At 41.9% G+C, this 144179-nt stretch overlaps 1 protein-coding gene across 2 annotated transcripts; it reads right to left on the minus strand.

The window, feature by feature from the left end:
• Positions 1-262: 262 nt before the first annotated feature.
• Positions 263-105088, minus strand: CLVS1 (clavesin 1). 2 transcript variants are annotated; one of them, XM_075828312.1, is made up of 6 exons: positions 105000-105088; positions 89351-89931; positions 54014-54188; positions 20801-20911; positions 13995-14230; positions 263-1039 (listed from the first exon to the last, which is right to left on the minus strand). In XM_075828312.1, the coding sequence occupies exons 2-6, from the start codon at positions 89737-89739 to the stop codon at positions 952-954; spliced, it is 999 nt and encodes a 332-aa protein (XP_075684427.1). In that variant the 5' UTR covers positions 89740-89931; positions 105000-105088; the 3' UTR covers positions 263-951. The 2 variants fall into 2 exon arrangements, with proteins under 2 accessions (XP_075684427.1, XP_075684428.1); XM_075828313.1 differs by lacking the exon at positions 105000-105088 and adding an exon at positions 104786-104972.
• Between the last annotated feature and the right edge of the window lie 39091 nt (positions 105089-144179).

The following is a 144179-nucleotide window of genomic DNA, read 5'->3' on the forward strand; positions in this document are numbered from 1 at the left end:
GACCCTAAAACAGCTGATCCACGGCATAGAGGCACAACTAGAGGGCACCAGATAATATTACTCCATATACACCATCATATTTAAAATGTTGTCTCAGGACCGGAGGGTTGCTTTAAGTATATATGAATGTCTTCTTACATCTTACTCCTATGCCTTGTTTTACTTCTTATAATATCACTGTGTCATTGCTCAATCGACATAACCAAATTTAGGTAGTTAGAAATACGAATGAAATAATTCCAAATAAATATTGTAGATAAAGTTAATTCAATGTCCTTTAATGTGTAGTTTAGTGTGGATCACCTAAAGCCTCACTCCTGAAACACTGAAAACAAGGCAATACCAGTCGGGTAAACCTAGATACATTCAATCTTACTTGTGTACATGTGTATAGATTTGCTTTGATTGGTGCATATAACATTAAATACATATTAAATTCCACAGACAAGAACAATTTCCAATCAAGTTATGAAAAAAAAAAGTGAAAAATATTTTACAATGTGTCAGGTAAATACTCATACGATAACAGCTAACCTGATATAATAGATTCATTATTTGTACTTCAGATTTGCTTAGCTTTGTTATATTTGCCAACTTTCTGCTGGTGATTTACTTGGTAAACTAATGATAACTTATGGGTCCATAGAACGTGTTATAAAAATACTGACCATATAAGCTTTTCTAGACAAAATGTACCCTATAATATATTTCCTTTACATTAGGCAGTACAGTCTCACTATATGAAAGGCTCTAATGCACTTTGTTTGGGTCCTTTTTGGCAGTAAAGAATCTTCACAGTTATAAAGTTGCTGCTGTTTGTTGGCACTATGGCAATGAAATTAAACAAGTCTTTGCACCTTGTGCAAGTAGCTGGTGAATGTTTTGCAGAGTGACAGAAAAAAAAAAGACCCATTGGTGAACTGTAAAGTGATCGCAGTGATGTCTGGGAGATTAGTCCAGGGCGAGCAGCGGCTGAGTGTTTTCACGGTCTCTGTGGTCCTCGTGCATCAGTGTGCCAGGTTCTACCACTGATTGAGACCTGCAAGAAATAAGAAATAATCATATCACTCTGTACTATGTATTTTCCTTTTGCCTGCTTCTTACTTAACTCTAAATCGGATCATTAGTAAAATTGGACAAACCTACTGAGTGTAGGTAGGCGGTAGGTTTCAAGGATATGGGCATGTTTGCAGACTTTCTTTTAATTATTGTATGTATTTTATTAAATTAAACATATTTACAATTGGTTTTAATTAGAAATGTTGCACCGTTTTCTGCAGCTTGCATGACTTACAGTACAATACAAGCTGCTGGATGTCGTTCAGTGTGCAACTTACTGTCAGCTCCTCTCTAGCCTTTCTCTCTCTACCCTCCTGAGCACTAATCTTAGCTGACATCTTTGCAACCACATGATCCCATCAGTGCTGTTAAAAATATTAAATATATTTTTATTAATATATTATTTATTAAATTCATAGCTTGCATATTCACTTTTATATGAATTTAAGACCGTTTTTAAATTTTAATAATATAAATAAGAACCTTATTTATCAAAAAGCAGTAATAACTAGATTGCTCTAGATTGTTATCAGGTCTCTGTTGTTCTCTTCTCTCCATTAGACTAAGGGTTCTCTTACACGGCCCAACGTGGACTGTGTAAACGAGTGCCGATGAACGACACCGCTCGTTGATCGGCGCTCGTTTGCTCCTTTCACAAGGAGCTATGTATGGGGACGAGCGCTCATTACTATGATCGCACGTCCCCATTAATTTCTATCATGTCGGCAGCACGTCTCTCTGTTTACACAGGGAGATGTGCTGCCGACACCGATAATATTTTAGGCTGCATAAACGATACAATCAGCATTTACTCGTTCATTGGCTGATCGCTGCCCTGTTTATACAGGGCAATGATTGGGAACGCTCGTCTGCCTGATAACCGGCCCGTGTAAAAGAGCCTTAAAGGCCATGTAAACCTTTGAAAGGCAAAAAATTTAGAATACAGAGCAGCTGTATCTAAAAAAGTAAAACTCGTTTTTAATAAAAATTATTTACACAATATTACTATTATATAAATAATATTATTTACAGTAATATTACTACATATACACCATCATATTTAAAATGTTGTCCTGGGACCGGAGAGTCGCTCTAAGCCATAAAGCAGTGATTTGGGGTAAAGTTGGGTGTAAGGCCCCCTTCACACGGCCACGCCCGTAATAACGGCCGGTGATTACAGGTACAGACAGTCATCCGCTTTTGCGGGCCTTGCTCCCAATATAAAGTATGGGAGCACGGTCTGTAAAATAAAAAATAGGACATGTCCTATTTTTTGCGGGTCATTTCTGCGGCCCGAACATCTTCCCGTAAATATACAGGAAGGTGTCCGTGGGCAATAGAAATGAATGTGTCCGTACTTTGATCAGCAAATATGGTCCGTAATTGCGTGTGCATGGGGCCTAAGGTTGTACTATTCTGATGGAACCCTCATCAAGTGGCCATGAAAACTGGTCAGTAGAGAAACATTTTGGATGAAATTGTTTAGAATGATAAATATGTTATTACAAGTAAGGATCTTATTTCAAGTCTGTGATGCCAGTAACAACAAGCTTTCTCTTGACAAACTTAAAAAGAAAGTAGTTAAATCAGTGCATAAAATATTAATATTGCTATAAGTGCACCCCAAGTCCTTATGCCTGAGGGGTCCAAAAGTCCCTCTACTGCATAAGACGACACCACTGTTATATATGGCACATGGTAGGTGGGGGTCATGTAATTCACTGCGCATTGGGGCCCAGGTGTTTCAAGTTACACCTACAGTATGAAAGCTCAGGTTCATGAACCAAAGATAAACCTATACTTGTATATTAGGTGTCTGTATATGCAGCAGTTCCCTATTCTTTTTTCTATTATTGACATAACTCTTCGACAGCAGTCGCGGGTTATTTTATGACAGTATGTGTAGTGCCATAGCCAGAAAGGCTGCCTATATTTTACTAATACTCTCTCAGGGCAGTGACATAAGGCAATTGCTGCATATGCCAGGGGCACCATCTGCATGGAGTTTGCGTGTTTTCTTTGCCTGTGGCACATTTATGAAGCCCATACAAAGTTCTTTACTCCAAAAATACTAGGTCAAACTAATTAAGGTCTGTCTATTCTTCACCAAAAGCAGGTTTAGATCATTCATTTATTGCACACCAGATAGTTATGGGGCGTAAAAAGTAACCATGGGCTTCAGTTGCAAAAGTTGTCACCCCTCCTTCATGACCACCTTGAGCAGGAAATTAAAATGAAGATTATTTTGGTCTCCATTGTGTCCTTTGTGTCTTTTTATCCTTCCTTGATTACCCAGCAACTTTGCATTTTCTACAGTCTCTTCCACTCTCTACTTTCCTCATCTTCAGTGATCACTATGTGCACTTGACCTTTCTGAGAAGAGATAAGCCTCCATTATCTGCTGGACCCCCATAGCAGCGGCAATACCTGCTACCCTGGTGATTATGCCCATAGTTGAGACACTTTCTGTAACAGTTATCCTAAAGTTTTCTTTTCTAAATTAGTCATATTATGTATTACTATGCCATTAAAGATACTATATGGGAACAATGGGGTATAATAATAATTTGGGGGGGGGGGGTATTGATAACAAAATACCTCTCCTCCGTTCTCCTGTTGCTCCTATTTTTGCTCTCAGCTTCAAAAGCAGGCAGGTGGGCAGATGATGGTGAGTGATGTCACCAGCTGTGCCTGCCCGCTCTATTCTCTTACGCTGTGCTGATGTCTAATTACAGGTGTCAGCACATTGTAGGAAACATCTGAGACTACCGATTACCTCATATTGTCTTTGGGTGGGAAAATAGGAGTCTGAAAGCCGCTACTACTATCATATCAAGAAAAGAATGAGAGTTAAGAATAACTATTTAGCCCTGACATCATATGAACGTGACTGTCTAACCATATAGGAGTGTCAACCCTTTAATGGCCAAGATCACATCCTGTTCTTCCATTTCCGTTTATTCCTGCAGAATTGATTTCTAGAACATCTAACAAATGGGTTGGGAAGGAGCATTTTGTACGACTGAGGTGGAGGTTTCATTGATATTTTGAGTTCTGTTAATTACCTAGTTAGTCTAATAAAGCTTTGATGAGATCAAATGTCTACATCCTGCAAAAAGGGGTATACAGCTAATAAATTGTGCTGTTTGATTTATAGAGACTCTTCTAAATTATGCAACCATGAAATCTAATTCATGTGAAGGTCAAAATTTAACAAGACTGGAAATGTGGTGAATTCATTTGAGGAAATTAGAACATCACTATATAATAGTCTCAAGATTTCCATATCAAACGTTCAAGTGCTGGAATCAATATTTGGTCCATATTTATATAGTATGTAAAAATGTTTTAAAACTTTTGCACATTAAAAACACTTTTTTTTGTAAATTAATTTGTTTTTGTGTCACCACATTCTAAGAACCATAGCTTTTTTTGTACCGTAAACGGAGCAATATGAGGGACTGTTTTTTTGCAGGATGACTTGTATTTTGGTTTTTGCACTATTTTGGGTATATATAACTTTTATTAACTTTTTTTGAGTGTGGGATTGAAAAAAAATCTGGAATTCCACCTTTATTCTGTGGGTCTGTACCATTATGGCGATACCAAATATACTAGTCCTACTCAATGAATTAGAATATCATCAAAAAGTTAATTTATTTCAGTAATTCAATTCAAAAAGTGAAATTTATGTATTATATAATGGGTAAATTAAGGACTATAGGTTTAGAAAATATAGTTTGTAATTGGATTGAGAATTGGCTCAAGGACCGTATCCAGAGAGTTGTGGTCAATGATTCCTACTCTGAATGGTCCCCGGTAATAAGTGGTGTACCCCAGGGTTCAGTGCTGGGACCACTATTATTCAACTTATTTATTAATGATATAGAAGATGGGATTAATAGCACTATTTCTATTTTTGCAGATGACACCAAGCTATGTAATATAGTTCAGTCTATGGAAGATGTTCATGAATTGCAGGCAGATTTAAACAAACTAAGTGTTTGGGCGTCCACTTGGCAGATGAAGTTTAATGTAGATAAATGTAAAGTTATGCATCTGGGTACCAACAACCTGTATGCATCATATGTCCTAGGGGGAGCTACACTGGCGGATTCACTTGTTGAGAAGGATCTGGGTGTTCTTGTAAATCATAAACTCAATAACAGCATGCAGTGTCAATCAGCTGCTTCAAAGGCCAGCAGGATATTGTCGTGTATTAAAAGAGGCATGGACTCACGGGACAGGGATGTAATATTGCCACTTTACAAAGCATTAGTGAGGCCTCATCTAGAATATGCAGTTCAGTTCTGGGCTCCAGTTCATAGAAAGGATGCCCTGGAGTTGGAAAAAATACAAAGAATAGCAACGAAGCTAATTAGGGGCATGGAGAATTTAAGTTATGAGGACAGATTGAAAGAATTAAACCTATTTAGCCTTGAAAAAAGACGACTTAGGGGGGACATGATTAACTTATATAAATATATTAATGGCACATACAAAAAATATGGTGATATCCTGTTCCTTGTAAAACCCCCTCAAAAAACAAGGGGGCACTCCCTCCGTCTGGAGAAAAAAAGGTTCAAGCTGCAGAGGCGACAAGGCTTCTTTACCGTGAGAACTGTGAATCTATGGAATAGCCTACTGCAGGAGCTGGTCACAGCAGGGACAGTAGATGGCTTTAAAAAAGGGTTAGATAATTTCCTAGAACAAAAAAATATTAGCTTCTATGTGTAGAAATTTTTCCTTCCCTTTTCCCGTCCCTTGGTTGAACTTGATGGACATGTGTCTTTTTTCAGCCGTACTAACTATGTAATATAATGTAATGTCCGTGGCTGCGGGCCGTCGGCTCCAACCTCCCCCTGACAGCCGCAGCCACGAGTTGGCAAGCGCTGGCCCCAGCCTCCTCCTCAGGAGACGCGAGCGCTCGTGTCCACTCACCTCAGCCGGTTCCCGCTCTTAAAGGAGCAGCGCGCGCACCGGAACTTGTGATGAACTTTGACCCGTGAGTACCCTGGACTATAAGAGGGGTCCAGCCCCCTGCTTCTATGCCTGAGTGTTGTTGTTTCCCTTAGTCTGTCTTGCGAAAGGTCTCCTAAGTGTCTTCCAGCTTCCCAGTGTTCCCCGTACCTGTATCCTGTTTCCTGTGCTATCTGTGCCATCCTGGTCTACTGCTGTGCTGAGCTGTTGTCGTGTTGTACTCCATCTCCACGCCTGTTCTGCTGCTCCACGCCTGACGTCTACCTGCCGCCTGGTCCCAGCCGAGCCTGCCTTGCTGCTTTCTACATTGCCTCAGGTACCCTTTTCTGGACTATAGACTTTGTACCATACCTGTTTGGCCAGCTGCCATCCCGCTACGCCATATGGCCCAGTGGGTCCACACCCTCGTGACAGTACACTGAGGCCATGGACCCCGCTGGTCAATTTAAGGGCATGTCACCCTCCCAAGCCATGCAGGCGGACCTGCAGGATCTCCGAACAAGACAGGATCAATGTCTTGTGGTGGTGGACTCCATGGCACAGCAGCTAGGGGTGCTAACTGCTTCCATTTCCTCTATACAAGCTCCCCCTATCGACCCTCTTGCTACTCCTGGCGGTTCCAGTTCGGATTCCCGGTTCTCGCTGCCATTACCTTCTCGGTTCCATGGAGACGTGCAGGGGATTTCTGAACCAATTCTATATCCATTTTTTCTCTGCACGCCCGAGCATTTCCGTCGGACGGAACCAAGATCACCTTCATCGTGTCTCTACTTGCTGGCAAGGCCCTAGTTGGGCATAACTAACAGCTCCTGATCTCAGAGCAGCCTCCTGAACACAGCTGGGGTTGGAAAACATTCCAACCCCAGCTGTTTAATCCTTTGATTGCTGCGGTCCGTGATTGTGGCATAATCAAAGGGAATTCCCCTCTTTGATCGCATAACCGGGATTCCGGTGATGCGATCAAACATCGTGGAATCCCTCTGCAGTCAGCCCTGGGTACCTACAAAGGACCCCAGGGCTGTCTGTTCCATTTGCGTGCTGTTCGGGCACACCATGTGCTGCCCGATCAGCAGCCTGTGTCATAGTGGCACAGTGTAATGTATTAGCATACAGGAGTATGCTAATACTTTATAAGTCAAAAATAAAGTTAGAAATAAAGTTATCCCTTAATGGGATTTAAAAACAAAAGTAACAAATAAATAAATAATAAAAGTCCCAAAAAAAAGTCATTATTTTGCATAAAATATATTTTATTGCCCCTACATTAAATAAAAACAAAAAACCTACACATATTAGGTATCTAAACGATCGTAATAACCTGACAAATTAATTTAACAGGTTATTTAGCGTGAAACATCAACGGGATCAAAAATAAACAATGCAGAGAATTGCTTTTTCCTATATTCACGGCGTAAAAAATATTTTTTTTACCCCCAAACTGCGGAGGGAGAAAATACTATTTCTCTTGCATAAAACAAGACCTCAAACGGCCCCGTCAATGAAAAAATAAAAAAGTTATGTCAGCTCAAAGGCAGGGAGGCAAAACCAGAAAAATTTAGCTGGTCATTAAGGTCTTTTCAGGCCCGGTCATTAAGGGGTTAAATACATAACATATAAATAAATGAGGAAAACAAGCAAGTACAATAGGTGACATGAGCTTACAGAGTAATAGATTGGTACTGAAGGATAGAGGGCAATGTCCGTGAGGGCTTATAGTTTATAAGCAGTCTGCAGGCTGTCCAGTTATCAGACAGAGAAATCATCCAAAAACACTGTGCCTAAAGGAGTGGCCCAAAGACTATACATTCTCTACACTATACAAACATTGTAATCTTCGGGTATCTAGGGAACATTTGTGAAACGGATGCATGGGACAAGACTTTTAATACATCAGTGTTGTGCTCAACAGCTTTTCAAATTGCACGTTTTGGCGTATGCAAGTCATTATGCCAAACTTACCCAAGCTACTACCCGACAGCAGCACGTCTGACAGGTAAGCCGTTTAGGCTTATCCTTAGTTTAATATTGTTAAAAAAATAGCAGTGACTCTTGACGCGGAGAAGGCATTCGACCGGGTGCGATGGTCGTTTGTCTTCTCAGTGTTGGAAAAAATGGGAATACAGGATGGAATATTAAGAGCTATCAGGGCACTATACTCTACACCCTCTGCGAAGGTTTTTGTGAATGGAGCACTATCTGAGAGTTTTGATATAACGAATGGAACCAAACAGGGGTGCCCCTTGTCCCCTTTTATATTTGTATTGTCTATAGAACCATTGGCCCAGGCGCTTAGGTCACACTCAGAAATTAGAGGGGTCCGTATAGGTGATAGACAGCATTGTATTTCGTTATTTGCTGATGACATTTTGTTGACACTGGAGCAGCCGGAGACATCCTTGGAGGTAGCATTGGCGGTAATTAAGGAATTTGGATCTCTCTCCCTATACAAAATTAATGAGCATAAATCCCAAATCTTGCCTTTTAATATCCAGGCGGAAGCACTGGCTTCGCTAAAATGTAAATTCCCGATGGATTGGCAGTCACAACATGTGAGGTATCTTGGTATAGAAGTCACTACCTCGGTACAGGATTTATATAAATATAATTACATCCCTTTGTTGAAAACTATAGAACAAGATATGCAATTGTATAATAAATCTGAAATCTCATGGGTGGGTCGTATAGCAGCCTTCAAAATGTTAATTCTGCCCAAAATTTTGTATATCTTCAGAACCGTCCCTATTCGTCAACCAGCCTACTTCTTTAATAAAATACAGAAACTGTTAAACAACTTCATTTGGAAACCAGGCAAACCTAGAATTGCCTCTTCAATCCTTAACAGAGATAAAAAGTTTGGCGGTTTAAGTTTGCCTAACATTTCAGACTATTATTACGCAACTCAAGTATCGTTATTAAAGGGAATGTGTTGCCAGAAAAACATGTTTTTTTTTTAAAAATTAAACATTTAGTGTGTGGGTGATTAAACATTGTTCAAATTTTTTTTATTTTTTTCACGAGTCAGGAAATATTATAAATTAATTCTAATTTATAATACTACCCATTTTTGGTCACTAGATGGAGCTATTCCCAAAATTGCAGCATTGCAACATTGGGTTAAAAGCCCTCGCTCTAGTGAGCTCTCAGCATCCCCCCCTCCTTTATCCTGGCTAGTGCCGGGATAAACGAGGGGTTTGAACGATGTAACCTCCTACACTGTGTGTCGCCATTTTTTGAGCTAACCCACAGTGTAGTAGGTTTACATACAGTAGTAAACACACACAAACACGAACATACATTGAAATCTCTTACCTGCTCCTGCCGCCGCGGCTCCCTCCGGCCCGTCCGCTCCGTTTGCTGCCGCTGGTGCAAGTGCACAAATCCGGAAGCCGCGACCGGAAGTAGTAATATTACTGTCCGGCCGCGACTTCCGGTCCACAGGAAAATGGCACCGGACGGCGCCAATTTCGAATAGGACTGTGTGGGAGCGGCGCATGCGCAGTTCCCACACAGACGCCGTACACTGCAGTCAATGGGACGGGAGCCGTTCGCAGTCCCTATGGGACTGTGGCTGCCGTATTCCATGTCTGTATGTGTCGTTAATCGACACACACAGAAATGGAACAAAAAATGGCAGCCCCCATAGGGAAGAAAAAGTGTAAAAATAAGAAAAAGTAAAACACAAACACACAAATGAATATAAACGTTTTTAATAAAGCACTAACATCTTTAACATATAAAAAAATAATTTGTGATGACACTGTTCCTTTAAGGAATTGGTGGATTGGGGATGTGTCTCAACATTGGATACACATAGAGACCTTTTTAGCTCCGGGTCAAAATTTGAGGGCTTTACTGATAGCGGCTCTGATTACAATAGCTTTACCAGCCCGTCTTCCCTATTTTTTGTCTACTTCTCTGTTTTACTGGAAAAAATTTCACTCTGGTAGCGAATCTTCCCAAATTTCCTTACAGCATGTAACGCCTATTGAGATATTTCACATTGCTCTTCTAGACATGAAACTGGACTCTTGGAAAGAGAGAGGCATAGTATACTTAACGGATCTATTGGATGGCGGGAAGTTAGTCCCGTATTCGGAACTGACCCATAAATATGGTATTGCACATAGAGATTTTTATAAATACTTACGAATTAGACATTTCTTACCTACTATGGATTTGAGCGTACTTTTAGCCAATGCGGACGTATTCCAATTATGGTCAGCCCCATCAGATACCCCAGTCCGCCTTAAACCCCTTTATTCTGTAATTGGCTCTAAATCCTCGTTTGTTAAAACCTCCCCCCTCCTTGCTTGGGAGAGGGACCTAGGCCAGACCTTCGCTTTATCCCAATGGACATACTCCTTGAAATTCCTTGTTTCTACTTTTAAATGTGTATCTCATTATGAAGCCGCTATCAAAACAGCCCTCAGATGGTATTATACACCCGATAAATTGAGCCGTATGTACCCGGGTTCTTCTGATCTTTGCTGGAGGGGTTGTGGGCACAGAGGTACTCTCATACATATAATATGGTCTTGCCCTTGTCTTGCTCCTCTATGGTCATCGATCTTTCAACTGCTTTCCGGGTTGTGCAATAAGGTCATTCCGCTATCACCATCTTTAGCACTTCTTTTTCTCGGAATAAATGAGATACCTATAGAAAATAGGGTACTTGTGGCACATATCCTTTTGGCTACTAAATTAGGGATAACTAAGTATTGGAAGAGTGTCAACCTTCCCTCTGTTGGGGAAATATATGACATGCTAAATACTACATGTGCTTATGAAAAAAATGATGGCATATAAAGATCACAAATACCCGCAGTATGTAGAGACCTGGAAGAATTGGCATCTTTTTTCTCAAAATTGTATATCCCCGTAATACATGTTTGAAACCGATATATTTAAACCTGAAACGCTCTCTTTTTTTGGGGTTTTCTGTACATATGCTTTAGCCCTATTTTCAGGGCCTTTTTGTGTGTGTTGACGACATGCAACATGTTTTAATGTATTTTATCTCTCCGCATGGTTAGTACTTTGTATAAATGTGGGGGTGCTTAGAATGACTCTGAGTAGCCAATTTACGACACTATGCTAGTTCTATGTACTAAGTATATTATGTGCTATAATGCGTTTTTGTACAACCATGTGTTTGTGGTTATTGTGTATTATATTTGTCATTTTGAAAAATTTTCAATAAAAATATTGATGATAAAAAAAAATAGCAGCAGATATGTTACTGCTTACCAGGGGTCAAATCACCCTTTAGGGTCCATTCATATGGGGAAGGAATGGCCCTCTGCCGCAATATATTACCACCCTGTGTAAAGAATGTACCTTTACACTTTTGTAATAACTTTCATAAATGCTCTTTATAGTTAGTACCTTTATGCAAACTATACTGTACATAATTATTGCTGAAAAATACCCCATAGAAATAAGAAGCAAACAAGAATTCTATTGAGTCCTATTGAGCTGTGTGGTGGAATAATACATGGGATTGCTATTTTAATTGCAAGCATGTCCTTGGTCTAGGTCAATGCCATTAATCTGATAGCAAGTCACAGCTGCGACTGCTGAACCACGCTTATATCTTGTGCTGCAGGCTGCAATACAGCTGGGGAGTATATGGTTGCTTTCTCCCTTTCCATTAACTTCCTGTCATGCTATTTAGGTATACGATGGTTATACACATCAAAAATGATGCACCGTGCTTGTGTAAGGGACTGCAATATTTCACAGCGTAGATTTCTCTTATCTATTGGTCTAAAGACACAGGTGAAGTGACTTTGAATGTGACCTGTGCAGAAATGTTTTGTTGCAAACTTTTTTAGGAGCCAGGAATGAATTCATTAGGTTGTTATTAGATTTGGCTTAGGTTATCCTTTACCCCCCGAAAGGACATATGGTCTTTCCTGGAATTAATCCAGATTGTAGTTCCCAAAATAGAGCACAGGCTGGAATATCAAGGGCCGTTGAGGCAAAGTCATAGTTGGGCAATGCAGAAAGTCAAGGCAGACGACATTTATTCATAGGCAACAGGCAGGTAAGCGACAAACCAGTATCATACAGAGACTCAGCCCTGTGTGTGACAAGAAAGGAGAGGTTCACACTGCGTTTTTTTTGTCCTCCTTTTAACTTATATGCCAGGAAAAGCTCCCGACGTATACGTTAAATGGATGCTATGATTAATATGGGATTGTGAGGTTTTTATGAAGTATCTGTTAAACAGATATCGTTATAGCCTATAGATGACGGATGCCACTACATCCGTTTAACGTGTACATCACCCATAGGCTATAATGGCATCCGTTTAATGGATACCACAGGAAAAAGCTAGTGAAAAGGTCATGACGGAACCGTTAAATGTATGCTTGTGATAGATGCCATATGTTGCCATCCGTCACCTATAGGCTATATGAATACTACAGCATATAGTGAAGTGTACTACGGTATTCCATACTTAATTATTTTTGCAGTTTACTGACTTATACAGGCCAGATGGAGACCAAAAGGACACTCTTTTGGCCTCTGTCTAATAGAGCCCTATGGACACGTTTAGCATGTACGTTGGTATCTTTCCACGATGTACATGCCAAACGGAGGAAAAAATGCAATGTGAACTCAGCCTAACAAAGTTCAGAAATAGACCAGTCAGGAATTATGCAAAATGAAAAATAAGTGTTAAAAAAAACCCCCAAGATTTTTTTTATTCTATTATTGTCAGGGATCATTACAATGTATGTTGTTTGCAAAAACATTATTGCTTTATATCAGTATATTCCCCAAAGATTTGTAAATGAAACAAGATGGAACCTGTATCAGGGGCACGCCTATGGAGACACCACCCCTGGAATGCAAGAGGAGTGTACAGATGAACTTACAGCTGAATAGAGCCAATGGGGCTTAAGCACGTCCCACATCTCTAGGGAGGAGTTTTGTGTTTCTTTCTTTGTTCAATAAAAAGTTCAGTTCTTACTTCCTACTTAACTGAGGGAGGATCTGTACCAACTTGTCTGCCTGGTATATTTTCTCCACGCATGCCCTCAGTACCCAACATACAGAGGTGGTTATTCGGTGTGAAATAACAGGGAAAAGGAAGTTTTACCCTGACATTATCTGTACATGACTATGGCATGCATCTTGCCTGAGCTGCTGTTGACAGCATTTAAAGATATGCTTTACAGCAGCCAAATGGACCGTAGGAAGATGTTCATTGACTTCTATGGTAGAGTTTTCTAGATATGCTCTGTGACCTGTCCAGAGGTTATTGTGCGGTAAGGGAGAGAAGGGGAGTTTTGTCCATCATCTAATGTGAATAGTGGATCCTGTGTTATCTATATATAGGTATTAACGTTCATTGTAATTCTGCCTGTGATGATAATGAGGTGACTACTGAGAAGTGATCTCTACAGAACAGGAAGGGTCAGTCTATTGTGAGGCTCAGAGGCCAGAGTCAAAACTGCAAGATTTCAGTATTTTATTTAAATATAGACAGTGACATGAAAAATTGAAAAAAAAAATAAAAATCCACTAAAAATGATTAGATAATATGTTGAACATAAAAACTTGTTTTAAAACCATAGGTAATCTGATGACACAACACTTTAAACCACTTTTGTCTATTGTTGTAACCTAATGAGCAGGAATAATTGCGCTGAGATTTTAAAACAGCTTACATATTGTTGATCTAGTGTCCTACAGCCAATATAATTTACAGAAAAACCACTAAACTGTCAAATAAACCAACTCTGTCAATGTAAATAATTTACATCTTGAATCAGATTCAAGGAGCTTATACAAAGGCAACACAGGGTAGAGTACAGTATTCTCATTTTTATGTATTACAAATCATTATGCGCAATAAGGGATGAAAATATTGAGTCTTGTTATGTAGTGTGAATCTGATGGTGAACTATAGTAAGTAGATACAAGTAGTTGTAGAAGATAATTACCTTTTCATATATTTCGGCGAGCAGTCTCTCTCTAGGTTGGTAGGAGCATACTTCACATGAATAGCATTATAAGAAGTGTGAGTATATTCATTTTCATCATTATAATCAGGACCAAGCAGAGTCCTCGCCCATGTCCCCATATCATACGGAGGCAGTGTACCCCCAAATTCAGATGGTAAACATTCTGGGTGGATCAACTGGTGCAGACTGTTAAGATTGTTACCATGGAGGAAAATCTGTAAAACAAAAATAAAAAATGTAAAAAAAATATTACAGGAAATGATCTGTAATTGCTAAAAATTTTGTCAGCCATAATTATTCCAAATATAATGTGCATGTTATCCTACAAATCCCTTCTAGTTAAAGGGGTTGTCCAGTATTAGAAAAACATGACGGCTTTCTTCCAAAACAGTGTCTCCCCTGTCCACAGGTTGTGTATGGTATTGCAGCTCAGTTGTTTTTACTTCAGTGGAGATAAGCTGAAATACCAGACACAACACATGAACAGATGAGGCACTGTGTCTTTTTATCTTGTGCAAGCCTTTTAATTTTTCTATCTGCCATTCCAACTGCAAAAAAACTCTGTGTGAACACAGCCTTACGGTCGCAGTTGCGACCGAGCCCTGAAGCCAGGAGTGCCCATGCCCTTCCCTACACCATGTCTGTCCATAGTTACAGTATTAACTTGGGTTTATTTAGTTTTTAATAGGTGAGTCTGTTGAGCCACTGTATCTAAGCCTCTTTTTTTTATACTGTCTGCTGGGCTGCTATATCTAATCCTATCATGTATGAAACTGTATACTGAGCTGCTGTATCTAATACTGTCATGTGTGATACTTTCTGCTGAGGCCCTGTATGGAAAACTATCATGTGTACTGTCTGTTGGGCAGGGCCGGCCTTAGGAAAGATGGCGCCCTGTACGAAATTAACTTTTGGCGCCCCACCCCATCATGAAAAAAATTCCCCATAAAAAAAGTATAATGCCCCCCCCACAGTATAATGCCCTATATAGAGCCCCACCCAGTATAATGCCCCTTTAGTGCCCCCATGCAGTATAATAATATTTAATAACATAAAATATTATAACCCCTTCAAGGACACAGTATTTTGTCCTCTAATTGCGCCCACACAGTATTATGCCCCCTAAGTGACACACACAGTATATTGCCCGCTGTGGTACCCCCTACACAGTATAATGTCCGTTTAGTGGCCCCCACACAGTATAATGCCCCTGTCCCCTGACTGCCACACACAGCCCCCCTTGTAGATAGTGCCCCCCCAGTAGTTTGTGCCATACAGCCTACCTGTAGACAGTACCATAATCCCCCACCTCCCCCTTGTAGACAGTGCCCCCAAACAAAAAAAATTGTAGTCACCTAGGCTCTGTTCCCACGACGAACTAAGCTGCTCCACGACGGGATCCTTGCGTAGGCCGGCGTGATCCTGTAGCCTAGTACAGAGTTTCCCAACCTTTTCGGACCCGAGGCACCACTGGAAAAATTAAATTTCCTCAGGGCACCCCTACCAAAAATTGTTTCTTGAGAAAGACAGAAAATGGCTAAAAACAAGCACTACACTCATAGGGTATGTTCACACAGTGTTTTTTGTAAGGCAAAAAAAATCTGCCTCAAAATTCCTTCAGGAATTGACAGCGTTGTTTGACCTTTTCTTTTGCGGTTTTTTTAAGCTAATGCAAAAAAACACAGGCAAAAAAGCGCCAAACGGCTTCTATTAATTAAAATTGGTGCTCAGAGGTGGAGACCACTTGAAAACTATCGGCCCCCACTCACAGTTAAATAACCATCAGGCCACCACTCACAGTAAAATGACCATCAGCCCGCCACTGACAGTAAAATGACCATCAGCCCCCCACTCACAGTAAAATCACCATCAGCCCCCCACTCACAGTAAAATCACCATCAGCCCTCCACTCACAGTACAATGACCATCAGCCCCCCACTCTCACTAAAATGACCATCAGCCCGCCACTCACATATTCCCCCTGTAGATAGAGCCACACAGCCCCCTGTAGATAGTGCCACACAGCCCACTGTAGGTAGTTCCACACAGCCCTCTGTAAGTAGTGCCACACAGCTCCCTTGTAGGTAGAGCCACACAGTCCCCTTTAAGGTAGTGCCACACAGCCCACAGCCCCCTTGTAGATAGCACTTCCCTTTCCTGTAGATAGCACCACTGTAGCTCCTTTAAGCAGAGGAATCCCCCTGTGCCGGGGATTCCGCTCCTGGAGAAGCCCCTGTCATCTGTATCCATTTATGGACAGTGACATCACTGGCTTCTCCTGGAATGGAATCCCCGGTCACAGCATCAGGGATTCTACTCCAGGAGAAGCCCCTGACGTCTCTGTCCATTTATGGACAGAGACGTGAAGGGCTTTTCCTGGAGTGGAATCCCCGGTCACAGAGTCGGAAACGCTGCGGACGGGGATTACGCTTCAGGAGTTGCCCCTGATGCCACTGTCCATATATGGACAGAGACATAAAGCGCTCCGTCCAGGAGCGGAATCCCCGACCACATGGGGATTTCGCTCCTTTAGGGAGCTACAGTGGCACTAGAAGATAGCAGAGCAGGGAGATACCTCCCTGCTCTGCTATAGTGGCGTCGCTAACACTGTAGCAGCGACGGGCGGCACTGGTGCCTTCATACTCGGTGTCGTGCTGTGCCGAGCGCTTACATCAGGGGGAGTGGCCGAGCTGTCTTTCGTTCCATGTGTCAATATCGGGGTAGGCGTGTATCTTCGGCGTCAGACGCCGCTGCTCCATGCCCTGCCTGATGACGCGCGGCCGGAAGTACACGGTCGGCCATCTTCATACCTGGCACATGACGCCAGAACGGGCAAGCCCACTACATCACAAGACCCTAATTTCTCTTACCTGATTGGATGGAGGCCTTGTAAAACGGAGGCTGCCGCTGGAGAGACGCCACCCTCGGACAAAGGCATTTCCGCCGAAACGCGTGTCGGGTCTGACATTCTCTCTATGCAGAGCTGCTTAAAGAGGCTCTGTCACCAGATTTTGCAACCCCTATCTGCTATTGCAGCAGATCGGCGCTGCAATGTAGATTACAGTAACGTTTTTATTTTTAAAAAACGAGCATTTTTGGCCAAGTTATGACCATTTTCGTATTTATGCAAATGAGGCTTGCAAAAGTACAACTGGGCGTGTTGAAAAGTAAAAGTACAACTGGGCGTGTATTATGTGCGTACATCGGGGCGTGTTTACTACTTATACTAGCTGGGCTTTCTGACGAGAAGTATCATCCACTTCTCTTCAGAACGCCCAGCTTCTGGCAGTGCAGATCTGTGACGTCACTCACAGGTCCCGCATCGTGTCGGCACCAGAGGCTACAGTTGATTCTGCAGCAGCATCAGCATTTGCAGGTAAGTAGCTACATCGACTTACCTGCAAACGCTGATGCTGCTGCAGAATCATCTGTAGCCTCTGTGTCCTCGCTCATCTGACACGATGCAGGACCTGGGGCAGGAAGTGACGTCACAGCGTGATCTCTGGAGAACACGGCTGTGTCTGCACTGCCAGAAGCTGGGCGTTGTGAAGAGAAGTGGATGATACTTCTCGTCAGAAAGCCCAGCTAGTAAAAGTAGTAAACACGCCCCGATGTACGCACATAATACACGCCCAGTTGTACTTTTAATTTTCAACACGCCCAGTTGTACTTTTGCAAGCCTCATTTGCATAAATACGAAAATGGTCATAACTTGGCCAAAAATGCTCGTTTTTTAAAAATAAAAACGTTACTATAATCTACTTTGCAGCGCCGATCTGCTGCAATAGCAGATAGGGGTTGCAAAATCTGGTGACAGAGCCTCTTTAACATGGGTATGTTCTCTTCTTCCTCATTCACTGGCATAATTACTTTGCTACTTTAGCACCATATCCTTATATGTCATGCCAGACTGTTACAAGGTTTTTTCACCTAGCCTCTATCCGATTTGGGGATAGATCTATATTGTACTACATAGTTATGCATTGTTCATACCCCCTCTTCTATTGATGTTTACATTTAGGCATCTGCATCTGACAGACATTTTTATTCATGCTTTGCATGACTCATCTTTTAACATGTTGTTATTTCCAATAAAATTTTTAATTTTTCATCAAATATGTGTTGTGTTAATTGTACCCCACACTCTATAGGCTATATATCAAGTATTGTGGGTCAATGCACCAAGATACTCTTGGTTTAATTGTGGTCTCGTTATAATCATTGTTCACAGTACACAGTTGGCAGTGTCTGTTGACAGGATCACTTTCTGATTGTACCAATAGGTTTATAGCCGCCGCTATGGCAGCTACAGCGGTAGCGACGCCACTAAGTAAAGAAGCTTCCAGGCGGAAAGGCAGCTGCTGAGTCGCCGGGCCCGGGCGCTTCTGAAACAAGCATGGGAAGGGAGCCAGCGCAGCGCCCCCTTCCACCTGCTGGTGTGATGCGCCCTGTGCAATGGCAGAGGTCGCATACCCCTAAGGCCGGCCCTGCTGTTGGGCCCCTGTATTTAAGCCTATCATGTGTGATACTGTCAGGCATCGCTATAATCACACTGACCTGTCAAATAAAGTTAACATGTAATTTATACTGCACGGTGAATGCCGTGAAAAAATGAAATAAGTAATGGCGGAATGTCTTTTTGGGTCACCTTGCCTTACAAAAAATTGAATAAAATATCGCATGTATCCCTAAATGGTACTAATAAAAAATACAGCTTGTCGCGCAAAAAATAAAGCCCTCATTCGGCTATGTCAATAGAAAATTTTTTCCTGATGTGCAGGCCGGAGGGAAACATTTCTCCAGTTTCAAGAAGTGGTTATCATGGCCCTCATATTTGGGAACCAGGAAGGGGGGCGGGGGTCCAACATATCTGCTGGAAGTGAGGGCGCCCATATTGTACCATGGCAACATCTTCACAACAAAGTTTCCTAAACTACAATGGAGGAAAGGTCCCAAAAAGGTGCAGAGTTTGTTCCAAAAAGGGGGATAAGAAAGGACACCATCTATTAGTGTGACACTGGCCTGTGCATAAAGGTTTGCTTCAAAACACATTTATGGATTATTAATTTCAATATTTACCTCATTATTATACCACTTTACTATGCCCTGATGTACTCCGCACAGATTACATTAAAAAAAAATCCACTCTTCAAAAGCCAAATGATGCTCACTCCCTTCTGAACCCTACAGTGTGCCCAAACAGCAGTTTACATCCACATATATGACATTGCCATACCCGGGGGAGCCCGCTTAACATCTTATGGAGTATGTGCCTCCAGTGGCACAAGCTGGGCACAATATATTGGCATATTAGGGGAAATATTTTTATGTACCACTTTGAAAAAGTTTTTTTATTTTTTTAAATAAAAATGTGTGATTGGTGCAACTTTGTAATTACATTTTATTAAAAATTATTTTTACTCTTTGAGATACAGTTGCTTTGTTTTCTGTATCTAGCGCTGAAACCGGTATTCGATAGGACAGCGTCACTGAAGTGAGGTCCTACTTGTTTCTGACACGCAGGATCGAGCCGTTATTGATCACATACAAGTTCATAACTTAGATGTGATCAATAACAGGTGGATCCTGCATGTCACTGAACCCGTCAGTCCTGTGGACCTGACGGATTCAGGTCTCAGCGCATGATACAGCTGCTCTATATACAGAATACAAAGCAGCTGTATTTCAAAAAGTAAAAGGAATTTTTAATAAAATGTAATTACAAAGTTGCATTAATCCCACTGATACACATTTTTATTAAAAAAAACAAAACAAAAAAAAAAACAACAAAGTTTTCAAAGGTGTACATAGCCTTGAATTTTTACTTTGCACCATCTGCTGTGCATTGATTTCTGGAAAACACCTATGGAGTTGCACCTTTTACTCAACCCTTGTATAAGGGTGGAGTTATCATTGAGTCCCATGATTTCACGTGCTTGGTGTGGGGTATACCTATGTAGGTGTACAGTACCTATGAGGACTTCAACTTGTGCTGGTGCAACCTCTTCGCCATCTCCATTTCAGCTGTATGGACTGCCATTATGATGCATACTCTTTGGAATGTCTATAGTTTGAGACCTGCACTCAAAAAGGTTTATATATTATATTATCATGTTGTAAAGTCATATTGTACATTGTGTTTTTTGGGACTTGCATAAAATATATTACTTCCAACTGTATTTCTGTATGTGGATTTATTGATGACCACTGTCTGATATCAGAACTCATTATATATGTGAAGTAATAGCCATAAATTTTATACTAAGGACAGAGACTCATTTACTCTGTGTAAGAAGAGAAAGAAAGTAATCTACTCTCCCATTTTCATCTAAAACTGTGCATTACCATACTCGGGAGGATACGTCTAAGCCGAACAGATACAGCTGCAGAAAATAATGAAATGATAAAATAGAACACCTTCTGCTGTAAATAGATATCCTCCATTATGTGTGGCATCTGAACCTTTATAGTATTGTCTGTAATTACAGTTTCTAGCGCTGCCAGGAGTTTTAATATATTCCCCCTTCATATCACAAATGAGATTCTGAGTGGTTAGTTCCTGTTCTTCCTAAAGATCAAAGATGCCCTCGTCCCAAAGACTCAAACTGAATATAATCCATTGCCACAGGTTTATTGATCGGAAGCAGACAATCTGCAAATCGCAGCTGTGACCACAACCCACCATATGCCTTCATCTCAGAGGTCACCGGGAAACACTGACTAGGGGTCTCTGGAGATTTGGAGAAAGTCCAGGGTGCCGCCTTGCACGTGTTTTCATGTCTTACCCTTTTTCGTGTCTTGTCTTTAAGGAAAGGTTTAATTATCGTATACAGAGCATGTATGTACCAAGGTTGATTGACGAAGTGGACGCCTCCAAAGCGAGCTGGAAAACTGTCCTAGAAGCGAGAGGGAAACAGACGCTCATTACTGGATATAATAGGAGGGCCAGCTGGTCAGAAAGGCAATCCATTACACAAGTGACATGAGTTTAGAACAATTTTATCACTGAACCCAATTATATTTCTGCATGTATAACTAAACAGACCACCTGACTCAGTTGGTGGGCAATAAAGGATTACACGCGGATTCTTATAAGACATAACACTAATGTGTAGATTCATATTTGGTCAATTCAAACAAATATATTAAATATAGTGTTATTAAAAAACTTCCATTACCGGCAGAAGTAGGAGGGGCTGTTGAGGCATCCGCCCTGGGCACTGGTTGCCAGGGGAGTGGGTGCCAACAGTTACTCTACCAGGTTATTTAGATACAGCGTTGGAGCAGCAAGTTAATCATTGCACCGCATGAAGGAAAGCCTATCTAGACTGGACAGGAGTGCCCTGAAACCACAAGTATAAGGTTATACAGTAATGTTATTATATGGGCAGGACCCAGCAGTCTTCCATTACTATTATTGTCATAATTATAGTGATGATAGCATATTAGGCATTTGCTTTTTGAGCAATTAAAGTATCAATCATGTTACATAGAACAAAATGGTTTGTCCAGGCTTAGAAAAGCATGGCTGCTGTCTTCCAGAAATAGCTCCACACCTATTCTTGGGTTGTGCTTTGCATTGTAGCTCAGTTCAACTGAAGTGAATAGAGCTTAGCTGCAATACCACACACAGACTATGGACAAGTGTGGTGCTGTTTTTGGATGAAAGCAGCCGTGTTCTTCTAATCCTGTACAACCCCTTTATTTATGTGGGTTTTTTTTTTGTTTTTTTTAAAATCTAATATAGTTTTATTGTTCAGAATCACCCATTTTATAAAAAGTATCAATCTGATTATGTATAAGGCTGTGCCAGATTTTAGGGTAAGTGCACTAGAGTAGCCATGCAGGATATTATTGGAAAGTGGACCCCAAACTGGAATTTCACTTTAATGGAAATTTAGTATAGAAAAGTCCAGAGCAGCACTGAAAAACAATCAAAGTGCAGAGTGGGTGCAAATCCCAAGATCCAGGCCAAGGATCTTCTTACAATAGAATAAAGGAAAGGCAGAACTCCAAATTTGCAAAAGTAAAAAAAAGTGGTTAGTTTATTCCATATGCGACGTTTCGGTCCTGTATAGAAACGTTCTCAAGCTTGAGAAATGTTTTATACAGGACCGAAACGTTGCATATGTATTAAACGAACCACTTTTTTAACTTTTGCAAATTTGGAGTGCTGACTTTCCTTCATTCTATATATATGTGCATCAGTAAAGTTTTTGTATCTTGCTCATCACTAATTCTAACCACAATATGATAGGCAGTAATAAAATAGGATTTATTTCTCTCGGACCCTCGGAGAAATGCATGTACAGCATGAATCTTAACACGCTTGTTCAAATGAGCACAGACACAGTACATATACAATACACTGCTCGCATAGGTAAACTAAATTAACAGCTTGTTTGTGCGGTTGGTGGGAGGTAAAAGCCTCTGTGATCACTAATCATGGAAGGACATTAAAGAGGCTCTGTCACCACATTATAAGTGCCCTATCTTCTACATAATATGATCGGCGCTGTAATGTAGATTACAGCAGTGTTTTTTATTTTGAAAAATGATAATTTTTGACGCAGTTATGACATATTTTAGATTTATGCTAATGACTTTCTTAATGCTCAACTGTTTTTACTTTTTGACCAAGTGGGCGTTGTAAAGAGAAGTGTATGACGCTGACCAATCAGTGACCAATCAGCGTCATACACTTCTCTACATTCATTTACTCAGCACATAGTGATCTTGCTAGATCATGATGTGCTGTCACTTATTCACACATTAACGTTACTGAAGTGTCCTGACAGTAAATAGACATCACTTCCAGCCAGGACGCGATGTCTATTCACAATCCCGACACTTCGGTAACATTTGTGCAGGATTTACAGCACAGCCAGCGTGATCTCGCTGTAAGCGCTTATAATGTGGTGACAGAGCCTCTTTAAAGTAGTGACACTAGAGGTGTCTGGGATGACAAAGGATCTACTCTGTGCATTATACTCCAAAAAACAGTTATTGCATACAGCTTTGAAATGGCAGATTAAGCCCCATCGCCCCTGCCTGGACAACCCCTTAATGACCAGCCTATTTTGGACCTTAATGACCAAGCTATTTTTTACGTTTTTCAATCGTCGCATTCCAAGAGCTATAACTCTTTCATTTTTGCGTCGACATAGCTGTATAAGGTCTTGTTTTTTGCGGGACAAGTTGTATTTTTTAATAGCACCATTTTTAGGTACATATTATTTATTAATTAACTTTTATTAACTTTTTTTTGGGGGGGAATAGAAAAAAATCTGAAATTTCGCCACTCTTTTTTGCGTCCTAAATCTACGCCGTTTACCGTGTGGTATAAATAACACAATAACTTTATTCAGCGGGTTGTTACGATTGCAACGATACCAAATTTGTATAGTTGTTGTATGTTTTACTACTTTTACACAGTAAAAACGCTTTTTTTTCTAAATTATTTGTTTTTGTGTCCCCATATTTGAAGAGCCGTAACGTTTTTATTTTTTCAACGATGCGGTTGTATGAGGGCTGTTTTTTTGCGGGAACACTTGTAGTTTTTATTGGTACCATTTTGGAGTAGATGCGACTTTTTGATCACTTTTTATCACATTTTTTTAAAGTCAGTATTCACAGAAAACAGCAATTTTTCCATAGTTTTTTATTAATTTTTTTACGGTGTTCACCGTGCGGGTTAAATAATGTAATAGATTTATAGTCGGGGTCGTTACGGACGCGGCGATACCAAATATGTGTAACTTTTAAACTTTATTTTGTTTTTTTAATAGTAAAGCATTGTGTAAGGGGAAAAGCTGTTTTTTTCATATTTTTTCACATTTTTTTTTAAATTAACTTTATTAAACTTTTTTTTAACTTTTTTACTAGTCCCATTAGGGGACTATAATATGCGATTCTGCGATCGCATTTATAATACACTGCAATACTTTTGTATTGCAGTGTATTATGACTGTCCGTTTAAAACGGACAGGCATCTGCTAGGTCATAGAAACAGAAAAAGTCCAACAGCAATGAAAGTAGAAGGGGCTAGCTGCTATACGGTAGAGCATGCTCCCCAGGTAACAAAATAGGCACTCCTATATAGACATTTATGCACACAGAAAAGAAAAGGAGAATGCACGCCTATATATAAAACGTAACTTGATTAACATTAACATATGATATATTAAAAATGTATAAAACAGATACACACAATGGACTAAAGGACACTGTTCCAATAACAGTAGCAAAAAAGACACATTTGTACAGACTGTGTAACACTCATGCCGAAGAGCAAGGAAAGTCAATGCTGAAAATGGAATAGCAGCCATATGATAATATGCATGGCACTAGTATTAAACTCTAGGAATGAGAATCAAGGGCAAAACAGTGTGCACAAATAGACTAGTAGTTAGAAACAATAGCCATAAAGTGGCTTACAGGACTATGCTCAGAGAACACACTCTAAAAGGCTGTATAGGATATTGGCTAAAGACAAATCTCTTACCCATAAACGGCTATAGATGCAGTCTGACAGTGTGCACTGGACCCCAACGCGCGTTTCGCACTTTGCTTCCTCAAGGGGTTTAGTGTGTCCAATAAGCTGCTGTCTTAAATACATGTGACAGCAGCTGATGTAGATGTTTGCTGAGTGTCCAGCGTGCGTTGGCGCGCATCCTCCGTCGACACCGGAAGTGCGGCATGCCCCACTTCCCGCCCCCAGCGCCATAGCGCATACCCAGGATCTCCGACGCGTACAGAGATCCCGGGCATGCGCAGTGCGCAAAGGGGGCGCGGACCGGGCCAGACACAGATCGGTGACACACAGAGGAGGCGCGCACCCATTGGACAAGGAACAAACGTAAACAAGAAGATCGGTATTTAAACATATGTTTACAAAAATATGCAGCACCCAACTCTAATATACACTGTAAGTCCATACATTAAAAACCGACAGTTAAATAGTTAGATAATATCAATAATGATACTGCCAATTATTGATGTCATCAGTGCAAAAGTGAACTTGTAATAAGGGTCAATATAGTGAGAAACTAATATAGTAATGTGTAATGATGACCTAAAAAGAAAGTGTGTATTTGTATGTGTGAGTGAATGAAAAAATATAAAGATAAATATATAAATATAATCATTAGTAAAAGAAAAAATAAATAAAAACACATGAATGTAACCTAGGCGACAAAGCACCATAAAGTATATGTGGTGACGGTGTACAAACACAAAATTAGATAAGGGGAGAAAAGTATAAACTCCCAATGAACAAAGTGTATGGGAAAATTATTATTAGATAGAGAGGGCAGTTACCACTAAAGGTATCCCGCTGAGTGAGGTAATGAGTATATACGTGATCATAAATTTATATGTATGATTCTAAAACAGAGAACATACTCAAAACAGGACAATAGTAAAAACATAATTTTTAGAGATTTATAAAAATTTATAAAAAGGACAATTACAGCTCAAAAGATATATATATATGAGGCTATCATATGTATCTATTTAGGCATCTTCTTTCATTTTTCCGACGTTGTTCCATTTTGACTTTTCATATATTTGTTCCAATGAAGGGTATAGAAGATGAATCAAACACCTATGTATCATAAACAAAAGACACAACATTAAAAGAAAAATAAAAACATGTGAGGTGGAAAAAATAGGGAGTACATAATAGAGGAAGGGAGCAAAATTTAATTGCTCATTTAAGCCATTGGGAGTCATAGATCCCAATTTGACTATCCACATACACTCCCTCTGCGCCAGGATCTTCTTCAAATCGCCCCCTCTGATGCCACAATGGATGCGCTCTATTCCACGAATTTTCAGGGAATTTGGATTGCATCCATGATGCTGTTTAAAGTGTCTTGGCAGAGTTTTCAGTAATGTGAGATCACTAATTATATTGGCTCTCGTGATGTCACGAACATGCTCTCTAGTGCGTATTCTCAATTGCCTAGAGGTCAATCCCACATACACTTTAGGGCAGCCACAGAGTGCATAGTAAATTACATGCGTGGTACTGCAGGAGATGTAGTCTCTGATTTTAAAGATCCGCGTTCCATCAACTGTTGAAAAATCACCAGCTCTGCTGATATTCGGGCAGGCACTGCAGTCACCGCATGGGTAGCGGCCGACTCTTGGCTCTCTTGTACTGAAGGGGTTGACGTATTTGGGTACGTAGTGGCTTTTGGTAAGTATGTCTTTTAGGTTCCTACTCCTTTTAGCTGTCATCATAGGTCTCATAGGTAAACATTGTGCTAACGACGGTTCAGATCGAAGAATAGACCAATGTGATCCAAGAATTTGTCTAATTTTATCCCACTGGTTATTATAGGTGGTAATAAAGCGAATATTATTATCCACCTTTGGATGGGTTTTGGTCCGTAGGAGGTCGCCACGTGGGGTTCTTCTGGCCCTATTGTATCCTGACTTAATCAGCCGTGCGCTATACCCCCTATCGGAGAATCTGGATTTAAGTTGATCAGACTGCCTTTCGAACAGCCTATCAGTGGAGCAGATCCGCTTCATTCGTAGGAACTGTCCAACCGGGATGGCTTTGACAGTGGGCCGAGTGTGGAAGGACTCTGCGTGTAGCAGTGAATTGACTGACGTGGATTTACGGAAGAGATCCGTCTGGAGAAATCCATCTGAGTCAGCAAAAATTAGTATATCCAAAAACTCTATCGATGACTTATGTACCTTATGGGTCAGTTTAATATTAAAAGGATTAGAGTTCAACTGCCGCATGAATATCTCCAACTCACACTCAGTCCCTTGCCAAATGAACAAAATATCATCAATATATCGAAGCCAGCACTGCACATGTTCAGCGGCCCGAGCGCCATCCCCAAGGAAAACCTGCCTCTCCCAGAGTCCGAGAAACAGGTTTGCATAGGATGGCGCGCAGGCCGCCCCCATGGCAGTGCCCCTGGTCTGTAAATAAAAGTTGTCCTTAAACACAAAAAAGTTGTGTGTCAAGATATATTGTAGCAGTTCCAGGATAAGATCACACATATCACCATCCAGGTTGCCAGTCCCCAAGAAGAAGCGGACCGCCTCCAGACCATCACAGTGCCGTATGCACGTGTACAGCGACTCAACCTCTGCCGTGACCAGGAGCATATCAGGTTCAAGTTGTATCCCGTCCAGCCGCCCCAGGACTTCCGTCGTGTCCCTAACGTAGGAGGGCAGTACAGTAACCAATGGTTTGAGGTAGTGATCTACAAATTTACAGATCGGGTCACACAGACCACCCATACCTGACACGATGGGACGTCCTGGGGGGTCCGTTAGACACTTGTGCACCTTGGGTAAAAGATAGAACGTAGGAATCCTAGGTTCAACAGTCAAGAGTCCTTCGTACACTTTTTTAGGGATCAGTCCTTTCTCTAAAGCCTTATCAAGAATTTTAGCTAGTTCTGTGGAGAAAGTAAATAGTGGACTATGTGTTAATTTCACATATGTCAATTTGTCACGCAGCTGTTTCAGGGCCTCCTTTTCATATTTAACGGTGGGCCAGATCACGATATTCCCCCCCTTGTCTGCTGGCTTAATCACAATATCATCTAATAGTTGTAATTCGTTTAGAGCTTTCCTCTGAATCAAGGTCAGATTATCCTTACTCTTCAAGGTGGATAATTTCTTAAACTCATCTATGACCAATCTAGTGAATATTTCCACCTGTGGGCACAGAGACAAAGGGGGGAACCTCGTAGATCTGGGTAGCACAGAAGTGGGGAAAGAGCCAATTACCTCCGCTGTTTGTTCACGTAAGAGATCCTCGAGAGACTGCAGTGCCTGTCTCTCCATCTCACTGGTAATCACAAAATTGTCAGAGCTCCTGTTATGGAGTTTTTTCAAAACCAGTTTACGCGAAAACAAATGCAAATCCTTTAACGCTGTAAAAAAATCAAAAGGATTGGTGGGTGAAAAGGCCAAACCTCTGCCAAGAACCTCACATTGAGCATCAGAGAGGGCGTGAGAAGAAAGATTAATTACCTCCAGTGTGTCAGTTGCTTTCTTGTCCTGTGGATAATTGCGCCGATTCTTATGCTTTGCATATCTGTCGTAGTATCGTCTGGGGATCGAGGGTCCCTGGTTATTTCCGCTAGCACCACTACTCGGTGTATCTCTCATTCTATTGCTATCCTCACCGGACATATGCGAAGACAGTGACGAGGATCTAGAGTGGGAGATCGATCTCGATCTCGAACGACCACGCCTCATACGCCACTTGTATACTTGATTTGATTGATAATCAGAAAGGTCCCTCTGAAACTTACTGGACTTAGTGGTACAGATATTCTTCTCCCACTTGGAATATTCTTTATCTACCTCTTCTTGTATCAGGCTAAGGTTCTCATTAGAGTAGTCCTTCTTCAGGGTGCCCTGAATAGTGTCTATCTCCTTGTCTAGCTCTATCAAGGTATTGGTATTAGATTGGACCAAAAGATCCATAAAGCCCTTAGAGCATGTATCCGCCAGAGACTCCCATTTATGTTTAAATTCCTCATTGGCGATCTCAAAGGATGGGAACACTTTGATCCTCAATCCTCTAGGGATAAGGCTTCTAGCAATGTATTTCTGAAGAAAAGCCTTATTCCACCAGATCCTTATTCTTTTGTTCAATAACAATTTTAATTGATTAGTAAGCTCCCTACTGTCCCTACCACCACTAACTGGAATAGGTCCAGCATCCTCATTAAAAATTAGGTCCAATTGTGCGAGCCATGTTTCCTCACGGGCTCTAAAGTTCATGCTTTGCTTGGGACTGGTCGCTGTGAGAAACACAGAATGCAATATTATAGAAACAGAAAAAGTCCAACAGCAATGAAAGTAGAAGGGGCTAGCTGCTATACGGTAGAGCATGCTCCCCAGGTAACAAAATAGGCACTCCTATATAGACATTTATGCACACAGAAAAGAAAAGGAGAATGCACGCCTATATATAAAACGTAACTTGATTAACATTAACATATGATATATTAAAAATGTATAAAACAGATACACACAATGGACTAAAGGACACTGTTCCAATAACAGTAGCAAAAAAGACACATTTGTACAGACTGTGTAACACTCATGCCGAAGAGCAAGGAAAGTCAATGCTGAAAATGGAATAGCAGCCATATGATAATATGCATGGCACTAGTATTAAACTCTAGGAATGAGAATCAAGGGCAAAACAGTGTGCACAAATAGACTAGTAGTTAGACACAATAGCCATAAAGTGGCTTACAGGACTATGCTCAGAGAACACACTCTAAAAGGCTGTATAGGATATTGGCTAAAGACAAATCTCTTACCCATAAACGGCTATAGATGCAGTCTGACAGTGTGCACTGGACCCCAACGCGCGTTTCGCACTTTGCTTCCTCAAGGGGTTTAGTGTGTCCAATAAGCTGCTGTCTTAAATACATGTGACAGCAGCTGATGTAGATGTTTGCTGAGTGTCCAGCGTGCGTTGGCGCGCATCCTCCGTCGACACCGGAAGTGCGGCATGCCCCACTTCCCGCCCCCAGCGCCATAGCGCATACCCAGGATCTCCGACGCGTACAGAGATCCCGGGCATGCGCAGTGCGCAAAGGGGGCGCGGACCGGGCCAGACACAGATCGGTGACACACAGAGGAGGCGCGCACCCATTGGACAAGGAACAAACGTAAACAAGAAGATCGGTATTTAAACATATGTTTACAAAAATATGCAGCACCCAACTCTAATATACACTGTAAGTCCATACATTAAAAACCGACAGTTAAATAGTTAGATAATATCAATAATGATACTGCCAATTATTGATGTCATCAGTGCAAAAGTGAACTTGTAATAAGGGTCAATATAGTGAGAAACTAATATAGTAATGTGTAATGATGACCTAAAAAGAAAGTGTGTATTTGTATGTGTGAGTGAATGAAAAAATATAAAGATAAATATAAATATATAAATATAATCATTAGTAAAAGAAAAAATAAATAAAAACACATGAATGTAACCTAGGCGACAAAGCACCATAAAGTATATGTGGTGACGGTGTACAAACACAAAATTAGATAAGGGGAGAAAAGTATAAACTCCCAATGAACAAAGTGTATGGGAAAATTATTATTAGATAGAGAGGGCAGTTACCACTAAAGGTATCCCGCTGAGTGAGGTAATGAGTATATACGTGATCATAAATTTATATGTATGATTCTAAAACAGAGAACATACTCAAAACAGGACAATAGTAAAAACATAATTTTTAGAGATTTATAAAAATTTATAAAAAGGACAATTACAGCTCAAAAGATATATATATATGAGGCTATCATATGTATCTATTTAGGCATCTTCTTTCATTTTTCCGACGTTGTTCCATTTTGACTTTTCATATATTTGTTCCAATGAAGGGTATAGAAGATGAATCAAACACCTATGTACCATAAACAAAAGACACAACATTAAAATAAAAATAAAAACAAGTGAGGTGGAAAAAATAGGGAGTACATAATAGGGATCTTAGAGGAAGGGAGCAAAATTTAATTGCTCATTTAAGCCATTGGGAGTCATAGATCCCAATTTGACTATCCACATACACTCCCTCTGCGCCAGGATCTTCTTCAAATCGCCCCCTCTGATGCCACAATGGATGCGCTCTATTCCACGAATTTTCAGGGAATTTGGATTGCATCCATGATGCTGTTTAAAGTGTCTTGGCAGAGTTTTCAGTAATGTGAGATCACTAATTATATTGGCTCTCGTGATGTCACGAACATGCTCTCTAGTGCGTATTCTCAATTGCCTAGAGGTCAATCCCACATACACTTTAGGGCAGCCACAGAGTGCATAGTAAATTACATGCGTGGTACTGCAGGAGATGTAGTCTCTGATTTTAAAGATCCGCGTTCCATCAACTGTTGAAAAATCACCAGCTCTGCTGATATTCGGGCAGGCACTGCAGTCACCGCATGGGTAGCAGCCGACTCTTGGCTCTCTTGTACTGAAGGGGTTGACGTATTTGGGTACGTAGTGGCTTTTGGTAAGTATGTCTTTTAGGTTATGTTTATGATACATAGGTGTTTGATTCATCTTCTATACCCTTCATTGGAACAAATATATGAAAAGTCAAAATGGAACAACGTCGGAAAAATGAAAGAAGATGCCTAAATAGATACATATGATAGCCTCATATATATATATATCTTTTGAGCTGTAATTGTCCTTTTTATACATTTTTATAAATCTCTAAAAATTATGTTTTTACTATTGTCCTGTTTTGAGTATGTTCTCTGTTTTAGAATCATACATATAAATTTATGATCACGTATATACTCATTACCTCACTCAGCGGGATACCTTTAGTGGTAACTGCCCTCTCTATCTAATAATAATTTTTCCATACACTTTGTTCATTGGGAGTTTATACTTTTCTCCCCTTATCTAATTTTGTGTTTGTACACCGTCACCACATATACTTTATGGTGCTTTGTCGCCTAGGTTACATTCATGTGTTTTTATTTATTTTTTCTTTTACTAATGATTATATTTATATATTTATATTTATCTTTATATTTTTTCATTCACTCACACATACAAATACACACTTTCTTTTTAGGTCATCATTACACATTACTATATTAGTTTCTCACTATATTGACCCTTATTACAAGTTCACTTTTGCACTGATGACATCAATAATTGGCAGTATCATTATTGATATTATCTAACTATTTAACTGTCGGTTTTTAATGTATGGACTTACAGTGTATATTAGAGTTGGGTGCTGCATATTTTTGTAAACATATGTTTAAATACCGATCTTCTTGTTTACGTTTGTTCCTTGTCCAATGGGTGCGCGCCTCCTCTGTGTGTCACCGATCTGTGTCTGGCCCGGTCCGCGCCCCCTTTGCGCACTGCGCATGCCCGGGATCTCTGTACGCGTCGGAGATCCTGGGTATGCGCTATGGCGCTGGGGGCGGGAAGTGGGGCATGCCGCACTTCCGGTGTCGACGGAGGATGCGCGCCAACGCACGCTGGACACTCAGCAAACATCTACATCAGCTGCTGTCACATGTATTTAAGACAGCAGCTTATTGGACACACTAAACCTCTTGAGGAAGCAAAGTGCGAAACGCGCGTTGGGGTCCAGTGCACACTGTCAGACTGCATCTATAGCCGTTTATGGGTAAGAGATTTGTCTTTAGCCAATATCCTATACAGCCTTTTAGAGTGTGTTCTCTGAGCATAGTCCTGTAAGCCACTTTATGGCTATTGTGTCTAACTACTAGTCTATTTGTGCACACTGTTTTGCCCTTGATTCTCATTCCTAGAGTTTAATACTAGTGCCATGCATATTATCATATGGCTGCTATTCCATTTTCAGCATTGACTTTCCTTGCTCTTCGGCATGAGTGTTACACAGTCTGTACAAATGTGTCTTTTTTGCTACTGTTATTGGAACAGTGTCCTTTAGTCCATTGTGTGTATCTGTTTTATACATTTTTAATATATCATATGTTAATGTTAATCAAGTTACGTTTTATATATAGGCGTGCATTCTCCTTTTCTTTTCTGTGTGCATACATGTCTATATAGGAGTGCCTATTTTGTTACCTGGGGAGCATGCTCTACCGTATAGCAGCTAGCCCCTTCTACTTTCATTGCTGTTGGACTTTTTCTGTTTCTATAATATTGCATTCTGTGTTTCTCACAGCGACCAGTCCCAAGCAAAGCATGAACTTTAGAGCCCGTGAGGAAACATGGCTCGCACAATTGGACCTAATTTTTAATGAGGATGCTGGACCTATTCCAGTTAGTGGTGGTAGGGACAGTAGGGAGCTTACTAATCAATTAAAATTGTTATTGAACAAAAGAATAAGGATCTGGTGGAATAAGGCTTTTCTTCAGAAATACATTGCTAGAAGCCTTATCCCTAGAGGATTGAGGATCCAAGTGTTCCCATCCTTTGAGATCGCCAATGAGGAATTTAAACATAAATGGGAGTCTCTGGCGGATACATGCTCTAAGGGCTTTATGGATCTTTTGGTCCAATCTAATACCAATACCTTGATAGAGCTAGACAAGGAGATAGACACTATTCAGGGCACCCTGAAGAAGGACTACTCTAATGAGAACCTTAGCCTGATACAAGAAGAGGTAGATAAAGAATATTCCAAGTGGGAGAAGAATATCTGTACCACTAAGTCCAGTAAGTTTCAGAGGGACCTTTCTGATTATCAATCAAATCAAGTATACAAGTGGCGTATGAGGCGTGGTCGTTCGAGATCGAGATCGATCTCCCACTCTAGATCCTCGTCACTGTCTTCGCATATGTCCGGTGAGGATAGCAATAGAATGAGAGATACACCGAGTAGTGGTGCTAGCGGAAATAACCAGGGACCCTCGATCCCCAGACGATACTACGACAGATATGCAAAGCATAAGAATCGGCGCAATTATCCACAGGACAAGAAAGCAACTGACACACTGGAGGTAATTAATCTTTCTTCTCACGCCCTCTCTGATGCTCAATGTGAGGTTCTTGGCAGAGGTTTGACCTTTTCACCCACCAATCCTTTTGATTTTTTTACAGCGTTAAAGGATTTGCATTTGTTTTCGCGTAAACTGGTTTTGAAAAAACTCCATAACAGGAGCTCTGACAATTTTGTGATTACCAGTGAGATGGAGAGACAGGCACTGCAGTCTCTCGAGGATCTCTTACGTGAACAAACAGCGGAGGTAATTGGCTCTTTCCCCACTTCTGTGCTACCCAGATCTACGAGGTTCCCCCCTTTGTCTCTGTGCCCACAGGTGGAAATATTCACTAGATTGGTCATAGATGAGTTTAAGAAATTATCCACCTTGAAGAGTAAGGATAATCTGACCTTGATTCAGAGGAAAGCTCTAAACGAATTACAACTATTAGATGATATTGTGATTAAGCCAGCAGACAAGGGGGGGGAATATCGTGATCTGGCCCACCGTTAAATATGAAAAGGAGGCCCTGAAACAGCTGCGTGACAAATTGACATATGTGAAATTAACACATAGTCCACTATTTACTTTCTCCACAGAACTAGCTAAAATTCTTGATAAGGCTTTAGAGAAAGGACTGATCCCTAAAAAAGTGTACGAAGGACTCTTGACTGTTGAACCTAGGATTCCTACGTTCTATCTTTTACCCAAGGTGCACAAGTGTCTAACGGACCCCCCAGGACGTCCCATCGTGTCAGGTATGGGTGGTCTGTGTGACCCGATCTGTAAATTTGTAGATCACTACCTCAAACCATTGGTTACTGTACTGCCCTCCTACGTTAGGGACACGACGGAAGTCCTGGGGCGGCTGGACGGGATACAACTTGAACCTGATATGCTCCTGGTCACGGCAGACGTTGAGTCGCTGTACACGTGCATACGGCACTGTGATGGTCTGGAGGCGGTCCGCTTCTTCTTGGGGACTGGCAACCTGGATGGTGATATGTGTGATCTTATCCTGGAACTGCTACAATATATCTTGACACACAACTTTTTTGTGTTTAAGGACAACTTTTATTTACAGACCAGGGGCACTGCCATGGGGGCGGCCTGCGTGCCATCCTATGCAAACCTGTTTCTCGGACTCTGGGAGAGGCAGGTTTTCCTTGGGGATGGCGCTCGGGCCGCTGAACATGTGCAGTGCTGGCTTCGATATATTGATGATATTTTGTTCATTTGGCAAGGGACTGAGTGTGAGTTGGAGATATTCATGCGGCAGTTGAACTCTAATCCTTTTAATATTAAACTGACCCATAAGGTACATAAGTCATCGATAGAGTTTTTGGATATACTAATTTTTGCTGACTCAGATGGATTTCTCCAGACGGATCTCTTCCGTAAATCCACGTCAGTCAATTCACTGCTACACGCAGAGTCCTTCCACACTCGGCCCACTGTCAAAGCCATCCCGGTTGGACAGTTCCTACGAATGAAGCGGATCTGCTCCACTGATAGGCTGTTCGAAAGGCAGTCTGATCAACTTAAATCCAGATTCTCCGATAGGGGGTATAGCGCACGGCTGATTAAGTCAGGATACAATAGGGCCAGAAGAACCCCACGTGGCGACCTCCTACGGACCAAAACCCATCCAAAGGTGGATAATAATATTCGCTTTATTACCACCTATAATAACCAGTGGGATAAAATTAGACAAATTCTTGGATCACATTGGTCTATTCTTCGATCTGAACCGTCGTTAGCACAATGTTTACCTATGAGACCTATGATGACAGCTAAAAGGAGTAGGAACCTAAAAGACATACTTACCAAAAGCCACTACGTACCCAAATACGTCAACCCCTTCAGTACAAGAGAGCCAAGAGTCGGCTGCTACCCATGCGGTGACTGCAGTGCCTGCCCGAATATCAGCAGAGCTGGTGATTTTTCAACAGTTGATGGAACGCGGATCTTTAAAATCAGAGACTACATCTCCTGCAGTACCACGCATGTAATTTACTATGCACTCTGTGGCTGCCCTAAAGTGTATGTGGGATTGACCTCTAGGCAATTGAGAATACGCACTAGAGAGCATGTTCGTGACATCACGAGAGCCAATATAATTAGTGATCTCACATTACTGAAAACTCTGCCAAGACACTTTAAACAGCATCATGGATGCAATCCAAATTCCCTGAAAATTCGTGGAATAGAGCGCATCCATTGTGGCATCAGAGGGGGCGATTTGAAGAAGATCCTGGCGCAGAGGGAGTGTATGTGGATAGTCAAATTGGGATCTATGACTCCCAATGGCTTAAATGAGCAATTAAATTTTGCTCCCTTCCTCTAAGATCCCTATTATGTACTCCCTATTTTTTCCACCTCACATGTTTTTATTTTTCTTTTAATGTTGTGTCTTTTGTTTATGATACATAGGTGTTTGATTCATCTTCTATACCCTTCATTGGAACAAATATATGAAAAGTCAAAATGGAACAACGTCGGAAAAATGAAAGAAGATGCCTAAATAGATACATATGATAGCCTCATATATATATATCTTTTGAGCTGTAATTGTCCTTTTTATAAATTTTTATAAATCTCTAAAAATTATGTTTTTACTATTGTCCTGTTTTGAGTATGTTCTCTGTTTTAGAATCATACATATAAATTTATGATCACGTATATACTCATTACCTCACTCAGCGGGATACCTTTAGTGGTAACTGCCCTCTCTATCTAATAATAATTTTCCCATACACTTTGTTCATTGGGAGTTTATACTTTTCTCCCCTTATCTAATTTTGTGTTTGTACACCGTCACCACATATACTTTATGGTGCTTTGTCGTCTAGGTTACATTCATGTGTTTTTATTTATTTTTTCTTTTACTAATGATTATATTTATATATTTATATTTATCTTTATATTTTTTCATTCACTCACACATACAAATACACACTTTCTTTTTAGGCCATCATTACACATTACTATATTAGTTTCTCACTATATTGACCCTTATTACAAGTTCACTTTTGCACTGATGACATCAATAATTGGCAGTATCATTATTGATATTATCTAACTATTTAACTGTCGGTTTTTAATGTATGGACTTACAGTGTATATTAGAGTTGGGTGCTGCATATTTTTGTAAACATATGTTTAAATACCGATCTTCTTGTTTACGTTTGTTCCTTGTCCAATGGGTGCGCGCCTCCTCTGTGTGTCACCGATCTGTGTCTGGCCCGGTCCGCACCCCCTTTGCGCACTGCGCATGCCCGGGATCTCTGTACGCGTCGGAGATCCTGGGTATGCGCTATGGCGCTGGGGGCGGGAAGTGGGGCATGCCGCACTTCCGGTGTCGACGGAGGATGCGCGCCAACGCACGCTGGACACTCAGCAAACATCTACATCAGCTGCTGTCACATGTATTTAAGACAGCAGCTTATTGGACACACTAAACCCCTTGAGGAAGCAAAGTGCGAAACGCGCGTTGGGGTCCAGTGCACACTGTCAGACTGCATCTATAGCCGTTTATGGGTAAGAGATTTGTCTTTAGCCAATATCCTATACAGCCTTTTAGAGTGTGTTCTCTGAGCATAGTCCTGTAAGCCACTTTATGGCTATTGTGTCTAACTACTAGTCTATTTGTGCACACTGTTTTGCCCTTGATTCTCATTCCTAGAGTTTAATACTAGTGCCATGCATATTATCATATGGCTGCTATTCCATTTTCAGCATTGACTTTCCTTGCTCTTCGGCATGAGTGTTACACAGTCTGTACAAATGTGTCTTTTTTGCTACTGTTATTGGAACAGTGTCCTTTAGTCCATTGTGTGTATCTGTTTTATACATTTTTAATATATCATATGTTAATGTTAATCAAGTTACGTTTTATATATAGGCGTGCATTCTCCTTTTCTTTTCTGTGTGCATATCTGCTAGGTCATGCCAGAGGCATGACCTAGCAAGCATACACTACAGGCAGACCTGGGGGCCTTTATTAGGCCCCCGGCTGCCATCGCAGACACAGACACTCGGCGATCGTATCGCCGGGTGTCGGTGGGGGAGAGAGGGAGCTCCCTCCCTCTCTCCAAAACCACTCAGATGCGGTGCTCGCTATTGAGCACCGCATCTGAGGGGTTAAACGTGTGAGATCGATACTAATATCGATCTCACCCGGCAGAGCAGGGACGCTCCCAGCCCTCAGCTGCCTCTAGCAGCTGAGAGCAGGGAGATTTGACAGCTCCCTGCTCTGTAAACTTATTCTGATGCCGCGACGTAAAAAGTCTATTGCATAAGTATAAGGCCCGTTAGTGACCGACGTAGAAACACGATGGGCCGGTCACTAACGGGTTAAGAATGCCAAGAACAACATTTTATGTACAGACTTAGCAAAGTTTAACTAGACTCCGATAACTTGCTGCAGCGTAATATCACACAACAAAAACCATTGAAAAGTCATAGAAAAAGTCAAATTAAAGTTTCCTGCCACTGTGAATTTAAGGGCCTATTCACATCTGCTTTTGCTTTCTGTTGATGGTTCCGTCTGAGCTTTCTGTCGGAGGAACCCATGAATGGAAAGGCAAACGGAAACCATAGCTTCCGTTTGCATTACCATTGATTTCAATGGTAATGCTTCCGTTGCTAATGGTTTCTGTTTGTCTCCGTTCCATAATGGTTCATTTGTTTTGATGGTATCAATAGCGCAGTCAACTATTGCTCTATTGATTCCGTCAAAACAACGGAACCGTTACGGAACGGAGACAAACGGAAACCATTAGCAACGGAAGCATTACCATTGAAATCAATGGTAATGCCAACGGAAGCTATGGTTTCCGTTTGCCTTTCCGTTTATGGGTTCCTCCAACGGAAAGCCCCACAACAGAAAACCATCAACGGAATGTGAACGCTGATGTGAACACAACCCGTTAAGATTGATTAAAGTTAAAGATTGCTACAGTTAAAGCATTGCTTTCTAAAAGAATCAATAGAGCTATAATGCACGCTTTACTTAATAAACACAATCTTCACTTAAAGCTGCATAGAAATGTCGAACTTGTTGATGCTGAGTACATAGTCTGCAGATTTTAAATGTCGCTGGTATTAAGAAAATATTTTTAAGTAAAATTTCTAACTTGTCAGACTCCTTCCTTTTATAGAGCTTTTGTTATGCAGTATATGTATACAATGCAGCAGACGTTCTAATGGCTTTTGTGTTGTAGCGTTTTGTTTCCTCACCCACACAGTCCCTTAAGTCCTCATTGAAGCCACCTGAATATAAGTATCTAGAACACAAAGAGTGCCTGTGCATAATTGAGAGCCCTAATTCCCATTAAATCCCCTAACATGCAAAACAACAATTAAAAGATTCTTCAGCAACTAAATATCTGTATTCACTGAGCGTTCCTATAGACCTAACATCACGTCCATAACTTTATACAATAGACTCCACTCCGCTATTTTCATTCACAGTAACTTCAGAGGTGCATTAAGGGTTTAATTTTTAACTCTGGCTAACCCTTATGGGGCAATGTCACTATCATGAGGGTATGGAGACACTGTGATAGGCCCTGTTATGAAGGAACTGCTTACATTTCACTAGAGTCAGAATGCACATATAGGACTTAATATAATCACATTTTCCATCTATGTTCCCTCCGTATATTTGCAAAAAAAGAAAGCAATGAGATTTGCTGATTGCAGAGGTACACTGAGGCTATTTCTCATGGATTCATATGTAATCCATATACACAGACGAGCCAAGGATGGCAGTATTTCTCAACCAGCGCAGTTTGTGAAATGTTCGCGTTCTGCTGTGGTGAAATTGTATCGTGAGTGGACAAATGGCACCATTGGGAATAACCAATGTGGAAACTGCGGAGTATGGAGGGCCATTAATGTGAGAGGTGAACGTAGCCTACGAAGGTGCGCGAGGGCCGAACGACACGCTACAGTGGAGCAGCTCACCGTGAAAATCAACCAGGGGGCTATGAGACGTGTGTCTAAAACAGCAGTTCAGCGAATCCAATTGCGTATGGGGATCCGAAGCAGACAGATGGTCTCTGCTCCTATGCTAACAAAGGGGCATCAGAAAAAAAGGCTTCAATTTGCATGGCAGTATCGGAATTGGACCACCAATGATTGGCAAAGGGTTTCCTTTTCCGATGAGTCATGTTTTATGCTTTTTTGAATGGATGGACGTTACATAGTTAGTACGGCTGAAAAAAGACACATGTCCATCAAGTTCAACCAAGGGAAGGGAAAAGGGAAGGAAAAATTTCTACACATAGGAGCTAATATTTTTTTGTTCTAGGAAATTATCTAACCCTTTTTTAAAGCCATCTACTGTCCCTGCTGTGACCAGCTCCTGCGGTAGGCTATTCCATAAATTCACAGTTCTCACTGTAAAGAAGCCTTGTCGCCTCTGCAGCTTGAACCTTTTTTTCTCCAGACGGAGGGAGTGCCCCCTTGTTTTTTGAGGGGGTTTTACAAGGAACAGGATTTCACCATATTTTTTGTATGTGCCATTAATATATTTATATAAGTTAATCATGTCCCCCCTTAGTCGTCTTTTTTCAAGGCTAAATAGGTTTAATTCTTTCAATCTTTCCTCATAACTTAAATTCTCCATGCCCCTTATTAGCTTCGTTGCTCTTGGCGTGTCAGGCGAGAAACATCAGAAAACAAACACCCTGCAACCATTGCTGGAAGAGCACAAGCTGGTCGCGGCAGCGTTATGGTTTTGGGAAATTTTTACACAGCATTCTTTGGGCCCACACATCCATATGGAAGGCACTCTGAACCGATTTGGGTATGACTCCATCATTGCAGATCACATCCACCCATACATGCTGTCTTCCCTGGGACAGATGGAATCTTCCAGCAATGCTTGCTTGCATCTTAGCGCCTGCAGAGTGCTATTGCATCTTTGTATTTGTATGCTTTGCATTGCAGTCACAGCAGATTGGTACCGGCCCATTTATTTCCCCTTTGTTAGGAGGTGCCGACTAACTTTGTCTTTTGCGTTATACTTTTGGGGGTGGTGACAGCCTCCATCTCGGCCATGTACTGCTTTTATCTGTCCAAGGCTGTTTCTAATTAGTATAGAATAAAACTGGTTCCTACCTACCCTGAATTCATGTTGTAGGCCTAGTCCCAAGAGTAAGGTGAGTGGAGGGGCCCATCTGTATGCGTTGTCATGGCAGGTGGGCTCACACAATTTAGTCAAAATGTGAGATAAAAACCTTATGGCTCCCATGCTGTTTTAAGCTTAGGTGCCACTTACTGCCGGGCAAGGTGCTCTTAAAGGCTATGTACACATTTGAAGTATTTTTTTTATTTTTTACTAAAACAATGTATTATAGTGTTTAATGCAACTTTGTAATTGGGAATTGTATTGGGTGCGTGCTGGGGTGCCAACAAGCCACTCTGCATCGACCAGGCTATTAAGATACAAGGCTAGGGCAGCAAACTTAATCTTTGCCCCAGGTATGACTGACTTTGTCTAAAGGCTTCCTGTTCTCGGTGAGACTTTCTCACAGGCTATGAGAACTAAGTTATATAAACTTCCCTAATGAAACCTGAAGATTTTACTGAATAAAGCCTTGTGAAACACCTACAGACATTAGTCCTGTGGTTACATCAGAACGTGTTATTTTATGTCAAAGCTTATAATACACCTACATTCTAACTAGGCCGGTAATCTGTTATTATGAGATCCAGATTTTAAACATGAGTGAAGTATAGATTTATTGTACTAAATCCACAATAAACGGTATTAACACATGGACTTAATGCCAGAGCGGTCATACAGATGTCATGTTATACTAAAAGGCTATGTACACCTTTAAAAAGCAAATTTTTTTAATTAAAAGGTTATTGAGTATGTTTGGTGCCACTTTATAAATACTTTTTATTAAAAAAAAAATAGCTTTTTGAGATACAGCTGCTCTTTATTCTCTATATAAAGCAGCTGTATCTAGCACTGTTCACTGAATCCGTCAGTCCCGCAGACCTGACAGGTTCAGTGACAGCCCGTTCTCCGTGTCTCTGAGACGCAGGATCCACCTGTGAACTATCAAATCTAAGTTAACGATCACAGCTGCTTTATATAGAGAATACAGATCAGCTGTATCACAAAAAGTAAAACAAATTTTTAATAAAAAGTATTTATAAAGTTGCACCAAACACACTAAACTTTTTATTAAAAAAATGATAATTCGCCTTTCAAAGGTTAACATAGCCTTTTAGTTATAAACGTACAAATAGTACTTCTAGTTCTGGCAATACAACAGCGCTGCCCATATGTTATACCAAATATAAGAACCAAGAAAGTAGTCCCATATGACAATGAACACATCAGTAGTTTAATTTAGTCTTAATCAGCCCTCCTACAGTCAGCAGTAACAATTTCCAGGAATTTTCAGTATGTGATCGCTGAAGTTCAGTGATAGTGTCCAGTGCTTGTGTGTAAGTTGTACTATTATTGTCCAGTTAATGGTGATCAGGAGTGCATTTATCATCTGGCGTCTGGTGCTGAATGGATTATTCAATATCTGGACCTAGGTGGCTTCTGGTACATTCAATGTCTATTTCATGGGTGGTTGAAGATATAGTGGGAGTTCAGTCATACCGTCATGATGCATCACCAAGTATTAAAGGTAAATTTTCCATTTGAATCATTGTAGTTAAGAAAAAAAATCAGGATTTAAAAATAATGGAAGATTCTACTTTAGTCCTTTGTGGCAAATTAAATATTCAGTCCAGTCTCTGCTAGTCAATGAAACATTCAGGTGGTCGGTTGTAAGTTCAGCATTCAATGCCTGGTGATCAATTGTACATTCAGCATTTAGTCCCTGGTGGTCGGTTGTATATTCAGCATCCAGTGCCTGGTGGTCGGTTGTACATTCAGCATCCAGTCTCTGGTGGTCGGTTGTACATTCAGTATTCAGTCCCTGATGGTCGGTTGTACATTCAGCATTCAGTCCCTGATGGTCGGTTTTACGTTTAGCATCCAGTCCCTGGTGTTTAGTTGTACATTCAGCATCCAGTACCTGCTGGTGGGTTGTACTGTTGGTTTATGCCGTAATAAAGATCTAAGCACCTATTAGACAACAAAATACTATTCTCTATGTTTGATGGTCAGCGATACATTCCACATTCAGGCTGAAGCATCGGCGGACATATAGCCGATGCAGCCGGTTCGGCTGCACAGGGGCCCGGAGGTGGTGGGGGCCTGCTCAGCGGCCCTAAATGCTGTGTGCATAGATCGGCATGGCCGTGCCACTGATTGAGGGCACTTCCATCCCTGTGCACTTTCAGCAACTCACAGATCAGGCCCCCTTCCTTCACATATGTTATTGGTCCCGATCTGTGAGTTGCTGACAGGGCCGGCGTTAAGGGGAGAAAACGCCCAGGGCTCCATCCTCTTAGGGCCCCCTGCCCACAGCTATTATGGGGCCGAGGCATAAGGGGGCCTGTGCCGCCCAGCCTTTACCATTTATGGGCCGGGCGGCACGGGCCCCCTCATGCCCGGTGAAGTAGTTAGCACTGGAGGGGGCCCTAGTGCTAGCGACAGCCACATTCACTTTTATCTGCGTCTGCAGGACGCAGATACAAATAAATACTATAGGCTGCAAGCCACATTACGCCTGCAGCCTATAAAGAACTGGGAAGACTCATGATGACGTCACTGCATCACGCTGGTCTGTGCAGCGCTGCGTCCATCGTGGGAATAGGGCAAGGTAAGTACAATATTGCTGTGTGGCACTATATACAAGGGAGGGGCACTATGTGGCACTATATACAAGGGAGGGACACTGTGTGGCACTGTGTACAAGGTGGGGGGCTGTGTCGCACTATATACAATTGGGGACTGAGTGGCACTATATACAAGGGGGGCTGTATGGTACTTTATACAAGGGGTGCTGTGTAGCACTATATACAAGGGAGGGGGGCTGTGTGGCACTGAATACAAGGGGAGGGCATTGTGGCACTATACACAAAGGGGGCTGTGTGGCACTATATACAAGGGATTCTGTGTGGCACTATATATAAGGGGGGCTATGTGGCACTATATACAAGGGTAGGCTGTGTGGCACTATATACAAGGAAGGCTGTGTGGTGTGATACACAAGGGTGGCTGTATGGCACTATATACAAGGAGGGCTGCATTGCACTAAACAGAAGGGGGAGCTGTGTGGCAATATACACAAGGGGGAGCTGTGTGTCACTATACTCAAGGGGGAGCTGTGTGGCACTATATAAAAGGGGGGCTGTGTGGCACTATATTAAGGCCAGGGGCTGTGTGGCACTATCTACTAGGGGAGCTGTATCACACTATTTACAAGGGGGAGGGCTGTGTGGTGCTATCTACAGGGGGCTGTGTGTGGCGCAATCTACAAGGGCCTGTGTGGCGCTATCTACAGGGCTGTGTGGCACTATCTACAAGTGAGAGGGCCGTGTGGCACTATATATAAGGGAGGGAGCTTTGTGGCACTATATACGAGGGAGGAGGGCTGTATGGCACTATATACAAGGGGGGGCTGTGTGGCACTATATACAAGGGGGGCTGTGTGGCACTATATACAAGGGGGGCTGTGTGGCACTTTATACAAGAGGGGGCTGTGTGGCACTATATACAAGGGGGCTGTGTAACACTATATACAAGGGGGGTACTGTGTAGCTATCTACAGGGGGGCTGTGTGTGGCGCTGTCTACAGGGGATTGTATCTGGTGCTATCTACATGGGGCACAAAGAGGGCATTAGTGCTGTGGGGGCACAAAGAGGGCACTATAACTGATGAGGCACTTTTATTGTGTCGCACACTGAGGGATCATTATTACCATCTGGGGCACTGTGGATTATGAGTTTGTTTAGAGGATGGGGTATAGGTGTGGAAGATGCTGGAAAAGCGAGAAACCAACATGTCTGTGTGTCAAATTCTGCAGAGACAAGTCGAGGTTGGAATAAGTCGTCACAGAGATCTGGGCCACATAGAAAAAAGAAGGGAAAGTGAATGATCGCAATCAGAGAAAACATCACCTGTGAGTCACTGGATATAAATTTGCTCTAATCACTTATATCGTCTGCAGAGCTCCCGTGTATAACTGGAGTCTTCCACTATATAGTCACTACGTGGTAATATTGGTCTTTGTATAGTAGTTTTTATTCAGTAACAGTATGGGGGTATTATTCATTCACTATGTGGCGGTATTACTTGGACCTTATATTGTGTTATTATTGGTAATATTGGTCTTATAATATTGAGTTGTTTGAAGTAACAGTATGCAGGTAATATTTCTTCTGGTATAGCGGTATGATGTAATAACGGTATATGTGTATAGATAATTTTTTGTGTGAGAGGTGGGACATATGCTTTGGGTCTTGCAACACTCCTGGACGCGCTAGAAATCAGTGATGCAGTTCTCTGCACAACGCCTTCTGAATTAACTGCATTATTGAGACAGTAAGGGTGTTATCATATCAGCGTTTGGTGTCCATTGATGGGTTTCGTCAGACCTTTCCATCAGAGGAACCCATTAACTGAAACCTTACGGAACGGAGACAAATGGAATCCATTTGCAACAGAAACATTACCATCAAATGGTAATGAATATAGAAAGCTATGGTTTCCGTTTAGTTTGCGTTCATGGGTTCCCCTGACGGAAAGGTCTGACAGAAGTCATCAACGGTACCCAGACGCAGATGTAAACAGGCCCTATTTTTAAGTTTGCCCAGGGCCACACTTTGTCTAAAACCGGCCCTGGTTGCTGAAAGTGCACAGGGTGGGAGGGGCCCTGATCCGTCTGCCGCACGGCTGCACCGATCATCTATTACTGAGAAAATGTATCAGGAGGGGAGGGACCCGGCGAGGCTTGCTCTGTCTGGTGGTCTTCATCACCTAGTGACCACTATCACATGCAGTGCAACATCTAACAGTGATGCTCACTACGTGACCAAGACCACCAGATAGAGAGCACCGCACCTAGCAAGCAGCGTCGCTATCGTCGGACCAGTTAACCATCTGGGATAGCGGCGCTGCAGAAATTAAGCCTAATACTGGTTTGCTGGGCCTGAGGCACCAGGATGAAGCGTCATGTGACGTGAAACGGCTGTTGTGTCGGTCTTTGGGAGTACTGCATTTGTGTCCTTGTAGCTCATGTGGTATATAAGGAACAGGATTATGAAAATAAAGTGAAGAAAATCCGGACCTGTTGAGTGCCGTGTGTTTTTCTCCTTGCTTATGAAGAACAGTGTTATGAATTTTCTTGCTCTGCTACCTGAGCCGGCTGGTGCTTTTACTGTGTGGTGTGTGTACTGAGCCTCATGAAGGGGACTGACTGAAATAAAAAGAACTAGGAGGTAGTTGTTGCTGCCCTGTCTGTAGAAAATGTTTGGAGTGGAGCTCAGTGGTCAGTTAAAGGAGTTTGTCCTTCTTTAACATTTATGTCAAATCCGAAGGATATGCCATAAATGTCCAATGGGTTCATAGATGTAGATGGTCAGGAGTTACGAAAACAGCAAAGCTGCTTGATATGTCCTCGCTTGATAGTCCTGCTTGATAAGTGACAGTTCAATGAGCAAGATAAAGAAATTATAAGTTAGTTTCCATGAGTGTTTTGTGTTATACTCAGTTGTTAAATATGGAAATTATTTGCATTATTTATGTTTGTTACTTGTGTTCTAAACTAGTAATAAAACGTGCAATATAGATTTGTATCGTTTTATATGCACACATTCTTTGCACGGGGGCCCACTGCAGTCTGTGTCCGCCTCTGGGCTGAAGTGTAGTGGTAATTTCATCACGTGGTCCCTAGTGGTTAGTGCAATCAGGGGCAGATTAAGTGCCAGGGGCCCGAGGCTGGAAGGGGGCCCAGTTTGCCCCGGTTCTCCCGTACCAGCTGTTAAAATTACAGCCGGTTCAGGGAACCGGGGTGAAGCGGGACCTCTCACCCAATTGTATCCGTGTCCTTAGGATGCGGATACAATTGCTTACTTTAGCACTGGCGAGACAGGGAACTATACATTCTCTTCCTCCCATTCGGCGCTTTACTAATGCCCTCTGTAGCACGATGATGTTATCACGCCAACTACGCCGTTACGTTGGATAATGCCATCTGGTCTATGACCAGTCCTGCATCACTGGAGGACGGCACGGGAACGGGGACAGGTGAGAATGTTTTTTTTTTTTCTAGGCAGCGTTGGGGGCAATATCTGCAGGTGACATTGTCTACAGAGGGCATTGTAACTGGTGCTATCTACAAGGGACATTATCGACAGAGTGCATTGTAACTGGCAATATCTACAGGGGACATTATCTACAGAGGGCATTGTAACTGGCACTATCTACAGGGGGCATTGTGACTGGTGCCATCTACAAGGGGCATTATCTACAGATTACATTGTAACTTGTGCTATCTACAGGGAGCATTATCTATAGAGGGCATTGTAACTGGCACTATCTACAGGGGGCAATGTGACTGGTGCCATCTTCAAGGGGCATTATCTACAGAGGGCATTGTAACTGGCACTATCTACAGGGGGCATTGTGACTGGCACTATCTACAAGGGGCATTGTTAGTGTGTGGTGTTTTACTTTACAGTGTTTGACACAATTTAATTCATGGGCACAGTGTATGGTGCAATTATGTTCAGGGGCACGGTGTATACTACTATTATATTCACGGGCACAGTGTATAACACTATTATATTCAGGGGCGAAGTGTATAGTACTATTGTATTCAGGGACGCAGTGTATGGTACTATTGTATTCAGGAGCACAGTGTATGAAACTATTATATTTAGAAGTATAGAGTGTAGCACTATGAGAATTTTATTTTCATTTAAAGGTGCGGAAATGTTGGAAAAGTGAGGAGCCGAAGACATCTGAGCTTCAAACTGCAGAAATAGACCGTGCCCTGGAGATGTCATCATAGGGGTCTGGACCGGATGGAGAAGAAAAGAGAAAAAGAACAAAAAAGAATCTAAGACATCAACTGTGAGTCACTCAATGTAAATGTTTATTCTCCCTGTGACTGATCAGTACTGTAGTTACTGTATGATCTGCAGCGAGATGTTAAACAGAAACTCTGAGCATATCCTAACCATTGTTCTGGCTATACTGGGAGCTGTCGTTTTATGTCATATAAACTTATATGGCAGGGGTTAAACTGAATTTGCAAATGATCTCTGTGCTGAACTATATTTGTTCTGGTGCTGTATATATGTACTGAGCTTGGTTCTGGGGCTGTATATATGTACTGAGCTTGATTCTGTGACTTTATATATTTACTGAGCTTTTTTCTTGTGCTGTATTTATGTACTGAGCTTGGTTCTGGTGCTGTATATATGTACTGAGCTTTTTTTCTGGTGCTGTATATATGTAATGAGCTTGTGTCTGGTGTTGCATACATGTACTGAGCTTTGTTCTGGTGCTGTATATATGTACTGATCTTGGTTCTAGTGTTGCATATATATACTGAGCTTTGTTCTGGCACTGTATTTATTTATTTACTGGGCTTTGTTCTGGTGCTGTATATATGTACTGAGCTTGGTTCTGATGCTTTATATATGTACTGAGCTTTGTTCTGGAGCTGTATATATGTACTGAACTTAGTTCTGGGGCTGTCTATATTTACCATATCTTAAGGTAAAAGTAGATGTTAAATCTACTTTTACCTTAAGGGAAGGTAAATATATACAGTAAAAACGAAACCCAAAAAACCATGGAGGAATCTCATTTTTTTTCCAATTCACCCATTATATGGTATTTTAAATGGTGCCAATAAAAATTACAACTCCTCCCGCAAAAAAATAATCCTTCACACACCACTTCATTGACGTAAAAATAAAAAGTTATAGCTCTAGGAAGGCAGCGAGTGAAGAATGAAAAAAAAAAGCAAAAATGGCTTGGACTTTAAGGGGTTAAACAACACACTGGTTCTTTAACCCCTTCCCGACATTTGACGTATCCATATGCCAAAGTCAGGTAGGGGAAGTATGGAGTGGGCTCACGGAGTGAACCCGCTCCATACGGTGTTGGCTGTTTGTTGCAGCCGACACTTCAGAGTAACGAGCGGCATCGCGCTCGTTTAACTCGTTAAATGCTGCGGGCAATAGTGACCGCAGCATCTAAAGAGTTAGAAAGAGGGGGGCGACCCCCTCTAACAGCTCATCACGCCAACACAACGCAATCGCAGGGGGCAATGGTTGCTATGGATGCCTGGGGGCCTAATGAAGGCCCCCAGGTCCACCATCTCTCTGCACCTATTAATACTAATAAAAAAAGTAAAAATGAGTTAAATAAAATAAAATATTTCAAAATGAAAAGTTCAAAAAACCCTCCTTTTCCCATTTTCCCCCTAAAGCATAGTAAAAAAATAAATGAATAAAGATAATTGCTATCGCCGTATCCGTAAAAGTCTGAACTATTACAATATATCATTATTTAACCCACACGGTGAACGCCGTAAAAAAAAAATTGTAAACGCCAGAATCTCTATTTTTTGGTCACCTAATCTCCCACAAAAAATATTTTTAAAAAAGTGATCAAATCGTCGCATGTACACCAAAATTGTATTACTAAAACTACAGCTTATGCGGCAAAAAATAAGCCCTCATACCACTTAATCGACCGAAAAATAAAAAAAGTTATGGCTCTCGGAATTTGGCGACACAAAAGAAATTTTCTTTTTTACACTTAGGTTTTTACTTGTAAAAGTAGTAAAATATAGAAAAAACTATATATATTTTGTATCGCTGTAATCGTATTGTCCCACAGAATACAATTAACATGTTGTTTTAATTGCACAGTGAATTTCATAAAAACGGCGCGCAAAAAGCAATGGAGGAATCGCTGTTTTTTTCATTTTCTACCCCACAAATAATTTTTTCACATTTGCTAGTACATTATATGGCAAAATAAATGGTGCTACAAAAAACTACAACTCGTCCCGCAAAAATGAAAGCCCTCATAGTACTATATCGACGGAAAAATAAAGGCGTTATGGCTTTTGGAAGGTGTGGAGGAGAAAACGAAAATGAAAATCTGAAAAAGGGCTGCGGCGGGCAGGGGTTAAGGTTATATTCACTCACAGCAGATTTTTTTTTTTTACAGAAACCACTAACAATTTAAAGCTCCTGACCTCTTAAGGGTCTCAAAGTATTTTGCATTCTCTCTTCTGTATGGTTCATTCTGCTTTTACAGCAAATTCAAAACCGTGCCAGATCTGTGGCCGCCTAAACAGAAATCTGCAAATATATACGGTACAGCGTCTTCAGAGTCCTTTCTTCAGAGTTCGGGGGGAGGGGGCAGACTTGAAAAAGTGCACATGGTACCCTTAATCCGCCCCTGAGTGCAATAGCTAGTGAAACAAATCATTAGCATATAAATAGTGGTTAGCGCTGCAGGTGATGTTGAGTATAAAGGCAATCAGTTGTACACCGCGTTCCAAATTATTATGCAAATGTTATTTTTTGCTGATTTTCCTAAATAGTCGATGCAAATGACAGCCAGTATAATCTTCAAGCCATCAACCGTTGGAGTATAATGCAAATTTTATTGATCAAATCTCCTAATGATAACAGATTTTATTTTTAGAAGTAAAAAACTCAAAATGCACTGTTTGAAATTATTATGCACAATAGAGATCAAAACATTTTAAAGGTTGTAAAGAGAACTAAAATGGTAATTTGTTGAATTTGCAGCATCAGGAGGTCATATTTACAGAAATCAAAAGCTCTTTCAATCAAAAAAAACTCAACAGGCCAAGTTACATGTTAACATAGGACCCCTTCTTTGATATCACCTTCACAATTCTTGCATCCATTGAATTTGTGAGTATTTGGACAGTTTCTGCTTGAATATCTTTGCAGGATGTCAGAATAGCCTCCCAGAGCTTCTGTTTTGATGTGAACTGCCTCCCACCCTCATAGATATTTTGCTTGAGGATGCTCCAAAGGTTCTCAATAGGGTTGAGGTCAGGGTAACATGGGGGCTACACCATGAGTTTCTCTCCTTTTATGCCCATAGCAGCCAATGACACAGAGGTATTCTTTGCAGCATGAGATGGTGCATTGTCATGCATGAAGATAATTTTGCTACGGAAGGCACGGTTCTTCTTTTTGTACCACGGAAGAAAGTGGTCAGTCATAAACTCTACGTACTTTGCAGAGGTCATTTTCACACCGTCAGGTACCCTAAAGGGCCTACTAGCTCTCTCCCCATGATTCCAGCCCAAAACATGACTCCGCCACCTCCTTGCTGACCTCGCAGCCTTGTTGGGACATGGTGGCCATTCACCAACCATCCACTACTCCATCCATCTGGACCATCCAGGGTTGCACGGCACTCATCAGTAAACAACACGGTTTAAAAATTAGTCTTCGTGTATTTCTGAGCCCACTGCAACCATTTCTGCTTGTGAGCATTGTTTAGGGGTGGCCGAATAATAGCTTTATTCACACTTGCAAACCTCCGGAGGATCCTACACCTTGAGGTTCGCGGGACTCCAGAGGCACCATCGGCTTCAAATACCTGTTTGCTGCTTTGCAATGGATTTTAGCAGCTGCTCTCCTAATCCTATTAATTTGTCTGGCAGAAACCTTCCTCATTATGCCTTTATCTGAACGAACCCGTCTGTGCTCTGAATCAATCACATATCTGTTCACAGTATGATGATCATAATCATAATCATAATCATGATAAGTTTTCTTGAAATATCCAATGTTTTCATACCTTGTCCAAGGTATTGCACTATTTCACGCTTTTCGGCAGCAGAGAGATCCTTTTTCTTTCGATATTGCTTGAAACCTGTGGCCTGCTTAATAATGTGGAACGTCCTTCTTATGTCGTTTTCCTTTGATTGGACACACCTAGCAAACTAATTATCACAGGTGTCTGAGATTGATTACAATGATCCAAAGAGCCCTAAGACACAATACCATCCATGAGTTTAATTGAAAAACTAATAATTAAATGTTTATGACACTTAAATCCAATGTGCATAATAATTTGGAACACGGTGTATAGTCAGGATTCCGTAGATATTTGTTGATCAGTAGTACAATCATGTTTATTGTGGATCAGTACTAAATTCAGTAACATATCATGGTAGGATGATCCCTGCTGATCCAGTGTTCAGTGATTTTGCAATTCCCTGGTGGTCCAGTGGTTTACCTTAGTTTCTGACATCTTCACAATTGTGGTGGTTGCATCAGGAAATCTGAATAGCTGAATAGTCATGGCTGTCAGTAGAGGGGGTGTAGGGGGCACACAGGGTGTTCTTCCCACACAGCTTTGAATTGTAATTGCAGCAAATCTAGTCAAGCGAGCTAATAATAGGTAATGTCAAGAGAAAACCTGGAAATCCGAAATAATTAATTGTATTTTAGGCTTGAATATGCATGTCATATTTATTTAATAGGATATGGGAAAATACAATTGCCCTATTTGTTTCTGACTTCTACTAGCATAGACTTAGAATCCAAATGACATTTCATTTTGGACATGACTGCAATGAAAAAGCTACCATAGTAAACTGACAAAGCTGCTGTACCAAATCATAATGTGTGTGGCTAAGTAGAGGATCAATTGAGTGAAACTACTGCAATAAAAATAATCTTGAATGCAGTAAAGAAAATCACTGTGTGAAATGTTAGCAGTGTTCTAGCAATGAAACATCTGATTAACAGACTGAAAAATCTGTAACTGTGTAATGTGTATTTTATAGCCTATAAATAAATGGTAAAAGAATTGCTGACAACTCGAGCATGCAATTTCTGATTTTCTAGAGGTCTACATCTACCAGCATTTATAGATAGACAGTAATAATTCCGCCCTTAGTGCCCCACATGGTAATAGTATCCGCCTTAGTGGCCAACACAGTGATAGTGCTCTACAGAGTATTAATGACCCACACAGCGCCTCACAAAGAATTTGCGCCTCCCTTAGTCCCCAATACATTGTAATAGTACCCCACTTAGTGCCCACAAAAACAATAAAATTCACCTAACCCTTTTGTCACAACAAACTGAGCCGCTTAGGCTAAATGTTTCTTCCGGCCTTTGGCCTGCATTGAAGCAGGGCAGGCAGGAATAATGACGTCATTGCATCGTACCAGCTTGTGATGGTATTCCAGCATCTCATAGGCTGCAGCCTGAAGGTGACGCGTGGCCTACAATAGCAGAAGGCGGATACGTATACAGTTTGCCCAGGGACTCAGGACACTGGGTCAAACAAGCTGGTTTTAGCAATGCCACTGGATAGATAGATAGATAGATATATAGATAGATAGATAGATAGATAGATAGATAGATAGATAGACAGACAGACAGGCAGACACAGACAGACAGACAGACAGATAGATAGATAGATAGATAGATAGATAGATAGATAGATAGATAGATAGATAGATAGATAGATAGATAGATTAGATAGATATGTGATAGATAAAAAGATATGAGATAAATGTCCACAAATACAAAAGAAAGCCTCGTTAGCAGATAATTATTCTGGAAAGTTTGCGACCATCCTTGTAGGTACTTTACACTGATTCTTGGTCAGCTTAATGGAATTAATTCAAAACTCTCCTTTGTTAAAATGTACTACTAGTTCTGAATACTTGGGATGTTATAAAGGAATAGTATCCATGGTTATTAGAACAGAAGTACTGTAATATATTGCAATTTAGAGCCTAATTCAATGTGTGTTCATGGTTTAGTATGGTGCATTTTCTTACAGATCTGCTGAGATAATTGTTTTAAGTGCAACTTTAAATATGAAGCTGTTATGGCCTACAAAAATCCACATTCAGGTTGTATCTCTGAAGTTACAATCTTTATGAATAGTTTTGTATAGAACTCACTCCTACATCTCAATAGGTCAACAAATGGAACTACATTATGCTTTTCATATACTTCTCATCCTAGCTGAACTTGACTTTTTCTTTTTTATAGATTGGTATTCGACTGATTTGACTGTCAGTTTACTGCCAGGGGAAGAAACAGGATCCACCAAATTCACGTTGCCCGAGATTTACAGTATAAGATGTTCAGGGACCAAATGAAGACTTGTTTCTGGCTGGGTTAAAAAGGTTCCACCATAGTTTAATATTTAAGGGAAAATATGACTTACTCTTCCATCACTTTATTCTCCCAAATAACTTAATAGCTACGTAGTCTTTCTGACTTTCATCTCAAAGTTTACATATTTAACTCAATAACCATCCTTAACAGTCCTATTAAAGTCATGAAGTCTATTATGCTCTTATGTTACATTGAAGCTGCATGTTTTAATTTTATTTTAATAGATGCTTAACATTTTAATCCCCAAACATTTACTGAAGGATTACAATGAAAATCTCTAAACGACAATCAGTATAGAGAATACCAGCTATAACACGAGCTATAACTATGATTACAGTAGGGAAAAGGAACACAAATTCAGCCGTCGCCCATTAGGCAGCTGTATGTTTCTTTTGGGGGGTTTTTACTTTACAAAATCCAAGTATAATCCTTTTCTTCACATACCTGTAAGCCTTCAATGGCTAGTCTGAGGATCGAAGGGGTAAGTTTGGAGGCTTGCTTGAAGGAAAAATTGCTCCAGTCTATAATTAAAACAAAGCCATTGATTTGGAGCTCTTGGTCTTCTATTAGAACTTCTAACGAAAGTAGAATGGCACGTAAGATGTCCACAAAGGAATTCCTTAAAAAAAAAAGTTAATTAAGGAGTAACTCATATAAGGATATTGAGAAAATATAAGCTTCACACACAATTGTACTTTTTAGGAATACAATGGCTATGTAGCCAGCTGAAAAGACATATTGGCTATTATAAAACTGTAGAAATAGAGAAGTGTATTAAATTCACAGTTGAAATGTCCCACATTATGACAAATTTGTTTGAAACCCATAGTCACAGACCGCGAATAGCTAACATATAGGGTAATTTTTAACGGTTTTCAACTATAAAATAGCATAGAATGATTCTGAGAAATATTGGTGACAGTTCTACCCAAGACAGAACGTTTTTAAAGTCCATTGGTCGAATACTATTTCAATTGCTTACAAGTAGGAGCAATTTAGGAACATACGGGGCCATGCAGATGAAGGGGACACTAGACAACTGTTGAGGCCAAGTTATTGGTGTTTGTGTGTGATAACTTCTAAAGCTTGGCTCACAACATGTTAGTGGTGGACTGGCTGTATATATGCTGGAAAAATCTCCTAACATATACACTAATGTGCCCATAATGGCTGGGATACGTTGGGATCCCGCAGTCCCAACTGTATTAAACCATCAAAAAGAGAGAAAAGATGCAGAATCCAGTGGTCTGCCACCAAATGTATAAAAAGTAGAGTAAAGAAGTAACACCCTAAAAAAAAGTAAAAAAATTTTTTAATCCATATACTACGCGTTTCAAGGTCGTTATGAGCTCTTCATCAGGTATCAGTTTTACCTAATGAAAGGGTCATAATGACCTTCAAACATGTAGTATTTAGATTAAAGGATTTAGAACTTTTTTTCTAGTGTGTATGACTCCTCCACTTTCCCTTTAATTCATTTGGTGGCGCCCATTGGGTCCTGCATCTTTTCTCCCTTTTTTGATGGTTTATTGCATTGATCTCGGATTCAAGGTCTGCAGGTGGAGCGGCAGCCACGCTGAACTGAGGGCCGGTATTACATCTACAAGTCCATCTGAATTGTGCCTGTTTGTTGCACAACTCTGTTTTGTGAGTGCGGCTCTGTCCGCTCAGTGGATTATTCATTACTTGTCTTTCATATTGCACTATGGAGCGCTTTCCATTTTATTCATCCAACTGTATTAAGAGCACAGTTGATTTTCAATACAACTACAGTATATATAAATATACATTTTATTATTGAAGTCAATGGGAGATGTAAACACTGAATGTGTGTCTAGCCTAAGACTGCATTGATTGAACAAAAGCGTTTTTAACCTCTTAATAACCAGGCCTTTTTGCGCGTTAATGACCAAGGATTATTTTTCGTTTTTTCACATTCTAAAAGTCATAACCTTTTTTTTATTTTGTCGACATTAGCTGTATAAGGGCTTGTTTTTTGCAGGACGAGTTGTATTTTTCAAATGCACCATTTTTGGATACATATACTATATTGAATAACTTTTGTTAACTTTATTTTAGGAAAGAATTGAAAATAAACAGCTATTCCAGCATTGATTTTCACGTTATAAATTTATGCCGTTCACTGTGCGGCATAAATAACATGTTACCTATTCTATGGGTCGGCCCAATTACGGGGATACCAAATATATAAAGGTTTTATATGTTTTCTTACGTTTGCAAAATAAAAACCCTTTTTAAAAAAAAATAAAATAAAATATTACTTGTTTTAGCATCGCCGTAACTTTTTTCTTTTTTCCTCGATATAGCCATATGTGGGCTTGTTTTTTGCAGGACAAGGTGAAGTTTTCATTGTTAGTATTTTGGGGTACATGGGACTTATTGATTAACTTTTATCTATTTTTTTCATAAACTTTAGTTAACTATTTATTTTTTTGTCCCACTAGGGAACTTCACTCTGCGATCCCCTGATCGCAGATATATAGCATTATTGCCTGTCAGTGTAAAACTGACAGGCAATCTAATAGAAAATCTATAATAGGCAATCTAATATGCAGTTGCTGAAGGCAGACCTGGGGGCCTTTGTTAGGCTTCCGGCTGCCATGGAAACCCAACGGTGCCCCGCGATTTCTTTGCGGGGGTGCCGATGGGGTGACAGAAGGAGCTCCCTCTGTCAAACACATTAAATGCTGCTGTCGCTATTGACAGCGGCATCTAATGGGGTAAACTTCCGAAATCGGAGCATGCTTTGATTCCGGCAGTTGGGGCAGGAGCCAGGCTGTTATAACAGCTGTGCTCCTGCCACTGATCGCGTTGGTACACTGGCAGTACCCACGATATCATAGAGATGGATATATCCATTGCTATGCGGGAACTAGCTCCTGCTTGTGATGGATATATCTGTCGCTCGTCATTAAGGGGTTAAAGAGACTCTGTCACCCCATTATAAGTGCCCTATCTCCTACATAAGGAGATGGGCGCTATAATATAGGTGACAGGAGCGATTTTAGCTTTATGCTAATTACTTTCTTAATGCCCAAGTGGGCGTGTTTTTACTTTAGACCAAGTGGGCATTGTACAGAGGAGTGTATGACGCTGATCAATCAGTGATCAATCAGTGACCAATCAGCGTCATGCACTTCTCTCCATTCATTTAGACAGCGCATAGTGACACTGCTTTATTCACTATGTGCTGCCTTATACTGACATATTAACGTTACTGAAGTGTTTAGACAGTGACTAGACATTCCTTCCAGACAGGACGGGATGTCTATTCACAATCCCTGCACTTCGTTAACGTTTGTTTGGTACTTACAGCAGAGCAAAGCGTAATCTCGCTGTAACCTGTCATTTACAGCGAGATCCCGCGAGATTACGCTTGCTCTACTGTAAGTACCAAACAAACGTTAACGAAGTGCCGGGATTGTGAATAGACATCCAGTCCTGGCTGGAAGGAATGTCTATTCACAGTCTAAACACTTCAGTAACGTTAATATGTCAGTATAAGGTAGCACATAGCAAACAACGCAGTGTCACTATGCGCTGTCTAAATGAATGGAGAGAAGTGCATGATGCTGATTGGTCAGCATCACACACTTCTCTGTACAACGCCCACTTGGTCTAAAGTAAAAACACGCCCAGTTGGGCATTAAGAAACTAATTTGCATAAAGCTAAAATCGCTCCTAACGTGGTGAAAATAGATTGTTTTTCTAAATAAAAAGCACTGCTGTCACCTACATTATAGCTCCGATCTCCTTATGTAGTAGATAGAGCACTTATAATGTGGTGTCAGAGCCTCTTTAATGTATTGTGCAGGAAATAATGACTGAAATCATAAATTAAGGCGGTGAGCGTGAGATAACATTGTAAAGGTCGGAAATCCAAGTCTGTGGCGTATTGTTGGAGTTAAAAATTTGATGACATGAAATTATTTGGAGTACATCAGTTGTAGGTTAGTTTCTCCAGAAATTTTGGGTTGATGGGATGAATTAAATTTTTGGGGAATGTCACAAACACGAACCATCATATTGAAGAGTTATTTTTTTTCTCCATGTCTTTTGACTTTTGTACCAAAATATAAACTTTTATAGACATCAATGCAACTAGAAAATCAAACTGCCTTTTAGGATTCAGCAAGAGCGACCAGAAAGGGCTGATGCTAGGTAATTCAGAAATATATGTTGGCATTCCAAATCACGTTTATCTGTTAATAAGAGTCAAAATAAAGCATTTCATTTATTTTATTACTTATTCTAGCTGGTCAAGAAGATATCAACCAGGGGTTGAGATGCCCCTTTGCCATTTTTTCTTTATTTTTGTATTGTTTTGCTTGCAAATCTTATGATGAGCAATAATATAATGTGGCCAGATACACCACGTTAAAGCCTTAACCCCTTCCCTCTTTAGCCACTTTTGACCTTCCTGACAGAGCCTCATTTTTCAAATCTGACATGTTTCACTTTATGTGGTAATAACGTTGAAATGCTTTCACCTATCCGGGCGATTCTGAGATTGTTTTCTCGTGACACATTGGACTTTAAGATAGTGGTAAAATTTGGTCGATACATTCAGTATTTAATTGTGAAAAACACGAAAATATAGTGAAAAATTGCAAAAATTAGCATTTTTCTCAATTTAAATGTATCTGCTTGTAAGACAGTTATACCACACAAAATTGTTGCTAATTAACATCCCCCATATGTCTACTTTAGATTGGCATCGTTTTTTGAACATCCTTTTATTTTTCTATGACCTCACAAGGCTTAGAACTTTAGCAGCAATTTCTCACATTTTCAAGAAAATTTCAAAAGGCTATTTTTACAGGGGCCAGTTCAGTTGTGAAGTGGTTTTGAGGGCCTTATATACTAGAAACCCCCAAAAAGTCACCCCATTTTAAAAACTTCACCCCTCAAAGTATTCAAAACAGCATTTAGAAAATGTCTTAACCCTTTACACATTTCACAGGAATTAAAGCAAAGTAGAGGTGAAATTTACAAATTTCATATTTTTTTGCAGAAATAAATTTTTAATGCAATTTTTTTTTATAACACAGAAGGTTTTACCAGAGAAATGCAACTCAATATTTGTTGCCCAGTTTCTGCAGTTTTAGGAAATATCCCACATGTGGCCGTAGCGTGCTACTGGACTGAAGCACCGGCCTCAGAAGCAAAGGAGCACCTAGTGGATTTTGGGGCCTTATTTTTGTTAGAATATATTTTAGGCACCATGTCAGGTTTGAAGGGCTCTTGCGGTGCCAAAACAGTGAAAATCCCCCAAAAGTGACACCTCAAGGAAATTATCTAGGGTTGTAGTGAGCATTTTGACCGCACAGGTTTTTTACAGAAATTATTGGAAGTAGGCCGTGAAAATTAAAATCAACATTTCTTCAAAGAAAATGTAGGTTTAGCGATTTTTTTTCTCATTTCCACAAGGACTAAAGGAGAAAAAGCATCGCAAAATTTGTAAAGCAATTTCTCCTGAGTAAAACACTACCCCACATGTGGTAATAAATGTATATTTGGACACACGGCAGGGCTTAGAAGGGAAGGAGCGCCGTTTGGCTTTTGGAGCTCAAATTTAGCAGGAATGGTTTGAGAGGCGATGTCACATTTACAAAGCCCCTGAGGGGACAAAACAGTGGAAACCCCCCACAAGTGACCCCATTTCGGAAACTACACCCATTGAGGAAATTATCTAGGGGTATAGTGAGCGTTTTGACCCCACAGGTTTTTTGCATAAATTATTGGAAGTAGGCTGTGAAAATGATAATCTAAATTTTTTCAAAGAAAATGTAGGTTTAGCTAATTTATTCTCATTTCCACAAGGACTGAAGGAGAAAAAGCACCGTAAAATTTGTAAAGCAATTTCTCCCGAGTAAAACAATACCCCACATGTGGTAATAAACGGTTGTTTGGACACACGGCAGGGCTTAGAAGGGAAAGAGCGCCATTTGGCTTTTGGAGTCCACATTTAGCAGGAATGGTTTGCGGAGGCCATGTCACATTTACGAAGCCCCTGAGGGGACAAAACAGTGGAAACCCCCCACAAGTGACCCCATTTTGGAGACTACACCCATTGAGGAAATTATCTAGGGGTATAGTGAGCGATTTGACCCCACAGTTTTTTTGCAGAAAATATTGGAAGTAGGCCCTGAAAATAATAATCTACATTTTTTCAAAAAAAATCTAGGTTTAGCTAATTTTTTCTCATTTCCAGAAGGACTGAAGGAGAAAAAGCACCACAAAATTTGTAAAGCAATTTCTCCCGAGTAAAACAATACCCCACATGTGGTAATAAACGGCTGTTTGGACACACGGCAGGGCTTAGAAGGGAAACAGCACTATTTGGCTTTTTGAGATCACATTTAGCAGGAATGGTTTGCGGAGGCCATGTCACATTTGCAAAGCCCCTGAGGGGACAAAACAATGAAAACGCCCAAAAAGGGACTCCATTTAGGAAACTACACCTCTTGAGGAATTCATCTAGGGGTGTAGTGAGCATTTTGACCCCACAGATGTTTCATAGAATTTATTAGAATTAGGCAGTGAAAATAAAAACAGTCCTTTTTCTTCAATAAGACGTAGCTTTAGCGCAATTTTTTTCATTTTCTCAACAAATAAAGGAAAAAAAGAACCCAAAATTTGTAAAGCAATTTCTCCCGAGTACGGCAGTACCCCATATGTGGTCATAAACTGCTGTTTGGGCAAACGGCAGGGCTCAGAAGGAAAGGACCGCCATTTGGAGTGCAGATGTTGCTGGATTGGTTTCTGGGCGCCTGTGGGCCCAAAACAGTGGAAACCCCCCAGAAGTGACCCCATTTTGGAAACGACACCCCTCAATGCATTTACCAAGGGGTGTAGTAAGCATTTTAACCCTGCAGGTGTTTTGTAGAAATTAGTGTTCACTCGATGTTGCAGAGTGAAAATGGGATTTTCTTCCATAGATATGCCAATATGTGGTGCCCGGCTTGTGCCACCATAACAAGACAGCCCTCTAATTATTATGCGGTGTTTCCCGGTTTTAGAAACACCCTACATGTGGCCCTAATCTTTTGCCTGGACATATGACAGGGCTCAGGAGTGAAGAGTACCATGCGGAGTGGAGGCCTAATTTGGCGATTTACAAAGTATTGGTTCACAACTGCAGAGGCTCAGATGTGAAATAATAAAAAGAAACCCCTGAGAAGTGACCCCATTATGGAAACTGCACCCCTCAAGGCATTTATTAAGAGGTGTAGTGAGGATTTTCACCCAACAGGTCTTTTCCATAAATGAATGCACTGCGGATGGTGCAAATTAAAAATTTATATTTTTCCCTAGATATGCCATTCAGTGGCAAATATGTCATGCCAAGCTTATGACACTGGAGACACACACCCCAAAAATTGTTAAAAGGGTTCTCCCGGGTATGACGATGCCATATATGTTGAAGGAAACTGCTGTTTGGGCACGCTGTAGGGTTCAGAGCCGAGGGAGCACCATTTGGCTTTTGGAGAGCGGATTTTGCTTGGTACTAAATTTGTTTGAGTATTGCTGGTGTTTTATAATGTGGGGGTACATGTAAGCGGGGCGGAGTATATAAGGGGCATAGTCAGGTGGTATGAAAAAAAATTAATAATCCATAGATGTGTGTTACGCTGTGAAGCAATCCTTTCCGCACAGGCCAGTGTCGCACTGATAAATGGTGTAATTTCTTATCCCCCTTTTGATCCACACTCTTCACCTTTGTAGTTTGAGGAATTTTGCTGGGAAGTGTTGTCCTGGTATAATACGGGCACCGTCGCTTCCAGCGGATATGTTTGGGCCCTCCCTTTCCTGGTTCCCTAATTTTAGGTCCTTGATAAATCGCCTCTTCAAACAGAAGAAATGTTCCCCTCGGGCACAACTGCATATTTTTTTATTTCCTGACTTATTGGAGCCATAACTGATTTTATTTTTCAGACGTAGCGGTATGAGGGCTGGTTTGTTGCGGGATGAGCTGTAGTTATTATTGGTACCATTTTGGGGTACATGTGACTTTTTGATCACCTTTTATCCTATTTTTTGGGATGTCAGGTAAACAAAAAAATGCAATTCTGGCACAGCTTTTTTCGGTTTTTTTTATACAGCGTTCACCACGCATTATAAACTACATGTTAACTTTATTCTGTGGGTCAGTACGATTCCGGCGATACCTAATTTATAGCATTTTTTTATGTTTTACAACTTTTTTCACAATAAAATTACTTTTGTAAAAAGAATGTATTTTTTTGCTGTCGCAAAGTTGTGAGAACCATAACGTTTTAATTTTTTTGTCGACGGAGGTGTATGAGGGCTTGTTTTTTGCGGGACGAGCTATAGTTTTTATAGGTACCATTTTTGGATACGTGCGACTTTTTGATCACTTTTTATTCTAATATTTGTAGGGCAGTGACTAAAAAACAGAAACTCTGGTAACGTTTTTTACGTTTTTTTTTACGCTGTTCACCGCGTGCAATAAATAATACAATATTTTGATACCTCAGGTCGTTACGGTCGTGGCGATACCAAATACATATGGTTTATTATTATTTTTCAATAATAAAGGACTTGATAAGAGTAAAAGGGGGATTGTGTTTTATTTGATTACTTGAAACTTTTATTGTTTTCAAACTTTTATTTTTTGCACTTTTTTTTACACTTTTTTATACTTTTTTTACACTTTTCTTCAAGTCCCACTAGGGGACTTGAAGGTCCAACGGTCAGATTTTTTTTTTTCTAATACATTGCACTACCTATGTAGTGCAATGTATTAGATCTGTCAGTCATTCACTGACAGCAAGCCGATTAGGCTTCGCCTCCCGGCGGGGCCTAATAGGCTTCCGTAATGGCAGAGCAGGAGACCATTGTGTCTCCTGTTGCCATAACAGCAGTCGCCAGTCCCGATTGCCTGTCAGGGCTGGCGATCTGCTAGTAACCGCTACGATGCAGCAATCGCTTTTGATTGCTGCATCGAAGGGGTTAATGGCAGGGATCGGAGCTAGCTCCGGTTCCTGCCGTTACAGGTGGATGTCAGCTGTACAGTACAGCTGACATCCACCGCTGATGACGCCGGATCAGCTCCTGACCCGGCGCCATCTTGCCGGCAGCTACGGAAGCCGTTCAGGCTCCGCCGCCGGGCGGATCTTGACCGGCTTCGGTGCTAGGCAGACCGGGAGGCCAGTATTAGGCCTCCGGTTGCCATTGCAGCCACCGGAACCCCGGCAATTTCATTGCTGGGGCTCCGATGAGCTGCAAACACCTTAAGTGCAGCGATCGCGTTTGAGCGCTGCACTTAAGGGGTTAATGGCGGGGATCGAAGCTAATTTCGGTCCCCGCCGTTACAGTCGGATGTCAGCTGTAAGATACAGCTGAGATCCGGTGATGATGGCACCGATTCAGTTTCTGAGCCGGTGCCAAACATTTGACGTACATGTACGGCATTTTGCGGGAAGTCAATGCTTTCCATGACGTACATGTACGTCAAATGTCGGGAAGGGGTTAAACAAATCTGTTAAATACCTGTGTGATGTTTGTTCCTGTTTTTCAATGAAACTTTAAAAAAAAAAAAGTTCATAGAGACACCTCCCAACCCATCTATACTTTCATTAGCTTTCCTGCACACATGCTTGTGAGGCTGGGTTCACACAACCTATTTTCAGACGTAAACGAGAGCAGCTCAAGATATACGAGCGTCACAGACGCCTCGTATATTACGAGGAGGAGCATTTACGACTGAAACGATGCAGCTGTTTTCTTCTGAAAATAGGCTGTCATTTCAGCCGTAAATGCCTGCTATCGTGTGAACATACCCTAAGAGGGGTGTACATGGCTGGGATAAATGATTGTAGTCTGTGTAACCTGTATTCTGCTGCACTATGTGTATATGTTAGTTTGTTATTACTGTTATCTGTCTGGTTATATTTGTAGAAGGAATATTTTTACTAATGAGTCATTTGACAGATTGTACTGAGCATGCCCAGAAAGCCCAGCATAGGAGACTGAGGAGCTCTGTGCTAGAGGAGCAGACAAGAGAGTGAAGGGAGAGAGACTGCAGAGAACCTCATGAGAGCAGAGTATAAAGCAGGGGGGGGGGGGAACGTCTGGCCCGCAGGCCGTATAAGGTCCATGAGATAATTTGGTCTGGCCCGACTTCACTCAGACCGCGCTGCCGCCGCGTCATTCGCTACTTCGCTCTGGAGCCAAGTATGGCGGAGGCGGTCTGAGTGAGGTCGGTGTGTGCTGGCCCAAGAGTGGACCAATCCGGTCACCTGACCTGAGTCGGTGACATGAGGTCAGGTCACTCAGGTCAGGTGACCGGACTGGTCCACTCCCGGGCCGACACAGTCCAGTCATCTGACCTTATGTCCATCTGCCCTCTTCCTGCTCCTGACCTAAAATTTAGGAACTTAGCTGAAGCCTAATTGTAGAAATTTAGCTGTAGTGTAGACATTGGATAGGACCTGTCCTAAAAGCATGAAGTAAGGTCGGGTGACTTAAAGGTTTTTTTCATCAAGGACATTTATGATATATCTACAGGATATGTCATAAATGTCAGATAGATTCGGGTCCCACGTCTGGGTCCCAGATCTATTTCTAGAACGGGGCCCCCTGATCCCCGTACCGCATCTTTGTGTACTGAATTGTAGTTACGGAAACAGCGTTACTCACATGCTACGCTGCTTCCGTAACTGCCATTCACTACTATGGGAGTTACGGAAATAGCGCAGCTCAGCGGGCTACGCTGTTTTCTTCTTCATGGTCGGAAACCAGCTAGAACACAGAGAGGTAGAACGGGGTTTAGGGGGCCCTGTTCTAGAGATTGTTGTGGGTCCCAGAGGAGGGACCAGCATCTATCTGACATTTCTGACATATCCTATGGATATGTCATAAATGTCCCTGATAGGAAAACACCTTTAAATAAGTAAGTCGGAACAACTTACTGCTGCGAGCGGTTCTTTTAAAAACATACCATTGCAAGGAGTCAACTGCACTCCAGACTGACCGACGTGTAGCAACATCAACAACACCGGCTAACATCACACGCCTCACCAAAGAGAAGCAGTTCCAGACATCACATTAGGGGTGAGTTAATTAAACGTTTAACCAAATATAGCAGGGTAATTTTTCAGTTGATAATTTTGTATGGCCCGCGAATGATGTTATACTGTAAATATCCAAATGGTCCTTGGCAGAAAAAAGGTTCTCCACCCCTGGTATAAAGGGAGACTACAGAGAGACCCCCTGAATGGAAAGTCTGGAAAGAGAGCAGCATATGGAGAAAACTATGGAGACTGAGACAGCTACAGGAGTGTGGCTGAGAACTTTTGGGACTGTTCTCACTGATGTTGGAGCTGAGGGGAAGCCTGTGATATGTGGATATTTGCAGAGACTGATATTGTGTAAAATCTGCACCCTGCCTGGTTCCTGTGCTCGTATATTGCACTGGTTGTGCCGCCCTTACATGCTCATGCACAGGGCCGCCATCAGGAATTTCAGGGCCCCCTACAGCTAAATTTTCTGGGCCCCCCTACCATGGCACCGCCTGTTAACGGTACTCCGTCCAGCACTATATCATGGTACCCAGGGCCGCCATCAGGGGGGGTATTATGTGTACTGATGTGAGAGGCCCGGCCAAACCTAATTGAAAGGGGGGCCCGTCAACTGCCGCGACTTGCCTTTGGTAGAAAAAAAACAGGCCCCTGCAATGGGGCCCGTTTTTTTCACCAAAAGAATGTCGTGAGCTGCGGGCCCCCCCCCTTTCAATTAGGTTTGGCCGGGCCTCTCACATCAGTACCCATAATACCCCCCTGATGGCGGCCCTGGGTAGCATGGGGGTCGTCATGGGGGCCGTCAAACACTGCCGCCCGTGCGACCGATCGCGCACCCGCAAACTCCCGCGCATGCGCACCGGCGACCGCCTGGAACCGCGCACCGAATTTTGAGGCAGATTTTGACCTGCCCACACTATCTTGCCGCGTTTTTTGCCCACGGCGATTGAGGACAGCAGACAAAAAACGCAGGGAAAAATGCATTTTCTGCCTCCCATTGATTTCGATGGCAGGTCAGAGGCGGAACCGCGGCAAGAAAGGACGTGCTGCTTTTTCTTTTTTCTGCGACTGGCTCCCATTGATTTCAGATTAAATCAATGGGAGGCGGTTTTGGAAGTTGTTTGGTGCTGATTCTGACGCAGTGTCCGAGTCAATATCAAGGCCCAAAAACTCTGTGAACTGGGCCTTATTGTTAGGGCTTATTCAGACGAACGTGTAATACATCCGTGCAACGCGCGTGATTTTCACGCGCCTCGCACGGACCTATGTTACTCTATGGGGCCGTTCAGACTGTCAGTGATTTTCATGCAGCGTTTGTCCGCTGCGCAAAAAGCGCGACATGCTCAATATCTCCGCGTATTTCGTGCATCACGCACCCATTGAAGTCAATGGGTGCGTGAAAATAACGCCCAGCACTTCCGCAGCAGTATAAACTATGAATGAAAACAGAAAAGCACCACGTGCTACAAACATACAAACAGAGTGTCATAATGATGGCGGCTGCGCGAAAATCACGCAGCCGCGCATCATACGCTGCTGACACACGGAGCGGTTATGGACCTTTTGCATGCGCAAAACGCCACGTTTTTGCGCACACAAAAAGCACACGCTTGTGTGAATCCGGCCTTAGGGTAGGAACACACTAGGCATGAACGCTGCGGATTTTATGCAACACATTTTATTGTGGATAATCCGCAGCGTATTACAGTCGCAGCAGAGTGGGTGAGGTTGGAACAAATCTCATCCACACGCTGCAAAAATAATGGACCTGCCGTGTGGCTTTTGGCTTTTTAAGCCGCAGCATGTCAATTTATTCTGTGGAATCGCCGCTCCTCTGTTGCGGAAATGCTGCGGTTCTGCCGCAAAAAGCACACATGAGAAAAAAAAAAAAAGGCACTTTTTTAAATTTATAAAAAAGTTTAGACTTGCCCCGGCCGTAGTCCTAGTGACGCGATCCTCTATTCTTAGCGCAGCCCGGCCTCCTGTCATGACGTTTCATCCCATGTGACTGCTGCAGGTCACATGGTCTACAGCGTCATCCCAGGAGGCGGGGCTACGTTCAGAAGAGAGAGATGCGTCATCTAAACTACGGCCGGGGCAAGTCGAAACTTTTTTTTCCCTGCAGGATTCCCGCAGCGGACACGCCTCACGAAACCTGCGCCACTATTTGGTGCGGTTTTGCTGGCGGAATTCCCTGCGGCTACCGGGGGCGGATAAGCTGTGTAGTTTTACTCAGCATATCCGCCTAGTGTGTTCCTTATGATGTCGCTCCTGGAGCTGCTGCCGGTCTCTAAATAGGCAGTTGGTCCAGTAGAATTTGGAATTATTTTTTTTTGTGAACCAGCTTAAAAAAATACAAAACTTTGGTGTTAGGGCCTGTTCACATCACCGTTCGCTTCCGTTCCGTCTGAGGTTTCCATCGGGTGAACCCCGCAACGGAAAGTGAAAGCTTCCGTTTCCGTCACCATTAGCGCAGTCGACTACGCTATTGATTCCGTCCGAAAACCTGCCGGAATGGTGACGAACGGAAACCATTAGCGATGTTTCCGTCACCATTGAGATCAATGGTGACTGAAACGGAAGCTGTGCTGTCACTTTCACTTTCCGTTGCGGGGTTCACCCGACAGAAACCTCAGACGGAACCCCGGAGCGGAAGCTCATGTGTGATTTTTGCGGCAGAACCGCAGCATTTCCGCAACAGAGGAGCAGCGATTCTGCAGCATAAATTGACATGCTGCGGCTTAAAAAGCCACACTACAGGTCCATTTTTTTTGCAGCGTGTGGATGAGATTTGTTCAAATCTCATCCACTCTGCTGCGACTGTAATACGCTGCGGATTTTCCACAATAAAATGTGTTGCATAAAATCCGCAGTGTTCATGCCTAGTGTGTTCCTACCCTAAGGCCGGATTCACACAAGTGTGTGCTTTTTGTGTGCGCAAAAACGTGGCGTTTAGCGCATGCAAAAGGTCATAACCTCTCCGTGTGTCAGCAGCGTATGATGCGCGGCTGCGTGATTTTCGCGCAGCCGCCATCATTATGACACTCTGTTTGTATGTTTGTAGCACGTGGTGCTTTTCTGTTTTCATTCATAGTTTATACTGCTGCGGAAGTGCTGGGCGTGATTTTCACGCACCCATTGACTTCAATGGGTGCGTGATGCGCGAACAATGCACAAATATCGGACATGTCGTGAGTTTTATGCAGCGGACACCCGGACACACGCTGCGTGAAAATCACTGACAGTCTGCACGACCCCATAGAGTAACATAGGTCCGTGCGAGGCGCGTGAAAATCACGCGCGTTGCACGGATGTATTACACGTTCGTCTGAATAAGCCCTAACAATAAGGCCCAGTTCACAGAGTTTTTGGGCCTTGATATTGACTCGGACACTGCGTCAGAATCAGCACCAAACAACTTCCAAAACCGCCTCCCATTGATTTAATCTGAAATCAATGGGAGCCAGTCGCGGAAAAAAGAAAAAGCAGCACGTCCTTTCTTGCCGCGGTTCCGCCTCTGACCTGCCATCTAAATCAATGGGAGGCAGAAAATGCATTTTTCGCTGTGTTTTTTGTCTGCTGTCCTCAATCGCAGCGGGCAAAAAACGCAGCAAAAAACGTGGCAAGATAGTATGGGCAGGTCAAAATCTGCCTCAAAATTCTTTAAGGAATTTTGAGGCAGATTTTTTCGGCCTGCAAAATACTCTGTGTGAACAGGGCCATACATAACGTACATAAACAGCACTTTGAGACACTTTACTCACCGTGTCAGAAGAGCTGCTCCCACTCCAGTCCTCTTCAGGCGATGTCTTCGGTCCAGATGTCGTCCTTCACCTCCAGGCTCCAGAAAATGGCGGGGATGGTAGAACTGCCGCCGCGCAACAACTAGACTCCTTCCCCTCTCCTTACGCAGCCACGCTCTGGAGAAGAAGGAGGCGGAGTCGGACGAGGAGGCGGAGTCGGACGAGGACGAGGAGTCGGAGGCGGACGAGGAGGACGATTCGGAGGCGGGCCAGCAGGTAAGTAGACTGCGCCGCTGTCCAGTGTGGCTGTCCTTCCCCCTAGATCTTGTGTTGCGGGCGCACCGCCTCCCTCTCGGCGGCGCGCCTGGTCGTTCGCGTGCGGGCGCGCGCGCTTGCGGTCGTTCACGCGCTCGCTCGTACGCGCGCAAGCGGGCGGTGTTTCGCGGCGGTGATAAGAGGGGGGCCCGCAGCTCACGGCGGTGTTTCACGAGAGGGGGGCCCGCAGCTCACGACATTGTTGTGGTGAAAAAAACAGGCCCCATTGCAGGGGCCTGTTTTTTTCTACCAAAGGCAAGTCGCGGCAGTTGCCGGGCCCCCCTTTCAATTAATTTTGGCCGGGCCCCCTACACTACTACCCCTAATACCCCCCTGATGGCGGCCCTGCTCATGCAGAACATATGCTATGTTAAAGCCGCAGCCCTATCCCTCTTTTTGCATCCATGTGCAGATGCCAAATATACGTTGAGGCTTCAATTCCCAACAACTGGCTTCTGTTAGCCCCTGTCGCTAGGGTGTTTAGATCCTGACAAGATGGAAGGTCATTGATAATGATATCACATCACATGGCCATTTTTTTCAATCCTCACAGTCTGTGGTAACTCTTGTCTATAGTGGCTTTATCATAGACAATATGGGTTTTGGCCAGTATCTAAAAACCTGAGTGCCGAAGCCTGTCAAATGCCATTAGCTGGTGTACAGTTTCAGAAAAAAATATAGCAATATTTATTATTTTCAATTTGAGGTTTTCCTATTGTCGGGAAACCATTTTAAAATTAAGGTATCAACCTTTTTGGGGATATTATAGCTTTGTTCTAGATGTATCGTTTTTTAGGTGAATTTACTGGTTAAACCAAGACACAGGAACCAACCAAGAAAACCATTTTTTCCCCTTTTTCTGACATTAATCCGCCATACAAGGCATAAACAATTATAATCTATTTCATTTTACTAGCATCCATTTTACTACACTCAGGTAAACTAATAAAAGCATTTATCTAGACTGCTTTATTTGAAAACTAGACATTTTGCTCTAGACAAAAAGGGGTCAATGAGCCGTGGTCCTGAAGGGGTTAAAGTTGCATACATAAGAGTAGTTCTGCTTACAGACTGATGTCTGACTACAGGTGCAGAGGTATTGATTGTTTTAGAAATAATATAACGTTTCAGTTGACATCTTATATTTTTGAAGTATCTCATGGTCGACTTGCACGGAAGTTCCTTGCTTTCACAACAGACATTGATTTTGTCTGTAGCTGATTCTATCTACGTAGTACTTATAGAAATGTCCAATAATTGATTTTTCAATCACAAACACAATGTTGCAAATAATAGAAATGACAATGCACATCAGCTCCTGTCATGGTCAATAAAATATCACATGGAACGTCTGTATCTACTACATGTCATGTTACAGGGCTCAGGTTATTTGCTGTGACATTTTAATCAACATGCCCTTGTATACATTAAAATGCATCTGTCAGCATTATTTTAAAAGAGTACCGCCTATGATATTGCCTAAAAATCATATTTGCACAGCTGAATAGAGATTTCACTACAATTCCGACGATACCAATATTATGCAGATAGCTACTTCCAGCCCGAGAACCAGCCGTTATACACGTCAGAGCACTACAGGTAAGATCTCTTGCGTCTTCATTAAGTGGGCGGACACTTCCTGTATGTGACGTCAACTAAGGAAACTGAGGCCAGAGCAATACCCTTATTTCCCATGATGCTGAGCTTTCAGCTCATAAACTAGCAGTTTAACCAATCAGGTTGCAGAATCTCCTGCTGCAATCTCTCCCCAGCATATAGTATCTCTACAGACATCTTCTGCATGGCAAGAGACAGACAAGGGCTGAGAGATGACATCACTGGATCCCTGCATTATAGTAATATATATGTGCGTGTGTATGTGTATATATATATATATATATATATATATACATATATACATATATATATATATATACACACACACACATATATACATTTATATATATATATATATATAGGTATATATACCTATATATATATATATATATATATATATACATACATATACAGTGTATAGGTGTATATATATATATATATATATATATATATATACATACAATAGAACAAGGGATAGGAGCAGCTCTGTGTCAATAACCAAGAAGCGGTTGGTGCTAGCTTCAAAAATCAAGGAGTGACGTGCTCCTCATACATGTATGAAAGAAAAGAGTCTGGAAGCAGCACTCAGCAAAAAAATGTGAATTTATTCACCCAACACACCCAACTGCTGTGTTGGGTGAATAAATTCAAATTTTTTTGCTGAGTGCTGCTTCCAGACTCTTTTCTTTGATACATATATATATATATATATATATATATATACACACACATATACACACACACACACACACACACACACACACACATACACTACCGTTCAAAAGTTTGGGGTCACCCAGACAATTTTGTGTTTTCCATGAAAACTCACACTCATATTTATCAAATGAGTTGCAAAATGACTAGAAAATATAGTCAAGACATTGACAAGGTTAGAAATAATGATTTTTATTTCAAATAATAATTTTCTCCTTCAAACTTTGCTTTCGTCAAAGAATGCTCCATTTGAAGCAATTACAGCATTGCAGACCTTTGGCATTCTAGCTGTTAATTTGCTGAGGTAATCGGGAGAAATTTCACCCCATGCTTCCAGAAGGCCCTCCCACAAGTTGGATTGGCTTGATGGGCACTTCTTGCGTACCATACGGTCAAGCTGCTCCCACAACAGCTCTATGGGGTTGAGATCTGGTGACTGCGCTGGCCACTCCGTTACAGATAGAATACCAGGTGCCTGCTTCTTCCCTAAATAGTTCTTGCATAATTTGGAGGTGTGCTTTGGGTCATTGTCCTGTTGTAGGATGAAATTGGCTCCAATCAAGCGCTGTCCACAGGGTATGGCATGGCGTTGCAAAATGGAGTGATAGCCTTCCTTATTCAAAACCCCTTTTACCTTGTACAAATCTCCCACTTTACCAGAACCAAAGCAACCCCAGACCATCACATTACCTCCACCATGCTGGACAAATGGCGTCAGGCACTCTTCCAGCATCTTTTCAGTTGTTCTGCATCTCACAAATGTTCTTCTGTGTGATCCAAACACCTCAAACTTCGATTCGTCAGTCCATAACACTTTTTTCCAATCTTCCTCTGTCCAATGTCTGTGTGCTTTTGCCCATATTAATCTTTTCCTTTTATTAGCCAGTCTCAGATATTGTAAAGGATCGGCCAGACACAGCTTCTGTGTCGACGCCCGTGGTTACTCACTCTGCACCTGCTCCTAAGTCTGGTCGAGTGACCCCTTCTTCCACCAATCAGCCTGGGAGGCTGAGGAGTGGGAGAGCCTATCACAGCCTGGCCAGACGGAGCTAGCTCCCGCCCTCTGTCTATTTATACCCTCACTTCCTGCTCCTCCTTTGCCTGTGATTCTTTTCAGTCTGTTTCCTGGCCTTGCTGCTGCTGCTTACTACTTGTCTTCTGCTTCATATTGACCCTGGCTTGACTGTCTATTCTCCTGCTCTGCGTTTTGTACCTCGTCCTCTCCTGGTTTGACTCGGCTCGTTCACTATTCTTGTTGCTCACGGGGTTGCCGTGGGCAACAGCCCCATTTCCCTTTGCTTCTGTGTACCCTTGTCTGTTTGTCTGTCGTGCACTTAGTGAGCGTAGGGACCGTCGCCCAGTTGTACGCCGTCGCTTAGGACGGGCCGTTACAAGTAGGCAGGGACTGAGTGGCGGGTAGATTAGGGCTCACGTGTCTGTCTCCTTACCCCGCCATTACAGATATGGCTTTTTCTTTGCCATTCTGCCCTGAAGGCCAGCATCCCGGAGTCGCCTCTTCACTGTAGACGTTGACACTAGCGTTTTGCGGGTATTATTTAATGAAGCTGCCAGTTGAGGACCTAATGTACTTGTCTTGTTGCTCAGTTGTGCAGCGGGGCCTCCCACTTTTCTTTCTACTCTGGTTAGAGCCTGTTTGTGCTGACCTCTGAAGGGAGTAGTACACATCGTTGTAGGAAATCTTCAGTTTCTTGGCAATTTCTCGCATGGAATAGCCTTCATTACTAACAACAAGAATAGACTGTCGAGTTTCACATGAAAGCTCTCTTTTTCTAGCCATTTTGAGAGTTTAATCGAACCCACAAATGTAATGCTCCAGATTCTCAACTAGCTCAAAGGAAGGTCAGTTTTATAGCTTCTCTAAACAGCAAAACTGTTTACAGCGGTGCTAACATAATTGCACAAGGGTTTTCAAGTGTTTTCTAATCATCCATTAGCCTTCTAACACAGTTAGCAAACACAATGTACCATTAGAAAACTGGAGTGATGGTTGCTGGAAATGGGCCTCTATACACCTATGTAGATATTGCATTAAAAACCAGACGTTTGCAGCTAGAATAGTCATTTAGCACATTAACAATGTATAGAGTGTATTTCTGATTAATTTAATGTTATCTTCATTAAAAAAAACTGTGCTTTTCTTGCAATAATAAACCTGTACATATATACACATATATCAAAAAGAAATTCAGCAGCACTCCAATATGAGCAAAAATAAAGTGATTTATTCAATCAAATGCAGAGATGCAACGTTTCTGTCCAGCCTTAGGACCTTTCTCAAGCATGCTGTTTCGCTTAGTTTCCGCTTGGCTCTGCTCAGCTTTCCTCAGAAAACTGAGCGAGCGGTGTACAGGCTCAATAGAAAGTCCGTAGACTGCTCGCTCGACTTTCCGAGCCATGCAGATACGAGCAAATACGAAGCGGCACAGCACTCACCTGAGTGCTTCTGCAGCTTTGATTTAATGATTTGTGGGGGTCTCAGTAATCGGACCCCCACTGATCCAAACTTCTGACATGTCACTATGACATGTCAAAAGTTTTTTAAATGATAGGTACACTTTAAATATATATCTTTGGGAGCTCCTGAAATCACTGCCAATATAAGGGCATTGACCTCAGGATCTTTTCCTGCCCAGAGTCACGGGCAGAGCCTCTTGAGGCGCTCTGCCTGGGAACCATAGCACTGGTCCTGACATCACTGCCCATATATGGACAGTGACATCAGGGGTTTTCCCAGAGCCGGAATCCCTGTGCAAAGCGCTAGTAGAAGCTCTGCCTGGCACTCCAGACCAGGGAAAGCCCCTGGTGTCACTGCCTATATATGGGCAGTGACGTCAGGAGCTTTTCCTGGCCCAGAGTCACGGGCAGAGCCTCTTGAGGCGCTCTTCCTGGGGACCATAGCCCTGCTCCTGACGTCACTGCCCATATATGGACAGTGACGTCTGGGGCAATCCTAATGCCGGAATCCCTGTTTAGAGCGCTAGTAGAGACTCTGCCCGGGATTCCAGACCAGGGAAAGCTCCTGACGTCACTGCCTATATATGGGCAGTGACGTCAGGAGCTTTTCCTTGCCCAGAGTCCCGGGCAGAGCCTTTTCTAGCGTTCTACCTCGGGACCCCAGCACTGCTCCTGACGACACTGCCTATATATGGACAGTGACGTCTGGGGCTTCCCCAAAGCCAGAATCCCTGTGCAGAACGCTAGTAGAGGCTCTGCCCAGGACTCCGGACCAGGGAAAGCTCCTGACGTCACTGCCCTAAATATGGGCAGTGAGGTCAGGAGCTTTTCATGGCCCAGAGTCCCGAGCAGAGCCTCTTCTAGTGCTCTACCTGGGGACCCTAGCACTTGTAGGGGGGGTTTCTTGATAGAAGAATAACGGATACGACACCAATTCCTTTATTTTTATAACAACGATACAACAGTACTTCTTTCTTTATGGGAGCAAGCGGACAAAACTGAGGTTGGGGACGTCGATCCCGCTGGAGTCCTCCTGAGATAGGTTGGGCCTGAACCTACGCTACTCAGCTCGGCTGCCTACGCACCTCTGACAGTCACGGTGGGAGCTACCTGCTATTGCCAGAATGCTATGTCAGGAGACATACCCCCGCCCTCCTAGTTGAGCCGTGGGTGTATCCGAACCTTCCGGCACCACTGTGGGTCGTTGCGACGCTAATCGCTAGCTTTCAAATTTTTTTCCTCTCCCTCCATGAGGCGGCGACCGTCACTGACCGTGCACGCCTCGAAAGGCAGCGAAATTGTTGGGGTGCAGAATTGAGAACATATACGGCCACCATTCACTAATATTTCCTTGCTCCCAGTCTTTACGCTGATTCACTTTAATAACTTTATACAGGGTTTTAGATTTAACAGTAGATATATTAACTTTTTACTTTGATCACAGGGACACAGGCTTAAATCTATATGATCAGAGATAACAGGACCGGACTGACCACTGTCCCAATGTACTACTATAATTCTCAGACGATCATAAACAGTCTATAAATGTATTAGCAGCTCCACATACCACCATTAACTGGCCTAAATAGCAAGGAAGTGTGGGAGTAACACTTATCTCAGGTGCTAGTTGTTTCTGGGAAGCCTCTTGTTGTTGCTAATCAATTTCTCTCTGTGCTGCCCTTCTTCACTGCCACTGCCACCTCTCCTCAGATGGCAACAAGCTCCTAGAGGTACTTCTCCTCACTCTAATGGTCTCTCCTCTCTCTCAAGCATTCCCAACGTCTTCCCTTGTCTCTCTTCGCGCTCTTTCTGCCTCCCCCTGCGCTCCTGACGTCATGAAGATGCCGTCGCTCCGAGACCCTAGTCCCCCATTACTCCGATGGAACCCCGTTCTGTCGTTCTGGGAGGGTAGGCGTCGTTGCCATGACAAACGACGCTTTAAGCATCATTGCCACGACACCGCCGACACTTTCCTCACATCCACCGGGAGTCTAGTTCCCATATCCAGCACCTGTGTCCCTGCGCTGCAGGGTACAGAAAATGATTTGTTCTCCCCTAACACCCTGCTCCTGACATCACTGCCCATATATGGACAGTGACATCATGGGCTGCTCCACGGCTGGAATCCCTTAGTAGGAGCTCTGCTCAGGTGCTTTCCCAGAGCCGGAGCACCGGACATCACTAACCATATATGGACAGTGATGTCAGGAGCACTGCTGTTAATGGGGCCTTAGAGTGAGGAGGCTCGAGAGCGCACACAACAACATAGTGCCTCCCCCTCAGCAACTGTTCTTCATAGAATCCGTAGCCAGCGTCGCATGTTGTTGGCTACGGATTCCAACTGACAATGAGCTAGGATTGCTGAAGTAAGAGCGATGGAGCAGCAGAAAGGGAAAAAGACTATAGCATAGCAGTCTAATGCTTGCAGTAAGGTACTTATTATATATTGAAACGTTTTTTATTGTGTTGAAACTGCTACCAGCAGACAAATTCCTTTTAATCCAACTGCCAATGACTAAATAAATGGACAAATAAATAAATGAACAAATTTTATTGTGCTTCTATAAAGCAAAAAGACTGACTACACTAATTAGTTAAAATAAGTAATATCACCTCTGTTTAAGGTATAAACAGACTGTGCACATTAGACCACGTGTATGTATGTTGTATTCAGTATTGCTCGCGGCTGCAGACCAGCGAGTCAAACATTAACATATGTGGAAAGCAACGGAGGTTCATATTGGATTAAAAATTTTAGGTATCAGAGCCCCCCCCCCCCCCGACATGTTTCGCTGTGCTAGACAGCGTCCTCAGGGGTCATTTATTTATTTGTCCATTTATTTAGTCATTGGCAGTTGGATTAAAAGGAATTTTTCTGCTGGTAGCAGTTTTTTGTAAATACTTTGTCCTTGATTCCTATCAACTGCTTGGGTCTTTCTTTTTCATGTGTTATTGTGTTATCTTTACAGGTACACTTTAAGTTATAACCAGTGATATCTTATATTCTCATGTGAGGATTCAATGAACCGATAGACCATACTTTTTTAGTGTCCGGTTGATATCTTTTAAATGTTAATTCGATACAAATGAGTTTGAGGGGTTGCTGATTCGAGCAGGCCTACAGGCTTTCTTAAGGTCTTTGCTCAATCACATTCTCTGTAGCTCAGAAGTGAATGGACAGGCCAGTCAGCTGTCACCATGCAGAGATGTGACTCAGTTAAGCAAGCGGCAGGTAAAAGGGAAGATCTGCCAGACTATCCTTACCTGTGGATAAGGTACTTTCTGATTTGCTAGTTGCTTATATTGGTGCTGACTCTGACCCTGACCATGACTTTAGCCTTGCCTCTGGATTCAGATTTGTTGCCTGGTACTCTTTGTTCGACCTCCTGGTACCAATCCCTGGTCTGTTTCCTGGTTACATCCTTGCCTTATAATCTGGTTTGTCACATCTTCTACTACTTCCCTGTTGCCCTCTTCTGGCTTCTTTCTTGACTACGATTCTGCTATTCCCTACAACATATTTGCCGCTAATTGGTGACTACTCTGAGGACTGTGACCGGGTAATCCAACCGGTAAAGACCATACCCTGTAACAGAGGGTTCTAGGGTTAAGGAGGGTGAGATACCTTAGAATCTGCACTTCAGTTTAGCCAGAGCTAAACAAATTACAGTACAAGGATCCACTTCCCTGGTGTGAACCGTAACAAGAAGAAACCACTAAATTATTTTATATATATTAGAGTACTTGACAGGAGTGGAGCCGATTATGAATATTATTTAAAATGCAGGTAAAATTCATCACAGTGTAAATTAATTAAAGAAATAATTTTATTATAGAAAATATATTTGGAATATATATATATAAATGGTAATTCGTGAAGATAAGAATGTCAAGGTAGTTGCCCAAAATTAGATTGTGATCTACAGTTTAACGACGGCCTTGGGTGTGAAAGTCACTGCAAGCAGCATAAACATCCTTCTTGGATACCAAACAACTTGTTATATTTACATTAAAAAAAACTGATTGAGGAAATGATACAGATGTAAAACGTAATAGGCCTCATGCACAAAACTTTCAGTCTTGCCTATAGTCACTAATCAGATTTAAGATTAAATCTTTCCAAAACAGGTTTGAATATGAAAGTATTTTGATTTTGAAGCCAAAACAATGTAACATGAGATGTTATACTTATTCACTACCAATTATTTATAGAGTCAACACAATCGAATTCCCGTTAAATTGTTCCCTTGGAGCTAATAAAGTAGTATAGCCTATTTCTCCTAAACCCTTAGTATGTTTTGCATTTACTCAGGATATAAATATCTACTAGACGCACTAAAGTTCTCCAAGGTGGAGGTTTATATGAGGTGGTGTGCCTCGGCAATATAGGATAAACCTTTGCATTTTTGAATAGAGGAATCTCTCAGACATCCCAACAGTATCCCCTCTAATCTCTCTAAAGATTCTTTCAAAGTTTTAAAAAAAGATTTTAGCTTGTGCTGCCTGTACTGACTGGAGAACCACTAGAGAAGAAGTTGGGCAGGACAAGCTGCTTTTAAAGAGCGTCTAAAACGTTTATATATTTGAAACATAAGCACCAAAATTATTTAAACTGAAAAGGAATATTAAGCTGCTGTAAATAATTGATTAAAATAAAAAAATGGGAGGCATCAGATTCTCTTGGATGACAGAGAAAATATACCCTAGTGCAAATGGAAATACACAGTAGAATAGAGAATAAAAAGTAATAAATAAAACACCCCATCCATTCCTTATAGCAGGGATTTTAACCTTTTTTGTACTGGGACCTCACCAGCCAGAACATGCTGATGCCTGGGACCAGTATTAGAAGTCCAATTTATATTTAATTTGTCTCCTTAACCCTGTATAGCATGGGTACAGCCAGAGAAAGGCTGTGCAGCATGAGATTACTTCTGTCAAAACTACTTCCACAGATATGCCCCACCAATAACTGTAGGACAAAACACCAGGAAGGCGCACTTTAGAATTTGAGGTGCACTGCTTGGCAGTATAGTCAATCCAGCAAAAGCTTGAGCTGCATTCCTGCACCTTAAAGAGAACCTGTCACTAGGTCATGCAAGTCGAACTTGCTTACTGACCTGAATAGCGCTGTCTCCCTGATTCCAGTGCGGTTTATCTTATTTTTCCTGGATCCTCCCGCTCCAGAGACATGGCTCACTACTATGTTGACTCCCTCTATGATAATTTGCTGTAGTTAGCCAACAGGGCGTTAACTACCCACCCTCCATCTGCCTCATGCAGATTGGTCACCATCAGAGGCAGACAAGCTAGCTCCACCCCGTTGGCTAACTACAGCAGATTAGCATATAGGGAGCCAACACAACAGTGGGCCATACCCCCAAAATCGGGGGGGGGGGGGGGGTCTTTGTAAAACTAAAAATATTGCTGGATTTAGGGAGATAGTGCTATCTGGGTCAGTTAACCAGTTCAACTTATATGACCTAGTGATAGGTCCTCTTTAAAGTAACACACTGAAGGAGTTCTGTAGTTGTCTCTGAGATGGAAAAGCTATGATGATCTTTACTGAGGACCACTTACTGTACATAATTATAAAGTAAAGATACTATAGGTTTATGTTTTATATCTTGTGGGATAAAAACTTGCTAGTGACCACCTTGACACACAAGAAGAGCTAAAGCAGGTTTACGGTGTGAAGATCAATCAAATAGCATCTTAGATCTCAGACCACCATGAGTAAGAGGGGCACGAAACGGGGCCTCAGCATATTGGAGAATCGGGGCATGACCTGGTTTAAATGGGAGGCCATTGGGAGAATAAACAGGGCTGGGCTAGCATAGGATTAGTAGGGGGGTTGGGATTGACTGAAGTGTAAGGAAGGTCGAGTGTAGTGCTAATAAAAATAAGTATTGCCGGTTTCCCGCCATTCTGACAACGGCTAAACCAGGAAGCAGCTTGTCTGCACTTTTTCTGTTCCTGGTGGTATGGTGAGGGCTATTGTTGTGTTTTGATGTCTTCATTTGTCATAGCAGTTGGACCAGGTATATTATTCTGGATTTGGGGCCCATCGGAGGTATGGCAACCACTCTGGGAATTGAAATGGAGTGTTTAATGGTTTAATGGTGATCCTGCGGGACCCGGCCCCAGGAACTTGTGTTGTAATCCAATGGGGGAGCGCAGTAACATTGACACCAACATGGAGCTATCGGGGATTTACCTCCTTAAAGCATGGATATGGCCTTCTCTTATCTTCTTCATTTTGTTACTATTTATAAAGGTTTGTTTATAATATGTTGTAAAGTTTTGTATTGGCTATTTAATAAAGAGGCTGCTGTGGCCGTTATTCTCCACTATCAAGCAACGTGTATGTTGTCTTTTTTGGGAAAAAGCAAAGAGGGAGGGAGGGAAAATGGATTTTGGTGTTAGTGGGTTTGTTGTTATAGCCGAACCAACTCTTCAATGCCTTAATCCTGGCCTGGGGCAGAGAGTAAGAGGATGTGCTTAACTACAAACATGCGTTATTAAGTTCATGGAATTAGACCTTAAAGAGGCTCTGTCACCACATTATAATGTGGTGACAGAGCCTCTTTAACTTTCCCTATACATTCAATCATCTACCATAACTCGACCATAACTCGACCATAACTAACTCTGTAAGTGTATGTTCACACATGGCAGATAGGCTGTGGATTTTCTTGTGCAGAAAATCCTCATCGTTTACAGTAGCAGCAAAGTGGATGACATTTGAACAATTGAAGAATTGAACAGTTGATGAAATTTGAAAATATGCACACAATACGTGCGTAAATTAACCTGTGGTGCAGATTTTTAGTCTGCAGCATGTCAATTTATGTTGCAGTTCTTGCACTTTTGTTGCAAACTTTGCACATTGAGTACAATTGGGAAGTCAAAATCTGCAACATATGTCCATTGCTTCAGATTTTGCAGCGGATTAGTTGCATATGCGCAGAAAAAAAGTTTCAAAGTGTAAAAAAACTCCAAAGACTATACTTACCTCTCCTGGTGCTCCCATAGCAACGTGTCCCTGATTCCACGGCTGGTCTCTGTACAGGTGGCCCTCTGTGATGAAGTTCATGGTGAGTATAGAATTTTTTTTTTCTGTCAACTGTTTTCTGCAAATCTGTCCGAAAATCTGCACCCAAATAAGCATGATTTGGTGCGGATATTCCAGGCGGATTTGCCTGCTGTTTCTGGGTTGGATACACTGTATAATTTTCTGCAGCATATCTGACCCATGTGAAAATAGACTTAACGGGGTTTTACGCTGGGCGATTATCGGGCAGACAAGCATTCATAGAACGCTCGCCGATAATTGCCCCGTATAAACGGCAGGGGAGCGATCAGCAAATAAAGGAACAAACGCTCAATCATCTGCTGATCATATTGTTTTAAAAAAGTAAAATATTATCATTGTCGACAGCACATCTCCCTGTGATTATCGGCCGGTGTAACAGGAGCTTTACAGTCAGTTTAATTATTGTTGCTGGTATGAGATTCATCTGAAATCTGCTCTACAGACCAAATAGAATAATGACATCAACCAAACAAATTACTAATTAGAGATGACATATTGTCTGTTCACTGATGAAATTCAGAAAACAATCACAGATATATTCAGGCATGAACGGTCTCACCTAGACATTGCTTTTTCTATTTGTTCCTCTCCCTTGAAATCTTCCCACAAAATTGCCAATGTATTTTCCACATTGTCAACCTGTCATGTGTGGGTGGCCACATTAGTTGAGATCAAAATAGATATTTTCCAGCTTGTTCATTTACTGCATGATATCGTGGATGGAAATTGACAGTCCTCATAGGCCAATAGACGAGGTTGGTGCCCATCTACTGCTTTCAATGCACCCAATTTTGTCAGGAATACAATTCTATCTGTCCATATACTGGTCACACTACATTGTAAATCAGAGAATCTTTCCACAATTATGCCTGTTTTTGGTATTTACAGCTCCAGGGAATGAACTACCTATATATTAAAAAAATAATTAAAGCTATATAGTGATTATAATATTTTTTCTAATATTTTTTATTATCTGATGTTATATGTTTTTATTTTATTCTCTTTAATTGATTATGGGGCAGCCAACTAATCTTAGCTGCAGCTTTAGGGGGGATTCACACGAACGTGTATTGGGTCCGTGCGGGCCGCGTGGTTTTTCACGCGCCACGCACAGACCAATACAAGTCTATGGGGCAGTACAGACAGCCCGTGCTTTTTGCGCAGCGTTTGTCCGCTGCGCAAAAAGCGCGACATGCTCAATATCTCCGCGTATTTCGCGCATCACGCACCCATTGAAGTCAATGGGTGCGTGAAAACCACGCAGGTCGCACGGAAGCACTTCCGTGCGAACCGACTGAAACAGCGCACCAGCTGTCAAAAGGATGAATGTAAACAGAAAAGCACCACGTGCTTTTCTGTTTCCAAACATCCAAACGGAGTGTCTTTGAGATGAGCGAACCCGGACAACCGAACCGAACTTCACCGGGTTCGGCCGAACTCGTTTTGGCCGAACCCGGCAAAAAAAATTCCGGTACGAGACGTCAGGAGATAGTCACTGTCCAGGGTGATGAAAGAGTTAAACTGTTTCAGCACCCTGGACAGTGACTTCCGATCCCAATATACATGAACGTGTAAAAAAAAAAAGAAGTTCTGACTTACCGATAACTCCCGGCTTCTTCCTCCAGTCTGACCTCCCGGGATGACAATTCAGTCCAAGTGAATCACAGTCCAAGTGATCCAGCCAATCACAGGCCAAGCACAGGCTGCAGCGGTCACATGGACTGCGGCGTCATCCAGGGAGGTGGGGCCCGATGTCAAGAGAGGCGCGTCACCAAGGACGCGTCACCAAGACAACGGCCGGGAGGGAAGTTCTCGGTAAGTACGAACTTTTTCTTTTTTTTTAACAGGTTTCTCGATATTGTGATCGGCATTCACTGTCGAGGGTGCTGAAAGAGTTACTGCCGATCAGTTAACTCTTTCAGCACCCTGGACAGTGACTGACTTCGACTAGACTCATCTCTATGATGGCGGCTGCGCGAAAATCACGCAGCCGCGCATCATACACGGATGACACACGCAGCTGTCAAGTGGTTTTTGCGCGCGCAAAACACCGCGTTTTTTGCGCGCGCAAAAACGCAACGTTCGTCTGAATCATCCCTTACACTGTAAACAGCATTTAGAGATTTGCTTTACAGCAGTCACATGAACACAGGAAACCATAGTCAAAAGACGATCTGTTGACTTCTGCAGGAGAGTATTCTAGGCATGCCCTGTGACCTGTTCAGAGGTCATTGTGCAGGGAGGGGGAGGAGGGGAGCTGTGTCCATTGCTTTTAATTAATGGTGGATCATGAGATACCTATATATAGGGGGGTTACCTGTTATTGTAATCCTGCCTCTGGTGATGAGGTGACTACTGACGGTGATAGCTGCAGAAAATGTATAGAACAATAAGGGCTTGTAAATGGCTGCAGATTTTCCATATTTATTTGTGGAAAATCCATAGTGGATTACAGTACCAGCAGTGCGGATGAGATTTAGGCAAATATCATCCCTACACTACACACATTTTCTAAATCCACAGCATGTCAATTTCTGTTTCAGATTGGGTACAGATTTATCACAGATTTTCCCTATTGAGTAGGCTGTAGTCAAAATTCACAAAACCCAATTGTTGCGGATTTTGATGTGAATTAACCGCGGATCCACAGCAAAATCCGCAGGTGCAAAGAATTGTAAAGAAAAAAAGGACTGGCAAATCCGCACCAAGTCATATGGATTTTGGTGCACATATGCTTGAGAATTTGCCGCTGTGGATGGGTTCCAATAATAAAAAAAATCTCTGTATTCACCTTCCCAATCTTCTGCTGCTCCCTGCGGTAACGCTAGCATGGTCCTCCGCTGGTGTCTGTATCCTGGGGCTGGTATTCTTTTTAGAGACTCTACATAGAATGTAAATCTGCATTGTCATACAGTGTTACATAAGTCTATACGCCCTCTCACCTGCTACTCTACCGTTCTGCAATTATTTAAGGAAAATAATTTTAGGGTGAAAAAACGCTATAGGTGTTGCACAGATAGGGGGTGCTTTAGTGTATGAAACAATGGGAGGACACAGAACAAAATTGAATTGAAATGGTAAAATTTACTTTTTTAGTAAAGCAGTGCGAACATTATGAAACAGCTATTTAGCATCTAACTGAAATTAAACCAAGCTGTTTCTGCTGGGGGAAAAATAAAGCTTGTCTTCAGAGGTGAACATAGCTTTAAAATTCATAGAGAAATAGAGCAGTTTGCACATCTTGGCAAAAACAGGATTTTTAAGTTTGCATGCAGCGAATCTGAACAGCCAACTAAGAGTTTATCAGTAAGTATAGCCTTTTTCTGTGATTTAAGTCAATTTGATCCCATTTTCTGTGATTTGCTAGTAATATGAGAGTGTGGGGACTCACAAGACAATGAGTACCCTTCACGCGGGTTGCAAGCTTGCGTAGCTTGGCCAAAATGTACTTCATGTTTAGAATTATTTTTGCAGGATGAAGACTGTGATGTTGGGGAGAATGGTGTGTCAGTACTTTATACGGTGCACTTAGAAGGTGGTGGGAACCCCATCTAATGCAATCAGCATGGTGAACTACACGTAACCGTGTGACTGGCACCTTATATAAGCCTTATCTGTGGGCAATTATAATACTAAGCATTAGTCCCCCATGAATGATAGGTGAGTAGCTGTTCACTGGTGTTTTAACCTGCTTGTGTATGAGGGCAGGTTAAACTTGAGAGGTGAGAGTATCACCTCACAAGGTGGGTCTTTTTGTATAGTCTCCTTCTTAGTATTTTATGCTATTTCTTGTTATATAAGGACGATCTCCCTTCTCTATTTTTTGGGGGCCTTTCTTTGATTTTACATTTGTGATGTCACAGCAGCTTACAAAGGGGTACACACCAATGACAATGAACCTGTGCAAGAACAGAATAAATACTCCAGGGGTAGTCAACCTTTTTGGTATGGCGTACCGAAAAAGAAAAAAATCAATGATGAAGTTCTCCGTGTGCCATACAAACATGAAAGTCATAGATGACAAACTGTTACCAACGAATGTGACATAAAACAATTAATAAGTTAATTAAACTTGCATTTCAGTGTGACCCTTGTCCCTGACTTTCTTTGCAAAGATGATCCATCTGTGGTGCAAATGAAGCTACTGAACACTAGCTAGGGGGAACTGCACACAGGAAAGACTGTGGCTACTGAATATTAGCTTGGGGGCGCTGCACACAGGAGAGAGTGGCTACTGAACACCAGCTTGAAGGGGTGCACATAAGAGAGAGAGTGGCTACTGAACACCAGCTAGGGGGAAGTGCACATAGGAGAGACTGCGGCTACTGAATACCAGCTTGGTGGCGCTGCACACAGGAGACATAGCAACTATGAACTATGAACACCTGCTTGGGGATGGGGGGGGGGGGGGGTTGCACATAGGAGAGAGAGCAGCCAACTTTTGCTAACTTTTTCTTTTACAGAGTGGCTACTCAACTCCATCCCTGCAGTGCAGCGCTTAATTATGCACTTGGTGATGCTGGACACCAGGAGAGAGAGAGAGCAGTGCTGTTCTGTGTGCTTGCCACATGCTCAGCACCGCCAAGCGCATAATGAAGAGCCACTCCCTCTCCCTGTATTCAGTGGCGCTAAGCACACAACGGTGCCAGACATCAGTAGAGGAAAGTGTGCCAGCAAACCATGCCCCACGTGGTGGCTGTGGCATCGATGCCACAGGTTGCTGAACCCTGAAGTACTCCTTAATTTCCAGTTGCCAATTTGATGACCACGGGTTTTTAGTCCACTATATCAGTCCACCAGAAACTTTGAGACATTAATAGAAATAGACAGTAGAAACCACTATTTGTTTTAATAAATGAGTGGGCCTCTTACCTACAGGGCTCCGTTCAGCTGCACAGGTTGCACATATGGTATGTCCACCCCTACAACTACACTGGAATGAGGTCAGTGCTTCCATTAGAATAGATTTTACACGCTGGTGTATAAATATCAGGTTATTCACAAATGAAGAGAAAATCTTAGATAAAAGAGATATTGCTGAATTCTAGTAACTCCACTATATGGGGGTTATTTCCTTTATTGTGATCCAGCTAGTAACATATTTGACTCTGTCTTCGTCTCCCCCCCCCCCACCACACCTTTTTACAAAAATGAAAGAATTTTCTACGTCAGACCAGGTGAGTGCAGCTTTTTTCTCTCTACCTGCATTGTGTTACATATGTCTTACCTACGAAGTCCAGCACCTCCCTAGCATTATACCACAGCCCCTGTTGCGCCTCCGTGGGCAGTGAACTGCCGAACATCCAGAAGGACTACTGGTCCCAGCAGTGCTGACTGATTCTCTTGTACTTAAGCATATTTGACTTATCAATAGATTTTTTTTTTATTTTAAGAGCTTTTCAGAAAACACAAATTTACAAAAAAAAGGAGATTTTTAAGAACAATGCAATGGAGCCTCCCGGCAGTAGCTGCTCTCACAAATGTCTAACAAGTATGTAAACATCGCGCAGTAAGATCATTGAACACTACATTTACTCATTACAAATAAGTTCTAAATCTCTACAGCATCACTTTTAGTAAAATAAAAATCGAATTTAATCCAACAACAACAACAACATACGGCGTGCTGCTTGGCAATTACAGTCCTTAGCGAGGAAGAACATTTACATAGAAATAAGCACCCAAAGACTCATAATAATTATGTTCAAATACCAGGATCAACCACGGGCAGATTTCATGCAACATTTCTAGGTAAGGTATAAAATATAAACCAGTATTCTCCGCTAGGGAATACGGCATCCAAAGCCATCTTCACACTGTTGATTATTAAATTATACAAATCTGGCCTTTTACCGCTTCAATCGGGAATCATATAAAGAGTGTTCCTTAATCAGGACATCTTACCAAAAATTGCATTCTTTGTAACAGTGCAATAAAGTTGAAAATATAAAAAAAAAAAATTTAAACACAGAAGGCCAGCGATGCACATAAAAATAAAAAACATTGATAAATTGAGGAAAATTTATGAATTTTATTATCCAGTAGACTTTTCCTAAATATGTGTAAATCCACTATGCTCCCTGAAACAACTCCCCACACCACTAAAGCAGTCTACAAAGTCAAGCTCCACTTCACATTAATGGTTTAAGCATCCAATCTGCAGTCTCACTCGGCCCTAACACCGTGGCATGTGCCCTGAGTCTTCTGCTCTGTACCTCTGTTGTCTACTGGGCCAGTGATTGTATCTGTTTTGGTAGGACACGGTCATGGACGCAATCTGTGGCTGTCCTAGGTATGTGGTGTAAAATCAAGAAGCCAAATATGCCTGGGAAGCAAATTCTATGGAGGCGCTTCATAGCTATAAGAAGCTTTCATGCCGATCGGGCCAGATGGAAAAGAAGGGGAAAAGTGAATGACTACAATCAGAGTAGACATTATATGTGAGTCATTGAATTTAATTGTTGTTTATTCTCTGACTGTGTCTGATCAGTACTGTATTTACCTATCCGAGATAGGGTGGTAAGAATTGGTCATGTTATGGCGGTATTATTTATATTTAGAAGTATTCTTTACTCACGTGTGATAGCGTAAATTATTTGAGGTGGGGGGCTCAAGTGGGACACGTTTGTGGGGAAATATTTTGTGCACCACGTTATCTAGTATTTAGACCTAACTTTAGCATCTTTCCCACCGAGCCAACCAACATTCCTGGTTAACCAGAGCTCCAAAGTCTCCAGGTGTTTTCAGAGTCTAGCAACGCCCCTGCATATGATAACTGGGTTTGTTAGCTCCCACTTCAGAGAAGTCCATATGTTTAGGTTTAAAAATGTTGATGGCTGTACCCCCAGGTAACTATTTTCATATCTACTTGCATGTGATTCCTCAAGATTCTCTAGGGCATTATGGGAATTTTAGTTTCTGCTTCTAGCATTAAAAGATGTATTCTGTGTTTTAGAAATGACTAAATACTCAGCAAAGCAAAAGATAAATAATTCCAAAATGTAATTATGAGGATCCCTCTCATCCTTTACCACAGAAGAAAGACATTGGTGTCTAGTGGAGAAGTAAGGGCACAATAGTCAATATTTCAGCCTCCCCTGGGCAGCACATCAAAGGGAGAAACCTGGCCTTTCTTCTCTAGCACTGCACATGGGAACTGTAATTTTGTGTGCAGTTGAGTCTATAATGCTGCAAACATAAAAGTGCCACCCAGACTAAGCCACGCACTTACGTAAAAAGTGGGGACATATAATTATTTGTCTTCCACAGCAAGGTTATTTTTCTGAATTAATACTGTCCTACAAAATCCGCCTTTGGAAACTTTGAGGATTGCTAACATTTAGAAATGCAGTACAAATGTAAGTATACTTGAGTGGAATGATAAACTCTGGTATTTTTCTACAGTTTATTTTTCAGTTTTAGTGCTTGTGAACTAAAAAAAACTGAGTCTGTGGTTTGAGGCACAAAATTATAAACCAAGACCTTCCATCGCTATCAAAACCAGCGCAAAGGCAAGGTGTAGGAATTGCTAAAGCAGACAATCAGGATTCAAGATCAAATTTTTTTGGGGGGCGGGGAGGGAAACAGCAGCAATATGATTGGTTTCTATAGGTAACTTGGTTATATTTTGGTGAGTTTGTGCTTTTACAGGGCAGCCAGAGAGTACTGTACTTTAAAGTATGATGGGCAGACAACTCCTAATGACACAGGAGGTCGATGTCAGACTTTTACAAACTCCCAGTAGGCATTTGATCTCAACTTTGCCCTACAGGAGCAGAACTAAAACTCATTTCCAAAAGGTAGTGTCATGTCCGTGGCTGCGGGCCGTCAGGTTCACCCTCCCCCTGACGGCCGCAGCCATGGGTCTGGGAGGGCTGGCCCCAATCTCCTCCTCAGGAGACGCCAGCACTCATTTCCACTCACCTCGGCCGGGTCCCGTAGGGTGCACGCGCACGCTCATGCCCGCTCTTAAAGGGGCAGTGCCCGAACCGGAATTTAATGTTTTAATTAGCCCATGAGTGCCCTGGACTATAAGAGGGACCCAGCCCCTTGCTTCGATGCCTGAGCGTTGTTTGTCATATCCTAGTTTGTCTAAGCAAATGGTCTCCTAGTGTTTTCCAGTTCCAGAGTTCCCTGTTCCTGTATCCCGTATCCTGTGCTATCCTGTTCTAGTGCCGTGCTGTGCTGTAGTCGTGCTGTGCTGTATCTATGCCTGTCCTGCTGCTCCACGCCTGACGTCTACCCGTAGTCTAGTCCCAGCTGAGCCTGCCTTGATACTGTCCGAGCTGCCATAGGTACCTTATATGAACTGTGACCTGCACTCTGTTGGCCAGCTGCCATACCGCCAAGGCGGTACGGCCCAGTGGGTCCATGAACCCAACGTGACCGGTAGAATCTTATGTAGAAGGTTTAAGGCCTACTGTACATTTGTTAACGTGTAATACATGGCGACATAAAGATAACATAATAGATAGCTGTCTCAACATAGTTTATAATAAGGTTATTAATCATCAGTACATAAGTTTGCTTTCATGTCTGAAATAGATTGTGATTATGAATTTGAAAATGTAAAAGTACTTCCACCTTGTTCATATCCTCGGCCCAGAATACACTAGTCATGATCCCATTACTGTAGTACATTATCCATGAAATATTAATACATACTGATAATGAACTATTCTATCTGAATGCAGACATAATTCAAGCCATTCAGTATAACAATCAGTAAAAAGACTAAAATGCTATCTACATTTACCTACTCTGGTCCCAGTTGGCTGCAAAAAGTAGAAGAATCTTCCTCCCGTAATGATCGCGGCTGTCAAGCACACCAGGAAATCCATCCATGAGAGCACGTTTAACCCCTGGATCATCAGCTTTAAGATTTTTAAACATATCCAAATTAAGTTGACGATACTGGAAATACTGGGCGAGAAGTCGGAAAGCTTCCATCTGGTTGAACTTTCTTGCTCTTAGAAACCTTAATATAAAGGCATCATCTGTCCGTAGGAAGCCAATATCTGGTCTAGTGATGATCATGTCTCTAACTTGTTGGATATCTTGATGTAAAGTGTCTGGATTTTCATTCAGTTCCAATCGGGCTTTCTCTATCGTCTCTGGACTTAGTCCAACTTGTAAGTGGGTCATCTTTTTAACCTGTAGATCTAAATCTTAATTTCTGCTTAATAAGTTCCACAAATGCTCATCCCATCCACCAAGGCTGGACATCAAATCCTCAAAACTGATATGTTATTTCAAATTCTGTCCCACAATACCAGGATCAGGAGCAAATGGAAGGGTGAAATGATGCAGGTGTATCCAGAAACAAAGGCTTGATATCTACAAACATAAGAAATAAAATGTTTCAGTTAACAATTTTTTTCGTAAAATATATTCTACCTTTTACAATGCCGCTATGCTACTGCTCTCATTTAATTCCTTTTATTTTTCATTTAAGTTGATGAGGGTATATTTTGCTTTAGAACATCAATATTTGATTTACCGTTGATGTGATCTACATAAAGGTTTGGGCTCGTTGGTAAAACATATTCATGGTAAAATCGAGGTAGTATCGCAACTTACATGTGACTCCTATGATTCTCTATGAGGTCAAAAGTCATAGGTGGCTGAGTTGGAATTGTTATTATTGTCGCGTGATGTTTTTCTCCTATAGAGAAGAATTGAGATTGCGCCAGTTGGCCCTATGGGTCCTCTTGAAAGGCTGAGAAGACTACTAGCGCTTCTAAGGTTTTAAACCTTTCCACTTCTTCACATTGGGTGAACAAATGCAATAATCTAAGGAGAACATGTGAAGACTTATTTTAGGCTACAGCTCGCTAAATTCTTAGCAGTAAAGTGATTCACACTACCTTAATGTTTGACTATGGTGGAAAAAATCTCACAACAATTGCAAGAATTCCAACAAAGCTGTCTTTTGATTTTTTTCTCTTATAGGTAGACATTGGAGTCACGTGTGGGTCACTGTAATGCCACAATTTAAGTGTGATGCACAGGTGAAAAATGTAACTAGAAGGCGCAATCACTTTTACAAATTAGCATTCAAAGTGAAGAGGTCTGATACCTTAGAAACATCAATGGTCTCCTCGGTCTTTCAACAGGGCTCATGTGGCCAACTTCCCTGCTAACATGATTAATGGGAAACAGGGCAAAAACAAGAGTAGACACAGCTCACCAGTCTTGTAGTAACATCAGATAATGGCCATGTGCTTCAGCTCCAAAACATATGATCCAGAGTGAGGATGCAAGGTCACGGCTTGAGGATCAGCAAGTAATCATCCAGTGTGAATAGGGCAAAGTCCAGCAACATCTCAGTTAAAAAATCTGAAGTTTTATTATGCCAGCTTAAAATAGATACAACAATTCAGGAATAAAAACTGGATTACATGTTCCAAGCGTGTAGCTCTTAGTCATGGCCAACATGACTGGACTTTGCCCTATTCACACTGAATGGGAAACAGGGCTCTTGCTTTTTTTTAGTGTAGGGCATGATGGATGGATCCACATTACAATATTGTGTACCCAATTGAACTAGGGTAATATTGACTGGGCGCCAGACAAACTTCCTAATCTAGAAGAAGTCTGTGCTGAAGACAGGGTCCCTTTAAATTTTAGACTGCTAACCAATGAAATGAAGAGAACATAAGTACATTGCCAGAGTGGAAATAAGTGTTGCCTATTATCTAATGACACCATCGAAAAGTAATACATTGCTGAACTAACTGTCAAATGTTCATAGTACACTTAATCATACATTATCATCCACTTTACACATTATTCTGCTCATAAACATGTCATACCCAAAATACTTAAACAATAGCGTTGCACGCTGGCATTTATGTTTTGTTTTTTACCTACTTTTTTTTAAAACATGTATGGCAGAACACCGGCACACACATTAAACCTATCTACCTAATAGAATAAATTGGGGGAAGGGAGAGATCATATGTATTTCTATTGAATGTTATATGTGATGCTTTGACATATGCATGTAATGCTTTACAAAATGTAATAATAATTTTTTTTTAAAAAGTTTTGATTAAAAAAAAAGAAAATATCTACCTATCTGTGTTTCTGTTTACCATCTATCAATCTGTCTCTTTCTTTCTTTCTTTCTTTCTCATATAAATCTATCTACTGTGATGTAGAAAAGCAGCACCGCCTACACCAAATGTTCTCTATTATTTCATATTTTTACTCTGAATGGTCTTTGATTATTAAAATGTTTGTTCAGACTAAGGGAACATAAATAAACACATTAATAATTCAAGAACTAAGTTATCCAACAACCATATCATCATGTTAAAAATAGAAAACTGTCTATCCGAATTGTTTCTTTCTTTCTGGTTTTATATTTTCCTTCATGTTTTATATTAAGCTCATCTATGTTTTCTGGGCTTGCATGCTATGCAATTGTACTTAGATTTGCGAGACCTTTATACTGCTGTGCATTTCTGCCATTGCACTTGTTAACCCTTACCCGCACCATGATGTATTAGTACGTAGTGGTGGTGGTGGTGGGGGGGGTGATGTTTGGAGTGGGCTTACCCGCTGTGCCCACTCTGTATGCAGCGCCACCCGGGACTAACGGCCACGAACAGCAATCGCAGCATCAAAGACGTTAGAAAGAGGGGAGTGCCCGCTCCGACAGCTCATCACCGCCCCCACAGCGCGATCGCGGGTCTGATGGTTGTCATGGTAGCCCAGGGGCAAAATGGCAGGGCTTAACAGGAGCCTATAAAAATGACAATATACTGCAATACAATTACTATTGCAGTGTATTGTACCAGCGATGGTTAGATCGCTGGTTCAAGTCCCCTAGGGGGACTAATAGAGTATGTTTAAAAAAAAAAGTGAAATAAAGCTTTTAGTAGTGAAAAAAAATTACAACCGTAAAAGTTAAAAAAAACTCCCATTTTCCCATTTTCCCTCTAAAGTAATGTAAAAAAACTAAACAAGATTGGTATTGCTGCGTCCGTAAAAGTCGAACTATTACAATATAGTGTTATTCAACATGCACGGTGAATGCAAAAAAAAAAGTTTAAAATGCCAAAATCGCAGTTTCATCATGGAAAATCATTCCATGGAAAAATGAAAAAGTGATGCCTCTCAGAATGTGGTGAAACAAAACAATTTTTTTTTAACAAAGTTTTATTTCTAAAAGTAGTAAAATATAAAAAAGACCTATATAAATTTGGTATCACCGTAATTGTATTGAGCCACAGAATAAAGTTAAGTTGTAATTTTTACCACACGGTGAAATCCGTAAAAACCAAACCCAAAAAACAATGGAGGAATAGCCGTTTTTTCCAATTTCAGCCTGCAAATAACTTTTTTTTCGTTTCCCAGTACATTATATGGAACTATAAATGGTACCGATAAAAACTACAACTCCTCCCGCAAAAAATAAGCCCTGACACCGCTCTATTGACAGAAAAATAAGTTGGTGGAAAGAGAGGGAAAGGAGAGATCATGTGTATTTCTTGTATTTCTACTGAATTCTATATGTGATGCTATGACATATATGCATTTAATGCTTTACAAAATGTAATAACAAAAAATAAAAAAAAGATATATGCATTAGAATTGCAGTGTATTGTACCAGCGATGGTTAGATTGCTGGTTCAAGTCCCCTAGGGGGACTAATAAAATGTGCAAAAAAAGTTGAATAAAGTTTTTAGTAGTGTAAAAAAAAAAATATTAAAAGTTCAAAGAAACCCCCCATTTCCCATTTTTCCTCTGAAGTAACATAAAAAAATATAAAAATTTACTAAATTGTTATCGCTGCGGCCATAAAAGTCCAAACTATTACAATATTATTTTATGCGCACGGTGAACACCGTAAAAAGGAAAAAAAGAAACCGCCAGAATCGCTGTTATTTGGTAAATTTATATCCCACAAAAAATGTAATAAAAAGTTATCAAACAAATCTCATGTAGCCCAAAATGGTACCAATACAAATTACAGCTTGTCCCACAAAAAATAAGCCCTCAGACCACTCAATTGACGGAAAAAAAAAGTTATGGCTCTCAGAATGTGGCGACTAAACATACATTTCTACCTATTAGGATCTTCCAAAACAAAAAAAAGATTTAAATTTGGTATCTCCGTAATCGTATTGACCGGTAGAATAAGTAGAATATGCCATTTTTACCGTATGGAAAAAGCCGTGAAAACTAAACCAAAAATTTAGGAATTGCTGTTTTTTACCTTTTCCACTCCACAAATAATTTTTTTTCCAGTTTCCCAATACATTATATGGTGCAATAAATGGTGTTGCTGTGAAAAACTACAACTCGTCCCACAAAAAAACAATTATGGCTTTATCAACGTAAAAATAAAAAAGTTATGGCTTTTGGAAAGTGGGGAGGAAAAAATGAACACTAAAATCCCAAAAATGGCTGTGACAGGAAGGGGTTAAACAACATTTAAATTGAAAAACTGAAAAAATAAAAAGAGATTTGATTAATAAAACCTCTTAAAAAACCTGTCTTTCAGAGGTAAGATTTCACTGTTGTCCAGCCAGCAGTGGAACCTCTTATGGTCAGCTCACTGCTGGGGCACTCTTAGGCCCTGTTCACACAGTTTTTTGACACTTTTTTTGTCGCGGAAAGCGTGTCGGAAAACTCACCAAAAAACAGCCAAAAACTCCTCCTGGAATTTTGAGGCAGACTTTTTTTTATCCAAATTGTGCTACACAGTTATTTCTAAGGTTTTTTTATGGATTAATTCTACATTTCCCAGAATGTTTGGGGAATTGAGATTAGAATGGGCTGTAATATAGGCTATAACTCAGAAGCAGAACAATATACTGTCTGTAAAGCAATCTATCTACAAAATGGCTCAAATATTTATGTGGATGAAATCTACTTGTTAAAAACGTTAATCGCCTATTCTTAGGTGGGGGTCTGGCCCACGATCAGGATGGACACCAACGGCACCATGGCCCTCTTGCTTCACTTGAAAAGGCCTGAGCTTCAGTACCAGGAATAGCCATATGTACGGACGAGCTGCTGTGCCTGGATAAACATTAAGGGGGCTCATTCATACTGTTGATTGTTTGGGGTTCTGTGGGTTAAACTTCCACAGTTTACATATTGATGACCTATCTTAAGGATGAGCCATAAACGTTTATTTTTATTTTTTTAAAAACCTGTAACTGTAAAATGGTGTTCAACGGTGAACTCATACCTTAACGTGGATTCAGAGTTGGAGCATCACTTCCCATATTTTTACCATGTAACCAATATTTTAAGGTAGCATCCAACCTACAATGTTTTCAATATTGTCAGAGAAAATAAAGCCTATTTTACAGAACATAAATTCCTGTCTTCAGATCAAAGTGTATTCAAAAGAAATATCTTTGGAGAAGCAATCATATTGCCAAATAAGCCTTTCTGTGCTACACGGTTTTAATAATTTGACACAAATGTAAGCAAATACCTGATGTTACTCATACACGTCATTCTATCAGTCAAGAAGATTGAATGCAACCACATTATTATGTCGGACTGCTCTTCAATCCCTTGTAAATTAAATAGTTCAAGGCAGCACTCAATCCCACTAATGCTCTGCTTCACAAAAGGCTTCTCAAGATCAGCTCCGCAGCTGAGAAAGATGTGTGTATTCTACAATGGAGCAGATGTTCATTGAAAATAATGTGTAGACATATGCGAATAGTCTGTTAGAATATACATGAAGTCCATAAATATTGCATGGTTGTATATAGAATTCGTACAAATGAATTTAAGACAAATCTGCAGCCATAAAGCTTAAAGCATATTACAAATAACATATATCTTTAATTGAGACTTGAATGATAAGTATTTATTATACCCATACAATCAATGTATCAGATGGATAAATAGCTAGATAGATAGATAGATAGATAGATAGATAGATAGATAGATAGATAGATAGATAGATAGATAGATAGATAGATAGATAGATAGATAGATAGATAGATAGATAGATAGATATAGATAGATAGATAGATGCCAGAATTTAAACTTTCTGCTGATTTCCCATCACTGTCAGTACAAAATTGACACGGATGATGCCAAGGTAAATAAGATCATGGGGTGCATCAAAAGGGTCATAGATGCACATGATGAGAACATAGTTCTACCACTTTAGACATCACTAGTTGGACCACACATGAAATATTGTGTGCAAATCCAGGCAAGAAAGAGCTTGAGCGAGTTCAAAGGAGGGCCAGGAACGTAATAAAAGGAATGGGTGGACTACAGTCGCGAGAAAGATTATCAAAATTAGGGTTATTTAGTTTAGAAAAAAGACAGATTAGGGGAACCGAATTACTATATATACATACATACATACATACATACATACATACATACATACATACATACATGGTGATTCAAAAAGGATGGTGCAAAAGTAAAGGCCTGAAGTTAAAGTAACATCAGTGGTAAATGGCCGGTGACTGAAAATCAAAGCAAAACTGGCTTAGTGCCCATAGCAACCAATCACAGCACAGTTTTCATTTTCAAGAGCCAAATTTGAAATGTGCTTACATAGTGTGACATAAGATGGCGACATCCAAGCAAGAAAAAGCACTATACGTGTTGGAATTTGAAAGTATGGAGTCTGTAGTGACAGTACAGCAAAACTTTCAGAATAAATTTTGTAAATGTGCTTCGCGTTGAGACTGTATTTTGCATTGGGTCAAGAAATTCTAAACCACTGGTTGTTTATGTCATGGGAAAAGTCGGGCCGCACAAAGAATATGGAAGATACAGTAAACAGGATTCGAGCCGTGTACGAGCGTAGTCCTAGAAAGTCGACCAGGCTGAGTATCATGGAACTACAGGTGCCATAAACCACGGTATGGCGTATCTTACGAAAACGTCTGCGTTGTAAGCCATACAAATTACATCTTCAGGTGCTGAAGCCAGATGACAAACCGAAATGATGTGACTTTTGCATTGACTTGCAGGGACGATTGGAAGAGGACAAATTTGCTGACATGCTGGTGTTCAGCGATGAGGCAACCTTTCACCTCAGTGGGAAGGTCAATCACCACAACGTTTAAAATTTGGGGCTCAGAAAAACCATGTGCCCTTATTGAGCACATGAGGGACTCACCCAAAGTAAATGTTTTCTGTGCAATGTGCAGGCACAAAGTCTACTGTCACTTCTTTTTTGCCAAGGATACTGTCACTGGCCGCTCCTACCTGGACATGTTAAAGGAATGGCTTACGCCACAGATAGAGGAAGATCTGCCAAACGTTGTCTATCAGCAGGATGATGCACCTCCACATTTCCATTTGGATGTGTGCCGATACCTGAATGAAACCCTACCGGAATGTTGAATGGCCGCGCCAGAAACAACGATTCACCAATGTTGCGCTGGCCTTCACGATTGCCAGATCTAGCACCCTACAACTTCTTTCTGTGGGGCTACGTCAAGGACTCAGTGTATCTGGACTACCACCATGAGAACTGCCACGTCACCAACAGAAATCACTTTGAACATTTGTAGTATAAAGATAAAACTTGGATAGCTAGTGTGTCTTTTCACATGAATAAATTTTTTGTTATGTTCTCTCGGTAATGAATACTGAGGCTATCATTTTGCACCATCTTTTTGAATTACCCAGTACATATATCAGATATATATCAAAGGTCAATACAGTGATCTGTCTAATGATCCATTTATACCCAGGACTATAACAAGGGGGCATCCACTATACCTAGAGAAAATAGGGTTTTGTACACTGACGTAGAAGCAGATTCTTTACGGTAAGAGCAGCGGGACTATGGAACTCTCTGTCAGAGGAAGTTGCTATGGTGAATTCACTAAGAGAGTTTGAAAGGGGCCTGATTGCCCCTCACAGCAGCTCAAAGGTAGGGCTCCACCTTTAGACTGGGTTGTGCATGGTGTATGATATTTTTACCTATATTTTTTGTACATATACTGTACATTTCTCTCGCTGTTCAGTCGGCTTCATGTGCTATATTCTGACTGGTCCTTACTGTAAAATACATGTCGCCTAATTTGTCTTGATAACCTGTTAACCATGAAACAAAGATGCTATAATTTACGATGCTGACACGACCAGTGTACCGCATCTAATTGTTGAACTGAATTTCCAATAAGGAATGGAATTGAATCAATGTTTACTAATTGTTACACAGGCACATTTCATTTGCTCCCTGCATCTTTAAGATCCTTGCTTTGTGTACCTTCCATCTGCTACAGTCTAGCAAATGCCGGGTGGTCAATGAAAATTTGCTTCAAAATTGTTTTCAGCTTTTTTTCCATGTAAAGGAACAGAAAATCAGGAGTCTGGATATTATTCACAAATTGTTACAATAAACTCTTGTTTTCTTATTTTTTCTCAGATGAGATAGAGCATTGACTAAATCATTACTGTGGAAGGTTAAGGAGTCTCATGATTCTATACTATACAATATGAGATGTACTGTATTAACACAATACATGACTGAATGGCTTATATTTACTATTGGGGACATTCATTTTACAGCAAAGCATTCAATTCAGCTTGTATATTAAGAAACTTCTTATACAGAAATGTACTAATATACTAATATAACTTAGATCACTCCGTTTACAAGCATGAGTCGTTCGAATTAGGCTAGGTTCACATTGCATTTGGGCATTACCTTCAACGGAACCATTTGAAATATTCTGCTGATCAAATGTCCCAGATGTGTCTAATAGTATGCCTATACAGTTATAAACCTGCCATTGAGGCCCCATGCACATAACCGTGCCCGTAATTACGACCCATACCTATGGACATGGACGGCCGCGGACAGCCGTCCCTCCTTACGGGCCATGCACCTATTATAAAGTATGGGAGCACGGTCCGTAAAATAAAAAAATGGGACATGTCCTATTTTTTTGGGTACCTTTCTACGGCACGGACACCTTCCCGTAAATATACGGAAAAATGTCAGTCGGCCATGGAAACGATTACCGTAATTATGGGCGATTTTATGGTCGTGTGCATGGGGCCTTACTCCCATTAAAAAAATGTATATCGCGCAGTATACTTTTCTTTATACAGTTGCTGACTACACTTTTGAATACAGTGAAGGCAAAGGTGTAAAGTGTACTGATGTATACTGGCCAAGAGTATCCCAAAAAACACTCTTTTGGTATATGTTTGGCTAATGATAATATAAGGCACGTTAGTATGGGCACGTTAGAAATGAGTAGAATTACTGCCATATATACGCTGAACGTAGAGCCTAAAAGTGATGTAAATCTAGCCTTACAAGGCAGACAGTAATATGGAAATTCTAAAAAATTTAATTCTTTGCCACTACTCTTCCTGGAGTTATCAGCAGAATACAGTTGTCATGTATTCAGTCAATAGATAAATAACACTTCTGTTCTGTTGCAGTTTCCTTTAAGTTATGTTTAGTTTAGTTTCGTTTAGTTTAGCCCAGCTTCTTTCACTGCACAATCACACTGTAACAATGGGCTGGAACAATGAGAAGTGTATGACACTGATTGGTCACTGATTGGTCAGCGTCATACACTTCTCTGTACAACGCCCAGTTGGTAAAAAGTAAAAACACGCCCAGTTGTCTATTAAGAAACTAATTAGCATAAATCTAAACTAGCTCATAACTTGCTAAAAAATGATCGTTTTTCAAAATGAAAACCACTGTTGTTATCTACATTACAGCACCGATCAGATTATGTAGGATATAGGGCACTTATAATCTGGTGACAGAGACTCTTTAAGCCATTGAAAAGCATTGAAATCATCAAGTTAAAGTTTCTTGCCACTGTGTATTTAATGCGTTGAGTCAAGTTAAAGAATGCTACATTTGTAAGTGTATACAAATGTATGTAATATCAGAAATAGTGTGGGAGATTTATCAATAGTGTTGTAGGAAGCATGCATATAGAAGATGGTGAAACTGGTGCAAATTATACCAACTTTAGCAAAATGGCACACACAGCATGATACATTTGTCGCATATTGCTAGGCATGTTAGACAACGTTCTCTTCCTTAGGCCTCCTCATGGCTGCTGTACATACGTACTAATATTTTGGGCATATGTACAAAATATTGTACATAAAATGTCGGTCTTCTTTAATAAATGGGGCCCGTTTTATTACACCTCTTAGCCACAACGCCTTTTTCTAGACCCTTTTTAAAACTGTCGAAGCAGGTGCAAAAAAGTGACTAAAACATATAATAAATTTGGTGTAGGACATTTATTTTGGGGTAAAATAGAATGGAATTGTGGTGAATTTCACTTAGTAAGAGTCCCCCAATGTATTCTCGCTGGCAGAATATATTTGTATATATATTGCTGCTTGTGTATTTTATCAGCAGATATCTATGAATGGGCAGTGTGGAGAACTAAACTGATAATGGTATTTTCTGCTGGAGTTGTCATATGATTTATAGGGAGGACAGATCTTATTTATCTAATGTAATCTTGGGAAATATATGGAAATACATCAGCACTGATTATTCCAGAATATTTGTCAACGTAACGATTCTGATCATTAATAATGCTAGGAAGCTGTGCTACGTTATTTGTCAGAAATACCACAAGCATGACTACCGCAATGACAACAGGTTTCATAGTATTTCTGGCATCTAGAATTAGAATTATTATTTTGGTTTCTGGCAAAGTTCGGAAACAACCAATCTGGCAGCTCTCACTAGTTTCAACTAGGTTTCTCACACTCTTGGATGAAAATCTGCCTAAATATACAGAGATGTATCTCCTATTTCACTACATACCACTGTAACAAAGAAAAAACTACGGACACCGCAATGAAACCTGATGGACGCTATTATAAGTCAATAGGGTCAGTTGGGCGTCGGTGGTTTCCATTGTATGATGGATATAGCACTGTTGTGGTTTTCGTTGTAAACCAAAATCAAGACGCAGATTAGAAGAGACTAATATTGAAACTTTTATTTTTTAATTTTAGGAAGGAAATGCTCTTTAACGGTATGTCCTTGCAGATTTCTCCATGAATCTGTGGCAAAATCTGCATGTGTTAAATTGATTTCAAAGAACACTCTTTTCGCCTCCGTCAGGCTAATGAAGCCCTATGGACACGTTTAGGACGTACGTTGGGATCTTTCCTGGCGTAAACACTAAATGTACATCACAAATTTGATGTGAATAGGGCCACTACTGTATCTGAAAAAAGCACAAGCTAACACATAGGGGTTTCTCGCTTCTGTGGGAGAGCCTTTATTCATTAGAGGGGGGTCTAAAAGAACTGAGTACATATAGAGGAGGTAATTCCTAATATACTCATTGCTAAAATTCTGTCCTTGTCTGCTGATCTTGGGACCGCAGCAGCAGTTTCTTTTCATGCACTTATCAATAGACATAGGATAAGCCCATAGGGATTTATATGTGTATGTATCTTACTCATTTGGAGGAGTGCATGTAAACAAACAATGCAATGAAAACTACTTTCCCAACCCCCCGCGCAAAGCTATGGTCCCCAAGATCAGTACTCAAGTTTATATATATTCTTTAATATAAAACTATTACATTTGTTTTACTTGAAACATCTCATGAACCAAGTACAGGAAAAGACAAGAGGGACATTTTTTCTTTTAAATAAATGTATTTTTTTGCTGATGAAATCACATTTTGTCTTATGTCTTGTTAGATAATCGGAGTAGTATGTCAAAGAGCGGGATACCTCAGGATTAGGCCCCAATCACACCATGTTTTTGACCTTTGTTTAAAGTATACGCCAGGAAAATAGCCGCTGTATATATTAAACGTAGGCTCTGACGGATGCCTTATTGCGGCATCCATTTAAAGTATACGTCATGAGCTTTGATGACCTTTTCATGACATATATGTTAAACGGAGGCCATTATAGGATATCGGTGATGGATGCCATTATTGGGCATCTGTCACAGGCATCTGTCACCCATAGGTTATTATGGCATCCGTTAAATGTATACGTCATGAAAAGCTTCATGACTAATACGTTTAACAGATGACTGTGACATATGCCATACAGTGGCATATGTCAACCATAGGCTCCTATGTTAAACAAAAATGTATACCATATGTTGTATGGAATATATACTTCCATTTACTACCTTTATAAATTTAGAAGCAAGGATCCAGGTTCAGGAATAATATACATAGTAATTCCCTAATATTATGTTATTCATGGATGCAGGAGTAATTCAATAATAATCTGCAAAGCTGAAAGGGGAATTTGGGATTCATTGTGGACACCCCGAAGATCCATTAGCAGACTATGGGCTGCCATAAAACAGCTGTAGGAGTAAGAAAATACTATTCTTCAATGGAAAATTTAAATGCATATTCTTACTGCTTAACCCCTATACTGCAAGGGTCAATTCCAATAATGACATTATATTTATATTAGTAAATTTGTATATATTCAGTTTTAAAGATGGGTTTTCTGCTTTCATGTATGTTATTCCATCTCCTTCTCATGTTCCTTATGGCACACAATACTGCACTGGGATTGCCCTATCTCTCCAAAAAATTGTGATAATCTCATAAAATGCTAAAATATATGAGAAATGTAATGATATATGATACATTTTGTTTCATAGTAACTATGTATAGACCCAATTTTTAGAAAATTGGATATACATATCAAGCACTTGGTCTTCTATTTTATATCAATGATATTCATATTTAGGTGTGTGTATACCGTTACTGTTTTGATATTATATTCAGTAAGGCCTGCTTGTCCTACACATAATTGTTTTATGGGTAAAGTTTCCTTTCACTTGAAATCTCATTTCTACAATTTCACTTTTGTAAAGGGAAGTTTACTGCAGCATTTGTCCCTCAGCCTTCAGCCTTGACACTCTACACTCTACACTTTCTGCTACAACTGGCAGTTTTACTTAGGGCATGTTCAGACGTGGCAGAATTCTGCAGACACTGTCCGCATCAATGCCGCACATAATCTGCGTTGCAGATTCCTTTGCGCCTTTGCCTAAAATGTGAAGTAATGCTGCGGATTAGCCGTTGCGGATTCAGGTGAAGAGTACTTCCTGCTGTCTTTTAAAACATTCCATCTCAGTCTGGCTATAGACCTCGAAACACATAGGTCTAGCCAGAATGAAGAAATATCCTGTTCGTGAAAGCAATCCGCAACGCAACAGCCAGTGTATCCTGCAGACACCAAATTCTGCACCGCAGCCTGTTGTCCGCAACGTCTGCACGAAGATAACTAAAAAGGTGTGGAAACCAATGGACAGACTCTCTGCTGCGGATTTCCAGTGCGGACTGTCCGCAGCGGAATTCCACAGCAATTCCGCCACGTGTAAACGTGCCCTTAATCTCTTACATGTGGTGGGGCCTAGGCATGGAATGAGATGTCATAGAAAAATGGTCAGGCAAAAGCTGTAGGATTCATATTGAATTTCGGCTACAGTATTGTTTGGACAAATCCTATTCATATGAATGGTGTCCCAATGATGTTCTGATCACGGGGGAGGGGTATGTTGAAACTATACTGATAACCATTTGCTGACTGTATTGCAGCGTGATTTCAGTGTTTGGCCTTTTTGTAAATTATTAAAGTAAAGGGGGATCATGAATCAATCTGTCTACAACAGAAAGAATGTTGAAAACACATCAGAAAATATGACGCTCAAGAGATTTATTCAATGCATTCTACTAGTTTATACCCCAAATTCTGACAGAATTTACATTTTTCGTTCTCCTCTAGGGGTGCAGCAGTGGCTAGGTAGTCACATGCTAGTCATTTGTGCCAAAAAAGCTACATGTGACCTAGAGGTGTCTCTTCAGGTCAAGCCTCAGCAAATATTATAACAAAGTACAGTGCAATATTTTTAAAACGTGTTCCAAATGCCAATATTGTTGCAACAATTACACGACCCATTCTTCTGTGCCTTTATAAACCCAACAGATTAATATTTTATGTGCAACTGTATAAAGTAATTTGTTCATCAGATTCAGAATACTTTGCAGAATAAAAGGAAACAAAAATCGACATCAAAATATCCTTTACTTATGGCATGTCAGGCAATTGATTGAACATCAGCAGTCATCCAATCCACTATAAAGGCTATTGACTAGAAAATCTAGATGCAGTCGATTTCTGTCTTAAGACTGAGTGTGCACGATGAAGGATTATTAAAGAGAAGACAGATTTGGACTTTACTTGACATGGTCCACAATGAGAAAAAAAAAGGCCCTATATACATAGTGCTTTATATTGAAAATATGTATATGATAAAATTGTTAAAACAGAGTCAATACAAACAAACAAACAAACAAACAAACAAACAATAATAATGGTGGGTCACCTGATCTATCAGGTATGTACATATATGTAAATAAGTACACACACTGACACTGGCAGTTGCTAGGCATAATTGTCACATACAACATAAAATATGTATATGTATTAGAGTACAAGATAAATACAAGCTAAATACATGCCCTTACTGGTGTCACAAGAGAGAAAAAGAGCCATTACATTCACCAAATAGATAGTAGTCAGGGACCCACTGCCCAGAATATAAAAATGTCATTTTATTTATCTACATGTATCAACATTTTAACAAAAAATGAAAGTTAATAGCATTCAGTGAGAAAATAAAGTGCAGGAAACGCTATCAGCTATCAGACAAATAAAATAATATATAAAAACCAACATTTACTATATAAAAGTATATGTTGACTAATAGAGCATAATATTGCTACATTTATTTCAGTAATAACAATACTACAGGAACTCACTCTAGCATACATTAAACCCTTCCCGTCTATAAGCTTCTTCTGTAAACCTTCACTTCACCTAAGCCTTTGCCTTTTTGTACCATCATCTTTGTTTCCACCAATCCGCATTAACCCATTCATTTCAAAGAATAACAACAGCATCTGCTTCTCTAACACATTCATCTACATAATTTAATCTTCTCACCAGCAGCAGCCTCATAACCATCACACCCAATCACTTTCTTGCCTGCTCATTGCCTACGACTCCTTCCTGCCTTTCATTGCTTTGTCTTTCATTCATCAATAGAAAACCTTATTTGTTCTTTTTAAAGGATATGTAAAAATGCATAAAATATATTGGCATCGTAAGCATTCGTCAAATTGTATATCGATTTAACGGAAGTCCATGCTATTTTATCTTCTCCTTTATGCTGACTTACCATTAGCATGTCCTAGTCCCGAACTCCTGTGTCTTTTGTCTCTGTAATAGCATAAGGATTGTGTGTGGCTGATTATGCAGAGCATTGTTGGACAGGGAAGGCTTGAGCTACAGAAGGCTTGAGCTGAGGCAATGCAGATGGGAGCTGTCCATGCGCTGAAGTGCTGAAATGCTGCAGCTACATAGAATCATAACATTGTATAATCTTCACATACCTGTTACGCCTTAAATCCGTGCGGAAAGAACCAAGCTGTCCATCTTGGATATGGAAATATGAGCTGTCTACTTCAGTCAAGTTTCCAGAATAATGTCTTCTGCTGTGGGCTTTGCCAGAAGGCTTGTGTGCCAGAGAATGAGCTGGAAGGAGGCAGTGAAAGAGTCGTCCCCAGCAGTGGTTGTCTTCAAGGCAATAGAGGAAAAAAAAAAAAAAAGCTTTGCTTGCAAGAGGAGACCCACCCCTGATATCTTATTGGTTGATATGACATTGTGGAGCAAATATTTAAACCGAATTTAACATTCCTTTGTAGAACAGATATAGTCTAATAAATGCAGAAAACATCAGTGAGTTTATTATCTTATACCATATAATAAAAAATTTCAACTAAAATATCTGGATCAGTTTTTCTCTATATATAACATTAATATGATGCTGGCTATAGGGATTTCAAAGGAAGGAAATTCAGATCTTGTGCTGGGAGAAAGTAGATGAAAGCAAAGTATTATTATCTTCATAACAAGAGAAAATGAATATTAGTTAGAGATAAATTAGCATTGACATTTATTACACATTATATAAGAGGTAACATATCTAATATTCTCCTTAGGGATTCATACCCATACAAACTGTGTAATGTAGCCAATACCAGTGGAAGATTTAACCCATCAATATGTTTTTAGATTGTGAGAGACAACAGTGAAACTTAAACAAGAGCGGGGAAATATACAAGCTTCATACAGATGTAGCCGTATTTACCTTGACTTTTAACGCATTAAATAAACAATGGCTAGATCCCTTATCTTGACTTTTTCAATGACTTTTCAATGGCTTTTATTGTGTGATATTATGCTGCAGCAAGGTATCAGACTCAAGTTAAAGATGGATACATCCGTAAAGCTAACCCTGGTCTTCTATGTGTTGTTGCCATGGATATTAACCCCTTCCCGTCGAAAACAACTTTCAGATTTTCATTTTCGTTTTTTCCTCCCCACATTCCAGAAGCCATAACGTCTTTATTTTTCCATCGATATAGTACTATGAGAGCTTGATTTTTGCGGGACGAGTTGTAGTTTTTCGTAGCACCATTTATTTTGCCGTATAATGTACTAGGAAATGGGAAAAAAATTATTTGTGGGGTAGAAAATGAAAAAAACAGCGATTCCTCCATGGTTTTTTGCGCGCTGTTTTTACGGAATTCACTGTGCAATTAAAACAACATGTTAACTTTATTCTGTGGATCAATACGATTACGACGATACCAAATATATATTATTTTTTCTATATTTTACTACTTTTACATGTGAAAACCTAATTGCAAAAAAGAAAATTGCGTCGCCAAATTCCGAGAGCCACAACTTTTTTATTTTTCCGTCGATTAAGCGGTATGAGGGCTTATTTTTTGCGCCATAAGCTTTAGTTTTTAATAATACCATTTTGGTGTAAATGCGACAGTTTGATCACTTTTTATTTCATTTTTTATGGGAGATGAAGTGACCAAAAAATAGACATTCTGGCGTTTACAATTTTTTTTTTTTTTACGGTGTTCACCGTGCGGGTTAAATAACAATATATTATAATAGTTCAGACTTTTACGAAAGCGGCGATACCAATTATGTTTATTTATTTACTATACTCTAGGGGGGTTTTTGAACTTTTAATATTTTATTTTTTTTACACCCAAAAAAACGTTATTTAACTTATTTTTACTTTTTTTTATTAGTCCTCCTAGGGGACTTCAACCAGCGATCGTTAGATTGCTTGCACGATATACTGCATTACTAATTTATTGCAGTATATCATGATTCTGACAGGCGCCTATTAAGCCTTACCGGAGGCAAGGCTTAATAGTTGTACAAAGATGGCGGACCTGGGGGCGTTCATTAAGCCCCCAGGCAGCCATAGCAACTATCGCCACCCCCCCCCGTGATTGCATTGCGGGGGGTGCGATGAGCTGTTAGAGGGGGTCGCCCCCCTCTTTCTGACGATTTAAATGCTCCGGTCAGTATTGACCGCGGCATTTAACTAGCTAAACTAGCGAGATCGCGCTCGAGCGTGATGCCGCTAGTTACTCTGAAGTGTCGGCTGTAACATACAGCTGACACCGTCATCGTATGGAGCGAGCTCACTGCGTTAGCCCGCTCCATACTTCCCCATCCCGACTTTGGCGTATGGATACGTCAAATGTCGGGAAGGGGTTAATGGATTAAAGAATAAAAGTCAAATTATATTTTACTGCATGCATGGTTTCCAGTGAATTTGCTACTGGTTCGTTTTCTTGTTGAGTAAGGCAGTTAATGGGGCTTCTAGTAGTCTTCCAAAGAGTAAGAAGTGATGCACTTTTGGCTCTAGTCATTTGCAGTAATGCAGAGCTTGGTGTAAATGTCACGGTTCATGAAATCCTTGGTAACAGTTACCACAATATCATTTCATTTTGCCTAAACTGTCAAAAGCAAACACAAAGTTTTCATTTTTTCCCCAGATTGAGAACTGCACTCCAGCAAATACTCTGGAGACAGCTATTGCCATTTACAAGGTAGAGACACTAAATGTGAGGTTTTTAAATTAAAAATTTTTATTATAAAAAAAAACATATTTGGGATGTATTTTCTCTAACTGGCTAAGCCAAGATGTCACGATCTAAGGTTAAGTGGACCCACTGGGCCGCTCCACCGTATCAGAGTGGCAGCTGGCCAAATAACAGTCTTTATAAGTCTATGCAAAGTCCTTAGCACAAGAGTACCTGTAAGAATCCAGACAGTAGCAGAGGCTTTGGCACAGATGGAACTTCACGTGGCAGATGACGCCAGATGTGGCAGATGATACCAGACGTGGCAGATGACACCGGACATGGCAGATGATACACACGATTCCAACTAAAGGCTTAGGCACAGGAAACAACACAGCAACAGGATACAGGAAGCAGGATACGGGCACACTGGGAACAGGATACAACTAAAGTACCGTTTGCAATACGAACATGAGCCCTTTTTATAGTCCAGGGTTATTTGGGGATTGGTCAGTGAACTTTAGTATGCACGCACTCTGGTCCTTAAAGGCCGGGGACGAGCGTGTACACTCACCTTAGAAGTCAGTCCAGGACGGGAAGGCCACGCAAACTGGCGTCTCCGAGAAGGGAGACGCTGGCAGGAGGACTGGAGTCTGCGCTCATGGCCCTCTGATGGTGGGGGGCGGCGGCAGTCTGCAGCCGTTACACAAGATAAGTTAAAAAAGTTAATGTAAACCTTAAACCAGATGGCTTACACCAAGAATTTTCAAAGAGCTCAATTCAGTTGTTTCTGCACCTTTGTTGATAATATTTAGGGATTTTCTAATGACTAGCATAGTGTCCATGGACTGGTGCAAAGCAAATTTGGTGCCTATATTTATAAATATATCTAGGTCTTCCCAAGGTAATTAAATTCGTAAGCTTAATTGAAAAATATATTTGATGAGCTGTTAAAGCTGTTATATACAATAATATGTAAAATAATATTATAAGCGGTAGTTTACACAGTTTTATGAAAGACAGTAGTTAAGATCAAATTATTTCATTTGTGTTTATAAAGAGTTTAGTAGAGCCATGGACAGAGGGGCAGTCATAGAGTAAGTATTTTTGGAATAGAAAAAAAAAATCTATTAAAATACTTTGTAATTGGATATAAAACTGTCTCAATGGTCATACGCAGAAAGATGTAGTAAGTGATTCCTACACCAAATGGTTCCCCGGTTAGAAGTGGTGTACAACCAAGGTTCAATGGTCTTATTATTCAACTTATTCATTAATGATAAAGAAGATGGGATTAATATATAATTTACAATTCTTCTATCCTCTTATGTGGCAAAAGAACCATTTAACCCATTCTGGCACCAATCCTCAGGTGCAACTGAAACCTCCATATGTCATATATTTATGCCTATGAAAATGCAAACAGTGATGTCACAGCACATAAATAAAAAAACAGTCATATTTCTAATAAAACACAGTGATTTGATAGTACAGGTATAATAAACACCATGAGGTCACAGTACAATGATAATATACACAGTAATGTCATACTACAGGGGTATAGTAGACACAGTGAAGGCATACTACAGGCATAATAGACACTGTAATGTGACAGTTCAGGAAAGATGTACACAGTGATCATGGTCACAATGTATTACTATATAATGCAAAACAAAATGTAAAAACGCAGAAATAAACACAATGATATCACAGTACATGAATAAACACTGTGGAGTCATAACATAGCGTTATTGCACACAGTGGGGCAGATTTACTAAGACGCCAGTCTTAGAAATAAGCCCGCAGAAGTAAATGCAGCTAATTTATTAAGAGGCGCATGCCTCGTAATAAACTAGTCACATCTTCTGCTGTCCATACGCTAGAAAGAGAAATATCTGGCAGCTATGAGCTGGCATAGAATTCCAACCCAATTTCTGCCAGTTTCTGAAGCCTCTGCCTCCCATTGAAAGCAATGGGGGTCGATTTCATACGTATCATCAAACACTTTGTAAACTGACCCTAAGGGAAGAAACACACAGGAAAGTTATGCTGCCTAAAAGTACACAGCGTATCTGTCCTGGAAGCCGCAGGGAATTCTGCCCGAAAAACCAGTGGTATATCTGCTGCGGAATTACTGCAGGAATAACAAAACAAAGTTTATACCTACCACTCATGGCGATGCGTCCCTTTCTTCTGAGCGTAGGCCTCCTGGGATGACACTGTAGTCCTTCGTCATCGCAGGAGGCCATGCTGTGCCCGGAAGATCGCGTCACAAGGACTACGGTCGGGTATAAATATAAGCATTTTTATTAATTTTACATTAAAAAAAAGTTGTTGTTTTTTTCTCACTTGCAATTATTGCGGTGGAATCGCAGCGTTTCCACCGCAAAAGTCGCAACACATGCCTCTTTTTTGCGGTTTTCATCTCCCCATTGAATTCAATGGGGAAAACACGCAACAGAAAGCAGCGATACCGCAGCATAAATTGACATTCTGTGGCTTAAAAAAACTGCACCACAGGTCAGTTTATGAACGTTTTTTCGGCTGTTTTTTTCCACTGCGTGTGGATGAGATTTCTTTAAATCATCCACTCTGCTGCTACTGTACTACGCTGTGGATTTTCTGCAATGAAATCTATTGCAGAAAATCTGCAGTGTTTAGGCCAAGTGTGTTCCAATCCTTATGGTTCCTGTGCTAAAATGTGCATACCTAGTATATTAGTATTTATGATTTTCTCTAATGTGTCAGTTTTGAAACAAACAGAACCAACAAGGGATCCACTGCCAGAGTTTTCCTTACAGAGCAACTGTTCTTTCAAAAACGTTTGATATGTCATAGAGGCATATCAGAAGTTTTGATTGGTCGGGGTCCGGGTGCTGAGATCCTCACTGTCGCTAAAACGAAGGGCCAGAATCACTCATAGATGTTCTATGTGAGCTGTTTTCAGGCTAACCAGGCAGCCGAAGGAGCATGGCACTCAATTGAGTGCTTCTGCCCCCTCGTTTCAACACTCTCAGCACTCGGACCTCCACCGATCAAAACTTCTGATATGTCTCTATGACATAGATCACTCATGCAGTTTTGATGCAGATTTTGGTGTAGTTATTTGCTCAGTTTTTTTTTGCCAAAGCCAGAAATGGATCCAAAAGGAAGGAAAGGTATAAAGAAAATGCTAATGCATCTAATTTCTTTTGTACCCATTCCTGTGTTTGGCCTTATTCACACAGCGCAGTTTTGGCGCAGTTTTTTAATTCCGTTTTTAAAGCCACGAGCGGTAATATATAGATAAGATTCTACCTTTTTGTAGATCAGCACCATACATTCTACAAGCAGCCAGAGGAAGGGACTATGGCATCGTAAAGCTCTTGTCATCCCTTTTCATATATGGACAGTGACGTTAAGGGTATGTTCACACGGCCTATTTACGGACGTAATTCGGGCGTTTTTGCCCCGAATTACGTCTGAAAATAGCGCCTCAATAGCGCTGACAAACTTCTGCCCATTGAAAGCAATGGGCAGACGTTTGTCTGTTCACACGAGGCGTATATTTACGCGCCGCTGTCAAATGACGGCGCGCAAATAGACGCCCGCGTCAAAGAAGTGACCTGTCACTTCTTTGGCCGTAATTGGAGCCGCTATTCATTGACTCCAATGAATAGCAGCGCTAATTACGGCCGTAATTAACGCGGCGTTCAAGCGCCCGCACATGCCGGTACGGCTGAAATTACGGGGATGTTTTCAGGCGGAAACATCCCCGTAATTTCAGCCGTTACGGACCCCCGCCGTGTGAACATACCCTAAGGGTTTCCCCAGGGCTGGAGTCCCTGGCCAGAGCATATCCGATGCTTTGGCCATTGTAGCTCCTGCCATCCCAGTCAATATATGGACAGTGAGGTCAGGAATATCCCCTGGGCAGAGCGCTACCTGAAGGTGGGGTCCGATCGGTTTAACCCACTGTATGCCTATAACTTACATTATTGTAAATGCATTGTATTACTTATCATATACTGGTCTGCGTCTTGTCAAAAGGTGGAATTCACACGTTCATTCACTTTCTGCAGTGACCACCGCTGCCACTGCTTGGGGAGCAGAGTAGCCAATCTGTGATGGGTACACATGGGCATGAATACGAGGAGGAACCAAATACATATCATTTATTTAAATTTACAGTAATGTCTACAGTGTCAGCATGAAGCTGATTCCATTAATTCCAGATGAGTGTGGACTTGTAAGCCTTTAGCAATATAAAAGAATTGCAGAGTTTTCACATTCTAAAGTTTTAATCCCCTTACAATTTATAGAAGACATTTTAGTTTCACACCATTAAAAATGACCTTTATATTCCTGTGACTGATAAAATTATTACTTTAAGTGGTGGTTCATTTTAATAGAATTTATGGCACCCTGAAGAGATTCAGGCACTTATAACCAGTATAATGCTAATAGTTTCTTTAAAAAAAGAATTGTAAAATGTACATGGATATTAGAAAGATTTCTGAGTTATTGAGCTTGACTTATAAGATAATCAGTCTAGAAATTAAAGCGCAATTAAAAATGCATAATATGGCCCCAATTCAGGCTTTGCAGTATTGTGGTCGTTATTCTGCCTCATCTTATATCAGCAATGGCATATGTGCAATATTGTTTAATGGGAATTCATGAATTTCTATGTATACATTATTTCAGTATCATCAGCACTGTATGACGCTTTTTAAAGCGTATATGGGCATTGTATAGCCGTATTATGTACTTTATGGCATATTATCTGAATACTATATGGCCCCATTTTATTTATATGGTTAGGACTGTATTATTTGCACATTGAAAAGCTTTATCATGTAGGCTAAGCATAGTGCTAATGCAGTATGGTGCTATGTGAGTATTGTATAACACTTTCATTTTTTTTTATATAATATACACTAAAGGTGTCCTGTGGTATCTGCCACCAAGATGTGAGAAGATCTTTTAAGTCCTGAAAGTTGTGAGGTGGGGCCTTCATAAACCAGACTTTATGTCATGTTCCTCAACCATTCCTGAACAATTTTTTCAGTATGACAGGGCACACTGCCATTAGGGAATACCGTTGCCATAAAGGGGTTTACTTAGTCTGTTATATTTAGGTAGATGGTACATGTCAAAGTAAAATCCACATGAATGCCAGGACCCAAAGTTTCCCTGTAGAACATTGCCTAGAGCATCACATTGAATCCGCAGACTTGCCTTCTTTCCATAATGCATCCTAGTGCTATCTCTTCCCCAGGCAAGTGATTCACACGTACCCAGTTGTCCACATGATGTGAAAGAAAACGTGATACATCAGACCAGGCCACCTTTTTCCATTTCTCTATGGTCCAGTATGTATTTTATTGATATATTTTCCAATACAAAATTTTCATCTATAAATTTGCTTCACATATTAATAAATCAGAATACAAACAGTAGGTCCATTTCTGATGCTCATGTGCCCATTGTAGGCGCTTTTGGTGGTGGACAGGTGTCAGCATGAGAACCACTGGCGTAGCTATAGGGGTCGCAGCGGTCGCAATTGCGACCGGGCCCCGAAGCCAGGGGGCCCACAGCCCCCCGCACCACATCAATAAAAAGTTACTATAGTAACTCGGGCCGCGGGCCCCTGTTACTATAGTAACGGACTTTACTTACCTTCCTGGTTCCGGACTGCAGCGGAGGTCCTGACGTCAAGCGCTCTGCGCAGCGCATGACGTCACAGCGCTATGCGCCGCGCACAGCATCGAGACGACAGAACTACCGCCGCGGCTGAAGAGGAAGGTAAGATTAGTAGCCCTGACTGGCGGGGTCCGACTCTCGGGACCCGCCAATCAGCTGTTTTGAAGGGGCCGCAGCACTCGTACGAGAGCTGCTCCCCTTCATTCCGGTCACACTGTGAATCGGTGTCGGCGATTCACAGTGTGAGCGACTAGTGAAATGAAGGGAAGCAGCTGTCGTACGAGTGCTGCGTCCCCTTCAAAACAGATGATTTGCGGGTCCCGGGAGACACATCAGCTATTGATGGCCTATCCTGTGGATAGGCCATCAATGTTTAGGGACTGCACAACCCCTTTAAGCCTACGATGTAGCAGGCTTAGGGGGCCCATGAAACAGGATCACAGATTGTGTGATCCTGTCTGCTGGGTTCTGTATCTAAGCCAATCACATGATAGGCTTAGATACATGGCCCATGTGTGATCCTGTCTGCTGGGCCCTGTATCTAAGCCTACCACACTGTAGGTTTAGATACAGGGCCGCAGCACACAGTAATCTTATACTGTATAAGATTACTGTCTACTGGACCCTGTATCTAAGCCTACGTTCTGGTTGGCTTAGATACAGGGTCCCACAGACAGTATCACACATGGGCCCTGTATCTAAGCCTAACACATGTGTTACTAATCGTTTTTCTTGTGTGTTTTCTTACAGGTTCGGTCGTTGGACTACGGCGGATTCCAGGACTACTTCGATGACGGCTTTTTTTCTTATTATCAATAAAATGGTTAATGGGGGTTGTGTGGGTTTTTTTTTTATTTCAATAAAATATTTTTTCTATGTCTTTGTGGATTTTTTTAAACTATATTACTACCGCCTTAGTAATGGCCGCCGGCTGATTGACAGCATACATTGCTAAGGCGGGGCATAGTGTTAGCCGGTGCAGAGGCTAACACTAACCCCCTTTATTACCCCGGTACCCACCGCCACCAGGGGTGCTGGGAAGAGCCGGGTACCATCCAGTACTTGACCATCTGTAGTGACGGTCGGGCACTGGGGTGGCCGCAGGCTGGCATTATCAGGAGGGAAAAGGCCAAAAATAGTGGCCCTTCCCACCCTGGTAATGCTAGGCTGCTGCTGCTTTATTGTATCTGGCTGGTTATGAAAATGGGGGGACCCAACGTAATTTAAAAAAAAATAAAAAAAAAATCATTGGAAAGAACGATGTCGGGCCTCCCCCCCAATTTTCATAACCAGCCAGATACAACACAGCAGCAGCAGGCAGCATTACCAGGGTGGTAGGTGCCACTGTTTTTGGCCTTCCCCAGCCTAATACTACCAGCCTGCGGCCACCCCGGTGCCTGCCCGTCACTACAGATGGACGGGTACTGGTTCGTACCCGGCTTTTCCCAGTACCCCTGGTGGCGGTGGGTACCAGGGTAAAAATGGGGGTTAGTGTTAGCCTCTGCACCTGCTAACAAGCCCCGCCTTAGTAATGGAGGTTGTCAATCAGCCGGCGGCCATTATTAAGGCGGTGATAATAAAGTTTAAAAAGATACAAGCACATAGAAAAAAATATTTTATTGAAATAAAAAAACACAACCCTCATTAACCATTTTATTGAGAATAAAAAAAACGCCGTCATTGAATTCCTCGTATCCGAAGTCCAACAACCGAACCTGTAAAAAAACACAAACACACAAAAATAATTAGTAACACATAAAGAAGAAAAATTATTATTCTTACCTTTCCTGGGTCCAGCGCTGGAGCCGCAATGTCAGCGAGCTGAGCCCTGTATCTAATCCTATCATGTGTGATACTGTCTGCTGGGCCCTGTATCTAATCGTATCATGTGTGATACTGTCTGCTGGGCCCTATATCTAATCCTATCATGTGTGATACTGTCTGCTGAGCCACTGTATCTAATCCTATCATGTGTGATACTGTCTGCTGGGCCCTATACCTAATCCAGTCATGTGTGATACTGTCTGCTGAGCCACTGTATCTAATCCTATCATGTGTGATACTGTCTGCTGAGCCACTGTATCTAATCCTATCATGTGTGATACTGTCTGCTGGGCCCTATATCTAATCCAATCATGTGTGATACTGTCTGCTGGGCCCTGTCTCTAATCCTATCATGTGTGATACTGTCTGCTGAGCCGCTGTACCTAATCCTATCATGTGTGATACTGCCTTTCGAGCCACTGTATCTAATCCGATCATGTGTGATACTGTCTGCTCAGCCACTGTATCTAATCCTATCATGTGTGATACTGTCTGCTGAGCCACTGTATCTAATCCTATCATGTGTGATACTGTCTGCTGAGCCAATGTATCTAATCCTATCATGTGTGATACTGTCTGCTGAGTCATTGTATCTAATCCTATCATGTGTGATACTGTCTGCTGGGCCACTGCATCTAATCCTATCATGTGTGATAATGTCTGCTCAGCCACTGTATCTAATCCTATCATGTGTGATACTGTCTGCTCAGCCACTGTATCTAATCCTATCATGTGTGATACTGTCTGCTGAGCCAATGTATCTAATCCTATCCATAGTTTATAGGGTCGTAGTGCTATAGATATGCTATGCTGTCTCCTATACACACATTTTTTTTGGGGGCGGACACATATGTATTGGGGCTATTTCCCCTGACATTTTAAGCCTTGAGGGTATGTTCACACGGTAGCGTCCGTTACGGCTGAAATTACGGAGAAAACAGCACCGTAATTTCAGCCGTATTGGCATGTGCAGGCCTCTTTCGCTGCGTCCTTTTGACAGCGGGGCGTAAAAAAAATTACCGTCGGCACAAAACATCGTAAGACCCATTAAAATGAATGGGCAGATGTTTGCCAACGCTTTTGAGCCGCATTTTCGGATGTAATTCAATGCTAAAACGCCCGAATTACGTCCGTAAATAGGGTGTGTGAACCCAGCCTTAGTGACACCCCGGCTGCTGGTGCTGCATTGTTGGGTCACTTAGGAGACCCAACGATACAGCTGAAAGCTGCGGGCCGTCGGCCATGAGGAGTTTGCGGGGTGGGGGGGGGGCCCAATAAGAACTTTTGCATCGGGGCCCATGAGCCTTTAGCTACGCCCCTGACGAGAACTCTAAACGGTCTGCAGCTATACAGCCCTAAACACAGCAAGCTGTGATGTACTGTGTGCTCTGTCACCTTTCTATCATAGCCAGCATTAACTTTTTTCTAGTAATTTATACTACAATAGCTCTTCTGTGGGATCGGACCACACGGGCTAGCCATCGTTCCCCATACACATCAACAAGGCTTGGGCGCCCATGAACCTGTCCCTGATTCACCAATTGTCCTTTCTTGGACCACTTTTGGTAGGTACTAAGCACTGCAAAACGGGAACACTCCACAAGACCTGCGGTTTTGGAGATGCTCTGACCCAGTCGTCTAGCGATCACAATTTGTGACTTGTAAGTCACTCAGATCCTTACACTTTTTTGCCTGCTTGCAACACATCAATTTAAGAACTTTATTCACTTCTCCTGTCCGTGGATTTAAGGCTGGGTTTGGCAAAAAAAACAACTCATTTTGACAGCAGCGTGTGAACCTAACCTAAAGTTATAACTGATTGGTGTGTATAAATCATAATATTGTTAAACAAAAGTGCAGCATCTTACCTAAATGGTGGTCTACTCAGTCCCAGTGCTTAGAGCAGCATGAGCTGTTAATGTGGCTCTGCTTATAGCCAAGAATATATGGTCTTTGAATGGAACAATTACATATATCTTAGTGTATATCTGGCCATGCACAGTTGTAAGGGGTCGTAGTTGTACAGAGGAGTGTATGACGCTGACCAATCAGCGTCATGCACTCCTCTGTACAACGCCCACTTGGTCTAAAGTAAAAACACGCCCACTTGGGCATTAAGGAACTCATTAGCATAAATCTAAAATCGCTAATAATGTGGTGAAAACAGATAGTTTTTTTTAATAAAAAGCATTACTGTCACCTACATTATAGCGGCGATCTCTTTATGTAGGAGATAGGGCACTTATAATGTGGTGACAGAGCCTCTTTAAAGTAACTTGAGCTGATAAAGGGAGAGTATTAAGGTTGGGACTCCCTCTAGAAGAAAGGGCCACATAAAGTAAGATTCAATTTAAATCAGGGGATGCCCTTTGAATTCAATGCAGTAGGGAAGACTAGCATGACTTGTATAGTGTTGAGTACGATGTAACCAAACTATAATCATTTATTTCCATAAATAAAAACACGTAAGACCTTTGTTTTGGAAAAGTAAGCAGCCATTTATTAAGAAAACACAAAACATTTCCAAAATATTTCCATAACCACAACGGCAGTTTACAATTCCCACATATTATAAATGAACCCCTCTACATCGTTCACTAAACAACATACAAGTAACACACACGAGGGGGGGGGGGCAGTCCTTGGAGCTTTAAACATCTGGCGGCCAACTGCAACAACATGTACTTACTCCCAGTCATAGCCGGACTCCGAGACACCATAACCATATAGATTTTAATCACCGGACAGGGACACCATCCATGAAGCCTCCAAAACCAGCCGGACTGTCAAAGTGTACCATAGCAAGGACAAGGATATCCGGCACCCGGTCCAGCTGAGTGTACATATGGAACTCTGGTAATACCTAGTTCCATAGCATACGTGTACCTCGAAAGCCCCACACTATGCATATGAGTGCCCCATGAGCCCTACCAGGAAAGTTATATTATGTAAGCCCCCTACAAGGTCATTGATAAACATATTAAAAAGAAAAGGGTCCAATACTGACCCCTGTGGTACCCCACTGGTAACTGTGAGCCACTTTGAGTATGTACCATTAATAACCACCTTCTGTTTTCTATCACTTAGCCAGTTGTTAACAGCGTTACACATATTTTCCCCCAGCCCCAGCATTTTCAATTTATATACCAACATTTTATGCGGCACAGTATCAAAAGCCTTTGAAAAGTCTACATACACCACATGCCCAGCGTTACCCAGGTCCAGTCTAGAACGTACCTCCTCATAGAAGCTGATCAGATTAGCTTGACAGGACTGATCCCATATAAATCCACGCTGATGCTGTGTTATATGTTTCTTTTCATTGAGAAACCTCAGAATTGCATCTCCTAGAAAACCCTCAAATATTTTACCCACAATGGAAGTTAAACTTATAGGCCTATAGTTTCTTGATTCACTTTTTAAACCATTTTTTAATATTGGCACCACATTTGCTATGCACCAGTCCTGTGCAACAAACCCTGTCATTGCAGAATACTGAAATATAAGAAGTAAGGGTCTCTTTATCATGGTACTCACTGGTTATGTCTCTTTTTGTAAATGTTTGTATTCCCTATTAAATGACAAGTCTGGAGCATCTTTTCTTGTGCCGTTCCTCTGTTATTCCTCCCAGAATTGTATGAATAAATTAACAACCAGGTGTTACCAGTTGTAGGTGTGTCGCTACTCTGTCTGACACGGTCCATTTAATGCTTGCAGAGTGAGACCGTAGGGACACGCCCCCTTGACAAGGTGAATGGTAACACCCAGTTGTCAATTCATTCATACATTTCTAGCAGGAATAACAGGATTGGCACAATACAGGGTTCTAGAATTTCTATTTAATGGGAAATACAAGTATTTAATAAAAATAGACATATAAAAAGACTTAACAGGTCTCATTTAATTCATGCAAAACTTGGGGTGTATACAAAGGCAATAACTATTTCCAGCCCTGTCCAAGATGTCTGATTTGGCTCCAGCAACTCCAGGCTATGGAAAGAAAGGTGAAACTGCGCGTCCTGGTTTCCCCCAGGATATAATATCGAGAATGTATAGATGGAATTTTATATATCTAAATCCTGGCCAAGCACTAAGTTAAGACCACTTTCCTCTAACTTTTAATACAAATGGTTAATAGCAGACACTATTTTGAAGTTAAAAGGGTAAAAAAAAAAAGGCACAGATACATTAATAAATAAAATGCTATAATTCCAAGCTCTTACTTTACCCTAATGGTAGTGACTAAGTCCATAATTTTCACTTTGTTCAACAAAGCAAACACTGTAAAATAAATAAGTGCACCCTTTTATAGAGTATTCTACCAAGTCAAACTAGTCCCTTGGTTTCATTGTGGTTCCTTATGTCCACTTCCCACACAAGCATGTAGTAAAACAAAGTTGTCAGGGTAGTCGTGATTTTATTTACCCACTGGATAGGAATATCAACAGTTTTAAATGTATTTTCTATCTGTAATATCAGCACATGCTTTTGCTATATTTTGGAAAAAAACAAACTATGTTTTATAGAGTAATAGAAATTAATTATTTGGAAGCGGACACCAAAAACAGAGTTCTCCTGATTTCCAACTACTAATTTAATGGTACATATTTCCAGCCCTTGGTTTACCTGACTGACACTACTTTTAATGTGACAGTAGATTACCTGATGAAAACACAATTGTGGTCCCATAATACATAGATTTCCTGACTGAAACAGTTGTGATGTCATAGCAGTAGCTTACAGAAGTAATGCACATTTCTAATGTCACAGCATGCTACCTGTTTGGAAATCCACTTGTGATGCCACAGCAGCTTAGCTGACTAAAGCCCACTTGCGATCTCACAATAAATAGCTTTCCTGACTGATACAGTTGTGATGTCATAGCAGTAGCTTACAGAAGTAATGTACATTTCTAATGTCACAGCATGCTACCTGTTTGGAAATCCACTTGTGATGCCACAGCAGCTTAGCTGACTAAAGCCCACTTGCGATCTCACAATAAATAGCTTTCCTGACTGATACAGTTGTGATGTCATAGCAGTAGCTTACAGAAGTAATGTACATTTCTAATGTCACAGCATGCTACCTGTTTGGAAATCCACTTGTGAGGCCACAGCAGCTTAGCTGACTAAAGCCCACTTGCGATCTCACAATAAATAGCTTTCCTGACTGATACAGTTGTGATGTCATAGCAATTATATGCCAAAAACACAGTTTTGATGTCACAGCAGCACATGGAACAACAACAGCTTACCCAAGGGCAGACAACAGCCAGCAGTGGGCCCCTGTGCAAGTACATGGGTTTTTTGATATCCAACTGGTAATTTGATAACAGGAAATCTCTCAAAGCTGTACCAATCCACCAGCAGTCATTGATAGGAATTAGTATAGCGTCTTAAATTTGGTTTAACCCCTTCCCGACATTTGTCGTATGGATACGTCATCGAAAGCTAGTGCTTCCCGCATTTTGCCATGGCCATACGACAAATGGATGGCACCAGCTTAGAAGTGGAGTCAGTGCCATCATCGCCGGATGTCAGCGGTGTATTACAGCTGACATCCGGCTGTAATGGCGGGGACCGAAATTAGCTTTGATCCACGCCATTGACCGCTTAAATTCAGCGGTCAAAAGCGATTGTTGCATTTAAGAAGTTTGCAGCTCATCGGCATCCCAGCAATGAAATTGCCTGGGTTCTGGTAACTGCAATGGCAACCGGATGCCCAATACTGGCTTCCAGGTCTGCCTAGCATGGAAGCTGTTCAGGCTCCACCCAGAGGCGGGGCATGAAAGGCTTCTGTAGCCGACGGCAAGATGGCGCCGGCTCAGGAGCTGAGCCGGCATCATCAGCGTTGGATGTCAGCTGTATGTAACAGCAGGAACCAGAGCTAGCTCCGATCCCTGCCATTAACCCCTTAGATGCAGCGATCGAAGGGGATCACTGCATCTTAGAGGTTGCTAGCAGATCGGCAGCTATGCCATGCGATACCAGGGCTACCGACTACTGCTATGGCAACAGCCATGGCAATGGCTCTGCCATTATGGAAGCCGATTAGGTCCCCACCGGGAGGCGACGCCTAATCGGCTTACTGTCATTGAATGAATGACCGATCTAATACATTGCACTACATAGGTAGTTAATGTATTAGAAGAAAAAATCTGACAGTTGGACCTTCAAGTCCCCTAGTGGGACTTAAAAAAAAGTGTAAAAAAAAGGTGAAAAAAATGTTTTAAAGCATAATAAAAGTGTCAAGTAATAAAATACAATCGCCCTTTTTCCTAATGAAATCCTTTATTATTGAAATAAATAAATAAACCATACATATTTGGTATCGCCGCGACCGTAACAGCCTCACCTATAAAAATATTATGTTATTTATTCCACGCGGTGAACGGCATAAAAATAAATAAAATGAAAAATCTATACCAGAAATTCAGTTTTTTGGTCTCTTTGATTTACAAATATATAAAAAGTGATAAAAAAGTTGCATGTATCCAAAAATGGTACCTATAAAAACTACAGCTTGTCCCGCAAAAAAACAAGCCCTCATACAGCTCCGTCGATGAAAAAATTAAAACGTTATGGTTCTCACAACTTGGTGACAGAAAAAATACATTCTTTTTACAAAGTAATTTTATTGTAAAACATAAAAAAGTGCCATAAATTAGGTATCGCCGGAATCGTACTGACCCGCAGAATAAAGTTAACATGTAATTTATAACGCATGGTGAACACTGTATAAAAAACTAAATGAGAATTGCAGTTTTTTGGTCACCTGGTCTCCCAAAAAATAGGATAAAAAGTGATCAAAAAGTCACATAAACCCCAAAATGGTACCAATAAATACTACAGCTTGTCCCGCAAAAAACAAGCTCTTACACCAAAATGTTTAGCAAAAAATAAAATTAGTTAAGGCTCCAATAAGTCAGGAAATAAAAAATATGCAGTTGTGCAGGCCTGAGGGATACATTTCTTCTGTTTCAAGAGGCGAATTATCAAGGCCCTAAAAATTAGGGAACCAGGAAGGGGAGGGCCCAAACATATCTGCTTGAAGTGAGGGTGCCCATATTATACCAGGGCAACATTTCCCAGCAAAATTCCCCAAACTGCAAATGTGCGGAGTGTGGACCAAAAGGGGGATAAGAAAGGACGCCACTTATCAGTGCGACACTGGCCTGTGCAGAAAGGATTGCTTCATATTTTATTTTATTTTTTTACCCTATTATAATACCACTTGACTAGGCCCTGTTGTACTTTGCCCAGCTTACATATGCCCCCATATTATAAACTGAAATACCAGTAATTCTCCAAACAAAACTACTACCAAGCAAAATCTACGCTCTAAAAGCCAAATGGCTATCCCTCCCCTCTGAATCCTACAGCGTCCCCAAACAGCAGTTTACTTCCACATATATGGCATCGCGATAACCGGGAGAACCCTTTTAACAATTTTTGTTGTGTGTGTATCCAGTGGCACAATCTGGGCACGACATACTTGCCACTAAAATGGCATGTCTAGGGAAAAATTAAAATTTTTACTTTGCACCATCCGCAGCGCAATCATTTATGGAAAAGACCTGTGGGGTGAAAATGCTCACTACACTCCTTGATAAATGCTACAATTTAAATTTTTTATTTTTTATTTTCACGGCCTACTTGCAAGAATTTCTGCAATAAACCTGTGGGGTAAAAATGCTCACCTCAGCGGTTAGTCGCTCAGACTCCCCCTATAGAGCCCCCAGCAGTCGGTCAGACAACCTCCCCTTGCAATATATTAGTAACTACTGAGGGCTCTAAGGAAAGAGGGGGATTATACTGAAAGGAGGGTCTAACTATATAAGTGACTGCAGAGGACTCTATGAAAGGGGGAAGTAATCCCCCCATCCCCCATAGACCCCATAGTATTTACTATACAGCAGGGGGGTGTTGAGAGTCTGACTGCTGAGTGCTCTATGGGGGGATATTATTATCCCCCCATAGAGTCCTCTGCAGTGAGTTAGGTGGACCCCCACTGGCTATATAATTAATCAAATCCCTCCCTAGCGTTGGCCGATCAGTTCAAAGTTGGCTGGGGCAGGAGGTGAGTACCACACCAACCTCACTGCATGACCACCGCCCTAATTTCCTGTTCGTCTCTGGCGGTGCGTGCATTATCAGAGAGGCGTGTTCTAACTTCTACCACTTTCAGACATGCCTATTGTTTTACCTGGGAGAATTGTGTTACTTTTTCTCCTTTATTCCTTGTGGAAATGAGAAAAAAATTAGCTAAACCTACATTTTCTTTGAAAAAATTTAGATATTCATTTTCACGGCCAACTTCCAATAATTTCTGCAAAAAACCTTTGTGGTCAAAAATGCTTACTATAGCTCCAGATAATTTCCTCAATAGGTGTAGTTTCCAAAATGGGGTGACTTTTGGGGGGGTTTCCACTGTCTTGGTCCCTCAGGGGTTTTGCAAATGCGACATGGGATCCGCAAACTATTCCTGCTACATTTGAGCACCAAAAGCCAAATGTCACACTTTCCCTTATAAGCCCTGTCGTGTGTCCAAACAGCCATTTATGACCACATATGGGTATTGTTTTACTCGGGAAAAATTGCTTTACGAATTTTGCAGTGCTTTTTCCGATTTATTCCTTGTGAAAAAAACGCTAAACCTACAATTTCAATGAAAAAATTTAGATTTTAATTTTCACGGCCTACTTGCAAGAATTTCTGCAATAAACCTGTGGGGTCAAAATGCTCACTATACCCCTATATAATTTCCTTGAGGTGTGTAGTTTCCCAAATGGGGTCACTTTTGGGGGATTTACACTGTTTTGGCACCGCAAGAGCCCTTCAAACCTGACATGGTGCCTAAAATATAATTTAATAAAAAGGAGGCCCATAATCCACTAGGTGCTCCTTTTCTTCTGAGGCGTAGTCGACTCCGCTATTGATTTCGTTGGAAAACCGGAAACCAGCCGGAATGGTGACGAACGGAAAGCATTAGCGATGTTTCCGTCACCATTGAGACTGAAACGGAAGCTGTGCTGTCAGTTTCACTTTCCATTACGGGGTTCACCCGATGGAACCCTCCGACGGAACCCCGGAACGGAAATGAACGGTGATGTGAACAGGCCCTAAGGCAGCAGTATCTCAAAAAGTAAAAATCATTTTTAATAAAAATAATTTAGAAATTTTCACTAAACACACTGATACACTGTTTTATTAAGGAGAAAATAATAATAATAATAATAATAACAATAATAATAATAATAATAATAATAATAATAAAAAAATGATAACACCTCTCTTTAAAGTGTAAATAAACTTTTAACATGTCATAGTGATATGTCAGAACTTTTAATCGGTGGGGGATTTGAGCACTGAGACCCCCTCCGATCGCTAAAGTGAAGCGGCCAAAGCGCACGATTGAATGCTGCACCGATTTGTTTCTGATCGGCATACCTCGGAGTGGTGTACGTCCGTACACCGCTTGCTCGGCTTTCTGAGAAAAGCAGATCAGAAACGAAGCGGCACAGCGGTCACTTATAGGGGGGTTTGAGTGTCTGACTGTGGCGTCTCCGTGGGGGGGGATATCCCTCCCATAGAGACCTCAGCGGTTAGTCGCTCAGACCCCCCCTATAGAGCCCCCAGCAGTCGGTCAGACAACCTCCCCTTGCAATATATTAGTAACTACTGAGGGCTCTAAGGAAAGAGGGGGATTATACTGAAAGGGGGGTCTAACTATATAAATGACTGCAGAGGACTCTATGAAAGGGGGAGTAATCCCCCATCCCCCATAGACCCCATAGTATTTATTATACAGCAGGGGGGTGTTGAGAGTCTGACTGCTGAGTGCTCTATGGGGGGATATTATTATCCCCCCATAGAGTCCTCTGCAGTGAGTTAGGTGGACCCCCACTGGCTATATAATTAATCAAATCCCTCCCTAGCGTTGGCCGATCAGTTCAAAGTTGGCTGGGGCAGGAGGTGAGTACCACACCAACCTCACTGCATGACCACCGCCCTAATTTCCTCTTCGTCTCTGGCGGTGCGTGAATTATCAGAGAGGCGTGTTCTAACTTCTACCACTTTCAGACATGCCTATTGTGACGCACGTCTGTTAGCCCTATCCCGCCCCTGCAAATGCTGTCCCTCCCCCAGGGCCAATTCTAGCTTTTCTGCTGCCTGAGGCAAAAATTGAAATGACGCCCCCCAGATTTTGATTGACATCCCCCTGGCTGTTCTACACCACTAGCAGCCTCCTCCAACTCTTGCAGATGTGCCGTTGCCTTGTACTGGCAGCCGGGCAGAGTACACCTCGCTGCACGGTGTGTGCCCAAGTAGTACAAGGCAATGGCGCATCCGAGAAAGTTGGAGGAGACTGGTAGTGATGTGTAACAGCCAGGGAGTTGTCAATCAAGCATGGAAAGGTGGGATTGGAGGTAGCACTATGTGATTCTTCAGGATAGCGGCACGCCCCATGACCCTTTAATGAGTAATTAGCATATCGTGTGCGCCGTTTTAAAAGTTGATTTTATAGATTTTGCTGCATCTGAAAATAACATACAGGCGAATGTTTGGAAATATTGTCGTGTTATGTATCACCGCATGGTGGCGGTTCAAGGGGTTAAAACTACCCCTGAAAACCATTCCATCTTCCCTGCAATTTTGTTATTATAAATATATTCTATACAATTACAGTTCTGACATATACGGCTCCAGAACCAAGCTCAATACATGTATACAGCCGCCCCAGAACCAACCTCAGTACATATATATATAGCACCAGAACAAAGCTCTATATATATATATATATATATATATATATATATATATATATATATATCCACATACAACACTGGAACCAACCTCAGTGCACATATATAACACCAGACCCAAGTTCAGTACATATACACAGCACCAGAACCACGCTCAGTACATAAATATAACACCAGAGCTAAGCTCAGTACATAAATAAGGCTCCATAACCGAGCTCCAGAGGCGTAGCTAGGTTCTCCAGCACCCGGGGCAAAGATTCAGTTTGGCACCCCCCCCCCAACCTCTTTCCCGACATCTCCTTCCCCCTCGCCGTGTTTGTTTTCTCTACCAATCGACGTGTCATTTCTTTTTATGTAACGCGAGCATAAAAACATTTGTACATTTTACAAGAAATATGGTGCTATACACAACACCAGAACCAAGCTCAGTACATAAATACAGCCCCAAAACCAAGCTCAGTACATATATACAGCACCAGCACAAATACAGCTCAATTTAGTGCCACCCCTGCCGTATAGGTTTGTACGGCGTAAAACTACAGCTCCCAGCATGGCCCGAACAATGGTAAGGATATGCTGGGAGATGCTGTTTCACAAAAATAAATCCTATCAATCATACCACCCATCATCTCGCTGCAGATCATACAGTGACTACATTACTGATTAGAGGCAGAATAAACATTTACATTAAGTGACTCACCGGTGACGTTTCAGATTCTAGTTCTTTTTCTCCATCCGGTCCAGACCTCTATGATGACTTCTCCTGGTCACAGCCCATTTCTGCAGTTTGCCGCTCACATGTCTTCAGCTTCTCACTTTTCTAACATTTCTGCACCTATAAATAAAGATAAAGTTATCATTATACCACACACTACACCCCTAAATATAATAGCACCATACACTGCACCTCTAATTATAATAGCACCATACACTGTGTCCCCCACACACACCGTGCCCCCTGTAGATAGTGCCTGCCATAGAGCCCCCTGTAGATAGTGCCCCCATATAGCCCACCCCTGTTTATAGTGTCCCACAAATAACTCCCCCTATAGTGCTCTACAGATAGCCCACCCCTGTATATAGCCCCCTGTAGATATAGCCCAGCCCTGTATATAGTGCTCCACGTATAGCCCAACCCTGTATATAGCCCCCTGTAGATATAGCCCAGCCCTGTATATAGTGCTCCACGTATAGCCCAACCCTGTATATAGCCCCCTGTAGATATAGCCCACCCCTGTATATAGTGCTCCACAGATAGCCCACCCCTGTATATAGCCCCCCTGTAGATATAGCCAATCCCTGTATGTAGCCCTTCTGTATATAGTGCTCCACATATAGTCCACCCCTGTATATAGTGCTCCACATATAGTCCACCCCTGTATATAGTGTTTCACAGATAGCCCACCCCTGTATATAGCCTCCCTGTACATATAGTCCACCCCTGTATATAGTGCTCCACTAGATAGTCCACACCTGTATATAGTGCTCCACAGATATCCCACCCCTGTATATACTATATACAGGGGTGGGCTATCTGTGGAGCACTATATACAGGGGTGGACTATATGTACAGGGGGGCTATATACAGGGGTGGGCTTTCTGTGGAGCACTATAGGGGGAGCTATTTGTGGGATACTATATACAGGGGTGGGCTATATCTACAGGGGGACTATATACAGGGGTGGGCTATATCTACAGGGGGACTATATACAGGAGGACTATATCTGCAGGGGGCTATATCTACAGGGGTGGGCTATATCTACAGTGGTGGGCTATATCTACTGGGGTGGACTATATCTACAGGGGCACTATATACAGGGGTGGGCTATATTTACTGGGGTGGGCTATATCTACAGGGGTGGGCTATATCTACAGGGGTGGGCTATATCTACAGGGGTGGGCTATATCTACTGGGCTGGGCTATATCTACAGGGGGACTATATACAGGGGTGGGCTATATCTACAGGGGGGCTATATACAGGGGTGGGCTATATCCTATATAGCCCCCTCTGTAGCTATAGCCCATCCCTGTATATGGTGCTCCATAGATAGCCCATCCCAGTATATAGCCCCCCCAGTAGATAGACACCCCCCGTAGATAAAGTTCCCCCCGTAGATAAAGCCCCCCCCGTGTAGACAAAGTCCCCCCTCCGTAGATAAAGCCCCCCCGTGTAGATAAAGTCCCCCCCGTAGATAAAGTCAGACTTGTAGACAAAGTCCTCCTCTCTAGATACAGCCACACACTTTTATTACAATTAAAAAAAAAAAAAAACGGTTCAAACTCACCTTATTCCCGCGCCCACGCCATCCGGCAGCCATGGAGACCTGCTCTCTTCTGCGCAGGTCTCCTGGGGGTTGAACGCAGCGTCTATGAAAAGCACTGATTGGCTGGGCAGGATGACTTTCCCTGTTAGTCAGTCAGCGCCTTTCATCGACGGAAGCTTCACTGGTACAAAAGGTACCAGTCGCTTCACGCGTTGAATGGCCGCCCCCTAGCTACGCCCCTGCCGAGCTCAGTACATAAATACAACACCAGAACCAAGCTCAGTACATAAATACAGCTCCAGAACCAAGCTCAGCACATAAATACAGCAGCAGCACAAATACAGCTCAATTTAGTGCAACCCCTGACGTATGGGTTTGTATGGATAAAACTACAGTTCCCAGCATGGCCCGAACAATGGTAAGGATATGCTGGGAGTTGCTGTTTCCCAAACAAAAATATCATACCACCCATCATCTCGGTGCAGATCATACAGTGACTACATTACTGATTAGAGGCAGACTAAACATTTACATTAAGTGACTCACCGGTGACTTCATTTCAGATTCTAGTTCTTCTCTTTCTCTTTTCTTCTCCATCCGGTCCAGACGTCTATGATAACTTCTCCTGGCCACGATACATTACTGCAGTTTTCCGCTCAGATGTCTTCAGTTTCCCACTTTTCAAACATTTCTGCACCTATAAACAAAGATAAAGTTATCATGGTGCCGCACAATACGTCCCTATGTATAATAGCCCAATACACTACACATCTAATTATAATAACGCCATACACTGTGTCCCTGATTATAATAGCACCATACACTGTGTCCCACACACACACACACACACACACACACACACAGGCACGCACGCACGCACGCACGCACGCACACACACACACACACACACACACACAGTGCTCCCTGTAGACAGTGCCCCATAGAGCCCCCTGTAGATAGTGCCCCCTGTAGATAGTTCTCCCATAGAGCCCCCTGTAGATAGTGCTCCCATATATAGTGCCCCCATAGAGCCCCCTGTAGATAGCGCTCTACATATTGCCCCTTGAAGAAAGCGCTCTACATATAGCGCCCCCTCTATATAGTGCCCTACATATAGTCCCCCTGTAGATTGTGTCCCACATAAAGCCTCCCCTGTAGATTTTGCCCCACATATAGCCCCCTGTAGATTACGCTCTACATATAGTGCCCTACATATATTCCCCCTGTAGATTATGTCCCACATAAAGCCTCCCCTGTAGTTTGTGCCCCACATATAGCTCCACCCTCCTGTAGATAAGGCCGCCGACACTTTTTAGTTGAAAACAACAAACTTTACATACTCATCGTGATCCCGTTCCCACGCCATACTCAAGTTCATGCTCTCTTCTGAGCAGGTCTGCTGGGGCTGAGCGACACAAGCGGTGCGATGTTGCATTCGCGCCGCTTGCGGCGTTGAAAGGCGCTGATTGGCATGGCAGAATGACATGCCCCGTCAATCAGCGCCCTTCAACAACGGAAGCGGTGCGATGGAATCATCGAGCCGCTACCGTCGTTGATTGGCAGGGCAGAATGACTTCCCCCTGCCAATCAGCGCATTTCAACAAGTGTAAAGGCGCTGATTGGTGGGACAACTCATTCTGCCCTGCCAAGCAGAGTCGCTGTAAGGCGCTGAACGGTCAGGCATGGAACCTACCCGGCCATTCACCGCTTATGCATGTAATTGTACCTTCGTTCTATAGACGCAGGTACAATTAGTGCAGGAGGGGGTGGCGGCGGCTGGTTTCAGTTGCGCGACCGCCCCCTCAGAGAGGCAGCAGGGTGGATGGTGTGGCCCAGCCCTCCCCATTAGCAGCGGCCCTATTCCCTCCCAGTCCCCCCCTCCTCCCCATTAGCGGTGATAGCGCGCTGCAATGTGATTTTTTTAAATTATGTGCGGTTCGGGCGGCCATGGGCCCCCTGGGAGCCATGGGCCCCCAGCGGCCGTCTGAACCACCCATATAATGATCCGCCACTATACACGGGGCAATAATCGGGAATGAGAACTGATTCGCCTGACTATTGGCCCATGTAAAAACGGCATTTATGCTCTGTTGACAGCACATTGAGGGCTTTATGTTTGGTGTGCAGCTATGCACCATTAAAGAGTGCTGCTGAATGTATGCCCCAGACCTAAGCCTTTACAGTTGCATGCGCTTGCCATCGACTCCCGTTCTAAAAAAAAATTGCTTTTTGCAGGATCCCTTGAATTAAAAATCATAGTCAACTACACTTTTCAAAAGAGTTAACAACAATTTATACTAACGCATACCAGCCAAACATATGGCAAAAGGACAATCTTTTGCCATAAGTTTGGCTAATGATAGGCTATGGACACATCGATGTATACGTAGTGCTCCCAACGTATAGGTCAAAAGTACATTTCAAACTTGATGTGAACAGAGCCCTTAGTTAGAATAGAGGCTGCCAATTACAGCAGCTCATATTCTACCGAAAGACTCAAAGGAATTTGATTTCCTTGCTACGGCCCAGTCCTATTACTACAATTGCTTCCTCTCTTATAATAAAATTATATTAGATAATTGTTGTAAATGCAATTCCCTACAATACAAGGGTAGACTTACCAAAATGAATGTTTTCCTCCCTGTTTCTATTGGCTTCAAATAGCTTTCCAAGTTCATGAACGATCCAATTCTACAAATGTGATTCCACAAATCTGTGTAACTGAATGTAAATCAAAGCTAGGCATGTGGCATCATGAAAGATGATTTTGCCTTGGCAGTGTCTCATTTTTGTAAGCAATGATCTCCAGCAAGAATGAACTCAATTAGGCGGGGAGTAAAAGATTGATGTTATTGCTGAAGCCCAGTGAGTTAGGGGTGACGGAAAACATGCAAGATTTCATGCTGAGAAAATATTACGGCCATCAATTATTAAAATGACCATATATTATTAATAATTTACGGTATAATTTGTATAAATATCAGTGCGTAAAATAAAAACAGTGATAACAGCTTTTCCAACGTTCTTTTGCAGGTCTTATCTGTAATGCTAATGAAATGTGTCTTCTATTTGTCCTTACACTATAGTTCTGCAGCAGAAGGCTCCGGAGCAAAGTGCGGTGTCATACCTAATAGGAAATCGCAAGCAGCCTTATTTTTATACTGTACTGACCTCTGCTGTCCAACACGTTAATGTCACTAATGCAGCGCTTCCTTCTAATTAAATGTACTATCCGTTACTATGTACCTTTATATTACTATTATATTTAAGGAACTCACCTATAATTCATAAAGAGTTTGTTACATCTAATATATGAATCAGAGCATTTAACATATCATACAAATTCATCATCAATTCACGGCAGAATTCAAAAGCTCAATACTAAATTTAAACCAAAGGATAATTAATACTCATAGTTATCCACTACAAAGTAGTATATCTGTGGTAAACTGATGAGTGCTTACAAGAACCACATAACACATAGATTCATCATCAGCAGGAGGGCATGACTAATGTCAGCACCGGACAAACCTGGACAGATGCCAGGGCCTAAAGAAATTAGGGGAACTATAATCTATGTTTTCAAGCCACTGTGAATTTTTGCCAAAAAAGTGGGGGCCCGCTGCTGCCACACTATTCATGGAAGCCGGGCCTTGATTACAAAGCTATGCTTCTCCGTTCCCCTTCCTATCCTGACAGCAGGGAGCAGAGGAGGAGGATGAGAATACTAGAAGGGGAGAGGAGGGGTTTACAGTGAAGCTGCAGTTGGAAGTCAGGACGCCAACAGGATACAGCATAGAGGTAGCAGAAAGCAAATGGAGAGTACTGGAGCTTGTGAAGCTGCTTGTTTGGTAAGAAATAGTACAAGCAGCAGCATCTGTCAATAAGTCTATTCATGCACAGATTTTTTTTATGCCCTTCTGCCCACAAAGCCCTAGATTAGGCCCCTTCTCCTTACAGAGTTCTTGGCCCCTGACAAATTGGACCCCTTTTCTTTGGTAGATTGGGCCCCCTTCCCTACTTGACCCCTGATAAATTGTTTCCCTTCCCCCACCATAGAGATCTTGGCCCAAGGAGGACTGTGGCCCTCTATTTATGTACCCTTTGACTACGTTCAAAGAATTGCTGAAAAATTCAGCGTATTATAATAGCAGCAAAGCGGATGAGATTTAAAAAATCTCATCCACACGCTATGGAAAATCTCTGTGCAGAAATTGACTTGCGGTGTGGACTTTTATTTCGCAGCATGCTAGTTTATTCTGTGAAATGGTTGCGTATTTGTTGCGAATTTACACTATTAAGTTCAATAGAGAAGTAAAAATCCCCAACAAATACCAACTGTTTGCGATTTTTGCTGCAGAAAAGCTTCAAATTCTGTAAAGTAGGAAAATAAAAAAAGCCCTACCTCGTTTAGAATTTTAAAAAAAATATCATACTCACCTCCCCTTGCTTTCCCTTTCTCTAATCTCTGTGCTGCCGAAATCTTAGGATGATGTTCTGTCCCACGTGACTGCTCCAATCACAGGCTGCCGCGGTCACATGGGGCACAACATCATCTCAGGAAGCCGGCAGCACAGAGATAAATCTGGGAAGCAGGGATTCATCAATACAAGAGAACAGGGGAGGGGTGTATTATATTTTATTTGTTAGCTCCTCTTCTGCTTCCACAGCCGGCCGAAAATTTGCACCAAATTAAATGCAATTTAGTGCGGACTTTCAACTGAATTCCCTGTGGTATCTAGTTTGGATTTGTGCAGAATAATCCACAACAAATCCGACCATTGTGAGTATATCCTTTGTTATTAGCCCCTTTCATATATTTCACATATTTCAGATAGATTTTTTTTGGACAAGAATAACATCTAAATGTATGGCATATGTATCACAAAAAGCATAAAACTCCTTTCTTATGTTAATAATTTTGTCAATAATTTTCATGACCAACAACAAAGCGCCATAGGGCACAAGAAGGAGTATCGGTAATGTGAGGGGCTGATAGCTTCAACGCTTTAGCTGTATGGGGTCCAGAAATTACTGACAGAAGCTCTGGCAATGTGCGACTGTGACATGCACTGTTATAAGGCATAGTGCCTGGTGCTGTTATAGTATGTAGGAGAGCATCTCATTCATTGACAACAAACTAATATCTAAAAAATGGCGAGGAATTCAAGTACAAAGCATAGTTGAAAGTTGTAGAACTTATTTATATAATGGTGAAAGCGTACCTAACTTCTCAGGTGAAATTTTGAATGTTGCAGCTCAATTTCAGAGCTGGGAGGTAGGAGTCCGTCATATTTATGAGCTGCCATTCTCCCTGCCCAGCGGCCGATGATTGACAGATTTCTCCCTATGCTCAGTAATAGGGAGAAATCTGTCACTCATCGGTGGCTGGGCAAAGGGAGTGGCAGCTCAGGAATATGTCAAACTCTTTCCTCCCAGCATTTGCATTGTGCTGCAACATTCAAAATGTAAGTTATCCCTACTCACTAAACTATCAGACATGAGTGACAGACCGCTGAAATCAGAGTGTCTGCCACTACTTCTACCCATAAAGTCACTGAGAGGTTCCCTTTAAGGATCTTCTGGTACAGTAATACTTTATGCTGCACTCAGAGAGGTTCCCTTTAAAGGGCATAATCCCTGCAGTGCCCCAACTTAGGTATACAGCAGGGTCCGAGCTCAGACTCTAATGAAACTTACCAATAACACTCACTGTACCATGCCAAATGATTTTATGCTGGATTTCCTCTTTAAAGGGGATTTCCAACCATCTTTCCAAAGGATGCAATGCAATTGGTTTATACTGTAGTGCAGAGATCAAAAACAAGTCTATAGCTATATGGCTATAGCGATACACTTCAGATTGGCCTAGTCTAAGTTCTAACACCTGAACCCTATAAATATGAGGTAATAGAACCCGGAGAACTTGGTCAAACAGCTTTATGCCTAAAAAGCTACAAATGTGTATCATTTGCAGTAGTTGTGCGAAGAAGACGGAGCTCAAAACTGTCATCAGTTCTTACATGGGCTGCCTTATGTGGTGCCACACTTACTGGCATCACTGCTACAGAAGCGTAGCTAGGTTCTCCAGCACCCGGGGCAAAGATTCAGTTTAGCGCCCCCCCTGAGACTTTCTCCAGACATTTCCTTCCCCCTCGCCATGTTTGTTTTCTCTACCAATCAGTGAGGTGTCATTTTTTTTCCACTTCTTTTTGTGTAACTCGAGCATAAAACCATCTGTACATTTTACAAGCAATATAGTTCTATACACAACACCAGAACCAAGCTCATTACATATATACAGTACCAGAATCAAGCTCATTACATATATACAGCACCAGAACCAAGCTCATTACATATATACAACACTAGGACAAAGCTCATTACATATATGCAGCACCAGAACAAAGCTCAGTACATATATACAGCACCAGAACAAAGCTCAGTACATAAATACAGCACCAGAACAAAGCTCAGTACACAAATACAGCATCAGAAACAATCTCCATATATACAGCACCAGAACCAAGCTCATACATATATACAGCACCAGAACAAAGCTCAGTACATATATACAACACCACAACTAAGCTCAGTACATAAATACAACACCAACACAAATACAGCTCAATTTAATGCAACCCCTGCAGTAAAGGTTTCACTCAATTTTGTACAGCTCCAAGCATGGTCCGAAGAATGGTAAGGATATGCTGGGGGATGCTGTTTCACATCTTGCTGCAGATCATACCGTGACTACACTACTGATTAGAGGCAGAAAAAACATTTACATTAAGTGACTCACAGGTGACGTGAGATTCTAGTTGTTCTTTTTCTCCTTTTCTCTCCATCTGGTCCAGACCTCTATGATGACTTCTCCCGGCCACAGCCCATTTCTGGAGTTTACCGCTCAGATGTCTTCAGCTTCTCACTATTCAAACATTTCTGCACCTGTAAATGAAGACAAAATTCTGATGGTTCTGATGGTGCCAGAAGCTGATAGAGCCCCTGTAGATAGTGCCCCACATACAGCCCCCTGTAGATAATGCCCCAAGTATAGGCAACCCTGTAGATAGTGCCCACATATAGCCCCCGATGTAGATAGTGCCCACATATAGCCCCCCTGTAGATAGTGCCCTACATATAGCCCCCCTGTATATAGTGCCCCACAAATAGCCCCCTCTGAAAATAGTGCCCCACATATAGCCCCCTGTAGATAGTGCCCCACATATAGCCTACCCCTGTATATAGTGTCCAACATATAGCCCACCCCTGTAGATAGTGCCTCAGTTAGCTCCCCTTTAGCTAGTGCTCCACATATAGCCCACCCCTGTATATAGTGTCCAACATATAGCCCACCCTTGTAGATAGTGCCCTACTAATATCTCCCCCTATAGTGCTCCACATATAGCCCACCCCTGTATATAGCCCCCTGTAGATATAGCCCACCCCTGTATATAGTGTCCAACATATAGCCCACCCATGTAGATAGTGCCCTACATATATCTCCCCCTAGAAATAGTTCTCCACATATAGCTCACCCCTATATATAGTGCCTAATATATAGCTCCCCCTACAGTGCTCCACATATAGCCCTCCCCTGTAGATAGAGCCGACCCCTGTAGATGGAGCCCCACCTGTAGATAATGGCACTCACATTTTTTTTTTTATATCCTAATAAAAATTTAACATACTCACCTTAATCCCATTCCCGTGCCGTCCGGAGGCAATGCAGACCTGCTCTCTTCTGAGCAGGTCTGCTGGGGTTAAGTCATACAAGCGGCGCGATAATATCATTGCGCCGCTTGCTTCGTTGAAAGGCGCTGATTGACAGGGTAAGTCATTCTGCCCTGCCAATCAGCCCCTTTCATAGATTCAAGAGGCGCAATGACGTATAGCCCACAGAATGACTTGCCCTGTCAATCAGCGCCTTTCAACGACGCAAGCAGCGCAAAGAAGTACATGCCGCTTGCGTCGTTGAAAGACGCAGGTATCTCCTACATACCACAAAGAAAGAGATTCCACAGCACTGGACTACAGATGGGTGCACGCCTCAACAGGACCTGGTCCACGGTTCTCAATATCCAGCAAGCAGAAATAGACAGAGAGGCAGCACTTCCAAAAATATCAGCTTTTAATCACCTGTGTAACGTTTCAGTCCGACTGTACCTTTCTCAAGCATAGTGTACACATCAAATCACAGGTATATAAGGACTCACAGAGTCAATTGGTAATAAAACAGTGATCAAGACAAAAACATTTTAAATGTATCTAAATGTTGTATACAATACAATCTAAAACGACAAGATATGAGAATAGGTGAAAAATGCATATATATAAGTTTTAAGGGACTGGTACAGCAATAAACACTCCAAATATCAATACTACATTAGTCATTAATAACTCACCCAAGTGTGTGTAATAAAATCGATTGCAGAATATCATCTGCAGATACCGGATGGACATGCTCCTCATGGATTACGGCGTCCATGTGTACATACTGCGCATGTCACACATGTGAACAAAGAGGAAACAATGAATGAGTTGACTACATCGCAACATCCCGCGAGATTACGTTAGGTACTTCCCCCGCATGCGTTTTGTGTAATTCACTGTGTGATGGCCATCTTGAGAACTGGCAGGAGATCAGTCAGAGGGTAAAAAATTGCCATCTCTGATTAACTATGCGGCAACCAGGTAGGGAATTGGCAAGCGATCGAAATAAGGAGGATTGCAAACTCTATAAAAGCCCCTATAGAGTCCAATATTCATATCGGAAAATGGACGGTAAACGGATGGAAGGGGGGAAGAAAACTTCACCAAAAACTTCAATCTACATCATGACGTATAGTCAAAAATAATGCACACAATCTGATGTGTAAACATCCAAAAAGGTGCAAAATCAGTGTAGAAATGTTTCCCTTTCCTTTATTCCTGCATATAATCCCAATACGTTAAATATGTTATCCCCAATAAAAAAATGAATGGCGGTCAAATAATGTGGACAAATATCTTCAAACCTAATGCCCCAATCCCTAGATGACGAAATATCAGTATTAAATAATGTGTCAAATTTTTAAGCAATGTTATATATGTGAACTATACAAACAAATGTATCAAGACTCCGGAAGACAGAGGAGATAGTCCAATCCGCAAACTGAATCTGCAAATGACAATAGAAGAAATATATATATTAAAAATCTATATGTTGCAATAAACATGTCACCGTAATAGATGTGTTCAGATTCACGTACATGAGGAGATAACTTGCAAGGACCACACAAGGCACATGAGGGAAACCTTAGCAACCCAATCCGTGATCCCATCAACTAATGACCGCACCGACCTTAAATATTAAGACCCTGTAGGGATAGAGAATTCAACTTGAAAATCCATTCAAGATCCCTGCGTTTGAGTCTAGAAACTCGATCTCCAGCCCTCTGATGTATAGGTATGTGGCCAATGATCCAAAATTTCAGATCACCGACAACATGCCCCAACGAAGCAAAGTGTGCTGAAATCGGGAGATCTCGTGTTTTCGTTCTAATAGTGGATCTATGTTTATTTAGACGAGCACGACATTCTTGAGTGGTTTCTCCTACATATATCAATTTGCAGGGACATTGTAGTACATACACAACATGGGATGATGCACAAGTCAAGAAATGTTTAACGTGAAAAACCTTGCCACTTACCGGGTGTACAAATGTATTCCCTTTTACAATGTTATTGCAATTAGTGGAAAACACCTGAATTTTTTGGGGGCCAGAGTTAGCTGGAGGTTCATGTGTAAAGATCTCACGTCTGCATGTACAAGTTGGTCCCTCAAATTTTTTTTGATGTCTATTGGCCATGCTCGGAGGACAACCAAATTCAGGAACAGCATGAGAGAGGTTCCTAAGAATGTGCCACTCCTGGCATATGATGTTAGAGACCCTACAGCTAATATCAGAATATGTAGAGACAAAAGCTAGTCTACTGGAAGACTCTTGTTTACGTGATGTCAATAACTGTTCTCTTGCAATAGTTTCAACCTTACCTCTCTGTTTCTGTAGGAGGGCCAATGGGTATCTATGCTGGGTGAATTTATCACTCATTTCATCAAGGCGTAGTGTGAGATGTTGAGGTCCTGCTACTACACGTTTGACCCTTAGCATTTGGCTAAAAGGTAAAGACTCCACCATCCGACAGTGATGTTGACTGTCATATCGCAACAAACTATTGCGGTCAGTGGCCTTATGGTAGAGATCGGTAACTAACTTATCACCCACCCTATAAACAAGGGTATCCATAAAGTGAAGACATGTGGTTGAAGATTCCATCGTAAATTTTATGTCCTCATCAATGGAATTGAGGAACCTAAAGAAATCCTCCAGCTGCAACATAGTGACAGACCAAATGACAAACACATCGTCTATGTATCTTCACCACCTCAGCACATGGCTGAAGCGGTGGGACACATAGACGTGGCATTCCTCGAGGGCTGCCATGAACATATTGGCATATGTAGGAGCCACGTTAGAGCCCATGGCGGTCCCCCTCCTTTGGATGTAAAAGGAGTCAGCGAATAGAAAATAATTCTCTGTAAGTACCACCTCTAAGAGGTCCATCAAAAATTGTATGCCTACTCTTGAATATTCTGACCCAGCTAGGGCCTCACCTACCACACGAAGTGCCCTACTATGGTTGATGGAGGTGTATAAACTGCAGACGTCAAAGGGTGCCAAAATGATGTCAGTAGTCAGGGATATGTGTGATAACTTCACAATAAAGTCGGTCGTGTCCTGAATATAGGAAGATGCAGAAATAGCGTAACCCCTAAGTATTTTGTCAAGGAACACTGCTATAGGGTTAAAAATGGCATCCCTCCATGATACAATAGGGCGTCCCGGGGGTTTATGCAGGCACTTACGTATCTTAGGAAGACTATAAATGACAGGGGTGACAGGATATGCAACAACAAGGAACTCAGACAAATCCTTGTCGATGATCCCTGCAGTTAAGGCCTGTTGGAGGATGTGTGTAATCCTATGTTGGTGTAAAGGATCTGCCAGGCACAACTTCTGTGTATACGCCCATAGCTAATCAGTCTGCACCTGAGTCTATGTCTCTGAGACTGACTCCAGCTTCCACCACTCAGGAGGGCAGGCTTAGGAGTGGGAGAGCCTATCGCAGCCTGGCCAGACGGAGCTAGCTCCCGCCCTCTGTCTATTTATACCTGCCTTTCCTGTTCCTCCTTTGCTTGTGATTCTTCTCGTGTGGTTTCCTGGCCCAGCTACAGCTTCTGACTATTTGATCCTGCTCCATACTGACCCTGGCTTTCTGACTATTCTCCTGCTCTGCGTTTGGTACCTCGTGCACTCCTGGTTTGACTCGGCTCGTTCACCACTCTTGTTGCTCACGGTGTTGCCGTGGGCAACTGCCCCATTTCCCTTTGCTTTGTGTTCCCTTGTCTGTTTGTCTCATACACTTACTGAGCGTAGGGACCGCCGCCCAGTTGTACCCCGTCGCCTAGGGCGGGTCGTTGCAAGTAGGCAGGGACAGAGTGGCGGGTAGATTAGGGCTCACTTGTCCGTTTCCCCACCCCCGTCATTACATAATCACAAGCCATATACCTAGTCTACCCTGGTCCCTGACACTACTATGGACCCCCTTGAGACCCTGGCCCAGAAAATGCAGGGTCTCTCCCTACAGGTCCAGGCCCTGGCTCAGAGGGTCAACCAGCCTGACGCTACCATGGTAGTGCCCCTCACCTCACCTCTTGAACCCCACCTCAAGTTGCCTGACCGGTTCTCAGGGGACCGGAGGACTTTTCTCTCCTTTCGGGAGAGTTGTAGGCTCTACTTTCGCTTAAAGCCTCACTCCTCAGGTTCTGAGAGCCAGCAGGTGGGTATAATTATGTCCCGGCTCCAGGAGGGGCCCCAAGAGTGGGCCTTCTCCTTGGCTCCTGACGCCCCTGAACTTTCCTCCGTTGATCGTTTCTTTTCTGCTCTCGGACTCATTTATGACGAGACTGACAGGACTGCCTTTGCTGAGAGTCAGCTGGTGACCTTTACGTCAGGGTAAGAGACCTGTTGAGGAGTATTGTTCTGACTTTAGGAAGTGGTGCGTAGCTTCTCGGTGGAATGACCCTGCCTTAAGGTGCCAGTTTAGGTTGGGTCTGTCGAACGCCCTGAAAGAACTGCTAGTTAGCTATCCCTCTTCTGACTCTCTTGACCAGGTTATGGCTTTAGCGGTACGACTTGACCGACGTCTCAGGGAACGACAACTTGAACGTTTTTATGTTTTCCCCTCTGACTCCCCCATGAGGCCTCCCGAGGTCCCGTTGCTTCGCTCTTCCACGGAAGACTCGGAGGTACCTATGCAACTCGGGGCCTCCGTGTCCCCCCGACAACGTAGAGAGTACCGCAGGAAGAATGGTCTCTGCTTCTATTGTGGGGATGACAAGCATCAAGTGAACACCTGTCCTAGGCGTAAGAATAAGCAGTAGGAAAACTTCCGCGCCTAGGTGATCATCGGGGAGGTCACTTGGGCGCACAGGTATTTCCCGTAAATATGAAACGTAATAAAATCTTGCTTCCCTTTCAGGTCTCTTTTGGTGGTAGGTCTGCTACCGGCAGTGCCTTCGTGGATTCAGGGTCTTCTACTAATATCATGTCTGTGGAATTTGCCATGTCTCTAGCTATGCCTTTTATTGATTTGCCTAAACCTGTCCCGTTAGGGGGTATTGACTCCACTCCTCTTGCTAATGGTTATTTTACACAGCATACCCCTGTTTTTGAACTCCTTGTTGGCTCCATGCATTTGGAGCAGTGCTCTGTACGGTTGATGCAGGGATTATCGTCCGATTTGGTTTTAGGCCTTCCCTGGTTGCAGTTGCATAATCCCACGTTTGACTGGAATACTGGGGAGCTTACCAAATGGGGTAAGGAATGCTTGACAGCATGTTTTTCTGTTAATTCTATTTCTCCCCCTGAGGAGGTGAACACGCTACCTGAGTTTGTTCAGGACTTCGCTGATATTTTCTCTAAGGAGGCCTCCGAAGTGTTACCTCCTCATAGAGAATACGATTGCGCTATCGAATTGGTACCAGGAGCTAAGCTCCCTAAGGGTAGGATATTTAATCTTTCTTGTCCCGAATGTGAAGCCATGAGAGAGTATATCCAGGGATGCCTGGCCAAGGGTTACATTCGCCCCTCTACTTCTCCGGTAGGGAAGAAGGATGGTGGTCTTAGGCCATGCATTGACTACCGTAACTTGAATAAGGTCACTGTAAGGAACCAGTATCCCCTTCCTTTGATTCCTGATCTCTTTAATCAGGTTCAGTGGGCCCAATGGTTCTCTAAGTTTGATCTACGGGGGGCATATAACCTTATCTGCATCAAAGAGGGGGATGAGTGGAAGACTGTGTTTAACATGCCCGAAGGTCATTTCGAATACCTCGTCATGCCCTTTGGGTTGTGTAATGCTCCTGCGGTCTTCCAGAATTTCATAAATGAGATTTTAAGAGATTACCTGGGGGTATTTCTTGTAGTGTACCTTGATGACATACTGGTGTTTTCCAAGGACTGGTCCTCCCACATTGAGCATGTCAGGAAGGTGCTCCAGGTCCTTCGGGAAAACAAACTGTTTGCAAAAACCGAAAAATGTGTGTTTGGGGTACAGGAGATACAATTTTTGGGTCAAATCCTCACTCCTCATGAATTCCGCATGGACCCCGCCAAGGTCCAGGCTGTGGCGGAATGGGTCCAACCTGCCTCCCTGAAGGCGTTACAGTGTTTCTTGGAGTTCGCTAATTATTACAGGAGATTTATTGCTAACTTCTCGGTCATCGCTAAGCCTCTTACGGACCTCACTCGCAAAGGTGCTGATCTCCTCCACTGGCCCCCTGAGGCTGTCCAGGCTTTTGAGGTCCTTAAGAAGTGCTTTATCTCGGCCCCGGTGCTGGTTCAGCCCAACCAAACGGAGCCATTTATCGTGGAAGTTGACGCATCCGAGGTGGGAGTGGGGGCTGTCTTGTCCCAGGGTACCAGGACCCATCTCCGTCCCTGTGCCTACTTCTCCAGGAAGTTTTCGCCCACTGAGAGTAACTATGATATTGGCAACCACGAACTCTTAGCCATTAAATGGGCATTTGAAGAGTGGCGCCACTTCCTGGAGGGGCTAGGCACCAGGTAACGGTCCTTACCGACCACAAGAATCTGGTTTTCCTAGAATCTGCCCGGAGGCTAAACCCGAGACAAGCTCGATGGGCACTGTTTTTTACCAGATTCAACTTTTTGGTTACCTATAGGGCTGGGTCTAAAAATATTAAGGCCGATGCACTGTCGCGTAGCTTCATGGCCAGCCCTCCTTCGGAGGAAGATCCTGCTTGTATTTTGCCTCCTGGTATAATCATTTCTTCTATTGATTCTGAATTAGTCTCTGAAATTGCGGCTGATCAAGGTTCAGCTCCCGGGAACCTTCCTGAGGACAAGCTGTTTGTTCCCCTGCAATACCGGCTAAGGGTACTTAGGGAAAATCGAGACTCCGCACTATCTGGTCATCCAGGCATCCTGGGTGCCAAACACCTCATTGCCAGAAACTATTGGTGGCCTGGGTTGCCTAAAGACGTTAAGGCCTACGTCGCCGCTTGTGAAGTTTGTGCTTGGTCCAAGACTCCCAGGTCCCGACTAGCGGGCTTGCTACATTCTTTGCCCATTCCCCAGAGACCTTAGACCCATATCTCCATGGATTTTATCACCGATTTTCCTCCATCTCAAGGCAAGTCGGTGGTGTGGGTGGTAGTAGACCGCTTCAGTAAGATGTGCCACTTTGTGCCCCTCAAGAAACTACCCAATGCCAAGACGTTAGCTACCTTGTTTGTCAAACACATCCTGCGTCTCCATGGGGTCCCTGTCAATATTGTTTCGGACAGAGGGGTACAATTTGTTTCATTGTTTTGGAGAGCCTTCTGTAAAAAGTTGGAGATTGATCTGTCCTTCTCCTCTGCCTTCCATCCTGAAACTAATGGTCAAACTGAGAGGACTAATCAATCTCTAGAACAATATTTAAGGTGTTTTATCTCTGACTGTCAATATGATTGGGTTTCATTCATTCCCCTCGCCGAATTTTCCCTTAATAACTGGGTCAGTAACTCGTCAGGGGTCTCCCCCTTTTTCTGTAATTTTGGGTTTAATCCACGGTTCTCCTCCGTTTCACCTGGTAGTTCCAACAATCCCGAGGTAGAGGTCGTTCATCGGGAACTGTGCACAGTCTGGGCCCAGGTTCAGAAGAACCTAGAGGCATCCCAGAGCGTACAAAAAACTCAGGCTGATAGAAGATGTTCTGCTAACCCCTTGTTTATGGTCGGGGATCTGGTGTGGTTATCGTCTAGGAACTTGCGCCTTAAGGTCCCGTCCAAGAAGTTTGCTCCCCGGTTTATTGGGCCGTATAAGGTCATTGAAGTCCTCAATCCTGTCTCCTTCTGACTGGAGTTGCCCCCATCTTTTTGAATACACGACTGCTCACCGTCCTTGACTCCCTCGAGGAAACCTCCTGTTCCCGTTCTCACCCCTGAGGGGGTGGAATTCGAGCTGGCCAAGATTGTGGACAGCAAGATGATCCAAGGCTCCCTACAGTACCTGGTCCATTGGAGAGGATACGGGCCCGAGGAGAGGACTTGGGTACCCGCCCGGGATGTTCACGCTGGGGTATTGGTCAGGAGGTTCCACCTTCGTTTCCCCAATAAACCAGGTCCACTTAGGAAGGTTCCGGTGGCCCCTCATAAAAGGGGGGGGGTACTGTAAAGGATCTGCCAGGCACAACTTCTGTGTATACGCCCATAGGTAATCAGTCTGCACCTGAGTCTATGTCTCTGAGACTGACTCCAGCTTCCACCACTCAGGAGGGCAGGCTTAGGAGTGGGAGAGCCTATCGCAGCCTGGCCAGACTGAGCTAGCTCCCGCCCTCTGTCTATTTATACCTGCCTTTCCTGTTCCTCCTTTGCTTGTGATTCTTCTCGTGTGGTTTCCTGGCCCAGCTACAGCTTCTGACTATTTGATCCTGCTCCATACTGACCCTGGCTTTCTGACTACTCTCCTGCTCTGCGTTTGGTACCTCGTGCACTCCTGGTTTGACTCGGCTAGTTCACCACT

The sequence above is a fragment of the Rhinoderma darwinii genome, chromosome 5 (genome assembly GCF_050947455.1).
Source record: "Rhinoderma darwinii isolate aRhiDar2 chromosome 5, aRhiDar2.hap1, whole genome shotgun sequence".
NCBI lineage: Eukaryota > Metazoa > Chordata > Amphibia > Anura > Rhinodermatidae > Rhinoderma > Rhinoderma darwinii.

What these genes read in the sequence shown, in the direction of transcription:
- CLVS1 (XM_075828312.1), bottom strand. Translation starts at nt 89,739, where the DNA reads ATGACCCACTTACAAGTTGGACTAAGTCCAGAGACGATAGAGAAAGCC. An exon ending in TAGCCATTGAAGGCTTACAG is followed by an intron (nt 20,912 to 54,013) that starts GTATGTGAAGAA and finishes TCTCGCTTCTAG; the next exon opens with GACAGTTTTCCAGCTCGCTT. An exon ending in AAGACAAGACACGAAAAAGG is followed by an intron (nt 14,231 to 20,800) that starts GTAAGACATGAA and finishes TTTGTTTTACAG; the next exon opens with ATTTTCCTCCATGGTAACAA.